Source organism: Pinus tabuliformis, chromosome 8 (genome assembly GCF_031772625.1).
Source record: "Pinus tabuliformis cultivar Carrire ecotype Pingquan chromosome 8, CPIR1, whole genome shotgun sequence".
In the NCBI taxonomy this organism is placed as follows: Eukaryota; Viridiplantae; Streptophyta; class Pinopsida; order Pinales; family Pinaceae; genus Pinus; species Pinus tabuliformis.
In genome coordinates, this window is record NC_142294.1 from 1,902,527,867 (window position 1) to 1,902,672,045 (window position 144,179).

A 144,179-nucleotide genomic window follows, 5' to 3' on the forward strand; every position below is an offset into this window, starting at 1 on the left:
TTCAGCCAATCACCTTTGTGTCATATTTCAAACATGAATGTGGGATCACATGACTTAAAAAATAATAGAACCAACCAGGGCTTTCAAAGGCCAAACTACCTCAACCCTCAACCACATTGATTTCACTTAAACTAGTCCATAAATCACTAGTACCAAAACAAGCTTGGATGCCTTTGACTTCCTTCACTCGCTTCAAAGGAATTTTCCTGTCTCCACCTATTCATCAAGAGTTCTAGGAAAAATCCCATCTCCACCCTTGACCCTCACGAATTTTCCTGAGACCACCTCAACTAGGATCCAAGTCTACTGGCCATTCAAAGTTTAATGAAAACAGGGAACCCACTACATCATACTATCCAGGAAATGGCAAGACAAACTTGAAACCACTGTCAATCCAGGCAAATCCCATGTCAATGACAAAAAAAAACCAAATAACCGCATGCATGTACCATGCATTCAAACCTCAATAAGGAAATCACTCATGCAACCTGTTACTTGCAATGCACTCTTGTTGTAGCTGTTCATCCAACCTTTTTTTGCAGTTCCCACAAAGTCATTTCCTTTCTTCTTGCTTCTCTCCAAGTCCAATTCAATGCTATGATTCTCCAAAAATTCTCTAAGTGTGTAAGAGTATGGAAGAAGAGAGCTAGAATGATCAAGAGCTGAGCCAAAAGTTATCCAAAGTTGTCAATTGTTTCTCTGAAGATTTTTTTATCATTAATGTCTCACGTCTCTTCCTTTAATTTTTCTTTTGCCTTCATTTTCTCTCTAATTTCCCTTGCATGCATATTTGTGCCTCTTCACCTTCCTTTTCTCCTATTTTCCTTTATTTCCTTAATTAATTGTCATTTATTGCCTCTTTGTCTTTGCCAACCTCTTTGTCAATTTCCATAGCCATCAATAAACCACTAGTGATGTCCACTATAATGCTTGTCCACCATTCAACTTGCAATACGCATCCCATGACCTTGGTTTTATTTTATTTACATGGAAAATCAATGAGGATTGTTACATTTATACTTTAATTTATATTTACTCTTATATTGAAAAATGCAATTTAATTAAGTTGATATGCATATTTATTTCAAAATAGGTCTTCCATAATTCTCATTTAATTATAGATAATTATTAGGTGGATGGTAATGATTGAACCTCCATGGAATATGCTAGAATATTCATAGTTGCATTTATAAATCTACTGTTAAGATTTATTAATTTATCTCAAATTTAACTAATTAAATAAATTGTTATATCAACACGTCATATTGGGCATGTAGAATTGATAAGCTATAGTATTGGCCCATGATATTGTAAGAAGAGTTAAGAATTTATATAGACAAATCCACATAAATCTCCATGGTTGACAATATTGTTATATGTTTTTTAATATCTATATATATATGGTTAAAAATATTGTTATACGTTTTCTATATATATATATATATATATATATATATATATATATATATAGATATAGATATAGATATAGGTCATATAATAATAATAATTCAAAATATCCAACAAAATTAATAAACTAAAAATAAAAATAAAACCAATGGAATTGACTCGTGGTATTCATGTTGAATATATCCTATTTAAATAGGGAAATTAAACCAACAAAATCATAATTTTAACTCATGGTATTCATGTGAAATATAACCTATATGAAGGAGTAAATTAAAACCACAAATTAATAATTATAAATAAACTAATAAACTAATAATTATAATTATAATAATACATTTCTTAATTATAATTCATAATTAAACTAGCCTAGATCCATCATAACTGTGGATCTACCAAGCACCCACTTCAAAAGAGGCTTACACATCTCTTTTCACTCTAAAAGATGCTTCCACCTCAAGAGATTTGATCTGTCTAGGAAAGCAAAGGTGAAATGAAGACTCACAAGTGGATATGGTGAAAAACATAATTACTTCAAATCTCTTTTCACTCTAGAAAAGGCTTACACATCTCTTTTCACTCTAAAAGATGCTTGCACCTCAAGATATTTGATCTCTCCACGCAAGCAAAAGTGAAATGGAGACTCACATGTGGATTAAAAGCATATTTAATAATTAATTATAAATTTTACACGTGATCATTTACAAGCATAAAATAGATCAAACTTTCCATTAGAAATTTAAACCCTTAAGCTCAATGGTCATAATTTTATTGTGCAGAGAGAGATCCATTCTGGAACCTAGTATGAGGGCAATGTGTGATTTGGTCTGTGCTCAACTTTGAGTGGACACATCTACCTTTTAGAATAAAAATAAAAAACAAAATATTCTCCATATAGAAAACAATGTTAACCATTTAAAAAAAAAATAAAAAAAAAAATATTCTCCATATAAAAGCAATGTCAAAGATTTTTAGAAAACAAAAATGAATATACATATTTGGTTAGTTTTAATTAAAAACATTATAAAACATTATTCTCACTATGTTGACTTAGATATTACAACTAGAAGTTGTGATGAAATACCCTGCCAACCATAATTAAAATATGTTGATGCTATGTTAAATAATATAATTTTATATCCAATAATTAAAAATGTTATATTTTGACTTTTTAATATATATAAATAGAATATTTTAATATGGTACTTAAATAAACCATCTTAATATCCATATTAAGTAATATATTTCAATATCAATCCTTTAACGTTTCCTATAATAAAATATTTTATTGTTTAAATAATAATAATAATTTCTATATTTTAACTTATTTCTAAGTATATTCTCTAGTACAATTAAGTTTATGGTGGGTAGTGTACAGAATAAAAATGAGAATATTTTTTTTTTCAAATATTAAATCTATTTATTTATTAAAAAAATCAATTTAAATTTTAAATTATTTTATAACCAGTAAAGATCCATATAAACTAATAATTACCCATAACAAATCAGTAATTAAAATAAATTTATAGTGATAAGTAATTAAACGGAATATTTTCTCCCAAAATAATATAAAAACATAAAAACAGTTAGTTACTCCTGTACAATCTCTTCCACCATTCTCTCCCACTATTGTTCATGTCTGCATGTGACAATCGATTTCACTAAAATTGGAGCCCATTTTATTTGGATTTTTATATAAACCTTCTACGAAAGATCTATTTTTTCATTCCAGCAATTATAAGTCAACAGATATCTCTTCTTAACCGTGAACTCACAGGATTTCTCTGCCCATCAATATGATCGATATCTTAGCAAAGTTAAAGAACATTAGCAGGTAACCTCATAACCTTGGTTTATTAGCTCACAAAAAAGCGAGAGAGGGTGGCCAAATCTGAACCTGTGCACGGGATATGTTAAATAGTGGATCATATCTTCAATAAAGGAGCAGTATTTTATAAATTTAAATAACACAGAGTGAAAGGCACAATATTCTCAAAATCCTATCAAATTTCCATTTGTAGGCAAATGGGATTTGGTAAATGGAATGTGAAATCCTAGACATAATTTGACCATTCACATTCAAACTATCCATCCCCAGGCAAATGGGATTTGGTGAATGGAATGTGAAATCCTAGACATAATTTGACCATTCACATTCAAACTATCCATCCCCTCAGACATACTCAGTTGTCTCAGACACCCCGTGCACAGTTTTGTCAATCGATTAATCAAAATACACTGAATTCGACATCTAGGTATTATTGAATTTGATGACTTTTTTTAAGTATAATTTTGGTTAGTTAAAAATCTATTAAAATTAATATAATTATTGGTAAATATTGATAAGCACAAATTAATAGTATGTAAGAAAATATTTATTTTATGATGCATTTTATGTGGACATTCACTCTCATTTTATTATGGCTATTCATGAAAACTAAATATTCTGAAAATTTATTTCCATTTTATTATGGAGACTCTTAATATGTATCTTTAAATAGACTTTGTGCCAATACCACGTGCCCATAAAATTATAACTCATAATGAAATTTTTGTTTTAATTAAATGGGGAAAATTTATACATAACTATTTTGGAATAAATCTCAAACTTTGATTTGTGTATACTACTAAGAATATTCTAGAACTCACTTCATATGTCATTTTTTAAAATTAATCATTTTAATTAAACTACCAAAAATGACATAATTATTTTGGGGATAAATTTTAACCTTTCATTTGTATATACTAATAAAAATATTCTAAAATATTCTATGCAGTTTAAATCTCTACCATCCAATTAATTATCATTGATAAGTAAATTAAAATTGTAAAAGCCCTTATTCCAAAATAAACACATAAAATGCACATCATATTTCATTTATTTTGAATTCTTGTTACAACATTATAGAAATAATGGTTTCAATTTTTTAATTAATTCAATAATAAAAAATAATTATCTTATCTGAATCGGCTTATACGATTTATATTATGAATATTAAAAAATCTTTATGTAAAAATCACATAAAAAAATTTTAGTAGATCTTTTTGGAACCATCAAATATGATTTGAATCGTCATGACAAGATAAAAAATAGACTTTCTTATCAAATTAAATAGTATATATATATTTCCTTTCATTTAAAATATCTTATTACTATTTACTAAGTTATAATATTAAATCTTAATATTTTTTTTTTTAAATTTAAAAATCAAATTATTCTTATCCCTTTAGCCCTTCATCAAAAATAATATGTAAAATGATTGGCCCCGCCACCCGGCCATTGATGAACAGGAAAGGAAGGGTACAAATGAATTTTGTTGTATTCTCAACCATGCTGGATGGATGGAAACTACAATTCTAAAATATAAAGAAAGAGTAGGTACAAAAGATTGAGCAAATCTTATATAAGACTATTTGCCCATTCAATGATGGCGAAATGAAACGTACAATGTTTTGTTGCAGACCTTGCGTCGTACTCCTTCGCAGGGCTTTTGCCGTAGTGGAATTTCATTTGCGACTGGATTTTGATGGGTGTCTTGCGGTATGGGGAATTTGATGGGTAGTTTTTTATCATTAAATTTTTTTATATCATTTTTTTGGCAATAATCTTTTTTACTAATGTAATAATTACTTAGTTTTCTTATAAATCTAAAGTCTAAAGTCTTTTTTATTGTAAAAATTGTTGTAACTCGGCAAAAATAAAATATCTAATTCTCTTTTTTTTTAATTTGCTTTCTTTTTTCATCCTTACAAATTTATTCATCACTTAAGTGCTAATGTTTTTTCATCATTCTTTTTCATCAATAACCGCAAACATAGTTCTAACCTGGTTCCCTTGCTTCTTAGTATAAGACTTTTATAACATTAATAACTACAAACACAGATTTAACCAAGTTCCCTTGATTCCTATGCTAAAACTTTTATAACATTCAATTTTACCAAATATATAATAATTTCCATCCTCTTGTCCATATTACCACCCAGTGCTTTTTTCTCAAATTAAAAAAAAATAAAAATGTTTTAATGGTTAATTAAATAAAGAAACACGAAATTACAAGACAAAATCTGACAAAGACACTACACATCCTTAAATCTAGGATAGTGGCAACTATCTCACTATTAAACTATTTATTTAAATAAAAATAATACTAATGAATGTTTATAAACTTCACTTGAAGCTATTCAAATCTATGACTAATAACTTAAATCTTTGGTTATCATGTTTATGTGGCTTTAAATCTTCCATAATTCTAATTATTTTATTCACTTTTAAAGTATATAGAAAATCAAATTTTAAATTTACATCATATCATTTTTATTCAATATAATCAAAATTCCATTTAACCATCAAAATTTAAATTTAAATTAAATAATTTTTTAATAAATATAATCAAAATTTCATTTCAAAAATCATCATTCTCTTTTTTTAGTCTATTCCAAACAATAATCTTTCTTTGTTTAACATAATCGATAAAATTTTCATTATCGTCAAATTTGATATATTATTTAGTTTTCAAATTTCCAGCCCTATTACCATCCACCTTCCTCATCTATGATTGCCTTTATATTCATTATAATCTGTACAATATAATTTATAAAATTGTCAAAAGAATCGTCAAATTTGATGTAATATTTGGTCTTCAAATTCCAGCAGGGTTGGAATTTGGATTTCTTTTTGCCCGTTATACAATTTTTTTTTGACGTTTTGGGTTCTTATGCTCCCCGTCAAGAAACGTTATGTTTAAAATTTTTCCCTTCAAGAGTGATGTTCTTACAAAAAATTAACCCTTCACCAATAAAAGCTTGATTAAAAAATTACCCTTAAATAACATAATTATGTTAAAGTTTTCACATATTTACCATAAGGAATAAAACAAAATGACCATAACAAACAAATGACTTATTAAATCTTGAATCTTGGTTTGAAATTGCATGGAACACTCACAATAATTTTTTTGGAACTTGAAATCAAATGTCCTTGCCCCGAACATGCCATAGCATTTGTATATATGAGATATGACTAAGGATATCTTATGGGACATATAAGATGACAAACATAGTAAAACTATTGAATGTTATCAATAAAAACTCGAAAGTAGATTAATTAATATGATTTATGTTATGATTTGCTTAATCTAATATGTACTAGTGGATCTAAAGATAAAGTACATTTTACCTTATATATTTTAGCATTGCTTTAGATCATGGGATATACACTAATGTTAATAAGATTGAATGCATAGTATTTGAACCTTTTAAAAATTAAAAGACTAAAATTATAATAAATGGACATTGTACATCTCTTAACATCATGTTAAATAGTTTCCTATATTATTACATTCTTAGAGAGAAAACACTTATAAGTATTAAATGTGGAAAAAGCATGCTCTGATCAAATCCTTCCTTCTATTTATCACTAAAATGTAGTGAAATCAATATATAAAAATAAAAAAACCAACTTGTATTAAAGTGACATTGAATACAATATTGTATCTAACTAGTTTATGCTTTTATACAAAAGAGTTTTATTGAAAATTAAAAATAATTTTCACCTTGGTGTATTATTTAGAGATTATACTCTTTAATCTAACTTTAGGCATATCAACTAAAAATTAAATATTTTTAAAATATAACACTTTGACAACTACAATTGTGGAGGTTTCAACAAATATTATTGAACATTTGAAACATGTTTATTTTTTCAATTGAAAGTATATAATGAGTCCTGGGTAGAGTACTTACCATAACATACCACCGATGTCCAGTTTTTAGATCCATCTAATAAGTGAAATTCATTCGACAACAAATTATTAGTTAATACATTCCAAATAATGGTTTGCTCCAAAATCCAATTACAATAATCTGATGTCACAACATGCAAGTTTCTAAATTCCATTGGTCTCAAGTTGTCCATAAGCTATGCTTTACATCCAAAGAAAAAGGGGGATTGGATATATGTGCAAAAGAATATGCTCATATTTAAATGCATCTTGAGAAACATAAAAGAGATGCTATGTCATAGTAGCAAAATTCTCCAAAATAAATGTGTCATATATAAATCAACATCTCAGTCTCCAATATGTGGTGTAGTGGGGCCTTCACTATTATAGAACTTTATTCTTTTAAGATTAATTTTACATAAAAATGTAATACTTTGAGGGTAATTACACTCAATAAAAATATATGGCGTTGGACTTCAAATTTATTTTGTCATAAAAATGTTTATGCTTTGGATTCTTTATATTTTAATCATTATCTATGTTTAATAGGTTTGAGATTAAAATAAATATATACTTTTTAAAATGTTGGGGAAATAAGATTTGAAAGGATTTGTATACTCTTGTTTGCACCTAAACAAAGCAAGGGGCACTCTATAATATACTCAAATATGGATTAAGCATAATGTGACTAGTTTATATTATGTAACATTAATAAACTTAAAAAAATATAAATTTAGTTTAGATTAAAACAAATATATCAAAATAATAAATAATTATTGTTTTTATAATTGAATTATCGTCCTTTCAATTATTATAATAAGAGAATTTTTGGATTTGATCTTTTTTCCACTTGGTAAATCCCCATTTAAAATGGATCTAAATTAGTTTAATTATTAATTATGATTTGTTGTTAACTTTATTTAATTTTTTATTTTATTATTTATTTTATTTTATTTTGACTAAATCAAATGTTATAAAGGAAATTATAACTTCTCTACCATATTAGAGAGTGCTTTGCTCACAAATATTTTAGAAAAGAAGGAAATCTTCATTTTCTCAAAAGATATATATGGTAACAAAAAAATAGTATTTACATCGAAACCAAATTATTAAATGGAAATTTCATTACTCAAATACAATATTAAAAAAATATCCCCATTTAATTGAAGTATGTTGTTTTATTGACTATTTAATTTAGGAAAGTCCATCTAAATATGTTAGAATCATTATTATTTTTAGTTAAATTATTTCTTATCCACTAAATGGCTTTTTTCATGTTTTTTTTGTTAATTTTAATTGAAATTCGACAAAGATTTTTATTTCTTAGATTACTAAATCCATTTATACATTCAAAAAATAAAAAATGAAAAATAAAAATGAATATCTTACTTGAAATTGTATGACATAGTGAAAAAAACCCTTTCATATATAAATTAAAGTGCACCTTTTTTTTTATCAAAATTTAAAAGAAAATAAATTTCTTATAATAAATTCAATTAAAATCATAATTATTTTTTAATATAAATATTAAATTTTTAGTATATGGTTTTTAAAAAATAATAATAAATCTCATTATATTAATTAAAAACACTAATTCTTATCATTATTTATATAAATATTTTAATTTAAATATATTCATATAAATATTTTAATTTAGATATTTCAAAATTGAAATTATGCTCTGAATCTTAGATAACAGCACCAGCATGAAAATCTTGCTTTAGATACTTTCAAATACTACGTTCAAATAAATCGCATTAGTCTTAAACCCAAGATACCCAATTGATGATGATAATGATGATGATGATGATGATGATGCATAAAACATGACATCACATGCATTTACATGGTCATTGATATTTTTTCTCAATGAATTGCAAAGAATCATCAACCAACCATCCACCAGATCTGCTATTTGGGTCACAAAATAATGTGCATAAACAAAGATAAAAGCAAGGGCGGATTTCCTTTGGGTTTTCTGGATGCCTTTCCTAGGGTTTCAAAATTTCGTTGTTGCCTGCTTAATTTGAAACATGGAGTCAGGGGTTAAATTTCACGAGTCTCTTCATTCATCCAACAATTTTTTCGTGACGGTTTTATTTTTAAAGTGCACTTCATATGACTTCTAATATTTAGATTTACTAGTTTCATTTAATTTTAATCAAATCATATCCATAATTACTCACATGAAATTTATGTTTAACAGTTTCATTTAACTTTAGTCAAATCATATCCATAATTACTCACATGAAAATAGTGAATATTGGTATTATTGCAAGTTAATACTTCACTGAGCTTTAGATTCCTTTGGGAATTTATCTAACCTAATGTTTCCATGAATTCTTGTCCTCGACTGGCAGCCAACTGGTCAAAAGAACAAAGAGAATGACTCTGCAAAACCAAACGTCGGTTGTAGCACCATGATACCCTCTGTCAGCAATCACCTGCACAAGTAACCAAATTCTTGTATCAAGAACTCACAAGTACTAAAATTTAAAAAGCGGGAAAACAAAATATACTGCAATTTAAATTAATTTGGCATCTTTATTACAGGTTCATGGCTATGCAGGTACCTCGGGTCCACAAGTCTTATGCAGCAACCCATCTGCCTGGCCCCAAATAACCTTCTCAATACTTTGCATCAAAATTATTTCCAGTTGAGGCTGAGCACTGAAGCCGAAGTTAGATATATTGACATTTCCCTTGTCAAGCCCTGAAAGTGCGTCCACAACCCTAATGATAGAAGAATATAAACTTTGTAAATTGAGATTCTTGACGATTGAAAATATAAATCAAAAGGGTTTATTCTTGGTAATGAGATATATATGATCTATGGAAGAAGCACTCAATAAAGCGTGAAGATTTGTACATGTTATAGAATTTTTTCACAGCCTTTACAGATTTTTTTCACAAATTTTGTTGTCACCTTTTACACATGGCCCTGGCATACACACTGAAATATCATAATCTATTTTACGAACGCAATAGCTTTTGATCGAGATTCGCAGTACCTTACATTCGAGATTCCTACTCAGATTCTCAAACTCCCACGCATTTTAACAAGCCTTTCAGACAAACAATGTTGAGAGCGGCTCGGTGTTTTGAAGCAACTAGAAACGATGGAGATTATCAAAATAATTTCTGATTTGATAACGTCGCAAATTCTCCATGGTGCGCTCCACTGCTCATTTTCTGCCTCCAACACATGAAACTTTAATAATATAAATAGCAGATTAATAGCTATGGCACACCTTTACATCGAAACCCCTCCTCCTCCGTCATAAAGCTCATGTATCAGAAAATAATATAAATAGCAGATTAATAGATTAATAGCTGTGGCACACCTTACATCGAAACCCCTCCTTGAAGAGGAGATGTTTCTATATATATAATAAATAAAAACAGTAAATGTAGTCAATGTAAAATCGTACCTTCATGTGGGCATGGTTTGAGATGTGAATCCTGTGGACAGACTTCCTCTGCTTTTATCTTCGCCACGCCTTTCATGCCGACGTCTAGATTGTTGATTCGAGTGGTAGCCACTTTGCTTATCTAATAATTTTATATTCAATTTAGTGGCCAAGTCAGATTATTCTAAATATTTTATGCAACATGTCATTGTTATATATATATATATATTTTTTTTTTGAAACAGTCATTTTCCGATCTGCCCGTCACTTTGCTTATCTAATAATTTTATATTCAATTTAGTGGCCAGGTCAGATTATTCTAAATATTTTATGCAACATGTCATTGTTATATATATATATTTGAAACTTGTCATTTTCCGATCTGCCCGTCATTATGACACTTTCTAAAATTATTGGCAAGTTGCCATTGACGTGTTTATTTTGAAATAAATCGTATCTTACGGATAAAAACGTGTATACAGGCGTCAATTTTAAAGCCTGCATGGAGTCGACCATTATAAACACACATACCAAATGGAAGTCGTTGAAAGGTGGGAGACAAACGTTGCTGGAGGCCGGCCAAGTGGCCATATCAAGGAGAACAAGCGTCCGACAGCTTCCGCTTTCTTTCGTGTTTCAACAAAAAGTTAACCATCAAAAATACGTCTTGAACCATTCCAAACACGTCTAGGAAAACGGGTTTTAAATATTTCTGACCATCAAATACTGTTAAAATGCCAAATCCATCCCTGGTTTCCAGCCCTACTACCAGCCACCACTTTCCTGAATGTTTCCAACCCTACTACCAGCCACTTTCCTCCTTCGTTTGAGCAGCTGCGCTTTGCTTTATATTCGTTGTAGCTTCTATCAAATAGGTGCAGCAAGCGCTTTACAAACCCCACGAGCTGAGCTTGTATTCTTCGTCCCCTCTTTCGTCCTCCACCTGCTCTCATTTACTTTGGTTTATAATTCCATGCCCTTCCAACCATATTGATTATATATATATATATATATATATATGCACATTTGTGCATTATGTGGGTTAGCTGAAAACTGTAAACCCATACATACAGCTTCAGTTGTGGTTTACCTTCTTAGCGCTGTGGACCTTCTTTTGTTGGCCTGGAGCTTTTGTTTCGTAAACAAGGTATGCCCTTTTCGCAGTCAGAAACTCATATGTCCTTTTGTTGGATCATGTTATTGTTTGCCGTCTCTGGATCTCCATGGATTTCTTGTTTTGCTGATTGTAAGTTTTATTTCTGCCCATAGAGATCAGATTGTGACCTTCGTTTTTACCAGTCAGTTTCCTCTGTTTTGTCTTACAATTGCGCCTTGAAGGCGTCACAGGTATGGATGGTTCCCTGTTTTAGGTGCTTCGATTTTTGACCTTTGTTTCCATTCGGCAACCTTCTCTTTTGATTTCAGCAGCGTGCCCTCCAGCGCACATGCAAACTCCTGGACGGACGGTTCTGCAAGTTTTCAGTGGATTGCATATTCGGAATACGTTGGTTGGAATCCGTGTAATTCCCTGCGATTCCCTGGCAACAGAGCTGTCGGCAGGACTTGAAACAGCGGCGATCTGTAAGTTCAAATTTTGCGTGTGATTTTCTCGCATATCCTTTGTATTAACTGGTTGTAGGTCATACCAAAGAGCCTTGCATATGGGATCTGTGTCATTTGGCATACATTTATCTTAATTCTTTTGCTTCATTCCAATTAATTTCAGACATTTTTAATGATGCCATGGAGTATTTATTTATATTGGGTTTTCTCAGTTCTACTTACAATATCAGGTACTGTCTTTTATGTTTTTCCCATTTTGTTTTTGTTGTTGTGGTCGTTCTCCAATATCATTACTCATAAAAAAGATGGGACATGTGCTTATAACCACATACTCTGTGAAGCTAACAATAGAGTTTTGTAGGTTTGATTAGCAAACAGTCAGACATTTGTAGGGTTTGTAGACATTGAAGTAATTATCAATTGACAATGGATCGGTTAGCTGTTTTTCATTCAAAAGAGTGGTCATTTTTTTAATATAACACGCAGATATCCATTTGTGCAGTTCGGTCATGGGTGATGGTACAAAGCTTAGGAGCAAATTAAAATTAAGCTGCAAAAATAATAGAAATATTAAACTGTAATTCAAAACATAAGTTGAACCCATAACAGATCTGATTATTGGAGCATATCCTCTGACATATATCCGAATCTGAGCATGCCAAACAAACTATTTTATAAAGTATAGGTTGAACCAATAACATATTTGATCATTGAAACATATCGTCTCAACAGATATATGAATGTGGGCCTGTAGAACAAATTAATTTACAGACTCTGCTTTGTCGTGCCGCATCCTGCCCATTTTTATTGGACATATATTAATATGAAGCAAATCCTGTTAATCCAATGAATATTAATGACACTGGTCTTCTCAAATAGGATCCTTTAAAACCATTTTATATATGCCTCTGTACTAATGACACATTGTACATGCAAAAAGGATACGTCCACTTGTGTTCTCGGGTAGGGTCCTTTAAAGCCATATTCCTCTGAAGGAATGACATCTTGTAATGCGCAGAGGTAAATTAGGCACTGACCGTTGAGGGCGAGCAATATTGATCATGATGATTATAACATTTGGAATTTAATTAAAAGTTACATGTGAAGTTGCAAATTGAAAATTTAATGTTTTTTTTTTCAAACACTTTAACTCTGGAATATGCTAGAAGTTTCGATCCTGATTGACTTGATCCTACAGAATAGAATAATTTGTACATCAAGTCTCTTAGGAATAACTATATTTTATTTTATCCCATAGAATAGAAAGAAATATATTTTATTTATTTTTTCATAAATATTTTATTATTCATAAGGGTGAATTTATCTACGTATTGCTATTTGATGGATAGAGTTTGTAAAAAAGTTTTGGTTATAAATAAATAGATGAGAGTAAATTAATATATATATATATATATAGAGTTTGTTAAAAAGTTATGGTTATAAATAAATAGATGAGAATAAATTTATATATATATGTATATATAATATTGAAAATATTTTTATTAATAAAATTTGTAAAAGAAAATTGATCATAAAACAATTACATAATTTTAATATATGGTTATTGTTTTTTTTATTTTTTCATATTTATAAAAGTTATATAAATATTACAATTGTAATATTCTTTTCAAACCATTAAGATATATTATGTAACGCACTCTGCCCACATCTATTTAAGTATTAAGTAACCGATCAACCGGGGTAAACACGCAATGAGAGACTCCTATGGTTGGATTTGACCTCCTACATGACCTCAAGGAAATGGACGGAAACTTAAAACATAGACCTTCAACATCAGTTACAGGGCCCATAAGAACCATGGCAACAATTAAGGCAGCTTGCCCCTAGGTCCCACCGAAATTTTTTATTAGTTGTCTCCTGGTCGCTCTCATGCTATAGGCATTCCAATGTCCAAGGACCTCTCCACGCTCTCATAGGCCTGCTAGCCAACATCCAGAGACCAATTTGTCCAATTGTGTGCCAGTGTCCCCAGGATTTGAACCACTTTTTTGGCCCAAAACCCGAGTCACTGCCTATAATTCAGTGTCAAGTTTAGATCAACAGTATAACAAGGAAACAATAATGCAAATGTAAATACTTGAACAATCAGTTAACTAGACTGCTACAAGCATTGGCAAAAATTTCATCAAACACATCACAAATATGTAATCTACAGGTGTAAACAACATAATTAAGCATAGGTATCGCATACTTATCTAAGAATCGTTAAGGACCATTATTCCCTCATATCATTTGCTGCATTATCATCCATTAGGACATAGATACATTGTTCTTCCAATTACAAGTAAAAACATGATGAGAGACATACATAGGCTATGTCATCAAACACATATATAACCAACACAATAGCAGTAGAAATACCAATGAAATGACAATCATATGATCCACATATAAATCGGTACAATACTCATAGAAATACAAGTAGAAATAACCTTTCATTAATGATGCAAAATCCAAACCCGAGATGGGACTTCCATGTTCCACTCGACCATAGAATGGTCATTCACCCCCATGCCATATTCCAAGCATGAATGTGGGACTCAAACCAAAAGAACCAACGAGGGCACACCGAGGCTAAACCACCTCTCCCTCATCAATAGAAATCTTGCTTTACCGCAATCCATCCCGGATCACTAGGCCAACATAATAAACATGTCATAATAGCTTTACCATGATCTCCACCCGATCACTAGGCCAAAAAAGCATGGATGCCACTAGATTTCTCCACCTACACCATGAGGAATTTTCCTGTCTCCTTGTCTCTCAGGCTTTACCGCAATCCAAACCTGGATCACTAGGTCTTAAAATGAAACCCACTCTCTAGGATTTATCGCATATCCCAAACCCATAATTACTAGGCCCAGCAGGGAGAAACCCACCTCTAGGCTCTACAATATATCCCGCCATTCATCGACAAGGATTCTTAGGCCATCTAAGGCAACAAAAAATGTGTCTTTACCGCAACCCACATTCTTGTTCAGGAGTTACTAGGCCATGCGTTCTATCATTTCAGAGATCCACCTCACTCAGCTTCGAATCCATCCGGCAATCTAGCTCAACCAAAACATGAGAACCCCATCACACCATGGCTATTTGGAAATGGCAAGGCTAGGATGAAAATACTCTCACACCTGGCCAAACCTATGCCATAACAACAAAAGAACCACATGCAATACCATGCATGAAAAATATAGCAAAGAAAATACACATGCAAATCGATACTTGAAAGAATCTTGTTGTAGTTGCTTGAACCTACCTTTCCCTGCTTGATCCTTACTTCCTCTTGCATTCTTTGCGTTTCTTGATCCAATGCCAAAATGCTCCAAGAAAACTCTAAGTGTCCAAGAGTGAGAGAGAGAGAAATCCAAAACTAAATTGACAAAAAGTTACCAACGAATCCTCAGAAGCCTTTTTATTAATGAGGCCTCTATTTTATTTATTTTCCATTATTTTCCTTCATTTTTGCCTTGACATGCAACTTGTGACCTTTCACCTTACTTTTCTCTTAATTTCCATTATTTTCATAAATAAATGTACCAAAAATGCCATTTTGTCTTTCCAAAACCTTAGCCATTGCCTTTTCCAATTTCCTTAGCCGTAATAAACCAATGAACACCCACACTAAGATGTCTTGCCTGACATTCAACTTGTAATAAGTATCCCAACAACCGTAGTTATTATTTTGCCTTTATGAAATTTTATTACATGGAATTTTCACCAAGGTTGTTATAGAACCCTCCCCCTTGGGGGACACCATCTTCAGTGTTAAACCACACTTATACCTCACGAAAATCACTAAAAAGAAAACATATTGCCCATGGAGTTTTATAACATAGCTTGATGCAATATTTACAATGACCACCGTGCTAAAAAGCAAACTAACATGACAACATAACAACATGAGAACATAATGACATGAAACTCATACCGCTTATTGGAGCTTTATAACATAGTTCATGGCAGTATTTACATCCATACACATATGTACATATACCAAAATCACTAAACATATAATACTAAAACACCATGCCAAAACTACTTTGCCTTGACCGACAAACAAGTAACGATACATAGCCCGCATCTGATCATCCATATGCCATGTAGCTTCATCGAGCCCAACATTCTTCCACTACACTTTAAATTACTCGATTGCTTGGTTTCGGAGCATGAACAACTATTTCAGCAATATACACTAAGGCTTCAGCTGGAATTATCCATCTTGTTCCATTTGCCATACAGACCAGTCAATCACATGGTCAACATCTTTAACAAACTTCTTAAGCAATGACACATGGAAAAAATCATGGACTTTCACTATAGGAGGAAGTGAAAGTCGATAGGAAACTAGCCCAATCCTCTCAACAATATTGAAGGGTCCACAAAACTGTGGTGCCATCTTGGCATATGATCGAATCTATAAGGAGCTCTTCTTCAGTTTGATGCGCAAGTACACATGTTCCCCAACTTGGAACTCCTTGAACAAGATGTTTTGATCTTCATATCTATTTTTCCTATTTTGTGCTACCTTTAGATTCTTCTCGATCACCTGCATTTCATGTTCCATGTCTACCAACATATCTGGTCTAATAAGTACCTTGTTAACTTGATCAATCCAGTTGATGGGAGTGTTACAACTATATCCATACAATACCTCGAAAGGACTCATTCTCAATGACTCTTGATAATGTTGTATGTGAAATCAACTTCCGTTGTTGATGCATCACATACATCCTCAACATGTCCTTCAATATCTTATTGACCCTCTCTGTCTCTCCATCTATATGTGGATGATAAGTTGTACTGAAGGCCAAACCTATGTCCAAACCTGCAAATAACTCCTTCCAAAACTTGGAAGTGAACTTTGCTTCCTTATCTAATACAATATTCTTCGGAATACCATGCATCCTGACGACATCTCTGATGAATACCCGTGCTACATTGCTAGTGAGAATGTAGACTTCACTCGAATAAAATGTCTAACTTTTGCCAACCTATCCACAATAACCATGATGGAATCATGTTGTCTCGTTGTCCTGAACAAACATGTGATGAAGTCCATGGAAATGACTTCCCATTTCCACTCTAGAATCGCAATCAGCTATAGAAGTCCACCTAAGTGCTTACACTTTGCCTTCACATGCTAGAAATCAAAACACCTAGCCACAAACTCTACTACATCCCTCTTCAAGTTTGGTCAATAATAAAATCTCTTCACTGCTTTAAGTGTATTTTGATAACTTCAGTGGCGTGAATAAGGTTTCGCATGAAACTCTCTCAAGACCATCTTCTTGAGATCATGGTTATCCCGCACATATACCTTGTCTCTAAATCGAACCAATCCATATGGTGTAAGGAAATAGTCCACATCCTGTGCACCTACGCCTGTACCACCACATGTACCTGTACTTGTACCTATGCTACTATCTATACATGTGCTTGTACTCTACTGTAACCTGTGCACAATATCCATATATCCTAACATCATACTGACTTGCCTACAAGATCTTATCCTATAAGTCTAAGTCCCATAGGAGCTCATAGTTGCTAAGTGATTAACCAATATCCATCTTCTAAGATCATCTACCAGATTGTTCTCATTTCCTTTGATGTACCTGATCTCGAAATCAAACTCAGTGATCGTGGCCAACTATCTAGCTTGTCAGGCATTTAGATTCGGCTGGTCAAACAAATACCTCAACTATATATGATCACTCATCAGTACAAAATTCTTGCCAAGAAGATAGTGCCTCCACATATTCAATGCATGTATGATCATTTCTAACTCAAGAACATGTGTAGGGTAGTTCCTCTCATGCTTGTTTAGTTTTCATGACTCATAGCATACCACCTGTCCATCCTACATAAGGAATCTACCAATTCCTCTTTTGCAAGCATTTGTTCACACTACTCCAGATCTACAATCTGTAATGCTAGTGTATTTGTTAACAACCATTTAACCTACTCAAAACTATTCTCACACTTCTCTATCCATTCAAAATTCTTACCTTTCCTTTGCAATGATGTGTAGGATAAGAAATATGTGAGAATTTCTTGGTGAACCTCCTGTAATAACATGCTAAACCCATGAAAGATATCACCTCATCCACATTCTTAGGAGCTTCCCACTCCATGATGGACCTTATCTTCTCTGGATCTACTACAATTTCCTCCTTGGAAACAACATGCCCCAAGTAATGTACCTTAGTATAAAGGAAACTACACTTGTTGAGCTTAGCATGCAACTGATGCTCTCTCAACAACCTTAGTACTATTGCTAAATGCTCTGCATGCTCTTCCTAATTTTTATAATATACCAATATGTCATTAATGAACACAATAACAAACTTATCTAAAAATGGATGCAACACACTATTCATCGAGCACATAAATGTAGTTGGAGCATTAGTCAAATTGAATGGAACTACAACAAACTCATAATTCCCATATTGGATCCGGAAAGATTTCTTGTAAATATTATCCTCTTTTATGCATACCTGATAACATCTAGATCTCAAGTCAATCTTTGAAAACGTTGTTTCCCCCTTCAACTAATTGAACAAGTTATCAATCCTCAGTAACTTTGTTCAACTTCTTGTAGTCAATTCATTATCTAAGAGTGCCATTTTTCTTCTTCACAAACAATACTAGTGCACCCCATGGTGATATACTTGGCCTAATGTATCCTTTGTCCAACATTTCCTTTAACTGTAGCTTCAAATCTACCAACTCAGGTGTGCTAATCTTGTAAGGTTCTTTTGATGCTGGAGCTTCCCTTAAAACTTACTCAATAGAAAAGTTTACCTCCTTGTGAGGTGGCAACTCTGAAATGTCCTCAGGAAATACATCCTTGAACTATGGTAGAACTAGTTACTTTCTCAAAACATCTGAATGCTCAACTTCCTTACCCTTATGACTAGAAATGTGCATTACAAATAACTTACACCCTTTCCTGCAACTACATTTTGCTTGCATAGCTTTCACCATCCAAACTAATGTGGCTTTCTTCTTACCCTGCAAGACTCTTGGTTCCCCATTGTCATAAACACACTCAATAGATTTATCATAACAATCCACCTTGGTTCTATGAAGATATAACCAATACATACCCAATAACTTATTGTACAATCCCAACAGTAATACATTCAAATATGATGCAATACGCATACCATTCAAATGAAATGCACAAGCTCTTACCCAATGATGAACTTGTTTCTTTGTACCTGTAGCCAACTACACTAACCAAGATTTTGCATGCAATTTCTCATTCAAACCACACTTATCCACAAAGTCAGGACTAACATAGCTATAATTAGATCTAGGGTCAATCAAAATAGAATAACTTTACCACAAAGTTGACTGTCCATCTCAATGATAGATGCATGATGGTCTACCTATTTCTTATCCAATGTTGCATAAATATGAGGAACACTATGACCAACATACCTAACAATATGTGCCTCCTGTGCACTATATATTTTAGGTCTACAACCCTAGTTCTGTGGACAATCTATCTTAATATGCTCCTTGTTGCATGTCCAACACTCTAACCAACTAGTACCATTGCCTCTGTGTTGCTACTATAACTCATGTACCTATCTAGTTGCATTGAACCTCTTTTGTGGTGCCAAATTTCTTTCTCATCTTCATTCAGAAGCCTTGTTCTTTTAGGTTACCATTTACCTTTACCTTTGTTTTTTCCCTTACATCCTTCCTGAGATTCGTTCTTACACTTTGACTTTTCATAGAAATGCTTCAATTTCCCAATAACTTCCTCAAGTGATCGAGGCTCCTCATACTTAATCCGATCTCTAAATTCTAATGGAAAACCACTAAAAAATCGCTAAAATTTAGCTTTCTCATCAATAGCTCCAAAGATTGGGTTGTGTAATCTTCATTTGTCATTGATCCCATCTTTAGCTCATAGAATTGTTTAGCCTTATTGTCGTAGTACCTTTTTGACAAGTATTTCTTCCTGAAAAGCCTCTTGAATTCATGCCAACTCAAATCATCTATCCTGGTGTCTCTGACCTGCTTCACATCTTCCCACTAGATATCTTCTTTACTTACCAGGCCGAAGATATCTACTCTAGCCTTCATATTATCTGTGTAATTGTGGCAACTCAAATAATTTCTTCATTCCAAGGATCCAAGCCTCTGCATCTTTCGTCTTCTCTAGATCTCCATCAAAAGTAGGTGAATTTACTTTCTTAAAATCATCTGGAAAATATCCCCTATCACTCCTCTTGTAAGGATGATAATGATGACAATCATGATGCCTATCATAACTAGAACTATAATAATATATGTATCCATCACCTATTCTATCCGCAGTAAACAACAATCTAGCATCTTTGTGTCATCTCTACCCAACCTGTGGCCACCATGAGACCTACTTCCATATGTCCCATTAGTTTCGTCATCTTTTCCATGGCTGATCTGAAGTGGCCCTTGTCGTTGCAATTATGACAAACTTTAAAGAAGTATTACATTTACCTCTGCTTGTTTCTCTTATGCATGTATGATTCTATCATTATATACCTTACAACTCCTTGTTTCTTCTTTTAGGCTTCTCAATGTTTCTGCCAAGTCAGAAGAGTGCCCAACACCACATTGCTCATCTAACTCATAGAGAGAGTCTTTGTAGTCTACCATCTTTCTAGTCATTTGATATCTTTATTGCAAGGCATATTATGTCAGCTAAACCAAATCACAATAAACCAATGTAACTTAGCATAATTCGGGGATGATACCTTGTCTGCAAGATCATCAAATCAACGTGATATATGTATAAAATAATCATAACGACATAAAGAAACATAACACATAATCATATAACCATGCAACCATCATTTTATCTAGAGTCCATCCATCAATGTATGACCATATCAATTACAGATACCCTGACCTCATGCATGAAAACTACAACCTGTTAGAGCCTAGATTTGCCTCAGGCTAAAAAGACAAGGTTCTAGGTCCACATCAAACCACGCTCAGCCTCGTAGCTAGCCCTACGAGGATAGGAGAGGACTCTCTCGGGTCAATATAAGCAAACGATACTCAATGGAGCTGAAGATGACTGATTTAGCAACTGATTTTAGGTTAGGTATTAAGTGCAAAGGATTTGATTTGAGTTTTTTGGGGGTTTGGTTGAAAAAATGGGAAAGGCAAATTGGGCTCGGGGATGAGGCACATTTTCTGCAGAGTTCCGATTAGCGCAAGGAAGGCAATCATTTTGATGCTTTAAAGTGAGTGAGATGGATAGATCAGACTGGTGAGGAGCTAAGGAGAGTAAGAGAGTCTCAAGAATTCCCCTTAAACAGATGAAAACATGAAAATTTAAACAAATTCAAAGGAAGAGCATAGCAGTTATGGATTCTACCTTAATTACTCATTTGTTCAAATTCAGAAGAAGAAGCATGAAAATGATACACATAACACTAGATAAACTTACAATTACTCATAGAAACACACCATCAAAACATAAAGCCACATGGATCCCAAACAGTGCCGCAAAACCTTGGTCTTTCCTTAGCCAAAAATGCAGAAATGAATGTACAATAGAGTGCCAAACTTTTCCCAAGAGTCCAACCATGAAAATGACTTAGAAATTACATAATATAGACAATCCAAACCTATTTCCTTGCCTCTAGGCATCCAGCTCATCATTCTAGGAGTTGTTTCAACCAATTATAAACAAAGCACTAAAATCTAGGCAATCAAAACAACTTGCCTCTATAAGGTAGGAAACTGATTCATTCATTAAATTTTCACTTTTTGTTGAATGAATCCTCTAGAGCAAGTAAATAAGTGCCAAAATTACATCATGTTCATCCAATTACATTAAGATAGATCAAAAATTACATCACAAAGCAAAACTAGTCAAACTGGCCGAATTTCTGAGCTGGAAGGTGAAAAACTGAGCAAAAAATCCTCTGTGTGCCGCGCCAATTTCTCTGTGTGTCACGCCACTTTCAGGCTGATTTTGAGGCACTTTATGAAGTCCAAATTGAGTCCAAGTGTGCTTGTTGGAAAGCCCCGCCTGTCTACTTTCCAACCCAAGTGGAATTTCTAAATTTGGGTGTCATTTGCCCCTCCAAAACTTCAATCTCCCAAGACTACTTCCTATGTGTCAAAATAGGGGCACAGAGGTCATTTTTTGAGTGTTTTTGACCTCTTGAGGACTCAAAACTTGCCCAAACTTCTTGGCCATGCACCAACAGTCATGATTTTTCATGAAAAATCAAAAACTATAAACGTTTTTGCATTTGGAGCCTCCTATCGTAAGCGCGCGCCACGTGGCATGATGCACAGGGAGAAAAACCCTGTTTTTTGGTGCAAAAATTTCTCAAAATGCAAAATTTGCTCCAAATTTCTTGAAATTTGGGCTGGACCTTCTTTATCAAGAGATATGATGAGCCAAAGAGGTTTCGGCCAATATCTGAAGTCCTTCATCCACTTTTTGCCTCCTTAATGCTCTCTTCACCTTGATTCTCGTTTTTCACACCAAGTTCCGGGACAAGTAATGATATGTCTGCCACCTCTTTAAAGCCTCCTGGGTGCATGTCCCTCCGTGAGTTAGTCACTTTGGGTCTCCTCTTCATAGTCATATGAAGGATCAGATGACATAATTGCTGCTATATAAACTGCCTTGGAGAAATGAGTGCTGGTGATGAAACTGTGTATTGCTCTTTTATAACGTAGTTGGATTCTGCCACCAAGGGGAAAAATGCAACAAGGGACTGTTAGGAAGGGGAAAACAGTAAGGGATTAGGGGATATTAGGATAAATTTTATCAGGGAAAGGAGGAGGGTTTGAGGGGTTTTATGTATAGGGTTAGGAGATTTTTTGTAAGGGCTAGGGTTTTGGGGTTTGGGATTTGAATGTAGGAAAGAAAATATAGGATTGATGAGCTTAGTGGGGGGTAGCAAATGATGAAACAAGGGAGAAATGGGGAAGGAGGAGTGACCTTGGTAGCAAAGCAAAGATTTTGGAACCCACAACAATCTTCCTTTGAGGCACTTTAGAGGCAGGGTTTCAAGTTTTTGTTTCAGTGATTATCATCAATAAACCACCATCACTCAGCACAATAATGGATGAAACATTAAGATTTCGACCCTAGCTGGAAAATCCACGCAAATAAATGGAAATTTCTAGAAATTTCAATGAATTTCAGGCCTTTTATCCCAGTGCGCCGCACCTCCCCAGTGCGCCGCGCCAGTGTAAATTGACACTGGAAAATTTCTCCCAGTGCACCGCGCCTCCACAGTGCGCCGCACCTTTTTCCAGGAGCCTTTTGGAGGCCTTCCCGGTGTCCAAATTGGGTGCAGGATAGCTCGTTGGAAAGTTACTTGAGTCTACTTTCCAAAACAAGTAGAATTTTTTAATTTAGAGTTCATTTTCGATGTAAAAAATGAAATCTCCCAAGACTGGTAAAAATGTGCCAAATGAGTCTGCCTCAAGGGAGAGTGCTGTTACAGTCAACTTTTGAAACCCTTCCTCAACTCCAAATTGACCTCATGATAGCTCATTGGAAAGATATTTCTGTCTAGTTATCATTTGACGCATCAAGAAAGTCATTTGGCTAACCACACTGGGAGAAAACTTGATTTTCCCAAGGTCACTTCAGAGGTGCATCAATTCTCCCAAGGCGATTGTATTTTTTACATTTCTCTAAAACCATGACACCTGTGTAAAAAGTGAAAGAGGTGTTTCTTCCTTGGCCTATTTTGGACAAAAAACTCTCTCAGTTTTCCCAAATTCATCTTTTATTGCTCAGAAACATCATTTGAGTAAAACCTACCCCGATGTGTGGAACAGGGGATTTCTCGAAATGAAGCGAAATGAAGGGGATATGGGGCTTCTAAATTCTTGAAGAAATTTTTCTAGGTGGGGAGGGATGCTAGGAAGCAGGGGAAAGTGTACTCTCTGAAATTGAGTGAGGGGAAGGGGTCCAAAAGGGCGAAACACATGCCTAGCCTAGAAAATAGGGTTTGTAGCAAGAAACTAGGGTTTGTGTGAAAATGAGGAATTTGAGGGATATCAGTGATGGGAAATGTTTAATAAGGTACATTAAGGATAGGGGAAGGTGTATCAACATCAGGATACGATTTTTATCGATGATTTGACCGTCCAAGAGAAATTACCTCCAAAACCTTAGGAGAGGGAAATGGACCTTACCCAAGCACAACTGAAGCATGAACAACATGTAAAATGACTCATTGGAACCTAACATGATCATGACAACCCTCTGAATGATGGTAGACTCAGCTGAATGGTGACATGGACCGACATTTGGACAACTTTGAAAGGAGTGAAAGCAAACCCTGTACCTAATGCCTAGTGACCAAATTTTACTTGAAGACTCACTGAAATGATAAAATTTGACCTTGACACCTTAAAATCACTTTGTAAGAGCATGTTTGATCACTGGAGGAAGGCTGGAAAGATTGACACTAACATTGGATCCAATGGGGATGGTAGCTCCTTGGAGGTGCCAAGAACGGCAGATCTTTGGGAGAGTAGACCAATGCCTTATCCATTGGGCAATGGAGTCAAAAACTCAAGCTGAAAGGCATGACTGAAAACTGATGACTTGACAACACAAACTGACTCTCACTCAACTAAAAACTGACTCGATACTTAAACACAACCGAAAAACTGGAAATTATGCTCAAAGTGGAGCTTATTCATCAAACCTACTCTAACAGTTTCACTCATCACCTGATCAAGTGAAATGAAACAACCAATGCAACCAAGTAAGTATTCCGTCCGTTGTTTGAATTCTCCGCAAGTGCTCCCTTATGAACAAAAAGTGAGAACTACTGAAAAGCAACTCCCATGACAACTTGGAAACAGATCCGTTGAATGCTATGGATTCTCTATCCGCCTCCAAAAACACTGCATAAGGATATTGAAATTCATGGACACTGGGACTTAGCTCCTCCAATGGATTACTTCTCTTCTCTTGATACCATGAATGCAAACTTTGATCTGAACTTTGTAATGAGACTCCTGCTGAAAATGACAAAGAAACCGGCTGCCGGATCAAGTTTATATCAGTACATGTTTCAGGCTCACATGTAATCAATGGAGAAAGACTTTGACTGCAAACCTCATCCAAAACATCAGTTATTGGATCATGAAAAACTTGAAAAGACTCTTGCAACCCATTTTCTATTGGTTCCAATGTGATTACATGATTGCCTACATGCTGCTCATTCTTTATTGAAGATGTACTATGCAATTTTCCTTTCAAAAACTGAAATGATTCAAAACAAAATGGTACGGAGTCATCTTGTATCATTTAATCATATGTGTTAGTTTCCATGTCCTCATATGCAACTTGACAATCAATGGCATTCGGGGACGGAAAATCTGAATATGAGAAGTCTTGAACAAGGATTTCATTGCCCTCACGATGGTCACGATCGAAACTTATCAACAATTGATTTCTGAGTGCATGAATCTTATCTCTGATGAATTGACATGAAGCAAAACAAAAAGGCAAACATCCTTCACTTACTTCAAAATTTGCTGCACTTTCCTCGTCATTTTCGTAGCTGATATGCATCGGTTGATCACTGTATTCGAGCTGCTGTAAGTGAACTTCCTCCTCCCACAAACTAGCTATTGATTTGGCTGCAAGATTAGCTTCTGTTTGGAGAACATAATCATCATTATACTGATCAAACTGAGGCAAATCATCAGTATACAACACATCATCAAGCATGTATGTCATACCAACAGATCTCTCTTCTCCAAGATGATCTATAAAACAATCACTATGACAATTGGGATAAGAAACAAAATGTTTTGGAGCAGCCATTTGTGCTTCTTCCATCAACGAGCTATGGGCTTGAACATCATAATCATTCCTTGCATTGATCTTTTCCATCATCTTTTCCACTGCACTTACCAAAATGTCAAGCTTCACCTCTAGAGATGTTGATTCCTCTGGATCTATGTTTTTCATCTCTTCTTCCTTCAACCTTGCCCTTCAAATCAGCAAGTGAGCCTCTACATTTACTGCACTGTTCTGCACCTCTTCAAGTGTTGCAACATTCCTTTGTCTCAGCTGAAACTCCATTTCCGGATCAAAGGCACCTGGATAGTGCAAGAGAGCAGATCTAGGAAGAGGTCTTATAAAAACCGGCATTGAATAATAAACTTGGTTAAATTTGGTAGAAAACTGTTGTACTGTCTCCCCTGGCAGTCTTTTCAGCTAGTTATACTCTTCTAAAATAAGGAAAAGGTTCTGTTCGATCATCCACTTGTCGAGAAAAACTTTGACGAATTTCCGGAAATCTGAGATGCTTGCATCAGGCAGGGTTTTAAACCAACTCTTGACTTTGCCTTGCAAAGAAAGAGCAAAAAGCCTAATACTGACATCTTCTTCATCAACTTCAAAAAGATCAAGAAAAGTCTCAACATTCTGCACATGTTGCTCAGCGTTGACATTCTTACATTCACCGTCAAATCTCGGCAAATATAGATCATAGTTTTTGGGGAAAGCATGGAGAACAGAAGGTAAAACAAGAGGTTTATACCTATCTAGGACTATAAAATGTGTAGGAGTATATACAAGCGCTACGGGATCAGTTTTGGTCTCTTGAGGTTCATCGGTTTTAAGACGGTCATCACAAGATTCAGAAGAAAGGTCTTGATTAAGCTCAAAGGTATGCAAATCTTTGGTATTCACAATCTTCAAAGGGAAAGAATCAACTGCAGGCCGAGGATCTCTTCTCAAATACAATATACTTTGCAAAGCATTCTTGACATTCTCAGGAAAAGAGAAGAAATAATTTATAACAAAGAACAAAATGTCTTGGACGAAGTTCCAACTTGAATATCTTATCTGTTCATATTGTCCTTTCATGTTTCTGCTGGTTAGGATCATCCTCTAGTGGAGACTTTATAGGAGTCACCAGGTGAATGATTCAGCCTTGCGGTGTTTGATCGTTGTCCACCATCAACCATCAGATATGAACTTGATACATGTACTGGGGTGATTAACAAGTTAGATGTCACGTTTACAAGCTAGACCGGAGATTGAATGAATCAGCATTTATCTACTTCCGCTAATGCAAAGCAAGAGTGTTTCGAAGGCTACCTAGCATAAATTCAGGCTCCTTCTGTAGCTTATAAAACAAATGACATCAACAAGCAAACCATTTTCTTCCCCCGTATGGTCACCACTTTTATGAGGCCTCTGGGGTGCCTGTTCTTCCAAGGGAGAGTCACTTTGGGTTTCCACCTCATAGTCCGATGAATGCTCAGATGCCATGACTGCTGGACAAAATACCTCAAAGACAAAGCTATTGCTGTATATAAACTGTACTTGGACTGCTCTTTTTGGTGTTGTATTTCAATTTCTGCCACCAAGGGAAAAAAACAAATGCAACAGCGACTGTTAGGGATTGTTAGGAAGGGGAAACAATATTGAGAAATGGGAATTGTTGGGAGAAATTTAATAGGGAAATATGGGAGAGGGTTTGAGGGATTGATGTATGGGAATAGGGTTTTAGGGTTAGTATTATTGTATAGGTTTTGAGGTGTGGTTGGAGGATTTGGGGATAAAGTATGTAGGAGAAGGGAGTAATGAATTTAAGTGATCGGGAATTAGGTATTGGTGAAGATAAGGGAACAAGGAGAAGGAGAAAAAAATTTGGTGGCAAAACTGTGAATTCTGAAACCCTGGCAGCAAATTTTTTTATGTTGGTTTTGAATTGTTGTTTCAACCTTTATCACCCCTACAACACCATCTCTTATCATAAAAGTTGATGCAATGTCAAAATAGAAGGCCCTACCTAACAACTCCGCGCAAGGGATGAGCAATTTGAAGAGATTTGACACAATTTCGGGCTCTGAACTGTGTGCGTCATGCCAAGAACCCAGTGCGCTGCTCGCTCTATGTGCATCGCGCCCGTTCAAATCAACACTGGGCGGAAACTCCCATTGCGCTGTGCGCTTTATGTGCGCCGCGCCTCTTGTTATATGCGTCGCGCTACCTTAAACTGACGCGGTTGGCCTCTTTCAAACACAGTTTTGCTCTTACACTTTCAAAACACGATTTCTCCCTTGGATTCTGAAAGACACTTGTTGCAAAGGGATAAATAGCTTTGAGAAATATCTTGAGAAGAGATGGTTTTGATTTTTACTTCTTCAAAACCCATTTTTGTAATGTTTTGAATTTGGCACTTTTTGACAATTAATAGAACTCTGACTTTTTGTTTCCTCCTTGATTTTTTGGTTGAAATGATGAATTTCTTGGCAATTTTTTGCAGGGATAGCTGACATGGGATTTGGCAAAGGAGACCAGGGTTGTGCCTGAAGAATTCAAGAACTGAAAATTTTGGAAAATTATTACAAAAAACGAAATGTCGACTTGTCTTCAAAACAGAGTTTTGAAGAAAAGTCATAATCCATCTATATGACGATAAAAATCTTTGAAATAATAACTTATCAAGAACTTCATCAAGAACCTCCCTCTGGCCTGCTGGCTTTATTAGACTTTGTCGAAGACCAACTTGACTAACCCTAGACCTAATGACTAAAATGACTGTTATGACCTAGAAACTGAAACAAGGACTGCAAATGACTTTTAAGATTTGATTGGACAGACCTGAGCCAACAGTGCAAAGCATGAGGGGAATGAATGACAAAAGCCCTTCCGTCAGATTTATGGCATGCTCCTAACGAAATGCAACTGATCGAGAGTGATGGGACACCTAAACATGAAATGCAAAAAGAGTTTTGATCTCTGACGGAGGGATGACCAGACCGACTCTAACATTGGCTCCAATGGGGATGGTAGCTCCTTGGAGGTGCCAAGAACGGCAGATCTCTAGAAGAGCTAGATAGTGCATTCATCCATTGGGATATGGAGTCATCATTTCGACAAACAACACAAGACTCTGACTCAATTTATTTAACTGAAACTTGACTCAAAATGACTCAATAATAACATTAAAATGACTGAAAAAACTGACTCGACAAACTGAACTCAAAACTGAAATCTTTCTTCAAAATTATAGCCTTCACTTCGGGTCCCAGACTGAAGAAAAGATCACAACACACACTTGCAGCGAAACTGAAATAGAATGGTATTTACAATTACAATGATAACAACAAAAATAATTCAGAAAAGGTTTGCAAAACCACAGATTTTGGGTTCGATCCCGAGCGGAGTCTATAGCTTATAAAACAAATGAAATCAACAAGAAAACCATTTTCTTCCCCAGTATGGTCGCCATTATGTTAGAGCCTAGATTTGCCTCAGGTTGAAGACAAGGTTCTAGGTCCACATCAAACCACGCTCAGCCTCGTAGCTAGCCCTACGAGGACAGGAGAGGACTCTCTCCGGGTCAATCTCAGCGAAAGATACTCAATGGGGCTGAAGATCACTGATTTAGCAACTGATTTTAGGCTAGCTATTAAGTGTAAAGGATTTGATTTGAGTTTTTTGGGGGTCTTGTTGAAAAAATGGGAAAGGCAAATTGGGCTCGGGGATGAGGCACAGTTTCTGCAGAGTTTCGATTAGGGCAAGGAAGGCAATCGTTTTGATGCTTTAAAGTGAGTGAGATGGATAGATCAGACTGGTGAGGAGCTAAGGAGAGTAAGAGAGTCTCAAGAATTCCCCTTAAACAGATGAAAACATGAAAATTTAAACAAATTCAAAGGCAGAGCATAACAGTTATGGATTCTACCTTAATTACTCATTTGTTCAAATTCAGAAGAAGAAGCATGAAAATGATACACATAACACTATATAAACTTACAATTACTCAGAGAAACACACCATCAAAACATAAAGCCACATGGATCCCAAACAGTGCCGCAAAACCTTGGTCTTTCCTTAGCCAAAAACGCAGAAATGAATGTACAATAGAGTGCCAAACTTTTCCCAAGAGTCCAACCATGAAAATGACTTAAAAATTACATAATATAGACAAGCCAAACCTATTTCCTTGCCTCTAGGGGTCGAGCTCATAATTCTAGGAGTTGTTTCAACCAATTCTAAACAAAGCACTAAAATCTAGGCAGTCAAAACAACTTGCCTCTATAAGGTAGGAAAATGATTCATTAATTAAATTTTCACTTTTTGATGAATGAATCCTATAGAACAAGTAAATAAGTGCCAAAATTACATCATGTTCATCCAATTACATTAAGATAGAAATGAGTGTTGGTGATGAAACTGTATATTGCTCTTTTATAACGTAGTTGGATTCTGCCACCAAGGGGAAAAATGCAACAAGGGACTGTTAGGAAGGGGAAAAAAGTAGGGGATTAGGGTATATTAGGATAAATTTTATCAGGGAAAGGAGGAGGGTTTGAGGGGTTTTATGTATAGGGTTAGGAGATTGTTTGTAAGGGCTAGGGTTTTGGGGTTTGGGATTTGAATGTAGGAAAGAAAATATAGGATTGATGAGCTTAGTGGGGGGTAGGAAATGATGAAACAAGGGAGAAATCGGGAAGGAGGAGTGACCTTGGTAGCAAAAAAAAGATTTTGGAACCCACAACAATCTTCCTTTGAGGCACTTTAGAGGTAGGGTTTCAAGTTTTTGTTTCAATCATTAGCATCAATAAACCACCATCACTCAGCACAAAAATGGATGAAACATTAAGATTTCAACCCTACCTGGAAAATACACGCAAATAAATGGAAATTTGGAGAAATTTCAACGAATTTCAAGCCTTTTAGCCCAGTGCGTCGCGCCAGTGTAAATCTACACTGGAAAATTTCTCCCAATGCGTCGCGCCTTTTTGCAGGAGCCTTTTGGAGGCCTTCTCGGTGTCCAATTTGGGTGTAGGATAGCTAGTTGGAAAGGTTTTTGATTCTACTTTCCAACCCAACTATAATTTTCAATTTGGAGTTCATTTTCCCTGTCAAAAATCAAATCTCCCAAGACTAGTCAAAATGTGCCAAATGAGGCTGCCTCAAGGCAGAGTGTTGTTACAATCAAGTTTTGAATGCCTTCCACAACTCAAAATTGACCTCATGATAGCTAATTGGAAAGATATTGCTGTCTAGTTATCATTTGACTCATCAAGAAAGTCATTTGGCCAACTACAGTAGGGGAAAACTTGATTTTCCCAAGGTCACTTCAGAGGTGCATCAATTCTCCCGAGACGATTGTATTTTTGACATTTCTCTAAAACCATGACACCTGTGTAAAAAGTGAAAGAGGTTTTTCTTCCTTGGCCTATTTTAGACAAAATGATCTCTCCGCTTTCCCAAATTCATCTTTTATTTCTTAGAAACATCATTTGAGTAAAACCTACCCCGATGTGTGGAACAGGGGATTTCTCGAAATGAAGCGAAATGAAGGGGATAGGGGGCTTCTAAATTCTTAAGGAAATTTTTCTAGGTGGGGAGGGATGTTAGGAAGCAGGGGAAAGTGTAATATCTAAAATTGAGTGAGGGGAAGGAGTCCAAAAGGGCGAAACACAGGCCTAGCCTAGAAAATAGGGTTTGTAGCAAGAAACTAGGGTTTGTGTGAAAATGAGGAATTTGAGGGATCGCAGTGATGGGAAATGTCTAATAAGGTACATTAAGGATAGGGGAAGGTGTATGAACATCAGGATACAAGTTTTTTCGATGATTTGACCGTCCAAGAGAAATTACCTCCAAAACCCTAGGAGAGGGAAATGGACCTTACCCAGGCACAACTGAAGCATGAACAAGGTGTAAAATGACTCATTGGAACCTGACATGATGATGAAAACCCTCTAAATGATGGTAGACTCAGCTGAATGGTGACATGGACCGAAATTTGGACAACTTTGAAAGGAGTGAAAGCAAACCCTAGACCTAATGCCTAGTGACCATATTTTACTTGAAGACTCACTGAAATGATAAAATTTGACCTTGACACCTTAAAATCACTTTGTAAGAGCATGTTTGATCACGAGAGGAAGGCTGGAAAGACTGACACTAACACAACCATTATGCCACTGTACACATGACCAAACGCAAAAATGAACATGCATAAGCAATGCATAAGAAACCACACACATGTATAGATGCATGTAATCGAGAATAAGAAAACAATACATGTAAACCTACAAGAATGATACCTGTAACCAAGCATACAAGAATGTAACCAAACATAGGAGAATGTAACCAAACATGCAACATGATACATGTAAGCGACATATAACAACATGTAACCAATCTTACATTCACGACGATGCATTCCACAATAACAACATCAAGCTCTACATGAAAACATCACTACAACCATGATCAACACTATGGAAATTCAACAAACACATGGAATACAAGTCTAAGAGACACATACGTGACTGACATGCATGCATTACCAACAAAGAACCCATCTAGTTTGAGGGGCGAACCATGCTCTGACACCACTCTGTAACACTCTCCTCCCACATATATCCAAGTAACTAGCCAACTACGGTAAACATGCAACAAGAGGCTACTATGATTCGATTCAACCTTTTGTGTGACCTTAAGGAAATAGAAGCAACAAAAACCTAACACACAAACATTCCACATCAGCTACAAGACCCTAAGAACCATGCCAACACTTCAGGGGGCTTGCCCTTGCGTCCCACTAAACTTTTTAATCACTTGTCTCCTGGTCGCTCTCATGTTATAGGCATCCAAGCATCCAAGGACCTTTGGGAACTTTCACAGGCCTATCAACTAGCATCAAGGGAGAATTTGTCCAATTATGTGCTAGCGCCCTCGATGTTTGAGCCACTTTTTGAGGCCTAGAGCTGAGATCACTGTCCAGAATTCAGTGTCACCTTCAGAAACAATATAACAAGGAAACAGCGATGTAAACTTAAATACTTGAACAAGCCCTTAACCAGACCCCTACTAGCGATGACAAGAATTTTGTCAAACATATCACAAATATTTAATCTACAAGTGTAAACAATAGAATTAAGCATAAGGGTTTCATACTTATCTGAGAATCACTAAGGACCATTTTTCCCTCATATCATTTGATGCATTATAATCCATTAACATATCGATACATTGTTCTTCAAATTACAAGTAAAAACATGATGCGAGCCATACATAGTCTCTATCATAAAACGCATATATAAACAACACAATAGTAGTAGAAATACCAATGAAATCACATCCATATGATCCACATATAAACCAGTACAATACTTATAAAAAAAAAGTAGAAATAACCTTTCATTAATGACGTAAAATCCAAACCTAGGATGGGACTTGTATGTTCCACCCGATCATAGAATGCCTTAGCCAAATCTCTCTTCATCCATTCACCCCCGTGACATATTCCAAGTATGAATGGGACTCAAACTAAAAGAACCAACCAGGGCATACTAAGGCTAAACCACCTTACCCTAGTCAATAGAAACCAGGTTTTACCGTAATCAATCCTCGATCACTCGACCAAACAAGCATGGATGCCACCATATTTCTCCACCTACACGTGAGGACTTTTCTTTTCTCCTAGTCTCTCGGGCTTTACCACAATCCAAACCCATATCACGAGGCCCCAAACCGAGACCCACTCTCCAAAGTTTAATGCATATCTCAAATCAAGGATTACTAGGCCCAACGGAGAGAAAACCAGCCCTAGGCTTTACCGTATATCCTGCCATTCACCAACAAGGATTCCTAACATCCGAGGCAACAAAAAATCCGACTTTACCGCAACCCATAATCTGGTTCAAGGGTTACTAGGCCATGTGTTCTATCATTTAAGAGATCCACATCACTCAGCTTTGAATCCATCCAACAATCCAGCTCAACCTAAAAATGAGAACCCCATCACACCATGGCTATCCAGAAATGGAAAGGCTAGGCTGAAAACACTATCACACCTAGAAAAACCCATAACATAACAACAAAGAAACCACATTCAATACCATGCATGCCAAATATAGAAAGAATAATAAATATGAAAATTAGCATCTACAAAGAATCTTGTTGTAGCTGCTTGATCATGCCTTTCCCTGCTTGATCGTTGCTTCCTCTTGTCTTCTTTGTCTTTCTTATTCCAATGCCAAAATGCTCGAAGAAAACTCTAACTGTCCAAGAGTGAGAGAGAGAGAAAAAAAATAATGAGCAAGATCCAAAAATGCATTGACAAAAGGGTACCCACTTATCTTTAGAAGCCTCTTCATTAATGAGGCCTCTATTTTCTTCATTTTCCATTATTTTCCTTCATTTTCCTCCTCGCCTGCAACCTATGACCTTTCACCTTACTTTTCTCCTAATTTCCATTATTTTCATAAATAATTGTGCCAAAAATGTCATTTTGCCCTTCCAAAGCTCTAGCCATTTTTTTTGCCAATTTCCTTAGCCATAATAATCTAATGAACAGCCACACTAGGATGTCTTGCCCAACATTCAACTTGGAATAAGTGTCCCATCTACCATGGTTGTTATTTTTCATTTATTAACTTTTATTACATGGAATTTTCACCAAAATTGTTACATATTATTTATGTTTCTTCTCAATATTATTTTCTAGAAAAAAATGATAAAATTATATATTTTTTTTCAAATTATCAATGTACATTATTTAATATTATTTAAATTTAATTAAAAAAAAGTTATTATAATTATAAAGTTCTTTTCACATTACTAATTTATAATTTTGAAATAAATTTTGTTTCTCTCTCACACACACATATATATATATATAATTAATTGAAAACATTAATGGTTTCTTTTTAATAAAAGTAAATCTTTTAAAATAAAAAATCTTTATTTCAAAGCGTTAAAAAAAACAAAGCGTTAAAGAAAAAAACAAAACAAAACTTTTCCTTTAAAAATACATTTTTTTTTCCAATAAACAATACCATACTATTATGATTTTAATTTTCCCAATTTTAGTTTACATTTTTGGTTCATCATTTACATGATTTATTCTTAGCTATTAACTTACCTAAAAAGTTAGGATAACATATCATAGATCTGAAAGGGGTCTATCCTTGAATTTCATCATAAAAAAATTTGTTCTTATAATAAAATTCAAAGCAACATATTTTTTACCATAATTTGTTCTTATAATAAAATTCAAAGCAACATATTTTTGACCATATTTTTGAATTTTCATATATATATATATATATATATCCTATCACTCTATCCTATCACTCTATGAGGGTTTAATTTACAATAAATATAATCCTAGTTATTTAATTATTCCGTCATCATTAAGCCCCTCAAAAGATGGTAAGTAGTTTTGATTTTAAAATAATAATTTAAATATCCATGGGAAAAGCCTTATGATTATTTTTTGCTTTACCATTTTATCTTATATTTTAAGGTGTATGTATATTCCCATGAAGTACGTATGTTTCAATATATTCTTGTGCTCATGGTATACAGATTTCGGAGGCTTGAAAATCTTTCTATGGTGATATTTATTGGGTTCTGTGCCTTATTAATAATGTTTAGAAAGGAGATTGTGTCCTATTTCATATTTCATATGGTTAATGGTAAGCAAAGTTTGTTACATAGAGTTAGAATATTTAGAATATTTTTTATTATTGATATTGTTAAAATTTATAATTAAGTACAGGAATGAAAACACATGGGCATTGTTTGCCTTTCTATTTTATAATAAATTAAGAATTTCTTAGAATTATTTAAGATTTACAATTTCTAAATATATGTAGGACTAACAAGAACTTTCTAGAATTATCTAGGACCAAAAACAAAAAACAAATAAAGATATCTTTCTAAAAATATCTCAAATTAGCAACTAACAATGAGATTGACTAACTTAATTAACAGGAGAGATTACACTTTAACACCCTCACTCAATCTTGACTATTGCTTTTATTAGCATTTGCAATTCCTTAGTTTTGTCTTTGTAACTCCAAAACAATTCTTCCCACAAGTTTGGTGAAAATATCTTTTAGTTGATCTCTATATCTCCGAATTTGAGGAAATATGTGACCATTGTTGACAAGCTCATGAATAAAGTGACAACGAATGTCAATGCACTTGTTTTTCTTGTGAAACATATGATTCTTTGATGATGCAATTGTTGATTTGTTGTCACAAAAAAGGAAGTTGGCTCCTTTTCTACATGTGTAATATCCTTTAAAATTATTCTTAGCCATATTGCATGGCATGCTACTATAGTAGTCGGTACATATCTTTCACATAATACATCGAGACAATGGGTTGTTTCTTCGAAGTCGATAGGATCAAGTTTGTGCCCATATGAAAAGCATATTTTGAGGTTCTTTTCTTATCATCAATTCTACTAGAAAAATTATTGTTTGAGAATATTTTAAGTGTGTTATCTATAGAATTTGTGTACCAAAATCCATAATCAATCGTACTTGCAATATATATCAAAATATTTTTTTCAAATTTCATGGGAGATTCCATGGGAGACTCCATAAATATACATATCTAACCAATTCCATACATAATATCAAGTTTAGTTGTAGTAAAGTACATGAGATTGATTACAAGCCTCATATATAATGTTAAATCAACTATTGGTCCATCATCTAACTTGTTCAGTTTTGTTCTTGTTGCAATAGGTGTCTCTAGTAGTTTGCATTTGTCCATCGTGAATCTCTTTAAGATCTGTGTAGCATAATTTCATTGACATATGAAAATCCCTTAAGAATATTACTAGATTTGAATTCCCAAAAAGTACTCCATGAGATCAAGGTTTTCCATCTCAAATTTTGTTTTCATAACAACTTTGAAATCATCTATCATTATATTCTTGGCATATATCAATGCCATCAATATAAATACATGATAACCATTTTACCTTAATCTAATTTGGTATATAGAGTGGGCTCATTATTGCTTCTGTTGAATACGTCGTTGAGTAAATATGAACCAATCTAACTGTACCAAGCTCTTGGAGCTTGCATCAAACCATAGAAGGATTTATTCAACATGTAAGCTTTGTACTATTGGCCTCTTACTTCAAACCCTGTTGGTTGATCTATGTAAACCTCCTCTTCTAGTTAACCATTTAAGAAAGTTGACTTCATGTCCATATTGCAAACTGGTTGTTTGATCTAGGATACAATAGCTAACACAACTCTAATAGTATCAAACCTAGTTACTAGAGAAAATATTTAACCATAGTTAATACCTAGTTTCTAAGCAAATGCTTTACAAACTAGTGTTGCCTTATATTTCTCCATCTTGCCTTATCATCCAGTTTTTTTCTTGTAAACCCATTTAACACCAATGTTGGTTTTATCTATTGGGAGATCAATAAGGTTCCATGTCTCATTCCTTTCAATAGATCCAATATCTTCATTCATGGCTTGAACCCAAAGCTCTTCATTTGTTGAAATATGGCAACAAGAATATTCCAATTTAATTTGTCCTTGAATTAAATTGTGAATTAAAATTGAATTTAGTCTTAACAGCTACTTGGAAATAATTAATTAATTAACTTTAAATTAATTAGTTGGTGAAATTCAAGTTAGAAATCTTTCTGAAGTCATGCAAGAATTATCCCTTAAATTAAGGAGATAAGATTGAGTTATATTTGAGTTGTAATTCGTTAAATCAATTTACTAAGTTAAGTCTAGTTAAATTAGTTCCAAACTGTTTGTGGAACTAATAGTGAGTTAACAGTCATTTGATGCATGCATGCACTCAACTAGTGCTACTCCAGTTAACTGAAGATTCCCTCATCAAAAAATCATGCATGTCTATTTTGAGAAATACTAGGTTGAGATTAATGTCAAGGACAATGTACTATCAGTTGCATGTGTTTTCTCATGGATAAAACTCATGCATGCAGTTAAGGGATTGATCCTTGAGGATTGCGCAGTTTTGAAGGAGATCATCCACAAGGAACAACACAAGGAAATAGGAGCTTGTAGGGCAGAGAGGAATGTTGGAGAGAAGCCAAGATTTCCTATGAGCGTCTGTGAGGATTGTACTGAGAGCTGGCTAGCTGTGAGAGCTAAGGCTTTGTATAATTCCTATATATTTCCACCATGTATGATAATACAATAGTGTGGGGTTTTTAGCTAAGGCTTTACCCAAAGTATTTTCATGTGTATTGTGCGATTGGTTCTTCTTCTTCTGGTTATATTGTTCAGCTCGATCTTTAAGCTTCCGCAAATTGATAGTAGAAGTAGGTTATAGTATTCTGGTTAGATTTATATTGCATTATCGGGTTAACCTACATCAGAATTTCTACATGGTATCAAAGTTGTGAACAGTATACTGAGAAGAGAATTCGAAGTTTGAAGTTCAAGGTTGCAGGTGCAAATCGAATTCATATCAAGGTTGGCCAATGGTGTTCTATGGCTTGAGACTCGAGTATGCCTTGGAAGGTAGCTCGAATTACGTATCATGGAAAGATAGAATGAAGATAATACTAGAAGATAATGGCTTTAAGGAATTCATTGACCAAGAAATCCCAAAGCCATCTTCAACTAATGCACAAGAATTGGCTGAGTGGAAGAAGTGTGTGGCGAAGGCGAGACGGATCATCCTTGAGGGAGTTCGAGACCATATTGTCTCGAGTCTCCATGGGAAGCATACTCCATTTTCAATGTGGAAGACATTGAAGGACCTCTACCAGAACAATAATGACTAGAGGAAATTGGCACTCAAGGATAAGCTTTGAAGAATCAAGATGGAGAAGGGAGATACTATTTCCACATATTTGAACAAGCTCACCACCTGCAGAGATGAGCTTGGCAGCGTGGGAATAACTACTACCGATGATGATATGGTGAGCCTCGCTCTCCTTGGCCTTCCAAAGAGTTGGAATAGCTACCAGGACTCTGTGAATGGAAGGGAGAAACTGCCAGATTAGGAACGACTGTGGTGAGATCTTATTTAAGAGGATATTAGGAGGAGCACACGAGATGGTTCTTCATCCAAGAATGATGATGAAGAAAATCTGGCCTTAGCAAGTAAGGCAAGGAAAGGGAAGGGGAAGGCTTCCCATTTCAAATCGAATTCTTCTCATGGAGGGAAGAAGGGTGACATGTCTAAAGTAAGATGCTTTAATTGTCACAAGATGGGACATTATGCAACTAACTGCCCATCGAAGAAGTCCAAGAAGGGATCCTCGGAATGATCAGAAGGTGAGGCATTATCCTCTCAATTCGAAATGGAATTTATCCTCATCGCATGCATGGTGTCATCGATGATTGGTTGTGTCTGGTATCTTGACAGTGGAGCCTCATTCCACATGACCGGTGATAAAAATTTATTCAGTGCCTTGGAGGAGAAAGACCTCAAGATGCATGTAGAGATGGGTGATGACGAAAGGTATAGTGTTTCAGGAGTGGGCATGATTGCTTTTTAGAGGGAGCATGGAGCTCCTCTCACCTTGACAAATGTGATGTATGTGCCTAAACTGAAGAAGAACTTGGTATTGATCATGATGTTAGAGGACAAAGGCTACGATGTTGTCTTCAGTAAAGGAAAGGCGTTCCTAAGACACATAGCCACGGGTCAGACCAAGAGGATAGGGATTCAGGTGAAGAATCTCTATAAAATAGAGGTAGATGATTGTGCAACATTGAGTACGAAAGTAGAATTGGTGAGTTGTGGCACATGTGGTTGGGCCATTTGCATCATGGGGCTTTGAATATAATGCAACATATATCTACAGGACTTCCCAAAGGTAAACTTGAGTTAGTTGACACATGCAAAGGTTGTACCTTGGGAAAGTACACCAATTCTTACTTTCATGATCGAGACAGTCGAGTAGAGGCTATCTTAGAGTAAGTTCATACTGATATGTGTGGACCATTCTCGACGGAATCCACAACGAAGCAAAGGTATTATGTGATTTTCATTGATGACTATCCTCGTAAATGCTAGATTTATTTCATGCAGAAGAAGGACCAAACTTTCACAAAGTTTTGTGAGTTCAAAGCTTTGGTCGAGAAAGAGTCATGGAAGAAGATCAAGGCCTTGAGAAGTGACAACAGTGGATAATATGTCTCTCAAGAGTTTAAGGAATTCTGTGCAGTGGAAGGAATTAAACGAGAGTTGACGGAACCTCATAACCCATAGCAGAATGGGGTGGCCGAGAGGAAGAACAAAACTATTATAGAGGAAACATGGGAAATGTTGCATGACCAAGGCCTACCACTTCACTTGTGGGCTGAGGCATGCAACACAGAGGTGTATTTGAAAAATATAAGCCCACGTCGCATACTTGGGATGAAGACACCAGAGGAAGCTTTCTCCGGTAAGAGACCAGATGTGGGTCACTTTAGGATATTTGGCTCATCGACATATTTCCATGTGACAAAGGATGCATGGAAGAAGCTTGATCCGACAACAGAGTTGGGGATATTTGTGGGGTACACTGATACACCTCACAACTATCGGTTGTACTTGCCTACCAGTCGGAGGACAGTGGTTCATAGAGATCTCATGTTTGATGAGCAGAAGGCCATGCGAGTTTCCCTTGAGAGGGAGATACAACTACAGGCTGTGGAGGAACTATTGGTTCCTAAGGAGGAGGAGCCTCAGAATGATGTGGAGCAGCCACATGTAGATGTTCAAGGAGTGGAGACATCCACTCAAGCAGAGTCTTCCAGAGATGGATCAAAGCGCACAAGAGAAGTTGGCATATTGTTGGAGGATGTAGAGATAATGTTGGAGCACCATCTTCTCAGTGCAGACAGAGGAGGTCACCTAAGAGGTAAACTGGATACATGGCCCTTGTTGGGGAATGTGTTGAGACCGAGCCATCTTCCTTTGAGGAAGCAGTGCAGCAGCTGATTTGGGTTGATGCTATGGTGGAGGAGTATGACTCCATAGTAACAGTGTTTGGGATGTGCTTCCAAAAGGGAGAACAAGTTAGTTGTGAGTTCCCATTGGATTTACAAGGTAAAGCAAGCTTCGAATGGTAGTGTGGAGAAGCATAAGATAAGATTTGTTTCCAGTGGATTTTCACAGGTTGAGGGGATTGACTATGATGAGACTTTTGCTACTATTGCAAGGTACTCATCTATCAGATCTATGTTGGCACTATCAGCACAGATGAGTTGGGAGATCCATCAGATGGATGTGAAGACTGCATTCCTCAATGGCCAAATTGAGGAAGAGGTGTACATAGAGTAGCGAGAAGGTTTTGAGATCTTCGATCATGAGTCACATGTGTGCTGACTGAAGAGAATGTTGTACGGGCTGAAGCAAGCACCTCGTGCTTGGTACACCAAGATAGACAACTACTTCACTGAGTTGGGCTTCACAAAGAGTGAAGCGGATGCGAACTTGTACCACATCATGGTGAAAGATAAATTTTTGATCATCGTACTTTATGTTGATGATCTCATATTGACTGGTGATAATCAGTTGATCATGTCTTGCAAGGAGGACCTTGCAAGAGAATTTGAGATGAAAGACATGGGTCTCATGCATTACCTCCTTGGTATGGAAGTGTGGCATAAGGATGGGGAGTTGTTTGTGTCTCAGGGCAAGTATGCCAACGAGATACTAAGGAGATTCCACATGGAGAAGTGCAAGCCCATGCAAACTCCTCTAGTAGGTAATTGGAGGAAGGATGATGCTTCTTCAAGAGAAGTGGTAGAGGCTATTGTGCACAGGAAGCTTGTGGGTTCACTAATGTATTTAGTGAACACAAGACCAGATTTCTGCTATGCAATGAACCAGCTGAGTCAAGCGATGGTTCAGCCTACCAAGATGTTTTGGAAGATGGGAAAGCATGTATTGAGATACCTCAGAGGCACATCTCAGTATGGATTATGGTACAGATGGATAGAGGGAGTGAAGCTACAAGGCTTCACTGATGCAGATTGGGCAGGGAGTCCATCAGATCAGAAGAGCACATCACGAGGGATTTTCAACCTTGGGTTAGCGACAGTTTCTTGGTATAGTAGGAAATAAAGGTCGATTGCACTCAGCTCAGCAAAGGCAGAATACATGGCTGCAAGTCAAGAAGCATGTGAGGCCATCTGGATGTGGAAAATCCTAGTTAGTTTGTTTGATCAGAGGATGGATCCAACTGTGATCTATTGTGATAATTAGAGTTGTATCAAACTCTCTGAGAATTCAGTATTTCATGATAGGTCCAAGCACATCGACATCCAGTATCATCATCTCAGAGATTGTGTAGCAAGGAGGATCATGTTGTTGCAATATATAGAGGAGAAATATGTTGACATTTTGACAAAGGCATTATCAAAGTGTAAATTCCAGTTCCATAGAGATAGGATCAGGGTGGCAGATAATCCCTTTCTTGTTGAGAGGGAGTGTTGAAATATGGCAACAAGAATATTCCAATTTAATTTTTCCTTGAATTAAATTCGAATTTAATCTTAATAGCTGCTTGGAAATAATTAATTAACTTATTTTAAATTAATTAGCTGGAGAAATTCAAGTTAGAAGTCTTTCTGAAGTCATGCAAGAGTTATCCCTTAAATTAAGGAGATAAGATTGAGTTATATTTGAGTTGTAATTAGTTAACTTAGTTTACTAACTTAAGTTCAGTTAAATTAGTTCCAAACTGTTTGAGGAACTAATAGTGAGTTAATAGTTAGCTGATGCATGCATGCACTCAACTAGTGCTCCTCCAATTAACTGAAGGTTCCCTCATCAGAAACTCATGCATGTCTCTTATGAGAAGGACCTAGTTGAGATTAACGTCAAGGACATTGTACTATCAGTTTCATGTTTTTTCTCATGGATAAAACTCATACATGCGGTCAAAGGATTGATCCTTGAGGATTGCGCAGTTTTGAAGGAGATCATCCACTTGGTAATAGGAGATCATCCACAAGGAACAGCACAAGGAAAGAGGAGCTTGGAGTGTAGAGAGGAATGCTGGAGAGAAGCCAAGATTGCTTATGAGAATTTGTGAGGATTGTATTGAGAGCTGGTTAGTTGTGAGAGCTAAGGATTTGTATAATTCCTATATATTTCCATCATGTATGATAATACAATAGTGTGGGGTTTTTAGCTAAGGCCTTCCCCAAAGTATTTTAATGTGTATTGTGCGATTGATTCTTCTTCTTTTGGTTATATTGTTCAACTCGATCTTTAAGCTTCCACAAATTGATAGTAGAAGTAGGTTATAGTATTCTGCTTTGATTTATATTGCATTATCGGGTTAACCTACATCAAACTTTCTACATCATTCACTACCTCTTCAAAGTAAGTATGATGACAGGATGATAAGGAAAAATGAGCTTGTCTATCTATGTCATCACATTGGTCATATATTTCCCTAAAGCTCATATTTTGTTGATTTCTTACTAATTTAAGTTTTTGATTCACAATTGGAAGGATTAATTCTTTGATTTCTCAATGTATTTGTTGACTCTCTGTTGGAAGAACTATCTTATTGTATTTGCTTCTATAACCTCTAAAATATTGGTGGAGTGACTTGATATCTTTAAATTTCCACCTATTCATCTATTAAGAGAGATGGATTTCTACTATACATTCCTTCATTCTTTTGATCACTACAAGAATTTTACATCTCTTCCCACCACAAAATTCTTAGTGATTGGATTATATAGTTTGTAGGCTTTTGATTATTCATTGTACCTAATGAAAATGGATATTCCAGTTAATTTATCCAGTTTCCTTAGCTCTTATGTGACATGTGCATAGGAAATACAACAAAAAAAAAATCTGAAATGAGAAGCACTTGCTTTTGTGCCACTCCATGCTTCTCGAGGTACTTTACCTTTCATACCATTTGTTAGAGACCTGTTTGATATGTAGATTGAATAAGAAATAACCTAAACCCAAAAAACATTAGATAGATTTATAGCTTTAAGCATACTTCTTTCCATGTACATAATGACATAATTCTTTTTTTTTAGCCACTTCATTCTATTATGGTGCATATTTGGTGGTGAGTTGCCATTTAATTCCTTACTGTCTACAAAAAATTGTGAACTCCTTTGAGTTATACACTCCTCTATTTGATCTGAGCACTTTGATATATTTGTCACTTTACTTTTCTCTTTTAGTATTAAATTATTTGAACTTTGTGAGTGTCTCTTGTTTGTTTTTGAGGAGATGCACAATATTCTTTGCTGACATTAGCAATAAATGTTAGAAAATAAAATTTTCCACCAATGGACTAAGTTTGCATAGGTCCACATACATTTATGTGGATAAGTTCTAGATACTCCTTGGCTTTGTACAAGGCTTTTGGTAAACTATCTCTCTGATGCTTTCCAATATTGCAACTATTGTAAGTGTTGGTTTCCACATTCAATATGGGTCATCTCTTAACTAGTGATTACTTTTGCAAGAGACTAGGAATCCTAAAATTTGTGCGACCATACCTAAAATTCCACAACCAAGTCTCATCTATGCTTGAGACATTTTGTGCATATGACTCTAGCAGATTTACAGTTCTCAAATTCAATGGGAACAATCTATTCTTAGTCATTTGAACATTTTCAATATGTCTTCTACTAGGTGGCTTATCTAATTTTGTGCATCTGGAGTCTTTAAATATGACACGATAACCATGTTGACTCAATCGTCCAATACTTAGCAAATTATGTCAGATTATGTCTATGATTTGGTACATAAAATGAACGAAAAATATCTTTCTTTTAATTTTTCTTAGTTAGGGTACACACGACACCTTTTCCTAAGGCCTTGACATGAGAATCATCTCTTAAAGTACTTTCAAATTGAGTAGAGTTATTAATGCTAGAAAACCACTTATTGTTACCTACATGTGATTGATGCAACTATTTTCTAAGCAACCAAATATCCTTGTTGTGATCTTCTTCAATGATTTCCCATGACATGAACATTGAAATAGATGTTTATTCTTCAATGTTGGAGACATTTTCTTTGTCCTTATTTATATTTAACTATTTATTGTTGCATTCACTTTCATTGTGTCCATACTTTTTGCAGTAGTAACATTTTATATTAGAACTATTTGTTCATCTTTTCCTTCTCCCCCTTTGATTTTGAGAGTGGCTAGGCTTTAGATTTTATCGTTAGATTATTCTACTATAGTTATTTCTTTTTATTTATGGTTATCTCTACCTATTTGACCTCATATTTGCTTCCTCTACCTCTACCAGTGGATTCCTGAGCTTTTAAGACATGTTCTAAGGAATCCTCTTCCATGTTGATTTGCTCATTCATGTGATAAAATGGATCTAATAAATTATTCTATTGTTAGTTTGGATAGATCTTTTGACTCCTTAATGACAACCATCTTAATCTTCTTAAGTAGGATTTAAAGAAAATTTAATCATCTATCTATGACTCTTGGGTTGATTTACAACTTTGATCACTCTCGCCATGAATTGGTCAATGTTTTTTCTTTCCTTCATCTTCAATGTTTCAAACTCTCTCCTGAAGTTAGTTCTCACTTTTTCATTACCTTGATATGCATATCCTATAATTTCTTTGCACTAAATGCTTCCATTATGTTAAGAAAAAATGAGTCATTTACTAAAATCTAGATCCACAGTTTGGTATTTTTCTTTTACTAAATTGATCCATGACATGTGGTGTTTCTTGATCTAGCTTTGCAAATCTATTCTCTATTACTTCCCAATATTCATGTAATTACAAGAAGTTTTTAATTTTCACAAACTAGAATTCATAGTTATTGTGAACAAGAATTGGTACCAATTTCCTTGTATTACTGGTAGAAGCCATTAAAACTTTAATTTTGAATTTATCCATGGCTCCCCCTTTGGGTCAATGGAGCTGAGTGTGATACGGTTGTGGGTGACTCAAGGAAATGATGATTACCAATAGCATTTTCCTCAGTCAATTTCTATTCCAAAATCTAAAGCTACTCAAATGTAATGTGAATTCAGATGAGTTTATGGTAGCTCAAGGTAGTGAAGAGTGGCAACTCGAATTTTAGATTGGATCACCTTTTCATTATTCAATGGAACTACAACTTTGTGGGTAGTCCTATGGTGACCTTTCCTTGGATCTTTCACACAAACCTCATGCTCACACCCTTGGATCTTCTCCATGAACTATTCTCCACTCTATGAAGATACTTAAGCCTACTTTGATACCATGTTAAAACTCTCAAGCAAAGACGAGAATGAATACCAATTGGAACCTCGACATTGGGATTCTCGCTCGTCTTTATTCAATGACACAACTTTGTTGGATAATGCTATAGCGACCTTTCTTTGGCTCTTTCACGTAGACCTCATGCTCACACCCTTGGATTTCCTCCTTTATGATCTTCTCTCCACACAATGAAGAGACTTAAGCCTAATTTAATACTATGTCAACACTCACAAGAATAGACTAGAATGAAAAACAATTGGAAGCTCATGGGGTGGTGATTTCCTTTCTCACTATTAAATAGGTTTTGATAATATACCAAGAATTTTCTAGAATTATCTAGGACTAACAACTTCTAGATATATCTTTTAAAACATATCTTGGACTAACAACTGACTCTAGGAGATATTATGTTTCAACATATATGTCATTTTATTTTGACATTGTGATCCCTTCAAACTATCAACATGTCTTTTTTATTGATGTTGCATTGGTTTTTGGGACGGGGGGATGCATTCTTGGGATGGCTACAATGCACACACATTTTTTTGGGGGGTCAATCTATATATATATATATATATGTATATATATATATATATATATATATATGTATGTATGTATGTATGTATGTATGTATGTATGTATGTATGTATGTATGTATGTATGTATAATTCATAATTCATAATTCATTATTAACTTCAAGGTTGTAAACATAATTGTAACATCTCCCTCTTTCTAACGCGAAAAAAGTTGTAATTTACCTAGATTGGCACATTATTTATTTTTTTCTTTTTGGGTCTTAAAAAAACCACAACAACAAAGTCAGTCTTCTTATAATTTCCAATTTAACCTTTTCCTAACTCCTGCTTGGCTTACTTGTGTACCTACATTCACTATATAAGATACTTGAATTCCTACCTGTTTGCTTGTACAATCGTGTTTTTTTTGTAACAAAGAAAACACACACACACACACATACACTCCAGTGTCTGAGCATTGTAGTTTAGACTAGACCATGGTGAAGTTCTTGAGCATTATCATGATCCTGTAATTTGTCCTTTAGCTTCTTTAGTTCTTTTCTTTCATGTTGATTCACTTACCCTCAATTCCTTCCACACATACACATATATAATCCCATATTCATCTCCATACGCATTAATCCTTAGAACCTATTACATCTTGTATTATTACAAGAGATCACCCTTTGGCCTTCATGGTGAATTAACATGATTCAAACCTTATCTTTATGGATTTATGCACCACTTACATATACATTTGGTTGATTAATGTTTATGGAAGGCCTCAGGTTGATATGCATACATTCATGTGTTAAATTATCTCGGTGATAGACTTTATACATTGTATTTTTCTATGGGAAATGGCATGGCACCATCTGTCATGGCCGCCACTTAAACAAGGCTTCATGTGCTAATATGTTTAGTGGCTTGGGTCCCCACTGGCCTGGTGAAACCCTAGACAAATATTTATTTTTAATGACAACGATCATATCCTTACAAATGGGCAATGCAGAATAAGTTGGCAAGTGTTAGGGTAACTAGCCTACAAAGTCCTACCCAGGTTTGATTTTCCCAAAGATGTTGGATTAACTGACAATGTTGAACTAACACTTGAATATTGAAATATGCTAAAAGCTTCAACCTTGATTGTATTTTCTCTTATAAAATAGAATAATTTACACTGATATAAGTTTCAAAATATTAAAAAAAATAAAAATTCATCTAATATTTTATTCACTTTTGATAAATATTTTAGTGATTTTATTAATAAAGACCTTTATTAATCAATAAACATCATCAATAAAAAAATTAATAATTAAATATTATAATTGTAAATTCTAATATTTCATAATTTTCATATAAATATTATAATTGTAAAATTCATTTTAAATTATCTAGTTTTATTTTAATATGATTTTTTTCAAACTATTATTTAATATCAATTTTTTTCACACTATTGATAAAAAAAACTCTCATTCCACATCGGATTTCTTCTTTAAAATTTCTCTTTCTTACGTGTCACAAAACACCCCACTATTACTATTTTCTTATTGCCCACTCTAATGTACATCTAGTCATAATTTTCCATTTCCTTTGTAAATCTATTTTCTTATTCCCACTCTAGTTTACATCTTAGTCACAGTTTCCCATACACTTCGTAAGTTCATGGATCCTTTACGTGATGCATTCTTTATCGTTAATTTACGTAAAAAATTGTAGCTTATCGTTGGATTTGAAAGTTACTAATAGCCCAAGGAACCTCGAACGTATATATCCTTAAATTTTATTTATTAAAAAAAATCCTAATTAAAAATACTCCAAATTAACATATTTATAATTATATTTTTGAATTTTATTAATATTTGATAACAGAATTAAAATTAATGAGTTTGTTTTCAAGTCAATATAAACCTATTGGGATAATTATTTCATAATCATCCAACCTTAATATAATTCATAAGGAGTTTTGAATTTAAAAATAATAATCTAAATATCTATCAAAGAGGTTTAGGGTTATTTTTTGCTTTAGCTTTTTATATTATATTTTAGAGTGGGAGTATGAATGTTTCTTATGGTATGTAGATTTTGGAGGTTTATGTGTTTTGAAAATATTTTTATGTTTTAGACTGGGATTATACATGCTTCCCATGGCATATGGATTTTGGAGGTTTATGTGTGTTGAAAATATCTTTATGGTAGTATTTATTAGGTTTTGTATTTATGAGTTTTTTATATCACGAATAATGTGTAGAAAAGTATTGTGTCATATTTTATGTAAGTTAATGGTAAATGAAGTTTTTCATATGGAATCAAAATATTTGTAATTGTTACTATTGTTAAAGCCTACAAATAGAGATAGGAATGAAAACCATTTACAATAATTTTTACAATAAACTATGAACTTTCTAGAATTATATAGGATGAATGACTTCTAGAGATATCTATGACTAATAAGAATATTCTAGAATTATCGAAGATTAACAACGTAGAGAGATATCATTCTTAACATAAAAACATTAGACTAACAACTAACTATTCAACTAATTCAGTTAACAAGAGAGATTATATTTTAACATTCCTCAATCTCAACTGTTACATTCAGTGGCATGGACCGTATCTAAGTTTTGTCTGTGAATCTAAAAAATATTCTTCGTAATGGTTTGATGAATATATTTGCTAGCTAATCGCCACACCCACAAAATTAAAGAGATATGTCACCATTCTTGACAAGCTCGTGAATAAAATGATAGAGAGTGTCAATGTGCTTGCTTTTCTTGGAGAACACATGGTTCTTTGATAATGCAATTGTTGAGTTATTGTCACAAAAAATAAAGGTCGATTGCTTTCCCACATGTGAAAAATTCTTCAAAAGTCTTGCTAGTCATTATGTATGACATGCTATTGTAGTAACTTCTACATATTTTTCTTCTATAGAAGATATGGAGACAATGGGCTATTTCTTAAAAGTCCATGAGATCAAATTTGTACCCAAATGAAAATCATATACAAAAGTGCTTTTTCTATCATCAATATTGCTAGAAAAATCATTGCCTGTGTATTCCATAAGTGTGTTGTCTTTAGAACTTGTGTAAAATAATCCATAATTAGGTGTACCTGCAATATACCTCAAAATTATTTTTCCAATATTTCATTAAGATTCCTTGGGAGACTACATAAATCAAGAAATGGAGCTAATTGCACACATAGCATTAGATCCATTCACAGAAAGGTACAAAATATTGCATACAAACCTCTTATACAATGTGGAATCAATTGTTGGTCCATCTTCCTACTTGCTCAAATTTGTTCCTCTAGTTTGCAGTTGTTCATCTTGAATCTCTTTAAAATATTTGTAACATAATTTTGTTAACATGTTAAAATCCCTTAAGTAGATTAACTAACTTTAAATTTCTAAAAAGTACTTCTTGAGGTGGAAGTTTTTCATATCAAATTCTCTTTTCATAACAACTTTGAAATCATCTAACATCATATTCATAGTATATATCGTGTCGCAAATACAAACTATAATCATTTTTTCTTATCTGATTTGGTGTAGAGAGTGGGATCATTATTGTTATCACTAAACCCATAGTTGAGTAAATATGAGTTAATTTCATCGTACTAATCTCTTGAAGCTTTCTTTAATCCATACGAGGCGTTAATCCACTTGTATGGTTTGTACTCTTTTCATTTTACTTTAAATCCTAGTCGTCGATCTACATACATCTCATCCTCTAGTTTTCCATTCAAGAAAATTAACTCCATGCCCATTTGGTTAACTGGCCATTTGTTTTCGGCTATAATGGTTAACACAAATCTAATAGTATCCAACCGTTATTGGAGCAAAGGTTTCACCATAGTCAAGACCCGGTTGCTGAGAAAGTCCTTTAGCAAACTAGCCTTGACTTATATTTCTTTAGCTTGCCTTTCTTATCTAGTTTTGTCATGTACACCTAATTAACACCAATGCTCATTTTATTTGATAGGAGATAAACAGGATCCCATGCCTCATTCCTTTCAATGGGTTCAGTTTCTTCATTCATAGCCTATACGTAATGCTCTTCATTCACCTCATCTTGAAAATAAGTAGGTTGATAGGATAATAAGGAAAAATATGTTTGTTGATATATGTCATCACATTGCTCATATGTTTCCCTTCAGCTCTTAATTTTTTGATTCCTTGTTTAAGTTTTTGGCTCATTGTTGGAAGGAGGACTAATACTCTAATTTGTCATTCAATTGGCTTACTCTTTTCTCAAATAAAAACTATCTTCTTCTCTTTGCCCCTGTAACATTGGCCATCTTGGTGGAGGGAATAGCTATCTTGAACTTTACACTTATTCATCTAGTGGGAGAGATGGATTTATACTATCCATTGCTTTATTCATTTGATTGCTCCAAGAATTTCACATATCTTCTCACCAAAAACTTTGTAGTGATTAAATTATATAAATTGTAGGATTTGGAATGTTCATTGTACCCTTGATGAAAATGTATTTTTTTTAATATTGTTGTGAAGCTCATCCACAACTATTTTAGGACATGTTAATAGGAAATATAGCCAAAAAAATTAATGAGAAGCACTTCACTTTGTGCCACTCTATGCTTTTGGAGACACTTTACCTTTCACACTATGTTTTGGAGATATTTTAAATATGTAGATTGAACAAGAAAAACCCTCACCCAAAAATCATTCAGTGGATTTCTAGCTTTGAACATATTACTTGCTATATTCACAATGGTCAAATTCTTCCATTTATACACTCATTCTATTGTGGGGTAAATAGGGTAGTGAACTACCTTTTAATTCCCCGATCTCTTCAAAACTTTGTGAGCTCCTTTGAGTCATTCTATCCTCCATTTGATATGAGAATTTTGACATATTATCCTTTTTTCTTTTCTCCTACGATGTTAAATTATTTGAACTTTCTAAATCTCTCTAGTTTGATTTTGAAAAAATACACCGAAAATTTTCCATTGAAATCATCAATAAATGTTAGAAAATAAAGGCTTCCACTAATGGAATGAAATTGAATGGTCCACATATATTTTTTGTGGACGAGTCTAGATTCTTTTGGCTCAATAGGAGGCTTATGGAAAACTGTCTCTTTGATGTTTTCCAACAATTCAACTTTCACAAGTGTTAGTTTGCTCATTTAATATGGACAGTCCCTTAGCCATTGATTGTTTTTTCAAGAGACTAGAAGTCATAAGATGTATGTGAGCATACCTAAAATGTTGCAATAAAGTCTCGTCTATAGTTAAGACATTTTGTGCATATGACTATGATAGATTTACACTTCTCATAATTAGTGGGAGTATTTTTTTTTTCACATTTGAACCTTTGCAGTAGGGCTTTTATTAGGTGAATTATCTAAGACTATGCATGTGGAATCCTTTAATATGATATCATAACCATGTTGATTAACTGTCCAATATTTTACATACTATTTATAAGATTTGGTACATAAAAGATATCAAAGATATCTTTCTTTTCATTTTTCTCAGTGAGAATAAACACAACACCTTTGCCTATGGCCTTAACGCTAGAATCATCTTCTAAATTAATTTCAAATTGGATGGATCTATCAATGCTAAGAAACAACGTCTTGTTACTTATTGTGTGATTACCATAGCCACTCTCCACACAACCAAAGAACTTTTTTTTGATCTTCTTCAATGGTTTGACATTAGACGAACAGTGACACAAATGTTTTTTTTCGATGTTGGAGACATTAGCCCTATCCTTGTTTAGATCTAAGTATTTCTTTCTTCATTCACTTTCATAATGCCCATACTCTTTGTGGTATTGACATGGTACCCTGGACTTGTCTTTTCATCTTTTACCTCCTCCCCTTGATTATGAGAGTCTTGGCTAACTAATCGTCTTATTGTTTTGCTTGATAATTACCTCTGCCTCTTTGACCTCTATCTCTCTCTGCCTATGCCTCTACCAACGAGTGCCTATGTCTTAAATGCATGTTCTAAAGACTCATTTTCCATATTGATTCTTGACTCATCCAATAAAAGAGACTCCATCAATTCTTCTACTATTTGTGTGGACATATCTTTCGACTCTTTTACAATAGTGATATCCATCTCAAACTGCATATGTAGGATTCTAAGAAATTTTTCCACTATTTTGCTAATCTTCAATTGTCTATTTATGAGTTTTGAGCTGATTACAACTCTAATCACTCGATTCACGAACTAGTCAATGATTTTTACTTTCTTCATCTTAAGTGTTTCAAACTCTCTCCTAAGCTTTTGAAACTTAATAGCCCTCACTTTGTCATTATCTTGATATGTTAACTCTAGAAAAATTGAGCCATCTATTAAACTCTAGATCCAAAATTTGGCGTCCCATTTCTGCAAGTTAATTGTTTAAGCATTAATCATGGTCTAGAAATTTCTTTGATCTATCACTACAAAGTCATTGTCCATTACTTCTTAATCTATCTCTACAAAGTCATTGTACATTACTTCCTAACATTCTTGCACCTACAATAAAATATTCATTTCTAAAGACTAAAAAAGATGAGTCCTTTTTAACTTATAATATTTGTATAACCATTAAAAAAATTATAATATCAAAATTTCTCTCTAATATTCTCATAATCACACATTTTTTTAATAATCAATGATTTACTTTATATGTTTTACTTTTACAGGTAAATACGAGAGCTTTTAAAAAATTATTATGAAAATATCAATCACAATTTAAATATGAAAATATTATGGAGGAAAAATATTATGCACACGTCCAGGAATGAAATACAATATTAATGGAAAAATATATATATATATATAATACTCAAATCCTAACCTCCAAACATAAAACCTTTCATTTAATTTAACGAAAAATTTTAATTAAAATTTAAATATCCGAATTTTAATTCTAAATTTCTCAATGACGGCATCTTTGGTTCAATAGTGGCCGAAAGGTTATGGGTAGATCAAGGCAACAATGGCTACCGCCTTTCTTTGGCTATTTCTCGCAGACACATTGAGTAAATTATGCTTTCAAATTAATAATAAATATAAGGTCAAAACTATACGCAGAGACATTGAGTAAATTCAATTGCAAATTCATGGGGTATTGCTTGCGCTTTTCGTTATTCTTTTTTTCCTTACAATGAACCATGCACTTTTTAAATGGTTTAGAACTAATAACTCTTTAAATGGTTTAGAACTAATAACTGTTAAAAATATGTATAACTAATAAGCATTTTTAGAATTATTTAGAACTAACCATTTTAAAAATATTTCTAAATAATAGCTAACTACCAAACTGATTTGATACGCAGAAATATTATATTTTAATAAATATGTTATTTGATTTTGACCGTGGTATCTCTTAAAAGTGTCAAAAGAACAATATCTCTTTTATGTGTTGAATGTTTACATGTATAGTTTTTCATAAACAAAGTTAGATGCATAGTTTTTCAAATATCTCTTTTATTTGTTGAATGTTTATATGTATAGCTTTTTATACACAAAGTTGGATGCATAGATTTTCAATTTTGAGTATTGGTATTGGTTTGTTGATATATATATATATATATATATATATATATATATATATATATATATATATATATATATATATATATATATATATATATATATATATATATATATATATATATATATATATCGAAGTTAATAATTATTATTATATAGTTTAAAAAAAATTGTAATTAAAAAATATTATTAATGGTTTTATTTCTGGAGTATTTTTTATTAAATTAAGTTGTTTTATATAATTTGTCAAAATCATATTTAAAATTATTGTTAATATGGAGTAGTTTTTCATTTAAATTTATTTTTTAAATTTAATTTTATTATATAGATTATTACATTCAAGCATAAGTTTATTTTAAGTTTGATGTTTAATTTATGTTTTATATATATATATATATATTAAATTTAGTAAAAATTTAATTATTTTAGTTACTAATTTTAAATTTTAATACTTTAAGTAAAGTTCAAATATTGTATGAAAATATTTCTTATATTTTTAAATTTTAGTTTCTAAATTATTGAGATGAGTTAGACCATAAATTTTAAAGCAAATTTAGATGAAGATAATTCAAATTAAAATAAGAAACTAAATTAAGATAAATTTGAATCAAAACTAAAAGAAAATAGTAATGATTATATTATTATTTTCTAATTAATTTTAAACAAATGTAAATTAAGTTTTTGATAGAGTTCTTTTAAAATTGTAAAATATCGTTGAATCTTGTACCATGGTTTATATTGAAATTAAGTTTGAGGAATTTTTATTTTTTTAATAATTGAATATACAAGATTTGATACTAAAAGAGTATTTTTGATCTAATATAGTATATAACATATCACTCAATCTTATACCATATAACATATCACTCAATCTTATACCATGATATATATCGAAATTGAATTTGAAAATATTTGAATTTTTAATAATTGAATATACAAGATTTGAGATTATTTATTTCATTAGGTTTTATATTTTAGAATTATATTAGAAAAGTTGAAGTATGTGATATATATTTTAAGCAAAATACAAATTTAACTTTATTGTTAATTGAATTTTATATTTTGGAATTATATTACAAAAGTATATAAACAAAATAAAAATTTAAATTCTAATAGTTGACTTATTAATATTTAATATTATATTTATATATTAAATATAATATTTAATATTCTCGGAATGCTCCCCACTGTTGCGGATTTTTCTGATAAAATCCCAAAAACAAAGAAAATAAACTCCACAGAGGCAATGCTCTGTTTCTACCTTTCCAGGATCTTTTGTGCATAGGGAAGCTTTTTTTTTTTTTTAAATTACTGAGGAACAGAGTATTTCAACACCATAAAAACATTTCTATTCATCAAAATATATGCCTGATACATATTCATCCTCTTTGCTGAGAGGGATTCACCACAAAAATACATTCAACCAAAAACATTTACTTTGTCTCCACATGAGAATTTACTGTGTTAGGTAAAATTCTCATTTACATTCACTGCTGTGAAAACGTATTACTTACTGGTGTAAAACCTTCTTTTACATACTGTTGTAAAAACAAAATTTACACAGTCTTACAAAACATATGCGCTCCTCTCTGTTCTTTTCTTCATGCACTGCTCTGCAAATTCTCTCTGTTCTCTTTCGCTGCCGTTCTTTTCTTCATGCACTGCTCTGCAAATTCTCTCTGTTCTCTTTCGCTGCCCCCCGAGCTCTCACATATTACAAAAAGTCAACAAAACAAAACAATATACGAGCTCCTTCTTCTTTTGGATATTACATTGTGTAAAAACAAAAATTAACACAAAGTCCATGCTTTTCTTTAAATGCACCATACCTATCTTTAAGTTCTCCACACGTTCGTGCATAGAAAAAAAATATTAAAAATAAAATATTTACCAACCATCCTACGAACACATTTAATTTCATTAAATTACTTTAACGGCGGTCAACCCAAAAACTTTTACTCCACGCAATGTTTTAGTTCGATGTTGGTTTGTATGCAGCTTCAAACGATCAACGGCGGAGAACATTCAAGCGAATCGGACGGTGGACAACAATATCGGAAACCATTACATGACTGAACAATACGTTCCGAAATTTTACGTTGGCTGACGTATGGCGAGTGACACGCGGCGCCACCACAGTTTATCGGAGTCGCTCGCCGGAAGATTCCATCATCGGAAAGTTGGTGCGAAATATTTCAGGCAAGTTTCGTGAACGGTTTCTGGCAATGGTACGGCTGCGCAGTTGAAATTACACATTCAACACTCCCCTTTAATTTCAACTGCTGGGCATTCAGTCATACCGAGACACTTCCTCAAAAATTCAAAGTTTTTCTGATTCAATGGCTTTGTCAAAATGTTTGCAACCTGTTCCTGAGTCCTGCAATGTTCTAGGATAATTTCTCCATTGTTCACCAATTCTCTGATGTAGTGAAACCTTGTATCAATGTGTTTCGTTCTCTTATGAAACACTGAATTCTTTGACAATGCAATAGCTGAGCTATTGTCACAAAAGATCATTGTCACTTTTGCCTGCTCTTGGCCTAAGCTTCTCAACATTCTTCTCATCCACACTGCTTGACATGCTGCTGCTGTAGCTGCCACATATTCAGCCTCTGCTGTAGACAATGCTACAATGGACTGCTTCTTAGAAGCCCATGAAATGGCTCCTGAACCCATATGAAAAACATAACCGGAAGTGCTTTTCCGATCATCTACACTTCCAGCCCAATCACTATCAGTGTATCCAATTAAATCTGAATGTTCTGAGGCATTATATAAAATTCCAAACATTTTGGTACCTTTCACATACCTCAAAATTCTTTTTGCTGCCTGCCAATGTGCCTCCTTTGGCCTCTCCATGAATCTGGAAATTAAACTAACAACAAACATAATGTCAGGCCTAATTGTTGTTAAATACATAAGACTGTCAACAATACTTTTGTACAAACTAGGATCAAAATCCTTGCTGCTGTCCTCTCTGCTGAGCTTTAATCCCATTACTGTGGGAGTGATCACTGCCTTGCATTCTTGCATGTTAAATCTGCCCAATACTTGATTTATATATCTTGCTTGTGAGATAAAAATTCCTTTTTCATTTTGATCTACTTCTATGCCTAAGAAGTATCTCAAGAAACCCATGTCAGTCATTTCAAATTCTTCCTTCATGACTGATTTAAAATTCTTAATGAGCTGATCATCATTACCTGTGAAAATCACATCATCAACATACAAGACAACAATCAAAATTTTACCATCCTTTTCTTTGATGTAGACGGTGGGTTCTCCTTCACACTTGTCGAATTCATTATCCAATAGATATGAATCTATCCTGCTGTACCATGCTCTTGGCGCTTGCTTCAGCCCATAAAGAGCCTTCTTCAATTTGCACACTTTGTGCTCTTCACCTTTCTTCTCATAGCCGAGAGGCTGTTCAATGTACACCTCTTCTTTTAACACTCCATTTAGGAATGTTGACTTCACGTCCATTTGGTAGAATTTCCATTTGTTTTGTGCTGCTATGGACAACACTGCTCTCACGGTTTCCATTCTTGCAACCGGTGCGAAAGTCTCCTCATAATCTCTTCCATACTGCTGCTTGTATCCTTTGACAACCAGCCTTGCCTTGTGTCTTTCTATCTTGCCTTCAGCATTGCTTTTGGTCTTATAGACCCATTTCACTCCAATAACTTCTTTACCTTTTGGTAGCTCAACCAAATCCCATGTTTTGTTTCTCTCTATGGCATTAATTTCCTCATCCATAGCTTCTATCCATTTCCTATCTTTAATTGCATCCTCGAAATGAATAGGATCATCAACATGACAATACAAGGCAAATAAGGAATTCATTCCTTCATCATAAATATCACTTAGATTTCTAAACTTCTTACCTCTTTCATTTGGTGTGCAAGTGCTTGAAGATGCACTTGAATTTCCTCCTTGTGGTGTGCTTGGAGAAGCACTCTCATTTATCCTCAATGGTGTCCCTTGCTGTCCTTGTGTTGGCGCTGCTGTTTGGGGATGCATTTCAGCCACCTCCTCATCATCTTCATCATGAGACAAACAGTTTTTAACATTCACTATTTTCTCTATGCTTCCATCCCAAGCTTCCTCTTCAATGAATTGAACATCTCTGCTGACGAAAAACTTCTTGGTAGATGGGATATACAACCTGTAGGCTTTGGATTCCTCACTGTATCCAATGAAAAGACATTTCTCCCCTTTGCTGTCCAACTTCCTCCTTAGTTGATCTGGTATGTGTGCATAGGCCACACATCCAAAAACTCTCATGTGGGTGACTCCTTGCTTTCTCCCACTCCATGCTTCTTCTGGCACCTTGTTCATCACTGCTTTTGTAGGACACCTGTTCAAAATATACATTGCACAATTTACAGCTTCAGCCCAATAATCATTTGGCAAGTGCTTTGCCTTCAGCATGCTCCTCGCCATATCCATGATGGTCCTGTTCTTCCTTTCAGCAACTCCATTTTGCTGCGGAGTGTACCTTGCTGTAAACTGTTTATGAATTCCATTTTCTCTACAAAATCTTAGGAATTCCTTGGAGATATACTCACCTCCTCTATCAGTTCTCAAAACTTTTATATGCAGTCCGCTTTGGTTTTCCACAAATGCCTTGAAGTTTTGGAATTTCTCAAACACTTCACTTTTGTTTTTAAGGAAATATATCCAAGTCTTTCTTGTAAAGTCATCAATGAATGTTAGGAAATATTGGCTGCCTGCTAGTGATGGAGCTTGCATCGGTCCATATAAATCTGAGTGGATGATCTCTAAGGGTGTCTTTGCCCTTATGCTCTTCCCTGATGGAAAACTTTCTCTGTGTTGTTTTCCCAAAATGCAACCTTCACAAAGGCTGTCCGGTTTCTCTATCAATAGTAATCCTCTTACCATTCCTTTCCTACTCAACAAGTTTAGACCTCCAAAATTGAGATGTCCAAATCTTAAGTGCCACAACCAATTTTCATCCATTGGCACGCTTTGGAAAGCCTCTTGGGTAACTGCTGCAATTTCTCCTTTGTTTTTCAAATCTGCCCTTATCCTGAGAGGGAACATCCTGTTCCTTGTCATCTTCACTTCAGCAATGCATCTTTTGCTGGGTGCTATATCCATGATGGTGCACACATCATTCTCAAAGAAAACATTGTAACCCTTTTGAACAAGCTGTCCAATACTCAAAAGGTTACATCTCATTCCAGGGACATAGTAGACATCTGCTATGGTTTTCCTTTCTCCTTGCTTTGTAAATATTTTTACCTCCCCTTTTCCCATAACAGAGATTTTGCTATCAGTTCCTAGTGTAACTTCTGATTTCATATTCTAATCTAGAGCAGAAAAGAAGGCTATGTTTCCAGTCATATGGTTGCTGCAACCTGAGTCTAAAAACCATATGTCTTCACTGTTTGTTTCAGCCATGTTACAAGCTAACAACACATTATTTTGGCTGCTGTTTTCTCTAGTGACATTTTCATTTTCTCTATTGTTCATATCATGCTGCTTCTTCCTACATTCACTGGCATAATGCCCATACTTTTTACAATAATAGCATTGGACATTGGATTTTTCATACCTTTGTCCTTGAGCATGTTGTTGTCCTCTTTGTTGGCTGCTGCTTTGGCCTTGGTTCTGATTTGGATTGCTGCCTCTTCCTTGTGCATTTGCTGGGCTGTTCCTTCCACCTCTGTTCTGGGTTCTGCCTCTTCCTCTTTTGTTTCCTCTGCCTTGACCTCTTCCTCTTCCAAAGGACATCTGGGTCTTGAAGGCTTGCTCTAGAGATGAGTTTTCATTTCTACTCAACCTCTGCTCATGTGTTATCAGTGATACATGTAGCTCATCAACTGAATAGTTTGAGAGATCCTTTGTCTCTTCAATGGTGGTGACTATGGCATCAAACCTTGAGGGTAAGACCCTCAATATTTTCTCCACAATCCTTCTATCTTCAATGGTTTCTCCATGAGTCCTCATCTGTGTGACCAAACCAATTACATGTGTGAAGAATGAGTCAATATTATCTGACTCCTTCATGCTCAGATTCTCAAAATCCTTCCTCAGCAATTGTAGTTTTGCTGTTTTCACTCTCTCCATGCCTTGATAGGCTGTCTTGAGGGTTTGCCATGCTTCATTGGCTGTCTTAGCTGCTGCTAACCTTGGAAACACGCTTCCATGCACTGCTTGATACAAGAAGAAAAGGGCTTTTGAATCCTTCTTCTTGCAGCTCTTCAGCAGATCTCTCTCTCCCTGAGTTAATGCATTGAACTCAGTTTCATTTGCTGGTTCTTCAAAACCTTCCTCAACTATTTCCCATAAGTCTTGGGAAGCAAACAAGGCTTTCATTGTTATTGCCCAATAGTCATAGTTTTTACCATCAAATAATGGGAGCTGCATACCCATGCTATTACTGGTGCTTGTTCCAGCCATTCTTGCAGCCTCAACTATGCTTCAATTTCTTGACTGTGTATTTTAAAACAACTGACTGCTTCTTCAACAACACATAAAAAACTTTGTGAAATACCTGAGTATTCTCTTGACTAAGCCTTCACTCTGCTTGAGAAGTTTTACAGTTGCAACAAACTCCTCCCTTCAGCTTCTTGAACACCTTCAAAGAGCCTAAGCCTGCTCTGATACCACTGTTGGGGATTTTTCTGATAAAATTCCAAAAACAAAGAAAATAAACTCCACAGAGGCAATGCTCTGTTTCTACCTTTCCAGGATCTTTTGTGCACAGGGAAGCTTTTTTTAAAAAAAAAATTACTGAGGAACAGAGTATTTCAACACCATAAAAGCATTTCTATTCATCAAAATATATGCCTGATACATATTCATCCTCGGCTGAGAGGGATTCACCACAAAAATACATTCAACCAAAAACATTTACTTTGTCTCCACATGAGAATTTACTGTGTTAAGTAAAATTCTCATTTGCATTCACTGCTGTGAAAACGTATTACTCACTGGTGTAAAACCTTCTTTTACATACTGCTGTAAAAACAAAATTTACACAGGCTTACAAAACATATGCGCTCCTCTCTGTTCTTTTCTTCATGCGCGCAAATTCTCTCTGTTATCTTTCGCTGCCACCGAGCTCTCACATATTACAAAAAGTCAACAAAACAAAACAATATACGAGCTCCTTCTTCTTTTGGATATTACATTGTGTAAAAACAAAAATTAACACAAAGTCCATGCTTTTCTTTAAATGCACCATACCTATCTTTAAGTTCTCCATACGTTCGTGCATAAAAAAAAAATATTAAAAATAAAATATTTACCAACCATCCTACGAACACATTTAATTTCATTAAATTACTTTAACGGCGGTCAACCCAAAAACTTTTACTCCACGCAATGTTTTAATTCGATGTTGGTTTGTATGCAGCTTCAAATGATCAACGGCGGAGAACATTCAAGCGAATCGGACGGTGGACAACAATATCGGAAACCATTACATGACTGAACAATACGTTCCGAAATTTTACGTTCGCTGACGTATGGCGAGTGACACGCGGGGCCACCACAGTTTATCGGAGTCGCTCGCCGGAAGATTCCATTGTCGGAAAGTTGGTGCGAAATATTTCAGGCAGGTTTCGTGAACGGTTTCTGGCGATGGTACGGCTGCGCAGTGGAAATTACACATTCAACAAAGCTGAACCTAAATGTGCTTATGCTAGTATTTAGTAGCTGTAGCTGTGTTTCCAGGTTAAAACTGTAAACCTAGTGGAGTAGTGAAGAGAGGTTTGTTTGGTAAATGTTAAGTTTGGAAATTTTAAAATCTGTCTCTCCTCAATCCACCTGCTCAGCCTATCGCGGTAAGTTTCAAAAGAAAAAAGATTACATAGCGGATATACATGTGGAATTGTTCAATAGTAGGTTCTATTAATCATGCCCCTTGAGGAGCGGGATGTGGGATATCACGCTAAATTCAACCATTAATCGCTCTCTTTTACAATTAAAGTGAAAGTTCGCTCTCTTATAAAGTTAATCGTGGCAAACGCTTCATTCTATTCATTGACGACAATGCTCGTTTTTGTCAATGTTTCCTCATTGCTGTCATCGATATCTCTTCCAGGCATAGCGTTCCCCAATTTCGATCGGGGACACCATATCTCCTTCTGTAGAACGTCATTCTTCTAATGGAGCAACAGCCAGGTGCATACCACGTTTTCATAAATCACAGGGGACCGGATGTGAAGAAAAGCCTGGCCAGCCTTATCTACAATCGCCTCACAATCTGTCACGGGCTGCGTGTCTTCCTCGATAAGGATGAGATTCGCACGGGAGAGACTATCTCAAATGCAATCCACACCGCCATTCAGAGTGCCTATGTTCACATTACCATTTTTTCTGAGCGCTATGCTGAATCATGGTGGTGCTTGGAGGAACTGTACTGGATTTTAAGATCATATCATAAGCACAACAGGAAGGTTATTCCGGTGTTCTGTGGTGTTCAGCCTGCATACCTTCGTCACATTGAGAGCGGATGTTATAAAAATGCCTTTGATCAACACCAAAGCAAAGGGAGAGTCTCCACGGAAGAGATCGAAAAATGGAAGAAGACCCTCAGCGAGGCCGCGGATATTTCTGGCATATTCTTCAAACCGAACGAAAGGTGAATACATCCTTTTTTTTCCTTTCTTACAGAATCTAACTGATATATATAATTCCTATCTACTTTTCTCAATTCTAGACATAATGAGTCAATATATCTGTTCTGTATGCCATTTTCAGTGACTATGGGGAAATTTTGGAGGATATTGTGGGAAAAGTGTTAAAAGAGGTATTTAAATGGGGATCATTATATGTCGCCAAATACCCAGTCGGCCTCGACCATGTGGCGGAGGATCCCCTGATCAATGCAATTCTGAAACAAAGCGATGTCAGCGACACGATGATTGTGGGGATTGCGGGAATGAGCGGAATAGGAAAAACAACTCTCGCTAAATATCTATACAACCTGAGACGTCTAAGTTTTAATGGCAAGTCATGTTTTCTTTCTAATGTCAGAACAAAAGATTTGGCTAAGTTGCAACAGAAGCTCGTCTCTGATCTGCTTGGCTATACTCAGGATTTGCAGGATATTGACAGTATCGACGAAGGAAGGCGTCTTTTACCACATTGTCCCATTCTCCTTGTTTTGGATGATGTTGATCAGATTGATAAAATAAATGATCTTTTAGACATTGATTCAGTGGGGCGTGGGAGTCTCATATTGATCACAGCTCGTGATAAAGATTTACTGAGACGCTCTTCTGCAGAAACTGTCTTGTATGATGTAAAGCCATTAAATAAACAGCATGCCCGAGATCTCTTCTGCCAATATGCTTTTCGTGAATCCAAACCATCCAAAGAATTAGAAGATTCAGTAGAGGAGTTCTTGAAAATTTGTAATGGGTTGCCTTTGGCATTAAAAGTTTTGGGAGGACACTTTGTTGGCAAGTCGGACAAAGATTACTGGAAGCGGCAGTTGAAAAGGTTCTCTACAACTCCGGATCAAGAATTAATACGAAACTTAAAAGTTTGCTACGATGCTCTCAACGATGAGGAGAAGGAAGCATTTTTGGACATCGGTTGCTTCTTAGTAGGAGAAGAGACAGAATTAGCAATTAGAGTGTTGAGCGGGTTATATGGCAGCAACATCGTGCACTCCCTTGAAAGGCTACATCATAAATGCCTTGTGGAATTCCATTATGACGTTCAGTGGGATGATGAAATTGAATGCAGAAAACCGGAGGATCCAGTAAGTATTATATATGTCTCTTCTAGCTTTACAAACCTTGTCATCTTACCTTTGCCGTAACTATTTAATTTGTTTCTTCAGATGATTGGTGACGATGATCCCTCCTTAAAGTATCGGGGTTATAAACTTGCAATGCACGATCAACTTAGGCAACTGGCGAGACATATTGCCCGACAAGATTTTCCCGTGTTGCCAACGTGTAAACCGCTTCGGGTTAGCTGCTCCGATGATATGATCGAATTGAGTGAATCCCACGTATGCATGATTATTTTTAGCCTTATTCATTTATTTATTGTTTATCGTCGTTGAGATTGGCCTCCCTTAGGTAACAAGGTTAATCCACTAAGTTGCACCATTTTAATTAACTTTATGTGATTGTCAGGGCGCATCACATTTACCAATACGAGGAATTCGCACCTCGAGAGATGAGAGTCCGCCGGATTTCGCTAGTTTCAGAGGCGAATGTGTCTATCTATTAGTGCTGGAAGTTCCCATAGATTTGTGGTCACTGGTGGGATCGTGGAAGCTCTCGGGTGAATTGGTATGGCTTCGCTTGCGCAATTTCCGGTTTGAGTCCATACCTTTTCAATCTTACATTCGTCTTCCAAAGTTAAGAGTTTTGGAACTTGAGGGCCATATAGACAATATCGATCAGTTTTTCCGAAATTTTGATCTGGCTTACATGGATCGCAATTTTAGTAAGGTAACACGTCTTGACTGATTCAATTAGTGCACAGTATTTTATTATGAGAAAATGAAACTAACGACCTCAGTGTTGACGGCAGTGCCGCAAACCAATATACAAGTATTGTGACACATACATTAATCCGATGTTCAAATTTCTCTCCATATTAACAGATCCAAGATTCCATATTCATATAAATTTCAGAAATCGTATAATCTGAAATCCGGATCGATCTATTAAGCATAGATATAGTTAAAAATATTCCAATTTCATATTTCTCTCTACTTTGACAGATCCAAGATTTCATTATGTTACCAGTTTTTAAAATAGTTATCGTTTGCAAGCAGCCATGTTCGCGCTTAAATGAGTTGAACATTAGCGGAATGGAGAACGAACTTCCAAGTACCTCGAGCAGCAGCTCAACTCTCAATGCGGGACATTCGATGAAGGTTTCAGAAAATTATAGCTCGTCTGCCGTCCAGCAAGAAGGTGTCATGCCACATCTAATCGGTTTTCTAAAATGGACTGGATTGGAATACTTGTGTAAGATGGTTTTAACAAATCTATCAACTCTACAATCACTCCCAGTCAATTTTGGGGAACTTGCAAGGTTAAGACATTTAGATCTATCTGGTTGCACTAATCTGACAGAATTGCCAAAATCATTCTCCAAGTTATTGCATCTGCAGTATTTGTCATTACGAGGATGCTGGAGTCTGTCCATCCCGCCGGATATTTTGGGACGAATTTCCACACTAGAGTATATTGACTTCAAAGGATGTGTTCAATTGGTAACCTTGCCAGAGGGAATCCCATATCAAAGGCATCTGAGATATCTGAATTTACTATCTACCTGTTTGTCACATTTACCGGAGGAGGTGGAACAACTCGGCAACTTAAAACAACTGAGAATAGGAAGCCGACAGTTGACGAGGTTACCACGTTCTGTGGCCCATTTGAGGGGATTAACAGAGTTGATTATGATTAAATGCCACCATCTACAGTGCTTCTCACCAGAAGGAATTGCAGCGCCGAATATCAAATTTTTGGCAGTAGACTTTTGTCCAATAGCATACTTTAGTTTTCAAAAGGATCAGCAGACCATGGGCGTTTTAAGAGATCTCACTTTGAAGAGAACATCCATATCCGAGATATGCATGGCTGAAGCTGTTTACCCGTGGCTCCAAACAATTAATCTTTCAGAAAATATTCAGCTAAAGCAGGTTATTGCGTTGCCATCAGCATTAGTAAGAGTGAACCTGCAAGACTGCTCGCAGTTGGAGACACTGAACCTTTCAACTCTCGTGAACCTTAAATTTCTCAACATAAATGGTTGTATCGCTCTGGAAACCCTTGGTGTATGTTGGGGATTTTTAAACGGGAAAATACCAAAACCAAACAAACATTAACACCACAGAGGCAATGCTCTGTTTCCACTGTTCCAGGACCTTTTGCACATGGAAGCCTTTTAATAAAAATTGACTGAACACAGTATTACACAGCCATAAAAAACATTTCTATTGATTAAAATATAAAGCCTCAAACAACATTCATCCTCTTTGCTGAGAGGGATTTACCAAAACTTACATTCACCCATCAAAACTCTGTTTTCACCTGAGAAATTACTGTGCTGGGTTTACTGCAGTAAAACCCATTTTTACATTTGCTGGTGTAAAACTATTTTACACATACTGCTGTAAATTTATTTTACACATACAGTAAACTTTTCATTACATTCACAATCTCAAAAAATACCTGAACACTCTTTTCTCCTGCATTTCAATGCATACCCAATACATTAAAAAAGATCCATGCATTGCTGTGCAATATCTTCCCCTGCTTCACATGCTGGTCTTCATTCTGAGCACTCCCTGCTCTTTCGCTGCTGCGCGTTACACCACTATCATGTGCAACAATAACTTTACGCTATATCCCTCATGCACTGCTGTGCACTCTCTCCTTTTTCATGCACTGCTGTGCACACTATTCTTTTGCTCTACCCAAGCTCACATATTACAAAAAAAATGCTCAACACAATTACAACCCTCATAAAAAAACACGCACATACATCGTGCGCAAAAAAACATATCACAATACATTTTCATGTTTTATTTCTACGCACTACTATACACCTTTTCATTGTAATACATAATGGTCAACGCACACACCTAATATAAAAGCAATATATTTTGTGCCCATACCCATATTAAAAAAGTGCCTCACCAAAACTTCGTAAATGCCCATAACTATTTAAGGCGGGCCTCCACCAACCTTCATAAATGCATTAAATGGCTCAGCGTTTCCTCCACGGCGGTCAACGGAAATCCTCACACGCCACGCAAACCAGTGATTTGCCGCAGGCCGTATGTAGCTTCAGAGATCAACGGCGGAGGACGATCAGGCTGATCGGACGGCGGTGGTGAATATCGGAGGGCAGTTTGCAGCAGGACTTTAACCCCCGAGAAAATGACGTTGCGTTACGTCAGGGCAATGACACGCGTCTGCACCAAATCCCATCGGAGCCAAGTATACGGAAACTGCTTTTCGCTGGTAGGCGGTCCGAGAAAGTTAAGCAGGTTTCTGGTTTCGCTTTGGCGGTTTTGGGTGAGGTACGCACGGAGTTGAAATTAGATTTCAACACTCCCCTTTAATTTCAACTGCTGGGCATTCAATCTTACCCAAACACTTCCTCACATAGAGGGATTCACCAACTGCTTCTGATGCAGTTCCACACACAACAAAGTTGTCTTCCTCTTAATAGAGGGATTAACCTGAAACTGTGCTTAAGAGCACCTTCCTCATGACAGAGGGATTCACCATGTGACTGTGCTTAAGAGCACCTTCCTCATGACAGAGGGATTCACCATTACAATGTGCTGAAGAGAACCTTCCTCTTGATAGAGGGATTCACCTGTTATAAAAACATCTTCCTCTTGACAGAGGGATTTACCAAACAATGCTAAAAAGCATCTTCCTCTCAACAGAGGGTTTCACCAAATGACTGCTGCAAATGCAGTTCCAAAACAAACAATCATTGCACTGCTGTGTGTGCAAACTCATTACAATGTTCTTTTATGCTGATGCATATTCTCTGCTGCACTGTTGTGCCATCTTCTTTACTGTGTCTACCCCACACTGCTGTGTCTACACTTGTTGTTGTGTTGCTGCACTTCTCTTACATTTCTTTGCAAACTCTGCATTGCTGTGCCTTCCCTTTCTCACATTCACACTGTTGTGTGAGAATTCTTTACTTGCGCACTTATGCGTGCTTCCCTTCTTCACAATGGGAAAACTTTTCTTCACGCTGCTGCGTGCTTCCCTTCACTCATTACAATCATACTTCTGTTGTGTCTCACTTGCATTTCAGATGCAACCAACACACTCACTGCACTTACATTTACTGCTGTAAAGAAAAAAAAATTCTTTTACATGTGCTGCTGTCCATTACCTTTCATTTCTTCAACAAAACTTCATGCTGCTGCATTTTTCACATTTGCATTGTTGTGTGCTTCTCCTTCTTGTCATCATGTTGCTGTCCATAACTTGCTGCTGCATTGCCTCTGCAATTTGCACTGTCGCTACCTTTTGTTTCATCATATTGTTGTGCCCATACTCTTGGCACTTCATTCTCCACACAAAAAATAACACGGGCTGCTGCCTTTTCTTATGCACCCTTGCTTCACACAATCTTCAGTTTCATTTTTTTAACACAATGCACTGCTGTGCAATTCCTTTCATTTTTCTGCTGCCACACATTATCATTCACCCATGTGCATTAAAAGTCTGCTGCCCCTATTTTTTTATGCATTTCTTTGCATGCTGCATTGCATAAAAAAAATTACATTTTTTTTACTGCTGTGTGAAAGAATTTCATTGCATTCTCAGCCACTGGGCATTTACGCTCTACTGCGTTTTGCCTTCTTCTCATTTTCTTCTCACTGTTTTGCATTTTCATTCCCAATACAAAACATTTCCATCTGCTGTGTATTATACTCACTCTGCTGTGAATATATTTTCTCACTTTTCATAGAAGGAAACTACCTTCCATAGCTATGCATTTCAATGCATGTGCACCACAAAAAGAATTTTAAACTGTTGTTCATTCTAATCCATGTGCTCCAAAAAAAATTCCCAAACTGCTGTTTTATGTTCTGTTTTCCCACTGCTGTGAGGGTCTTCTTGCTTTGCATACTTCTTATTTCGCTGCTGCTCTTTACATTTCAGCGCTGCCATCTTTTCTTCTTTATGCATTTCTGTGCATATTGCATAAACACAAAGCAAAAACATTGCTGATTTCATCACTGCTGCATATTACCTTTCAGAGGGATTAACAAAGATTTCATTTGCAACTGCTGCGCTGCAATACATCCTCCATCAACAAATGACTGTTAATACAGTTCAGCAAACAAAAAATTCAAGCTCCCCTTTAATGTGTGCTTGTCTTCTTTTGGCAGACTCTTCTCAAAACAAATTTAGATCAGCTGCGTTGCTTAAGGGGCTTTCACACTGTATTTCTTTTCTTCTCCATACTTGTGTAACTTTCTTCTTTTGCATGGGTCTAGCTTGCATAGCAGCCCATCTTAAGTTACAATCTCGTGCCATATGCCCAATGTTATGACACTTGAAACATTCAACATTGTTCATGAATAACATTTCATGATTTCTTCTAAAATTGTTTCTTGGAGATTGTCGGGGACCACAACATCTATCTTTATGAAATGCTCTACAGTCTTTTGCCATATGACCAAAGTTTGAACAAGCATAACAGTAACCATAAAATGAACTTTGGTACCTGGGAGATTGAGGTTTTCTTGATGTACTTCTGAAGCCTTGCTGCCTTGAGATCCTTTGATGATCACCATTGCCTCTTGCCTCTTTGACATCAGCTACATTTCTTCTTGAAGCTGGTTCTCTTCTTGGAGCAGGATTTCTTCTATTGCAGCCTTCATTTTTCTCCTTGCCTTTGCTGGAACTAGGAGCATCATCACCTCTTTCTGGCTTCTTCACATCTCCCTTGCTTAAGACATCCTCATCCTTGTTTGAGGGTTCAGCTACATACCCAAGTCCTGATTTATCATATGGAGATCTGTGATAGCTGAGCATGTCATCCAAAGCTTGAGAGCTCTTCATGATCTTGTTCATCCCTTCAACCTTCTTCCTGAGGAGAACAATCTCTTCTTCTAACTTTTCACATTCATTATTTTTCTTTGCAAGCTGTCCCTCAGTTTCTTCCTTGCTACGAGTAGCTTCAGCTGCTGCTATTTTAAAGGAGATAAAGTCTGTCTTCATTTTGGAGATTTCTTCATCTTTTGCTTGACTGCTCTTCATTTTCTTTTCAGCTCCTTGTACCTGCTTCCTGGCTTCTTGTAGTTCAGACTTAAGGGAGGAGACCTCTACCTTGTACTGTCCAATCTCTTCTACAAGCTTGTTCACCCTCATTTGCCTTTGTTCAAGTTGACTTGTCAAGGCATCTGCCTGCTTCTTTGCTTCATTCAGCTGATTTGTCATGAATATGACTTCTTCATGATGTTTCTTCTTGCATTGATCAAGCTCCTTCTTAAGCTTGGTAAGCTCTTCATCCCTTTCTTTTACTTGAAGCTTGATGAGGTCAAGCTTTTCATTCTCTGCTTCTATGATGGGTTCTTCTTGACTCATTGTCATGGTCAGTGCTCCCTTTGCATGAAGGTCATGCAGTCTGTCCCATATATCCTTTGCTGATGAATATTTTCCTAGATTCTTCTTCACAGAATCAGGGAGTCCATCCAAGATTAGTTTTGCTGCTTGTGCATCATACTCCATGGATTCTTTATCTATCTTGATGTCATCAATCACTGACTCCCAGACTTCAATCCCCTCAGACATTAGGAAAGCCCTCATCATTATTTCCCATACATCAAAGTTTCCATCAAACTTTGGAACCTCAAATACAATGCTTTCAAATAGATTCCCTTCTAGTTTAGTAGAGGAGGGAGACACATTTTTAACAGGCTTGGAGGCTTTCTTCTTTGACCTTGCCATTCTTATCTAGGCTTTAAATCCTTGACTGTTTTTTTTAAATCACTGACTGTTCTTTTAATAATAACTCAAAAACTTGAGAAATACCTGAATCCCTTTGGCTGAAACTTCACACTGCTGGAGAAGTTTGACTGCTGCAACCACACCTTCCTTCAGCTTCTTTGAGTCTTCAAAGAGCCTGGACTAGCTCCGATACCACTGTTGGGGATTTTTAAACGGGAAAATACCAAAACCAAACAAACATTAACACCACAGAGGCAATGCTCTGTTTCCACTGTTCCAGGACCTTTTGCACATGGAAGCCTTTTAATAAAAACTGACTGAACACAGTATTACACAGCCATAAAAAACATTTCTATTGATTAAAATATAAAGCCTCAAACAACATTCATCCTCTTTCTGAGAGGGATTTACCAAAACTTACATTCACCCATCAAAACTCTGTTTTCACCTGAGAAATTACTGTGCTGGGTTTACTGCAGTAAAACCCATTTTTACATTTGCTGGTGTAAAACTATTTTACACATACTGCTGTAAATTTATTTTACACATACAGTAAACTTTTCATTACATTCACAATCTCAAAAAATACCTGAACACTCTTTTCTCCTGCATTTCAATGCATACCAATACATTAAAAAAAGATCCATGCATTGTTGTGCAATATCTTCCCCTGCTTCACATGCTGGTCTTCATTCTGAGCACTCCCTGCTCTTTCGCTGCTGCGCGTTACACCACTATCATGTGCAACAATAACTTTACGCTATATCCCTCATGCACTGCTGTGCACTCTCTCCTTTTTCATGCACTGCTGTGCACACTATTCTTTTGCTCTACCCAAGCTCACATATTACAAAAAAAATGCTCAACACAATTACAACCCTCATAAAAAAACACGCACATACATCGTGCGCAAAAAAACATATCACAATACATTTTCATGTTTTATTTCTACGCACTACTATACACCTTTTCATTGTAATACATAATGGTCAACGCACACACCTAATATAAAAGCAATATATTTTGTGCCCATACCCATATTAAAAAAGTGCCTCACCAAAACTTCGTAAATGCCCATAACTATTTAAGGCGGGCCTCCACCAACCTTCATAAATGCATTAAATGGCTCAGCGTTTCCTCCACGGCGGTCAACGGAAATCCTCACACGCCACGCAAACCAGTGATTTGCCGCAGGCCGTATGTAGCTTCAGAGATCAACGGCGGAGGACGATCAGGCTGATCGGACGGCGGTGGTGAATATCGGAGGGCAGTTTGCAGCAGGACTTTAACCCCCGAGAAAATGACGTTGCGTTACGTCAGGGCAATGACACGCGTCTGCACCAAATCCCATCGGAGCCAAGTATACGGAAACTGCTTTTCGCTGGTAGGCGGTCCGAGAAAGTTAAGCAGGTTTCTGGTTTCGCTTTGGCGGTTTTGGGTGAGGTACGCACGGAGTTGAAATTAGATTTCAACAGTGTACGAGGTCTGATATCTGTAGAAGAGATTGAAGCAGAGAGGTGTTGGAAGCTGAAGCGAATAGGAGGAATAAATAGCCTAAAATGTTTGAATTGTCTGAAGATTTCAACGGACAATAAAATTTTCTGGGAAGATGTTTGCAGTTGTTTGGTGAATATCTCTGCTCATTACACCAAACATTAATACAAACGATTTATTTATTTTAAATTTCTGTAATATTCTCTGCTAATTAAGAAACCTTGAGTATTCTAGTGGTGTTCAATCATTGTGTGGTGGTCCATCGATGAGTGTCTTAACTTATTCTAACCTCAAACAATATTACAATTTATAGATTTTGTTGTGCAGAACTCGGCCCCTGGCGTCCGTTTACCAAATTTCATGTTGACTGGAAAAGTGGATGATGAGATGGTGGGTGTTCAATTTTTTTAAAAGAAAAGAATTGTTTTGAAGCATAGATAAATTGGATTTTGAATGGGTAAACTGAAATGCTTATGCAGGACGAAGGACAAATTCGGCAGAATATGTTTCAACTTCGATCTATTTTTTACTTTCAAAGCGTGAAACTTGTGTACACACGTGATTCCTGGAACCAACGCTCATGGACACTCGGAGGTCCGATAGAATTTGACTATAATTCGCAGTGTGGGGTATTGTGGTTTATCACCAATGATGTCGGTGGATATTCTTTCCGCGTGGCATTTGACTACAAGGGTGACTCCCCCTTGTGGATATCGAAGGGTAGCGAGAGCGGTGGAAGGAGGCTTCATGTATTTATGTGGACTCCATATTCAAAATGGTTTATGGAATATTCGAAAATGGTTCGACGTCAGGGAGATAGCTGTAGAGTATGGCTGAGTTTTGAGTGCGATGCGAGTGTAAGTGAATTGGATAAAGTTCTTTAAGCTGTACATTATGGCTGAGTTTTGAGTGCGATGCGAGTGTAAGTGAATTGGATAAAGTTCTTTAAGCTGTACATTATGGCTGAGTTTTGACTGCGATGCGAGTGTAAGTGAATTGGATAAAGTTCTGGTGGGAGGGCTACGGGTGCTGAGGCTCGACTGTATACCGGCCGTCTTAGAAGCCTGTAAGAAAGTCATTGCAAAATTTGCAAACAAAAGCTCTTGGTCGTTTGCGTCACTAAGTAGGCGGATGAAAGGGTCATTAATAAGTCGAGATAAACCATTATATGATCACACATAGGTTCGATTATGAGATGGAAATTGTAGCTTTTATTATTTTTCAATATATTTGAAATTTTATGTTATAATAACAAATATGGGTAGAGAATCAGGTTAACTTTTTATTTAAATATTTATTAATAGTTAATATATTTTAATTAATTTTATTTATAAAAATTTAATAATTTAATAATATTATATAATTTAAATTTATTTTTAAGATTCAGAATTTCAAAAATATATAAAAATTTGAAGATATTTTTCAATATATTAAAACCTATGAAATTTAATAGAAAATTTGTATACATTAATTTCATAGAAAATTTGTATACATTAAAACATAAATATTAGAGATTAGTTCAAAACATGGTTGGATTGTAATTTCAAAGTAATTTCATGCACTGTCATAATAATGTTTCATTCTCTCGAAAGCATTGTTAAATTATAATTTTATGTGTCTTTTAAAATTTTATATATTTTTTAAAATTCACAACCATGTTTTATTGTTATAAAACGTTTGTCATTTTAATGGTTTAATGCATAAGCATTTTCATTTCACAGGAAGTATTACATTTTAAAGGATTTGGTTTATTAGGGAGTGATAGATTCAAATTCAAAATTCACATCTTAAATAGGTTATTTATTAATTTATAATTACGTATTATTAAAATCAAATTGCTTCGACAGTAAGTGGCTCGAATTATCCCCAAACAAGTCATAAGAAAATCTCCTCAATGGGAGAACTCTATAATAAATACAAAGAAATCCATGAAAATGAGTGCCGAGTTTGTTTACAAATTTCATGAAAATTTGTCCCAAAAGCATTGTGGTATTCATTTTTTTAAAATCATGTTGTCCAAAGTAAAATTTAATAACCACATGCTTTTGGCTGAAAGTTGTTTTTCAAAAGCATTTGTTTTATATTTTAAATAAAAAAAATCTTTGTTACGCACTAAATATATGTTAATTAATATTAATCATTATTATTATATTTATAATATATTATAATTAATATTATATAATAATACTAAAATTTAACTATTATTATTATTATATTTAGAAGGCATTGTTTATTTTATAGATAATATAGTTTTTTTTTTTTTAATTGGAAAGAATGTGTTATTTTTTGGTTTAAAATCTATTTTTGAATGCACAAATAGATTCAACAACCATGCACTCAAATTCTATAGATTAGACAACTTAAACTCAAGTTTTTAAAAACTATAAATTAAACTAAGCTTATTTATAATATATTACAATTAATTTTATGATTATAATATAATAATATTAAAACTTAATTATTATGATGATGATAATAATGATTAACGTCCACTAAGACCACTGGGGTTTAACACATCTTAAGAAGAAGAATAATCTAATTGTAATTCTTTAGAATCTTATTTCTATGTTAAAAAAGAAGGGAAAGAAACGCCCCAAGAACCTTATCGCTGGGCTGAATTAACAAGTCAAGAAGATTGGAAGTGTGACCGATGTTAGGGAAATGAGAGCAGATGTAAGGGTCGAACGGTATAAAAGAAAGTGCTTGTATTCCTCCACCCTCTTAGTATCACAAAGATGACAAATTCTATCGTCCCGGGGAGTCTTGGGAGTAGACCACTGTCTGGTTTCACTTCGAAGCTTATGAGAATAAGTTCTAATCTTAATGATGTTCATCTTTTTCTTCAAGCTGGTCAAAATGGAAAGATAATTTCAGTTCTCAAGGGTGTGGTTAATCACCTCCTTATAATATCTTATCTTCCTTTTACCCTCTAGCTCCTTATTAACCCATAGCTTATCCTTAAATTTGGAGGTGATAGTATCTTTGACACTATCCTTGCTTCCGAGAATGATCTCCTCATTTATCCCCCAATGATTGAGCCAAGATTGAGCATCCTTACGCCACCCACGCTTGAGGCGAAGGTGGGGACTTTGACTAAAGTTAGAACAATTTTAGGAAGCCTCTTGGATTCCATGTTGTAAAACTTCTTCTTATACATTACATACTTAAACATAGCCTTGCTTTCAATAGGGGAGAGGCCAGCTTCGATCAGGAGGATAGGATAGGGGGTATTTCCCTTGATCTTGAGATTGTATGTTATGAATTTGTTTTGAATCATCTCAATATTTCTCCACGACTCTCTAGATATATGACAACCCGAGACTTCAGAACCGTATAGGACAACAGGGGTGACCAGGGTCTCAAAGAGGAACATTTTTGTATTCCAAATACGAAGATCGACATCCTTACAATTGTTTTCAAGTTCATAATAAGCTTTCCAACCTCCAATAATCCTTTTCTCAATGTTGTAATTCCAGTTGAGCTGGTAAGGAATGTCAATACCCAAATATTTATAAGAAGAGCCCTGTTCCAAGCAATTATTATCATAGATGAAATTTCCATAGGTGATATTTTTAGATTTAATTATCACAATTTTAGTCTTGTCGGTATTAACTGTCATACACATCTTGGAGCAATAGTCATGAAGAGTCTTAAGTTGCTTGTCCAGGTCCTCATGGCTTCTAGCAAGAAGAATAGTATCATCGGTGTAGAGGAGAAGAGTAATGATAATACCAGCAAGCTTGGTCCCCTTGCACCCTATAATTTCCAAACACTCCTCTATCTTATCGATGTAAATACCAAAAAGGGTAGGGGAAAGGGGACACCCTTGCTTAACCTTGGTAGTGCATTTAATATCTTTAGATCACCCTTCATTGGTCTTAATCTTGGCAACAACCGTCTCGTAGAGGCGAATCAAAGCAATCTTCAACTTAGGAGGAATCATTATCTGATCAAATCTTATCTTGAGGAACAGTGTCAAAGGATTTTCTAAAGTCCATAAAGAAACAAAAGATATCATCTTTACTATTGTGACATTCCTCGGCAATGATCCTGGGAGTGACAAGATGGTCGATAGTCGAGTGGTATCTCCTAAAACCAACTTTCCCTTTATCTCTTTTACCATCAATTTCAAGCCAATGGTTAATCTTCTTTTCCAAAATGAGTCCATAAAGCTTGGCTAAGATGTGGCTAATCATAATGGTCCTGTAGTTAGAGGGAACAATTTTGTCCCCATTTTTAAAGATAGGCACAATAAGGCTTTGCATCCAAGGCTTAGGGAAGCCATGCTTTACAACCAAATTGAGAAGCTTATGGAGATGAGGAATGAGGATATATCTTCCTAGCTTTAAGATTTCAACTTGATATCCTTCAATATCTTAAGCTTTCCCATTAGCGAGGTTATTAATCCTAAAGTCAACATCCTCAAGAGAAAAGATATTTTCCATAATAAGAGTGCTAACGATGTTATTCATGGTGTCCGGGGAGTCATACAACTTCTTAAGATAGATGTCCCAATTTTCTAAGGGGAATGAATGATTATATTTAGATTTATAAACAAGCACATTACGCCAAAAAAAAATTGGCACAACTTTAGAAAGGTGAAGAAGATGTTCTTGTCTCTTATTAATATATGGTTGCTTCTCTCTTTAATGAGAGATTTGTACATACTAATATTTCAGAGCTTTACAGTATCATTAGGAGAGTCTCAAATATTTTTCCTGGAACTTTTATAGTCTTTTTCATACCAAGGGTTGGAAGTTTTATTAATCTTCTTATATGAAACCTTAGTAGAGAACTTGTTAATGGTAGTGGAAACGGTAGTAGTAAAATTGTGATAAATTTGATCAATATTGTTATTATAAGTTAGGGAACTCTAATCCCTTTTTAAGTCCTTTAAGAAAATGTTTATTTTATTTTGATTGAAATGAGTGTATCTTTGGCATTCACTAGTATCCTGCATGTGGCTGGTATACATAACAAGATTGAGGATTAAAGACAAAAGCCTATGGTCAGAGTCAGGCTCGAAATATTTCAGAAGCTCAAAGTTGGTAATGTGGTTAAGGACATGGTTGTCTGAAATCACATAGTCCACAACAATATTGCCCAAACCATGTAAATAGGTCATCTCGCCAGAGAAAGGTAACTTTCTAATACCATTACAGATAACCAAGTCTTGGGAACTACAAAGCTTGAGGAGTTTGGTGCCAAATAAGTTCTCGTTTCTATCTTCAGAGGATCTCTTTAATCTATTAGCTAAGTCATCATCTTCGTCAATCCACAAGGGGTCAGGGTTAGAGTGGTCACTTAATATAATAACTTGGTTGGTAGCAGTTCTAGCATTGAAGTCCCCAAGAAAAAGGATATTACCTTCATTACTCAGGTTGTGAATGTATTTTCCTAAGGTAGTGAAAGGACAATTCTTACCTCAATTGTTTTTCTTATAAGAGGTAGAGTTGATAGGAGCGAAATAGAAGATTGAAAGACAAATCCTATTGGAGGAAGAATCAAAGATCTTGATCCAAGTGTACCGATTGAAAGGGTTGATAGTATGAAGCTGGATCTGAGAAGAAAAAATGTTCTTAATATAACAGGCTATACCACCAAGACCCCTTTGAGAGGATTTCTTGTTCCAGGCACACCAAAGAATGAATCTGTTAAGGTGAGGAACCCTAGTTTCGTCATGCTCCCAAGTTTCAACTAGAAAAATAAGGTCAATATCACTCAAGATCTAGCTTAACGTAGGACCTTTATGCCATGGAAAACCATGACAGTTCCCAACTGAAGTCCATCATGCAATAGCTCAACTAACCCATAAGAAAAGCGTATTTCCTTCTGGTAGTTGCATGTGCCACATCCGTAGCTCAAACTGAAGTGCTGCAAGAGGATAAGATAATGTTTATAGTCAAAATATTATTAAGAGCTAATAATATTCGACTGTTCTATATTTAGACTGGCAGTCTAAAAATAGACTCCAGCCATATGTCTAAAAATAGAAGTCCATCTATTTTTACCAACATGACCAATCATCCATAAATAGCATCCTGCAACTCATAGACCATGATCCATATGTCTAAAAATAGACTTTGCGCCAAAAATAGCCTGCGGCCCCACTTAGTGAAGGCGACTTCTTTTCACAAAGCTCCATCATCTTGTTGCATTTTCAACAAATCCTACCTTTAATTCCTTGGAGTTCATTCTGAAGTGAGATTATTCTATTTTCTAGTGATTTGTGATTGATTTTAAGCAATGTTGTTAATTCTATTTTAAATTGGTTTTCTCTTTCTTCTCTTCATTTTTCTAAAGATTCAATGTACTCATAAAGACTGTCTAGAGTAATTTTACTTGGTCTCCCTTTGCTGGAGGGGGGCTTAGATATTTGAGGGGGTACTCAAAATGTAAGCAAGAAAAAATAACAAAAGAGGAAGAGAAGGAATGTATGCACTTGTTAAAGTCCGAGTAATTGAGGTCACCCACAAAGATATGTAGAGTGTACTGTAGAGATTATTTGCACCGAATTGCGGAAGCTTCAAGTTCAGGATATGTGTTGCATCGTTGAGATCACCGAATCAATTACATAAGTCAACCGAGCCGCAAGGACTCTCACCATAGAGACCACTGAGTTCGCCTGAATCAATTACCGGAAAGATCCACACCACAGTTTTATCAAGGATTGAACACAATAATCATTGTATGGTAGCGAGACCTCTTCTACAATCAGAGTTCAATGTGCATTAAGTTGAATCACTTCAAATTGATGATGATGGTATAGACGCCTTCTCAAACTTATATGAATAAGCCCTATGCTCAATAAGATCTACCGCAAAGCTTGATACCTCAAAAACTAGTCCACAAATCACTTGCCTTTGTCATATATCCTTACGATTCAGAAATTAGTCTGCAAGTTCTTTGTCATAGATCCTCACAACTTCAAGGATTTTGTAATGATGCTTTATTAATTAGTCCATAGAGATATGAGGTTAAGTAATAGCTCAGAAAGGGGATCTCAGATATAATTATAGATTAATTAATATTATTATTAATATAAACATTAATCCTCTACTACACACTTAATAATTATTAATATGCACTTACTAATTATTAATGTGGTTAATATATGGCTATCCTCCCATATATATACCACATTTATTAATGAGTTGGGTTAGTTTTAAGTCAAAATTCAAAAATATATTTGTTTCCAAATATTCATGATTGGATTAATGTTTTCAACAAAAGCATTTTTTAAATAAAAAATGTTGAATGAGAAGTTTTCTGTTGAATATTTTATGGTTAAAAACGTGTCTGCCTCAGAGGAGTTCACCGATAGGTGTATAGATGTCGACTTGCGGGTGAATATAGGTTTATTGACCCTTTTTTTTAATTGACGGGTGGGATTGAATCTCCAGCGAATATTCGTGGGATATGCTTCATCTGAGTGGTCGATCAACGATTGTGGTGTAAGGGAAAAATTACTTTAAAGATCGCTTACCAAGTATGGGCGGCCGTGACATGGGGTTAACATAATTGAGTAATGTGGGGATAATATAAACAATGGAATAAAAATAAATATTAATTTATATAATAATAGTTATTAATTTAAAGATATCTATTTAATGACTTTAATTTTTATTATTTTAATAATAAATTATTAAAAAGGATAATAAATTATTAATTGTAAATTTAAGAAATTTATTTAATAAAAAATATAAATTAATTATAAATGGTTAATAAAAAAAATTATTATATATAAAAAATAGTTATTAATAGTAAAATTTAAAAACTATTTTAAAATAACGGATATTATAAAATAATGAAAATATAATTAGTGAAGAAAACAATAATAATTATTAAAATTAAAAAAATATTATAATTAAAAAAATAGTATAATTAAAAGTGATAATAAATTATTAATTGTTAATTTAGGAAAAATATTTTTAAAATATAAATTAATAAATCAAAATTAAATAAATATTTATTTATTTAATTATAAATGGTTAATTATAAAATTATTTAATAAAAAAATATTAATATTTAATTTTAAAGTTTTATAAAAAGAAAATAGATATTATAAAGTAATGAAAAAAATAATTAATGAAAAAGATACTAATACATGAAGGAACAATTAATGAAAAATAATAATCATAAATGAATAATAATAAATAATAGAAAAAAGGGGTGGTTGTATAAGCCAGAGGCTCTGCTACAGTTACCCATGGGTAAAGGGTGTCACTTGGACAGTTATCCATGGGTAAAGGGTGTCACTTGGCAACCATAGTCCTTGGTTAAGACATTTAGCAATAAAAAAAATTCATTGTTATTAAAATAATAAAAAAATTTAAATAATAGAAAAATAATTTTATTTGTTTGTTTTAGTCAATAATTATTTATGTAATTATTGCTACTTATATAGTTAAAATTCTTATTTTAAATAAAAAGAACTAAATGGTAGTTTTTATTAAAACATATTAAAAAATTAATTGTTTGATTTTTAATTGCTAAATTATATATTGATAAATAGATAAGTTTTTAATTAATTAAGATGGCATCGACCTGATAGGGTTAGGGCCATAGGTCTATGGGTAAGAAACCCAACAGCCACACGCGATCCTGTAGCTAGGTTTTTAATATATAGTGATGTGTAAGATAAAAAACGGATAAAAAAGGAATGCACTGACCCTAGAATATTGAAACTAATAGCAAAAAGACAAACAAAATCCAGGACTGGCCATGGCTCCAGCTATTGGTGTTCAACGAGAGACCTCGAGGGTAAAAAAAAATAAGGAGGTAATAAAAAACTTGTAACCTGGAAGACTTGGATCCGAAGCGTTGCGAACGAAATAGAAAATATGCTTCAAAATCCTTGCATATCGGAGCACAGGTGATGTGACAAAAAGGTGTTGGTGCAGGGAGTCTCTCCTGTCTCGTGCACCCTTTCTTTCCCTGTAGGAAGAACCCAAGATATAGACCACTTTGTCGAAGAACAAAAACTATCCTTTGCCGAACATAAGGGAGTAAGCAATAAGACACACACAAAAAAAAAGAGTTACCCTAAACTTTAGAGGGCATGCAACAACAGTGAAGGGGTAATGAGGATGGGCTGGGAACGAGAATTTGTGGTCAAGGAACAAAGAGGTTTGCAATTTGCTAAGTTACGCCCTTAACAATGTAAGGAGGCTCACCATTGCAGCAGGGATAGACCTCCTCCCATTATGCGAGTGACGAGGAATGAAATTGTTTTAGACCCTTCTCCCTCGTAAATGGTTTTGCAACGTAACCCTATGTTGTATCGACTGCCAAACTAGGCCTTGCGCAAGTGTACGACTGGATGAGGTCATATTCAATCGGTTAATAAATGATGAAAATTTATTAAGAGTCATGGTAGGTTCCACATGGTGCAAACCATCAGGTGGCATGAAAGGAGACTTGTTTGCAAGAGTTCAGAGACCTTGCCATGGTGTCATTTATTAAAATAATTAATAAGTTAATAATTGATTAATAATAATTAATTATTAATTAAACTAAAAATAAATATTACTAAGTAAATATGAATTAAAATACAATCTTTGGTTATTACAACTAGAAGTTGTGATGAAATACATCACTCAAGCCTAACCATAATTAAAATATTTTGATGTTTTGTGGTCCATGCTCAACTTGGAGTTGACACATCTACCTTTTAAAATAAAAATAAAAAACAAAATATTCTCCATATAAAAAACAATGTCAATCATTTTCAGAAAATATTAAAAAAACAAAATATTATGCATAAAAAAAAAAACAATGTGAGCTATTTTCAAAACACAAAAAGAAATATACATATTTGGTTAGTTTTAATTAAAAACATTATAAAACATGATTCTCACTATGTTGACTTAGATATTACAACTAGAAGTTGTGATGAAATACATCACTCAAGCCTAACCACAATTAAAATATTTTGATGTTATGTGATCCATGCTCAACTTAGAGTTGACACATCTACCTTTTAAAATAAAAATAAAAAACAAAATATTCTCCATATAAAAAACAATGTCAATCATTTTCAGAAAATATAAAAAACAAAATATTAACCATATAAAAAACAATGTGAGCTATTATCAAAACACAAAAAGAAATATACATATTTTGTTAGTTTTAATTAAAAACATTATAAAACATGATTCTCACTATGTTGACTTAGATATTACCACTAGAAGTTGTGATGAAATACATCACTCAAGCCTAACCATTATTAAAATATTTTGATGTTTTGTGGTCCATGCTCAACTTGGAGTTGACACATCTACCTTTTAAAATAAAAATAAAAAACAAAATATTCTCCATATAAAAAACAATGTCAATCATTTAAAAAAATATAAAAAAACAAAATATTATGCCTAAAAAAAACAATGTGAGCTATTTTCAAAACACAAAAAGAAATATACATATTTGATTAGTTTTAATTAAAAACATGATTCTCGCTATATTGACTTAGATATTACACCTAGAGGTTGTGATGAAATACATCACTTAAGCCTAACCATAATTAAAATATTTTGATGTTATGTTAAATAACATAACTTTATATCGAGTAATTAAAAAAATTATATTTTCATTTTCTAATGTGTAAATAAGAATATTTTAATATAGTACTTAAATAAACTATCTTAATATCCATGTTAAGTAATGTATTTCAATATCAACCATTTTATGTTCTCCATAATAAAATTGTTTAAATAATAATAATAATAATAATTTATATATTTTGGTTCGTTTCTAAGTATATTCTTTAATCAAGTTAAGTTTACGCTGAGTAAGGTACAGAATAAAAATCTCTCACCAGTTACTAATTATCCTAGATTAAAAAAAAGGTACAAAATAAAAATGAGAATATTTTTTTTTCAAAACGTTGAATCCATTTATATATTAAAAATTAATTTAAATTTTGATTCATTTTATGATCATTAAAAATACATATAAACCAATAATTACTCATGACAAATCCTTAATTAAAATTAATTCATAATAATAAGTAATTAAGACCCATGTAAAAATATGAAATGAAATCTTTTTCTCCCAAAATAATATAAAAACAGTTAATCCTGTACAATCTCTTCCACTATTCTCGCCCACTATGGTTCATGTTGCATGTGACAATCGATTTCACTAAAATTGGACCCCCAATTTATTTGGATTTTTATATAAACCTTCATGGAAAGTTCTATTTTTTCATCCCAGCAATTATAAGTCAACCGAGTACCCGCGTTGTGTCCCGGGTGGGTGGGACAGTGCAATAATGCCTTTTCCATCCAGGTTCGATTTACGCCTACATGCTGGATGTTATACTCATTATGTTGGGTTGCTGTCAGAGTGACACAACGATTATAAAAATTTGGATTCTACATATATTGTATATAATGTAATATGTTGCTTCTTCAGCGAAGATTCCTTCCCCCGAAAAAAATAAGCCAATCGATACACAACCAGCTCTGCTTGCTTCGTCTCTTCTTAACCGTGAACTCACAGGATTTCTCTGCCAATCAATAGATCGATATCTTAGCAAAGTTAAAGAACATTAGCAGGTAACCTCATAACCTTGGTTTATTAGCTCAGAAAAGAGCGAGAAAGGTGTTATTCTAAACAGTGCATAGCGGAAAATCAAAGACAAACACAGCAATAAACTCATACACAAATGACACAATAATTTAACGTGGTTCACCCAACCAATCTGGGCTATGTCCACCAAACATAGGCATCGGAAATCTTATTATCAAACAGGAGATTACAAAATAACTTATTTTCTCACACACTCTCTACCATCCCAATATCTGGGCGGATATCTATTTTATAGCTCAGAGAATCTAATTGACTCATAAATCCTCTCACAACAAATATAGAATGCATTAACTCTTTCCCAACAAAATAGAGCTAATATAGCAAGAGATCTTATTGTTGTCACCTACTTGAGATTTTTGCCCAATTTATTTAAAACCGAAAATCTCAACAATCTCCACCTTGACAACAATTAGCCTGATACCCTGTTTCTTTATTATTTTTATCTTTTCTGCAGGCCAAGAGAAGCCAAACACCAACGTAGCTTCTCTAACAAAACTGGTTTCGTGAACATGTCTGCACAGTTTTCCTTCGTATGCACCTTTTCAAGAGAAACGCCCCTTTCAGTGATAACCTGTCTTACAAAATGGTACTTAATAGGTATAAGCTTTGATTTACTATGATAGGCCGGATTCTTAGCCAAATGAATTGCACTTTGAATATCACAAAATAACTTGATGTTGTCCTACAACCTACCAAACTCACCAATCAAACCTTTCAACCAAACCGCTTCTTTGGAAGCATGTGAAGCAGCTATGTATTCAGCTTCAGTAGTGGATAAAGCAACAATATTCTGTAGCTTTGACATCCAGCTAATAGCTCCACCTGCAAGAGTAAAGACATACCCTAAAGTTGACCTTCTCTTATCCAAATCACCTGCAAAATCGGAATTAACATATCCGCAGACAAAACCACTACTCTTATTATAAGTTATACAATAATTATTTGTGCCTCTCAAATACCGAAGCACCCATTTCACTGCTGACCAATGTTCTTTACCTGGATTTGCCATATACCTGCTGACAACCCAAACTGCATGTGAAATATCTGGTCGAGTACAAACCATCGCATACATCAAACATCCTACTACATTGGCATATGGAATTCGAGACATATAATCCTTTTCTTCATCTGTATTAGGACATAAACTGGAAGAAAGCTTAAAATGGGAAGATAAAGGGACTGACACAGGCTTCACATTGTTCATACCAAACCTCAAGAGTATTTTCTCAATATACTTCTGTTGTGATAGCCACAGCTTACCATTGCTCATGTCTCTGAAAATCTCCATGCCCAAAATCTGTCTTGCTGCTCCTAGATCTTTCATATCAAATGTCCTTGCCATCTGAGCCTTCAACCTGTTGATCTCATCTATGCTTTTGCTTGCTAAAAGCATATCGTCAACATACAACACTAAGATAATGAACATGCCATTACTTAATTGCTTAAAGTAAACACAAAGATCATATTCACTTCTTATATATTTTTGAATCATCATGAAAGAATCAAATTTCTTGTACCACTATCGTGGCGACTGCTTTAGACCATACAATGATTTCTTGAGCCTGCAGAAAAATTTCTTATTCAGATGCTGAACAAACCCTTCTGGTTGTTCCATATAAATTTCCTCATCTAAATCTCCATGTAAAAATGCAGTCTTAACATCTAGTTGTTGTAATTCTAAATCAAGCAAGGCAACTAACGCTAACACAATTCTAATTGAAACTATTTTAACAACTGGTGAAAATATCTCATGAAAGTCAATGCTTGCTTTCTGAGAAAACCCTTTTGCAACCAGCCTCGCTTTGTATCTGTCCTTCACACCCCGTTTCAACTTGAAAACCCATTTACATCCCACAGTTTTCCTGTCTTTCGGAAGTTCAACCAATTCCCATGTGCCATTCTTGTGTAATGCCATCATCTCTTCCTTCATAGCTTCTTTCCACTTGTCACTTTTCGAACCTTCTACAGCTTCCTGATAACACAAAGGTTCATCATCGTTAGCGGTTAAAGCAACTGAAGTAACATAATCATCATATCTTCTAGGAGGACGTTTAATTCTCGTAGACCTCCTTAAAGATGTTTCTGGTGCTTCCACAATTGGTTGACTACCATCTGTAGGAACTTCTTCATGATCAGCATCTGAGACCTGTTCATGATCTACATCTGAACCCTGTTCATGATCTACATCTGAACCCTGTTCATGACTAGTATCTGAACTATGGTCATCATGACTATCATTAGAAGTGCTTTCAAACTGAATGTGTTGAAAATCAGATACATCATCCTGTTTCATTCTATTATCTACATCTAACTGTACAAGAGAGGATTCATTAAAATTTACATCTCTGTTGATGATGATCTTGCGGGTAGTAAGATCCCACAATCTATATCCCTTTTTTCCATCACCATATCCAACAAAGATATACCTTTTTGACTTTGGATCTAATTTAGTTCGCTGATGTTTAGGCACTAGAGCATATGCATCACAACCAAACACTCTGAGTTTAGAATAATCACAAGGGTGACCTTTCCATACCTCTTGAGGAATCTTGCAACCTATCGCCATTGATGGTGATCGATTTATCACATAACAAGCTGTAGCCACCGCTTCTGTCCACAATTCCTTCTGCAAACCAGCGTTACTCAGCATACTCCTTGCTCTCTCTAAAAGAGTCCTATTCATGCGTTCAGCAACTCCATTTTGCTGAGGAGTATAAACAGTGGTCTTATGTCTTTCGATCCCTGCATCCTTGCAATAGTTTTCAAACTCCTTGGAAGTAAACTCACCACCATTGTCAGTTCTTAAACATTTTATAGTTCTACCAGTGATGTTTTCTACCAATGCTCTAAACTGCTTGAAAACTGTAAAAACATCAGACTTCCTTTTCAACATGTAGACCCACACTTTCCTAGAGAAATCATCAATAAACGATACAAAATATGACGAGCCACCATATGAAGTTGTAGGGGCTGGACCCCAAACATCTGAATGGATGTAATCAAGTATTCCTTTACTAGTATGTTGCCTGTTTTAAACTTTTGCTTACTTTGTTTTCCAAACAGACAATGTTTACAGAAATATAACTTTCCAGACTTTAGATTAGGAAGTAACTTGCGATCAGCCAAAATTTTTAACCCTCTTTCGCTCATATGGCCCAACCTTTGATGCCATAAGCGAATGGAACTACTGTCATGTTTAGACACTGTAGACACATGATCTGACCCTGTTCTTCCTTCTAACTGAAATAGATTTCCTACCTTCTTAGCTTTCATTACTAGTAAAATACCTTTGTAAATTTTCATTACTCCACCTTGAATTACAGTTTTATATCCATTTGTGTCAAGTGCTCCTAGTGAAATTAGATTTTTCCTTAAATCTGGTACATGTCTTACATCAGTTAACATTTTGGTTGTCCCATCAAACATTTGCAGCTGTATACTCCCTATTCCCACAATATTACATGTGACATCATTACCCATGTACACGACTCCATCATTAATTGACCTATATGTCTTAAACCATTCTTTATGAATACACATGTGGTTTGATGCACCTGAATCTAACCACCAATGTTGATCATGATTTGACAAATTAACTGATAACACTTCGTCACTCATACCTGAACCAGATGCTGAACCTGTATCTGTCGTGTTTGCCTCTTGCTTCGCCGTCGAAGAGTCTTCTTTAGATGCTTGTTGTTTCTTCCAACAGTCTTTCTTCAAATGTCCCGATTTTCCACAAAACCAGCACTTTACCTTACTCTTCTTCCCTTTCGATTTTGATCGTGAGTTGCTGTGCTTACCAGAGCGTCTTTCTCTCGAACGACCTCTAGCCATCATTGCTTCTAATGTAGAGGTGTCGGCATTTGACCTCTTCCTTGTCTCTTCGGACAACAAAGCTCTAACAATATCATCAAACTCAATGGTTTCTGATGTACTTAGACTTATAGAAGTAACAAAATGATCCCATGACTCGGGCAACGAGCACAATAAAGTTATAGCTTTATCTTCTGATTCAAATTTTACTTCTATGCTTTCTAATTGCACCAGCAGAGTATTAAAGACATTCAAATGATCAGTAATAGATGTACCTTCCTTCATGCGCAGACTGTATAATTGTCGCTTCAGAAGAATCCTGTTGGTCAAGGATTTTGTCATGTACAGCTTCTCCAGCTTTGTCCACAAACCAGCAGCAGTTTTCTCTGACACGATGTTAAACAAAACATCATCCGCCAAACACAGTCGAATACCACTCAGAGCTCTTCCATCCAGTTCATTCCATTCATCATCTGTCATGGGGTAAGGCTGTTTGGATCTTCCCAACAGCGCCTTCGCCACGCCTTGTTGCACAAGCAGATCGTGCATATTCACTTTCCAGATCTCGAAGTTATTTTTGCCATTAAACTTCTCGATCTCAAAACGAGCACTCTGAGTTTTCGCCATATTGTCTCAACCAAAAGAAAAACAATCTCCAATTCCAACTGGTTAATCAATCAAATTAATATCTAATAACAAATGCCTTCGCCTTTTACTGTACTATCTTTATTCTATCAAAAAATCGCTCTGTTATACAAACTGCAATTATAAAAAATAAAAAACCAAATAAACAATTGTAGTTTTACCAACGCAGTTCTCGGTTGGCACGTTGGCGCTATCGTAATAGCAGACAATCCGCACCGGAAGCAAAATCATGTAGAGTGACGAAATTGGCGCACCTTTTCCCTTCGGATCCGCGCTGATAAGGATCTTGGCGCACTGGCGCGACTATAATCCTCGGGACCGCGCCAATTTGCGCACCCGTTTTAAAGAAAATCGCGCCAACCCGTTCTCTCCGTGCTCTGGCATACGCAACGTTACACAACGACGCAGTCTTTGGCATACGACGTAAACACTGTAAACTCTCTCTTTATACAGCTGGGACATCAACGTCCAGAAAACACGCTTCACTGATCACCGTGAATGTCAATGCTATGGTATTATGGCATACGCAGTCACACACAGTTTCAACGCTTAACATTCTGGTATTTGGCATGCGCAGGTCCACCGCCACGCTTCAACAACGCAATTGCAACGAGTAGTTGACGTGCCAACAAAGGTTTCAACGCTGCCTGGTGTGTCGTTGCTCTGTTAAACTTTGTGCACGCAGGACCTCCAGTCCACCGCACTGAGCGCAGTTCAACGTGCTGGTAATTGGCATGCACCGTTCCACAACCACGCTCCAACGCATAAACAGCCAACGCAAAAACAGTCTACACCAGACTTGGGCCCGCCACTCCTCCGCTGCGCAGCTCTGATACCAATTGTTATTCTAAACAGTGCGCAACAGAAAATCAAAGACAAACACAACAATAAAATCATACACAAATGACACAGTAATTTAACGTGGTTCACCCAACCAATCTGGGCTACGTCCACCAAACATAGGCATCGGCAATCTTATTATCAAACAGGAGATTACAAAATAATTTATTTTCTCACACACTCTCTACTCTCCAATATCTGTACGGACATCTATTTTATAGCTCAGAGAATCTAACTGACTCATAAATCCTCTCACAACAAATATAGGATGCATTAACTCTTTCCCAACAAAATAGAGCTAATATAGCAAGAGATCTTATTGTTGTCACCTACTTGAGATTTTTGCCCAATTTATTTAAAACCGAAAATCTCAACAAAAGGGTGGCCAAATCTGAAGCTGCGCACGGGATATGTTAAATGGTGGATCAAATCTTTAATAAAGCAGCAGCGGCATTTTATAGATTTAAATAACACAGAGTGAAAGGCACGATATCCTCACATTCCTAGCAAATTTTCATTTGTAAGGATTTGGTGAATGGGATGTGAAAGTCTAGACATAATCTGTACATCCTGACTATACATCCCCTCAGACATCCTCCGTACTCAGTTGTTTCAGACACCCCGTGCTCAGTTTTGTCAATCGATTAATCAAAATATATTGAATTCGAGATCTAGCTATTATTGAATTTCATGACTACTTTTAAGTATAGTTTTGGTTGGTTAAAAATTTATTAAAATTAGTGTAATTATGGGTAAATATGGATGAGCACCAATTCATAATAATCATAAAAATATTTGTTTTATGATATATTTTATGTTGTAAAGAAACTAGATACCATAAAATTCACTTTTATTTTATTATGGGGATTTTATAAATTTAAATACTTTGAAAATTCACTTCCATTTTATTATGGAGATTCTTAATATGTGATCTTTAAATAGACTCTGTGGGAATACCACTTGCCCATAAAATTATAACTCACTTCATATGCCACTCCTTCACAATGAAAATTTTGTTTTAATTATTTATTTTAATTAAGTGGGAAAGACGTGTACATTACTATTTTTGAATAAATCTCAAACTTTGATTTGTGTATACTATTAAGAATATTATAAAACTCACTTCATATGTCATTTTTAAAAAATTAATCCATTTAATTAAATAACCAAAAATGACATAATTACTTTTATGATAAATTTTAACCTTTCATTTGTATATACTACTAAAAATATTCTATGGAAATTAAATTTCTACTTACTCCCCGCCATCTCCATCACATGGACGTGCTTCTAACCACAAAGGAAAAGCCCCATATATTTCGCACACCCCGCCAAATTCCCCTCGATCCTCACCCAGAAATTCTTTCGATCAGGATATTGACCTCCTCCTTAAACGAGCATCTTTGAAACTTCAGCCATTAACGGTCCACCGACCCAATCATTCCCCTTCCCCCATTATTAGCCCAAATTCGGCTGGGAATATTACAGTTTGCCGCAAAGAGAAGCGGGGAAGTAGACATTTTTGGGGTAGGAGGGGAAGACACAATATGTCAATTCGGGACCTCTCCTTAATTGACATTCCTGTTTCGGAAATTGCTGCTGATGATATCTCTGACATGGGGCCTCTTAGAGCAAGCCGGCCTAATGATGTCCCAAAATGATTGACATCCTATCGATGAACATTCAGGGTCTTGGTGCAGACCCTAAATTTCTGGCCCTAAAATATCTTTCTGTCACATCAAAATCGAAAATGCTCCTTATACAGGAAACCATGCATGATAGTCTTCAATCTATTTCATATTTTAGGCAGATGCTTCCATCATGACATATGGTTGCTACAAATGCTGTGGGCTTGTCAGGCGGTTTAGCTGTTTTATGGGATCCTAAATGGATAATGGCGGTTGCATTTCAATGTTCTGCTAGTATTCTTATTATGGCCCACTTCCATGGTTCTCCTGACCTAGTTCATATATTAAATATTTATGCTCCATAGAAAGATCGATATCCATTTTGGGATAATCTTCTATCATTTGAACTACTTGAAATTGATTCTCTGATAATTGGTGGAGATTTTAACTGTACTATTTGTAACGATGAAATATGGGGGCAATGGCAGGAAATATGATCCGATGGGGAGATTGATTCAGGAAACCATTATACAAAATAATTTTGTTGACATCCTGCCTACTTGTCTGGGCCCCACTTGGGACAATGGGCGATCAAATAATTCATTTTTGGCTAAAAGATTTGACAGATTCCTCTTACATGAAAGACTAATTGAAAGATTTGGCTCCCCTACAGTGAACATCATTCCATCTTTCATATCAGATCACCGTCCCATTTCTATCCATTGGAATTATGTTGGTCGCAGGTTTGGATATCCGTTCAAATTCAATCGTACATGGCTTGCTGATGAACAATTCAACAAATTTATATATGATACTTGGAATCTCTCTCCCATGTAGGACAATGATCCTACTCAACATTTTCTTGAACGTCTGTCTTCTCTTTGAAATGGGGTCAAAAGATGGCAAAAGGAGAAATCGACCTCCAATAGAATGGAACTGAAGGATATATGTAGAAAATTGGAGAATTTATCATCTCTCTTTAAAAATCCCTCCATGTCGTCCACTATTAGAAAACATATATGGGATTTAGAAAAAAAAAACAAAAGATATTAGAAATTGAAGAGGCCACTTGGAGGCTTAAGAGTCGAGCGTTATGGCTCAAAGAGGGAGACAAAAATACGAAGTTTTTTCACATGTACGCAAACAAGAGGAGGGAAGCAAACACTATTTGGGAGATCAAGGACGAGGAAGGAAACTCACATTCCACACAGGAGGCCATTACTAGAGAAGCTGTGAAATATTTCAAAAGGGCTTATAGCAGGAATTCTGTTTGCGACATAGAGGATATTCTATGGGGAATAGACCCATATCCCACTATGTTTGATGAAAATCAAAACAATGCTCTATTTGCTGAGATTTCAGAAGAGGAATTATTGGCAATAATGAAATCATTTCAAAAAGACAAGTGCCCAGGGTTGGACGGGTGGACCATTGATTTCTTAATCCATTTCTTTGAATTATTTAAGATAGATATTCTAAATATGGTCGAGGAATCGAGATCTCAAGGTTACATAAGCCAATATATTTCCTCAACATATATTGCTCTAATTCCAAAGAAGAAGCTCTCCTCCTCTTTTTCAGATTATAGGCCTATTTCATTGTGCAACGTTCTATACAAGATAATATCAAAGATTACTGCTATCCGAATTAGGAACATTCTATCTCCTCATCTGTCTCCTGAGCAACACGGATTTCTAAAGGAAAGGAATATTTTGGATGCGATGGCTCTCACCCAAGAATGCTTACATTCAATGCATTGCAGAAATATAGAAGCTGCTCTTTTAAAAATCGACCTTAAAAAGGCATATGATTGCGTGAACTGGGGTTTTATTCGATGCCTACTGGCTAGGATTGGCCTAGATGTCAGGTGCATCAGATGGATCATGGCCTGTGTGGTGGAAGTCAATTATGCAGTCCTTATAAATGGAGTCCCTACTCCTTTTTTTAAAGCGGCCATGGGTTTACGACAGGGCTGCTCCCTGTCTCCACTCCTCTTCATTCTAGTAATGGACTCACTGAGCCTCCATATAAAGAAAGCGATTCAACAAAACAAATGTAAGCCTCTCCCTATTTGCAGGGGCATCTACATTTCGCATAATTTATTTGTTGATGATATCCTTTTGTCAGCATTGCTATGTAGGACATCTTGGATATGTCTTCATGAAATCTTGGGGAGATTTCAAAAAGCCACCGACATGTATGTTAATGATATAAAATCATCTTTTCATGTCGAAAATGTAAATGGAGATCTTATCTCATTCCTAACATGTCTTTTCAATATTAAATCTTTTCCTATTCGGAATGGGTTAAAATACTTGGGTTTCAATTTGAAACCTGTGGGATACCGTGTGGCTGATTGGTCGTGGATTCTGGATCAATTCTATAAGAAAATAGCTGCATGGGAATACAAATGTTTATCCATTAGGGGTCGCGCGATTCTGACTCAGGCTGTGCTGGTACAAATCATGGTTTATTGGGCACACCTCTTCTATATCCCTTCATCTATTATCAACAGTCTTAACAGAATGATTGCTAATTTCATATGGGGAGGACAGAAAGAACAGAAAAAATATCATTTCACAAAGCTTCTGATGCTGGCTCGGCCTAAAAAAATGGGAGGTTGGGGTATATTGGATCTACACATATTTAGAAGAGCCCTGCTATGTAAAACTATGTGGAAAGCAATTATGGGAGAATCTATTTGGAGTAAGGCCATTAGAGCTAAGTACATGGACAATCAGGATATGTCTTACTGGTATAGACAACGCTTTACTGGATCCTCCAATGGCTCATCTATATGGAGAGGATTTCAAAGAATGGAGCCTTTCTTCAGAGAAAACTTGATCTGGAAATTTCAGTCCGGATCTAATATTATTATTGGTTTAGATGATTTTGCAGGTGCGGAAGAAAAGATCCATATTTCCACCCAGCTTTTGAGAGATTTACACAACAAGGGTTATTTCTTTTGGGCCAGTGCCATTCGAAAATGGGATGGTGCAATTCCCATTTGGAATCTGCAACAGAAATGCAACTAAACAGTGTATTGGAATCCCAATGGAATTCTATCATAACTACATTGTAAGTGAGTGGAATTTTTCGCTCTTCGGACATGGATTACCTCATTTGGAAGGGTCTCGGTGGCTCATTGACTGTTTATGCAAAGCATATATATCTTCAATTACTATTATCAGAATCTGAACTATCTGATAATATTTTTCCAACAACATTTTGGAAATCAGGATGCCCCATAAAAATCATTATATTTGCCTGGTTGGTTTTTCTTAACAAGAACCTCACATGGGAGAATCTCCAAAAGTGGAATTGGTGTGGGCCAGCCATATGCCCCCTATGTAGATCAAATTCTGAGAACAATTTACACATTTTTCTACAATGTCCTCAAGCATAGTTGATTTGGCAGAATCTAGCTGCTCATTTTGGTTTCGCCAACGTCACTGCTCCTTCCATTAATGAGGCTTTCAAAGGATGGAGTAACATGTTCATCGAGTGGAGGCCCATTCCATTGTTAACAATATGGGCCATATGGAAATGGCAGAACCGAATGATTTTCAATTCCAAAAAGGAACTGCTATCAACAATTTATGAATCTATCTTTTGCTTATACAATGCGCTTGGACGGCCTCGCCAATCCAAAGTTAGGCATGGAAGGTATCTTTAGTCCAAGGATGCCTCAGGATATCCTCGTGCTTATTTTGACGGAGCTGCTCAACATGGTACTTGCGCCTGCGGAGTTTTCATTAATCTAGAGGATGGACAAGCTTTTGACATACATTGGAATGGAGGAGCCGGATCTAACAATAAAGCAGAAGTCATGGCCCTAGCTGGACTCCTATCTATTTGTGACTTCCTTGGCTTTCAAAAGCTTCATAAGAAATATCCATCTTTCTGGATGGTTGAACAGGGTTGAGGCTTTGTGGAGCAGCAAGAAGGACTACACAATTTCCCACATTGCTAGGGATAATAAACAGAGGGCAGATGCTTTATCAAAACAGGGGCTATCATCTCCACAGGGTATCTGGAGGATGCAAATAACAGTGGACAACATCTCTCATCAGATCCAAGACTTTTCCATGCTGGGTACATAATTTTTTATATATTGAAGTCTATCTGATATGATTTTCTTTTTCCCCAACATTTTGACTCTTATTTTGTATTTTCCATATATATTTTTGGCTCATGGGACTGATTTTTGAATTATCATTTTGTGCATTTGTGCTTTTAGCATTATCTCTCCATATGACCTATATGTAGCAGATCTGAAAAGACTCCTTGAATCCTTTCTCTCTATGTGGCTTTGATCCACTTTATACTGCCATATCTGATGGTTCCCATATGAATATCGCTATACATATATGTTTGATGAATATAATACAATATATAGCTTTTTTCTGTGCTGAAAATAATTACATTAAAATAGTTTTTTTTCTGTGCTGAAAATAATTAGATTAAAATAGTAAAAACCCTTTTCCAAAATAAACACATAAAATGCACACCATATTTAATTTATTTTGAATTTTTTTTACAACTTTATAGAAATAATCATTTCAATTTTTTAATTAATTCAATAATAAATAAATAATTATCTTATTTGAATTAAGCTTTTGTGATCCATATTATGAATGTTGAAAAGATTTTAAGTAAAATCTACATAAAAAACTTTTAATAGACAAGTTTGGAACCATCAAATGTGATTCATCATCATGACAAGATGAAAAACTAAACCTTGACATCAAATTAAATAAATAAATAAAAATATTTTCTCTCTTTTAAAATATCTTAATTATATATTATTATAATGATAAACCTTAAAAAAACACATTTATAAATTTACCAATCCAATTATTCTTATCCCTTTAGCCGTTCAATCAAAAATACTATGTAAAATGATTGGGCCCGCCACCCGGCCATTGATGAAGAGGAAAGGAACTGTACAAATGAATTTTGTTGTATTCTCAACCATGATAGATGGAACTAAACTACAGAAGATTGAGCAAATCTTATGTAAGAGTATCTGGCCATTCAATGATCGCCAAATGAAACGTACACTGTTTTGTTATTTTTTCTTTATATATTCAATGGAGTAAAGAGGACGCAAGACATTGCAGACCGTGCGTCGTAGTGCTTCGGAGGGCTTTTACCGTAGTCGAATTTCATTTGTGACTGGAATTTGATGGGTAACGTGTTCCTTGCACACTTGCGGTATGGGGAATTTGATGGGTAGCTTGTTGTAGTTTTTTATTATTAAATTTTTAAAAATACAAAGTGGTTGATGTTTTATTAAAGGTTTTTTTATTAAGTTTTTTTTGAAAAATAAAATAAAATTGTAAGAGTTGCCGGTATAAAGAAGTTTTTTGGGAGATTTTTTTTTTTTTTTTTTTTTTTAAACGAAAGAAAAACACATAAAGAAAAAGATTTTATTGGTAAGAGAGTTTAGGGCTTTGCAAAGTTTATCGGTTTACAAAAATATTTTGTTTGTTTTGTCAAGCATGATAGTTTTTGTTGTGAAGATTGTGCCTTATGTGGGCACATATTGAAAATCATATCTTTTTGGGGGTGATATGGAATATAGCCTCAAGCAATGAAGAAAGCACCTATAAAAAAAAGGAATGACGACAGTCATGCATCGCAAAGCGCCACTGAAGAAAACTAAGAAAAGAAATCGAAAAGAAGAGGCAAAGATCATTGCCATGGTTAGAGAGGTTCAGGCCGCAACCAAGGAACTGAGAAGTCTAGCAGAAGACAAAGAAGAAATCGAGGGTGATTTGTGTAGCTTTGATTTGCTACCACCTCCTATGTTTAAAGGTGAATATTTATATCATTGGGCTACCAAGATGTTAACTTTTCTTTGAGCTAGAGAGTTAATTGAGTACGAATCTAATAACCCATATGATGTAGTATGTGATGTTTTAGCATTGAATTTTATAAAACAAGCATTGGATGAGAAGTGTTTGTGCAAGGTAGCAAAAGCTACAACTTCCAAGGAAGCATGGAAATTCCTGGAAGTAGAGTTTGGTGCAAGGGGGAGTGACATGCAACATCAGGTTATGTCACAAGCAAAGAAGTTAGCTGCAGATCTGAGAGTAGATGAGGAAGACTCTGAGAGGAAAACATAGCTTGGAGAATCCCACTCAAAAGTGGATGATGGTTTTCAATACCATACAATTAAGACCCATTATGCAAGCATGCATATGGATGAAGATGATGCAACAAAAATTGCAGAGAGAGAAGCATTAGCCTCTGTATGTGAAGCAGAGCAAGAGCATATAAATGCTCAAGGAATCCACTGTAACGTGGATGAGGCAGTTGATGGTGAATCCCACTGTGATGAGACACATGTGGATGATGATTGCAAAGTTATATGTGAATTGGTGAATCCAACTGCAGCTGATGGATTTGATGAAGCACATGCATGCTCGGATATCCCACCATAGTGTGGATGAACATTATGTTGATGATATGTGTGGTTTCTTTTCTGAAACAAGAATTGATTGTGGCAATATGATAAGTGTCGTGTTTGATGAAGAATTAAAGGTTGAAGCTACCACTATAGCAGCAAGATATGAAGCAGTTGGAACTGTTCATGAAGCAGTATGTCATCTAGCAACAATTGATGATTAAGAACATGATAAAATAATTGAAGAGTTTTTTTATGAGAATATCCACTAACGACATAACAGTGGAAGACAACCTCCATGCAGATGAAAAGAAGGCAGATGTAGAGCAGGAAGCTCTCACTGAAGAGAGTCATATTAAATATGTTTTTAACATTGTTTTTGAATATGCAGGTGTTCAGAATAGCATGGATGAAAAAGTTGAAAACAAAGTTGTTAATAAATTTGATGCAGGTTACAGGAAAAAAGTAGCAATATCTGATGATGATGATGAAAGTGAAAAAATTATATGGATGTTTCTAAAGACAAAGATGAATGCATTGAAACCATTTTTCAGCAATGGAGCGAAGAAGAGATAACATTTTGCTATCAAGAAATAGGGCAGAAAGAAAGTCATGAATATGACAAGCAAAGAAGACAATTTGAAGATGCAATGTTATGGTAGCAGTCCATAGTTGAACGAATATTTGAAGAAGAAGCTGAAGAAGACATGATCCAATTATTTTCCATAACAAGTTAAAGACAAGTCAAAGAAAAATTGCAGCAACCACAAGTAAATAAGCAATTTTGAGGATTTAAAATTTGGAAGAAGAAATAAAGAAAATAAAAAATTGTGAAAGTCTTGAGTCATTGTAAGTCTCGCTGAGACATAGACCAGCAAGCATGTTTATGTGATAGTTAAGTCGTGTTGAATCATGTTGAGTCATACCATCGTAATTAAGGGGGAGTGTTAGAAATTGTAATTACTCCCGAATGTAGAGTGCTAAAATTAGAGAGTTAGTTAAGTGCTTCATTGGGTTCATTGTAAGTATCATGTTTTGTGTGATCAATAGAAGAGCAGCAGCTTGTGTTTTATGTGTGAATTTTATGCTTTGTCTCCTCTTCCTTTCCAACATCTAGCCATTCAATGATTGTGAAATGAAACATACACTGTTTTTTTCTTTTTCTTTATATATTCAATGGAGTAAAGAGGACGCAAGGCGTTGCAGACCCTGCGTCATAGTGCTTCGGAGGGCTTTTACCATAGTGGAATTTCATTTGCTACTGGAATTTGATGGGTAACTTGTTATAGTTTTTTATCATTAAATTTTAAAAAATACAAAATGGGTGATACTTTAAATTATTTATATATATTTTTAAGGTAACAATCTTATATTCTATTAATGTAATAATTATTTAGGTTTTTTATAAATCTGGTAAAATAGATGTGGTAACTTAGCAAAAATAAAATGTCTAATTCTTCTCTTTTTTAATCGGCTTTCTTTTTTACCCATACACATTTATTCATCACTTAATTGCTAAGGGTTTTTCATCATACTTTTTATTAATACTCTAAAAGGGTTCTTTTGGTTCTTACTATAAGACTTTTATAACATTAATAACCACAAACATAGTTTTAACATGGTTCCCTTGGTTCCTATTTTTATAGCATTCAATTTTTCCAAATATATAATATTTTCCATTATCTTATCCATATTATCACTCATTGTTTTTTTCTCAAATTTATAAAATAAATGGTTTAGTTATTCATTAAAGAAACAAAATTTTTCGAGAGTACACATCCTTGAATCTAGGATAGTGACCATTGACACAGGGTGAAACTATTTATTTAAATAAAAACAATACACTTGCAAAATAAATGTTTATAAACCTCACTTGAAGCTATTAAAATCTATGACCAAAAATAAATGTTTATAAACCTCACTTGAAGCTATTAAAATCTGACCAATAACTAAAATGTTAGTTTGGATATCATGTTTATGTAATTTTTGTTTTTTTTAATTGTAATTATTTTATTCACTTTTCAAATATTTAGAAAATTTAATTTTAAATTTAAATTACATAACTTTTTAAAATATAATCAAAATTCCATTTAACAATCAAATTTTAAATTTAAATTAAACCATTTTTTATTAAATAGGATCAAAATTCCATTCAAACAAACATCATTATTTTATTTTTTAATCCATTAAAATAAATCTTCTTTCTTGGTTTAACATAATTGATAAATTTTTCATATCATCAAATTTGATATAGTATTTAGTTTTCAAATTTCCAGCCCTATTACCATCCACCTTCCTCATCTGTGATTGGCTTTATATTCATTATAATCTGTACAAAATGATTAATAAAATTGTCAAAAGAAGCGTCAAATTTGATGTAATATTTTGTCTTCAGTTTCCAACCCTACTACCAGCCACTTTCCTGGTTCGTCTGGGTAGCTGTGCTTTGCTTTATATTCATTATAGCTCCTATTGCCTGGATATAGAGGGCAACAAATAGGTGCGGCAAGAGCGTTACAACCCCACGAGCTGAGCTTGTATTCTCCGTCCCCTCTTTCGCCTCCACCTGCTCTCATTTGCTTTGGTTTATAATTCCAGGCCCTTCAAGCATATTCATTTAATATATATACATATTTGTGCATTTTGTGGGTTTGCTGAAAACTGGGAACCCATACACACAGCTTCTATTGTGGTTTACCTTCTTAGCGCTGTGTGGACCCTCTTTTGTCGGTCTGGAGCTTTTGTTCCGTAAACAAGGTATGCCCTTTTCGAAATCAGAAACTGAAATGCTCCTGTTATTGTTTGCCGTCTCTGCATCTCCATGGATTTCTTGTTTTGTTGATTGTAAGTTCTATTTCTGCCGTTTGAGATCAGATTGTAATCTTAGATTGTAACCTTCGTTTTTGCCTGTCAGATTCCTCTGTTTTGTCTTACGATTCTTTTTACGAGTCAGATTCCTCTGTTTTGCCTTGAGATTTCAGCAACCCTCTCTTTTGATTTCAGCTACGTGGTCTCCAGCGCCCCTGCAAACTCTTTGACGGTCGGTTCCGCAAGTTTCCAGTGGATTGCACATTCTGTATACGTTGATTCGAATCCGTGCAACTTCCAGCGATCGCGGGCAACGGAACCCTCGGCAGGACTTGAAACAGCGGTGATCTGTAAGTTCAGATTTTGCGTGTTCTAGACATCTCTCGTAATGACTGCTTATTGAATCTGTACCGAAGAGCGTTGTTTATGGGATCTGTATGATTTGGCACACAATTATCTTCATTCTTTCTCTTAATTCCAATTAATTTTGGACATTTTGTATGATGCCGTGGAGTATTTATCCATATTGGGGTTTTCTCAGTTCTGCTTACAATATCGGGTACTGTTTTTATGTTTTTTTTTTTCCATTTTGTTTTTGTGGTTGTGGCCGTTCTCCAATATTATTGCCGATCGAAAGGTTGGACATGTGCTTTTAACTGCATACTCTGTTTGGCAAACAGTATAGATTTGTAGGTTGGATTGGCAAGCAGGATATTTGTAGGGTTTGTAGACATTGAAGTACTTATCAATTCACAATTGCATCGGTTAGCTGTTTTTCATTCAAAAGAGAGGTGATTTTTTTAATATAACGAAACGGATATCAATTTGTGCAGTTCGGTCATGGATGATGGTATCAAGCTTAGGAGCAAATCAAAACTGAGCTGCTAAGATAATAGAAATATTAGAGTAAACTATAATTAAAAACATAAGGTGAACCCATAACAGATCTGATTACCAGAGCATATCCTCTGACAGATATCTGAATCTCAGCAGGTCAAACAAAGTAACTTACAGGGTATAGGATAAACCAATAGCAAATTTGATCTTTGAAACAAATCGTCTCTTACAGATATTTGAATCGGGAGATGTCGAACAAATTAATTTTAGGGCTCTGCTTCCTCGTCTCGTATCTTGCTCTCATTTTTATTCGATATATATTAATACCAGTCCAGATTCATTTATTTTAAATAGAGCTTCAATTTCTTTACTTGCAAATTCCATTTTTTTTTAATGAATTACCTAAAATATAAAATAAATCTCTAAACTCAATAAAGCAAATCTCGTTAATCCAATGAATAATAATAAAGACACTACTAGTGTTCTCAAATAGAATCCTTTAAAACCATTGAATATATGCCTCTGTACGAATGACGCAGTGTAACATGCAGATGTAAAAAGGATACGTCCACTTGTGTTCTGATATAGGGTCCTTCAAAACCATAATCCTATGAAAGAATGACATATTGTAATGCGTAGAGGTAAATTAGGCACTGATTCGTTGAGGGCGAGCAAGTTATTGAGACAAATAAAAGTTGTGTAGCAATGTTAATCATGGTCATTATAACATTTGGACTTTAATTAAAAATTACATGTGAAGTTACAAATCGAAAATTTGAATTATTTTTTTCAAAAATTTTAACCCTGAAATATGCTAAAAGTTTCAATCCTGCTTGCCTTTAGCCTACAGAAAAAAATAGTTTGTATATTAATTTCTCGCAATAATTTTTCTCTAAATAAATAAATGAAAGATATTTTATTTAACTTTTTGATAAATATTTTATTAGCTATGAGGGTGAATTTATCTAAGTATTTTATTTATTTTTGGATAACTAGTTTATTAATTGTATTTTTATGGATACATTTTGTAAAAATGTTTTGGCCAAATTAATTGTATTTTTATGGATAAATTTTGTAAAAATATTTTGGCCTTAAAGTGAAGGTAAATCTGTCCATTCATATATATAAGAGGTAAATATTTTATTGACAAAATTTGTTTTTGACACAATAAAAGAAATCTTCCTATAGGTTTGGTGAAAATATCTGTTAGTTGATTTCTATATCTTCAACTTTGAGGAAATATGTCACCATTGTTGCATGAATAATGTGACAACTAGTGTTAATGTGTTTCTTTTTCTTGTGAAACACATGATTCTTTGATAATGCAATTGTTGAGCCACAAGGAATGTCAATGTGCTTCCTTTTCTTGTGAAACACATGATTCTTTGATAATGCAATTGTTGAGTTGTTGCCACCAAAAAAGGAAGTTGGTTCATTTTCTACAAGTGTAATATCCTTCAAAAGTATTATTTGTCGTATTTCTTGGCATGCTACGATAGTAATTGTTACATCTTTTGCTTTCATAAAAGACATGGAGACAATGGGTTGTTTCTTAGAAATCCATAAGATCAAATTTGTGCCCATATGAAAAGAGTATTTTGAGGTTATTTTAGTATCATCAATATTTTTAGCAAAAACATTGTTTGAGTATCTTGCAAGTGTGTTGTCTTTAGAACTTGTATACCAAAATCCATAATCAATTGTACTTGCAATATACATCAAAATACTTTTTCCAACTTTCAAGTGAGATTCCTTGGGAGACAACATAAATCTAGATATGTAGCCAATTCCATGCATAACATCAGGACTAGTTGTAGTAACTTACATGCGATTGCCTACAGACCTCTTATATAATGTTAAATCAACTATTGGTCCATCATCTAGCTTGTTCAATTTTGTTCCGATGACAATAGGTGTCTTTGCTTGTTTGCATTTGTCCATCCTAAATCTCTTTAAGATATTTGTAGCATAATTTCATTGACATATGAAAATCCCTTAAGCATATTACTTGACTTCAATTCCTAGAAAATACTCCATGAGATCAAGCTTTGCTATCTCAAATTATGTTTTCATAACAATTTTGAAATAATATATCAATAGATTCCTAGTATATATCAATGCCATCAATATAAATACACTATAATCATTTTACCTTAATCTAATTTGGTATAGAGAGTGGGCTCATTATGTCTCCTCTTGAACTGGCTGTTGAGTCAATATGAACCAACCTGACTATACCAAGCTCTTGGAGCTTCCTTCAAACCATATAGGGCCTTCTTCAACTTGTAAACATTGTAGTCTTGGCCATTTACTTCAAACCCTAGTGATTGATCTATATAAAACTCCTCTTCTAGTTAGCCAATTTAAGAAAGTTGACTTCATGCCCATCTTGTAAACTGGCCTTTGATCTAGGATACAATGAATAACACAACTCTAATAGTATCAAACCTAGCTACTAGAGCAAAAGTTTAACCATAGTCAATACTTAGTTGTTGAGCAAATCCTTTAGCAACTAACCTATATTTCTCCACCTTGCCTTTCTCATTCAATTTTTTCTTGTACACCCAATTAGCATCAATGTTGGTCTTATCTATTGGGAGATCAACAAGATTCCATCTCTTATTCCTTTCAAAAGCTTCAATATCTTCATTCATGGCTTGTACCCAAAACTCTTATTTCATTACCTCTTCAAAGTAAGTACGCTGATAGGATAATAAGGAATAATGAGCTTATCGATACATGTCATCGCATTAGTCATATATTTCCCTTAAGTTCATATTTTGTTGATTTCTTACCAAAGTTTTTGACTCACAATTGGAAGGACTAATTCTCTAATTTCTCACCGAATTTGCTGACTCTGTGTTGGAAGAACTATCTTCTTGTCTTTGCTCCTATAACCTCTGAAATCCTGGTGGAGGGACTTGCTATATTTAACTTTCATCTCTTAGTAGAGATGGATTTCTACTATAGATTCCTTTATTCTCTTGATCACTCCAAGACTTTTACATCTCTTCCCACCACAAACTTCTTAGTGATTGGATTAGTCTGTAGGCTTTTGAAGATTCATTGTACTCAATGAAAATGCATTTTCCACTTCTTTTGTCAAATTTCCTTAACTCCTCTGTGACATCTCAAACTTCTTAGTAATTGGATTAGTCTATAGGATTTTGACTATTCACCCAATGAAAATACATTTTCCACTTCTTTTTATCAAGTTTCCTTAACTCTTCTATGACATGTGCATAAAAAATACAACCAAACAATATCATATGAGAAGCACTTGATTTGTGCCACTCCATGCTTCTCGAGGCACTTTACCTTTCACACTGTTTGTTGAAGATATATTCAATATGTAAATGGAATAAGCAATAACCTAAACCCAAAAATCATTGGATAGATTTCTAGGTTTAAACATACTCATTACATAATGACCTAATTCTTTTGTTTAGCCACTCCATTCTATTATGGTGTATATTTGGTGGTGAATTATATTGTTGCCCATCCCAAAGTTTGACTTGCTTTATTTGTGTGTGAACTTCACAAAGAAGAATGATATGAAATTTCCAGGATACACGCAGAAGGATATGAAATTACCACAATCTTGGCTCAATCATTCAATTTACACCAAAGGGAGGATACAAAATTACCAGGATACGAAATTACCAAGATACGATTGCCACTACAAAAGTTGTTGTGTTTTCTAATAGAAGGTATTCCACTTCCTTCCTTAACATTTGGCCAATCAGGATAATTATACAGGTGATGTTGCTCCTGTATTTGGAATTGAAACTACATATCTTGCAACTCTTGCAACAAATTGAGTCTATAGGAGCATCTTAGGATCGTCTGTCTACTGCATCAACTATAGCACTCTAGTAGTTTTCGTGTTTGTCAACCATTTTGAGATTGAGTCTATAGGAACATCTTAGGATCCTGTCTACTGCATTAACTATTGCAGTGTAGTAGTTTTCGTGTTTTCCAAGCATTTTTAGATATGATGTCAAAGATGTGAAATGACAAGTGATTATAAAGCACACATGTCATCAAGATGGAAGGTTATCAAGCCTAGATGTCATAAATAGAGAAAGAATGGAAAATAGAAAATGGAAAATTAATGGATTTAAACATTTATGGCTAAACATTTTTGCCCCAAAACAAAAAAGAAAAGAAAAGAGTTAGTAATGTCTTAAGTCTAATAGTTTTAGACACAAAATTAATATAAGCTAATATGTGTAGGTGATTTGGTAAGAGGCCAAATAAGACTTCAAACCATAAATTTTAATTAAATAATTTTGGTTAAAATTATTATAATAATTTTAAAACATTATATAATTTTTAAAATTTTGGTTTAAATGCACATTAATACATAGTTCAAAATAGATTATTATAATCCTAACACATTAATACACTTGAATTACTATAATCCCTACCCGGAAAGGCATGGACTAATAAAATAAATCTTAACCAAAATGGAAAAATAATAATATAATTATAATCATATTTTCTAATTCATTTTAAATAAGTGCAGAGTACCTTCTTGATAGAGTGATTGTTTTTTTTTTTTTTTTGCCACCAAAAAAATAGTGAACTTTCTATTAAAAATAGATAGTTACAAAACATATGCATAGCATTGCAGACAGACATGTTTTTCGCTGTGATGGGAGAAAAATGCAGTCTCGACTGATTGTCAATACATTCCAAAGGAGAAAAAGCGCACTAGTCTCATCAACCAATGAGAAGGAGCAAAACGCCTCCACCTGTGAATACACACCTCCCGGGAACTGATTCACGCTGAGAGGAGCTGGTAAAAAGCGGGGGCAAAGAGACCTAGAATCGCCCAGCGAAACAGTGTCCCCAAAGAAAAACAAAGATTTGAGACAAAAACAGAGAGGGCTTCCAATGACCCGGACCTCCTATTTGAAGGAAAATCAGCCCAAGTGCCCTGAAGAAGGTTCAAAAGAGAAGTATATACAAAGAGAAAAAAAAAGAAACGAAATATGTACAGGAAAAATAACAGGTATTGTTAAAACGAAACTTAAGCAAAAATGTGCTGTTCGAGTGGACGAACCAACCCATTTTCTTCCTCCATAACTGTCCAGGACCTCGAAGCTTGATCTGCACCCGCTTTGGAGAGTCGATCAGCTTCATAATTTCTTTCCTTGTAGATGTGGCAGAGAGAAATCACCGAGAAGCGACATTTAAGGCGTAAGACTTCTTTAAGAAGAGGGAGCAGGAGTAAATTTCGACATTGATGAGTCTTGTTAAACCATTTCATAGGGTTCATTGAATCCCCAAAGATCTGGACTTCTCTCACATTCCTTAAAATGAGCCAACAGAGAAGGGAGTGCAGGGCTTTCAATTCTGCAAAATTGTTGGAGCTTTGTCCAAGACCGACAGAAGCTTTTACAACTTTATCCTCTGATAAATGAATAATCAAACCAGCCCCACAACGACCATTTATATCTGAGGCACCGTCAAAATAATCCCAAGGCATTGTATATCTGATAAATTCTTGGCAAACAGCTCTGGTGGAAGGAGGAGCTTGCGGAACCGGGATACTTTCATAAATAGCAGCTCCTTCAGCAGCAAGACGCTCTATCGGGAAGACAGAATCCTTAAAAATGACTTGATTCCTAGCAAGCCAAGTCCCCTAGGTAATGAGAAGTGGAATGGATCTCTCTCTGTCGTTTGAGGCTTCATTCCACCACCTCTGCCAAGCTTCCAAGAACCCCTGCCCTTCCCATCTGAAAGGAATATTTAGCAGCCTTAACGTTTCAGCCCAAAGGCTAGTGTTAAAAGGACAAAGAAGGAACAAGTGCTGAGTTGTTTCAACACTATCTTTACAGAGGGGACACCAGCCAGGACCAATCCTACCTCTTCTTTGAAGGAAATCCCAAGTAGGGACTTTCTGGAGCAGGACACACCAGAAGAACAGTCTCGATTTGGCTGGCCCTTTTAACTTCTAGAGCAGTTTAAACCACCAATCCGGATTCTCCCACCCTTTTTGAGACATCATCCATTTGTAACCCATCTTTGGGGAATAAAGCCCATTTTGGGCAAAGACCCATCTGAGCTCATCTGGAGAGTCAGAGAGCCTGACTGAGGAGTTGAGAAGGTCCCTTCTAAATAGATCCCATTCCTCTAGCCATTCTTCATCCAAATGTAAGTCTCTTCCCTGAATCCAACCTTGGCTCCAAATGGTGGAAGCCCTAGGATCAGCCACCTGGTTTAAAGTGTAGAGCCCCCCGTCTTTTAAAGCCGAAACCAACCCCTGAGAAAGAGAGAAAATATCAATACAACCTATCCATGGATCTCTACCCAGCCTGATCTGTTTTCTATCCCCCACACTCCAAGCCAAGCCCTTCTCTATAATGTTAACCGAGGCGACCACAGCTTTCCAAACCACCGACGAGTTTTTGGAAGTCTTTTGCGGCAATCTGATCCAATCTTGCATTGTTAACGGATCAATATACTTTCTTTTGGATACAAAAGTCCACAAATTCTCATAAGAAATGAGCCTCCAGCTGAGCTTTGCTGCTAAAGATTTGGCGAAGCAATCAAGATTTTTTATACCCCAACCTCCCCACTCTTTAGGGCGAGCCACTTTATCCTAGGCAATCCAAGGGGTGACTTTCTCCGACTTCGACCCCGCCCAAAGGAACCTGCTACATAATTTTTCAATTGAGGATAAGATTCATTTGGGAACCCAAGTCAGACTAGCCTAGTAGACTAGGATTGCCATCAGAACAGATTTTATTAAAACTAACCTTCCTGCCCTGGACAACCACTTGAAACTCTAGTGTTTCAGTTTGGATTCAATTTTTACAAGAATCCATTTCCAATCTTTGATCCTGTAATTATCGGGCTTTAGAAAGAACCCCAGGTATTTAAAGGCATCCTCCAGCGATTTGACTTCAAAGTTTAGAACCAGCGCCACTCTGCGCACCAGCTCTCTGGGCATACCTGTACATGTGAGAGTGGATTTTCTCTCGTTTATGCAGAGACCTGTAGCCTTCAGGAAAAGGTCCAAAATTTTCTTGAGCATCCTACAGTCTTCGAGACTTCCATTGCTGAACAGGATAATGTCATCCACGAAAAGGAGGTGGGTGACCCAAAAGTTTACCGCTACTTCAATGCCTTTGAGAGTCCCTTGCCTTTTTGCATCCTGAATCATAAGGCTAATGCCGTCTGCTGCTAGCAAAAACAAAAGAGGAGAGAGCGGACAACCTTGACGTAGACCACGCTCAGGACTAAAAAAACTGGAGGCTGCTCCGTTGATCATCACAGCAATGGAAGAAGAAGAAACAGAGATCATAACCCTTCTCACAAAATCATACCTAAAACCCAGATGTGTTAGCAGAAGTCTGAGATACAGCTAGTTGATTCTGTCATAAGCCTTTGATAGATCGATTTTCACAACTGCTCCTTTTTTTCTCCAATTTTTAGACTATGAAGAGTTTCTTGGGCCACTCCGACTGCTTCATGAAATTGTCTGCCGTCTAGAAATCCGAATTGCTCAGGTGATATATTTCTGGAGAGGACCGGTTTGAGCCTGGAGGCAATAACTTTTGCAATGATTTTATAAACACAGGTGCACAGTGAAATGGGCCTGAATTCGTCAAAAGAAACCGGGAGATCCGATTTGGGAATGAGGGCTAGAAAAGTAGCATTGAAAGGGTGATGGATTATACTTGTACGCCTAGAATCTTCCACAACTGCAACTAGCTCGTCTCCAATGAATTCAAAAAAGTGTTGAAAAAATTCAACAGTCCAGCCATTCGGGCCTGGACTTTTGTCCTTTTGCATTGACTTGAGGATGTCTTCTACGTCCTCCTTGGTAACAGGCGCCATGATAGAATCATTTCCTTCCTTTTCTATGAACCTTGGGAAGAACTGCGCTACTCTTATGACTTCTGCAATAGAAGCTTCCTCTGTCTCTTTGTAAAGATTCTTGAAGAAATTGACCCCTAATGAGGCCAGATCTTCAAAAGAACGTGCCTGTTCACCATTGGCTTTCTTCATTTCCCAGATTGTATTTGAATTTTTCCTTCCTTTAGCGTAATTCTGAAAAAACTTGGTGTTATCGTCCCCCGCCTGCAACCAGATCGCTCTACTTTTTAAACGCCAGCTTTCCTCTCTTTGCTGAAGGATTCTCCTCCTTTCCCTCTCCAACTCTTGTAGTCTAGCCCGAGCTTCTACTGATCCATAGCCATTACCACCTGGGGTTTCCAGGAGGGCAATCTCAGAGTTAACATTTTCCAGCGTTTCTTCTTCCTTCAGTTTCTTTTGGAGGGCCCATTGTTTAGATGCGACCTTCAACCTTTTTAAATTATCCATAAAATTTTGACTACGACTCTCAGCCTCATTGAAAGCATCTTTCTTCCAAGTTTTATGGAATACACTGATATAAGTTTCCTCCAAGAGCCAAGAGGCATTAAATTTGAAGGGAGTGCCCGGTTTGGAGAAAGCTCCTTTCACTTCCAGGAAGAAAGGGAAATGATCTGATAGACCACCTTCCCCAACCCAATGTCTAAAAGCCTGTAAGTTTTCTGCTAGCGATTCACCAAGCAGAAATCGATCAAGCCTCTTCCCAATCCATTATTCTTCGATTCCTCCATGTCACACGCAGCTTGAGCAGAGGGACGTCCACCATGAAAGAAGAAGCCAGTTTATTTTGAAAAAAATCAGTAAGGGGATCGGCCCTGGCGCTGACCCCCCAAGATTCAGACACCCCCAACGAAAAATTAAGATCTCCTCCAATTATAAGATTTGGATGCGACATAAATGACTTTGCAAAGAAAGAGTTTGAGAACCTCTCCCGATCCAAGACAGGACCATAGACATTAAGAATTTGTAGTGGGATGCATAGTTCAATGGAATATAGTTCCACAGCCAAAACATTTTCCGATCCCCAGGAGATCTCTCGGAGGAGCTTCGCATTAAAGCCCAGGGCCACCCCTCCCGCATGACCATTCGCATCAATGGCATGGAAGGTCCAACTCGGGAAGAGCTTAACGAGACATCCTGTAACTTCTTCCCCCTTCCCTAGAGTTTCTTGAATTAGAAGAATGTCAGGTTTGTTGATCCTGACCAGTTCCTTCAGAGCTAGCTTTTTGGGCAAACTAGCTAGACCCCTGGAATTGTAGGATAAGATGATCATCGGGAAACCTCAGGGGGTGTCCGCTTTGCTCTAAGCACCCCTGGCAGAGACATCTGTTTCCCACCAGCAATATCGATGACAGCCTTCAACTGTGCCTTCGACAGATTGGATTTCCTTCCTCTTAGCTTCCTCGGGCCTACTGTCACCATGTCCAACTCCAGACCTCCCACTGCAAGCCCTTTCCTCTTTCTGGTGGCCAAAGATCTGAGGTTGTAGGGGGAACCAGTGCTCTAGACACTAGAAGGAATAGATAAGACATTATCCGCGGGACTAGAATTCAGCTTTGGAGAAGGTGGAATAGTCATAATAACACCTTCTCAGGAGGCTAGGCCCTTCCTCAAATTCGGCAGATCATCGAAGAGTTGCCTGAAGGGGCCAGACTCATCACAACATGATTGAGGTAAAACAATAGAAGAGCATATGGAAAAAAGAGGGGATAGAAGTGGACTAGCCTAGGCCGCCCCTGCCATTTCAGGAAATGCTGAGGTTCCCATGAGAGACACCGGGATTGAGGTATCCTTACTTGCTATACACCCAGGCTGATCCTGTTCAGCATCCTCCGCTTGTTCTGGACCTAACCCCTGAACTTCTGCCTGAGAATCGTTCTCTTTGATATGATCCTCTTCTTTCTCGGTGAACAGCCACTGATTTGCCTCCAGATGTTTTCCTTTTCTCCTTTGTCTACGGCGGTGACGGTGACCTAGAGGACACTCTCGTGCCAGATGTCCGTATTTGTGACAACGATGGCATCTGAAAGGGAGGTTTTCATAGTCCACGGTCTGTAGGAACTCTAGACCTCGATACTTCAGGTTCATAACATCCGTTAGACCCTCTCTAGGATTTAAACTGACCAGAATACGGGCGACACTCCAATCATTAGATCGAAGATATGATCTATCAATGTCGAGAAACTTCCCCAGAGTATTACCCATTGAAATGAAGGCCGAGTCCGTCCAGAATTGCATAGGGAGGCCCGGTAGTTTGACCCAGACTGGAGACTCCACCGATTTTTCTTTCTGTGCGTCAAACAGGGGTGTCCACCTTCTAAATAATATTGGCCTTTTTCCGAAGCACCAGTGCTTTTCCAACACCCTTTCTACGTGCTCCTTTTGTCCAAACCGAATGCAAAACCAACCTCTGTCCAGATTCTTGATCTCTTCTGGCTGACGTGGAGCTTCTTTCCATTCTGCCTGCGCCCACTCCTTGATGAAGTCTACCGAAAACTTCCTACCACGAACTCTGCCAACTAAGAAGGTTTCCGAGGCTTCCATTGCCTGGTCAATACTAATATCCACTCCAAAAACGCAGCTAGGCCGCTCCTCCTTTTTTCTGATGGTTTGTTCTTCTTTCTCTTCCCTCCCCCAGCCTCCGTTTGAGTTCCTCCCTCTCCTGGATTATTATTTTCAGGAGCATCGGCTATTTCTACCTCAAACTTCTCAGAGCGCCTTCCAACAGAGACTCTGTTAACTTCACCCACCTCCCCAGCGGACCTGGTGACCCCAAAACCAGAGGCCGTGGCTAGTCCTCGCGCTTGATCCTCTACTCCAGATCCTTTCAGGTTCCCTCCTTCCTCTTCACTGGACGAGGACCGCGACAGGCTGGGGAGCTGCCTTTTCAAAAAAGGGTTTGAGGCAGGGACCCTTTCCTGATCGCCTTTTTTCATAACACCTCCTTCCCCCTCCTCATCTAGCAGAACAGAGGCCGCTGCGTTTTTTGGAAAAAAGAGTTTCAGGTTTTTCTCCGATACTTCATGTCCCCAACAAGCAAGTAGATCTTCGAGAGCTGGTTCAATGTCCACCGACTCACATTCATGAACCATCTCCCGCTCTGCACAGTGACCTGGATCCATTCAAAACTTTGAGATACAGAAAAACGACCTCCCGTTAGAACCTTGAACCTTCTGACCTGTAGATTCCCATTCCCTTAAAAACTATCTTCCTTAACACCGTCAGTCTGGTTTCCATGGCAGAAAGAAACCAAATCCCGCCATTATCAACATCCAAAAACCTCCTTCCCTCTGGTTCGCCTGTCTGAAAATTGAAACTCGAACTGAGTAAATGTCTGGTTATTGAATCGTTAGATAGAGTGATTGTTGCATTGCATCAACGTCGAATTCTTTCAAAATTGTAAAATATTACCGACTCTCGTGCTCTAGTATTTAGTAGCCGTGAATAGAGGTATGTTCGGTAAATGTTGTGTTTGGATTTTTTAAAAGAGGTATATGTCTCCTCTGTCAACCTGCTCAGCCTATCGTGGCTAAGTTTGAAAACAAAAAAAATTACATAGCCGATATACATGCTGTGGAAGTGTCGGATAGTATGTTCTATTAATCCTGCGGGATGTCGGAGAATGACGCTAAATTATTCAAAAAAAGTATTATTTAGATACAAGTTAACTGCTAAATATAAAGTTAGCTCCCTTTCACAATTAAACGTGGTAAACCGTACTTTTACTCGTTCAATAATATCAATGCTCATTTTTGTCAATCTCCTCATTGCTGTCGTCGATCTCTCTTTCAGGCGAGGCGTTCCTCGTCTTCAATCGGGACAACACATCTCTGTCTGCAGGACGTCATACTTATGATGGAGCAACAGCCAGGTGCATACCACGTTTTCCTAAATCACAGGGGGCCCGATCTGAAGAAAAGCCTTGCCAGCCTCATCTACAATCGCCTCACAAATTGCCACGGGCTGCGTGTCTTCCTCGATAAGGATGAGATTCGCACGGGAGATACTATCTCAAATGCAATCCACACCGCCATTCAGAGTGCCTATGTTCACATTACCTTTTTTTCTGAGCGCTATGCTGAATCGTGGTGGTGCTTGGAGGAACTGTACTGGATTTTAAGATCATATCATAAGCACAACAGGAAGGTTATTCCGGTGTTCTGTGGTGTTCAGCCTGCAGACCTTCGTCACATTGAGAGCGGATGTTATAAAAATGCCTTTGATCAACACCAAAGCAAAGGGAGAGTCTCCACGGAAGAGATCACAAAATGGAAGAAGACCCTCAGCGAGGCCGCGGATATTTCTGGCATATTCTTCAAACCCAACGAAAGGTGAATACATTCTTTTTTTCATTTCTTACAGAATCTAACTGATATATAAAATTCCTATCTACTATTCTCAATTCTAGCCATAATGAGTCAATATATCTGTTCTGTATGCCATTTTCAGTGACTACGGGGAAATTTTGGAGGATATTGTGCGAAAAGTGTTAGAAGAGGTATTTAAATGGGGATCATTATATGTCGCCAAATGCCCAGTCGGCCTCGACCATGTGGCGGAGCATCCCCTGATCAATAAAATTCTGAAACAAAGCGATGTCAGCGACACAATGATTGTGGGGATTGCGGGAATGAGCGGAATAGGAAAAACAACTCTTGCTAAATATCTATACAACCTGCGACGTCTAAGTTTTAATGGAAAGTCATGTTTTCTTTCTAATGTCAGAACAAAAGATTTGGCTAAGCTGCAAGGGAAGCTCCTTTCTGATCTGCTTGGCTATACTCAGGATTTGCAGGATATTGACGGTATTGGGAAGCATCTTTTACGACATTGTCGCATTCTCCTTGTTTTGGATGATGTTGATCATATCGATCAAATAGATGGTCTTATTGACATTGATTCAGTGGGGTGTGGGAGTCTCATATTGATCACAGCTCGTGATAGAGGTTTACTGAGCCGTTCTTCCGCAAACACTTTATTATATAATGTAATGCCATTAAATAGACTGCACGCCAGAGAGCTCTTCTGCCAACATGCTTTTCGTGAATCGAAAGCATCCGAAGAATTCGAAGATTTAGTGGAGAAGTTCTTGGAAATATGTAAGGGGTTTCCTTTGGCATTAAAAGTTTTGGGGGCACACTTTGTTGGCAAGTCTGACAAAGATTACTGGAAGCGGCAGTTGAAAAGGTTCTCTACAACACTGCATGAGGACATACTTCAAACACTAAAAGTTAGTTACGATGCTCTCAACGGTGAGGACAAGGAAGCATTTCTGGACATCGGCTGCTTCTTGGTGGGAGAAGAAACAGAATTAGCAATTAGAGTGTTGGAGGGATTATACGGCAGCAATATCGTGCACTCCCTTGAAAGGCTCCATCAAAAATGCCTTGTGGACTTCCATTATGACGTTCAGTCGGATGATGAAATTGAATGCAGAAAACCGGAGGATCCAGTAAGTATTATATATGTGTCTCTTTTAGCTTTACAAACCTTCTCATCTTAACTTTGCCGTAACTATTTAATTTAATTTGTTTCTTCAGATGATTGGCGACGATGATCCCTCCGTGAAGTATCGGGGTTATAAACTTGCAATGCACGATCACCTTAGGGAACTGGCCAGACATATTGCCCGACAAGAGTTTCCCGTGTTGCCAACGCTTAAACCGCTTCGGGTTGGCTCCACCAATGATATAGTCGAATTGAGTAAATCCCACGTATGCGTGATTACTTTTAGCAGTATTCATATATTTATTGTCGTAAAGATTGGCCTTCCTTCGGTAAGAAGCCTAATCCAGTATGTTGCTCCACTTTTATTAACTTTATTTGATTGTCAGGGCCTATCACATTTACCAATGCGGGGAATTCGCACCTCGAAAGATGAGCGTTTATCGGATTTCGTCGGTTTCAGAGGCGAATGTGTCCATCTATTCGTGCTGGAATTCCCTGTAGATTTGTCGTCACTGCTGGTATCATTGAAGCTCTCGGCTGAATTGGTATGGCTTCGCTTGCGCAATTTCCGGTTTGGGTCCGTACGCTCTCATCTTTTCATTCGTCTCCCAAAGTTGAGCGTTTTGGAACTTCAGTGTCATAGAGACAATATCGAACAGTTTTTCCAAAACTTTGATCTGACTTCTATGGATCACAATTTCAGTAAGGTAGCACGTCTTGACCGATTCAATTAATGCAGAGTCTTTTATTGTGAGAAAATGAAACTAACGACCTCAGTGTTGACCCCAGTGCCGCAAACAAAGATACAAGTATTGATACAAGTATTGTGCATAGACAAATACATTAATCCCATGTTCAAATTTCTCTCCATATTAACAGATCCAAGATTCCATATTCATATAAATTTTAAATATCGTATAATCTGAAATACGGACCGATTTATTAAGCATAAATGCAGTTAAAAATATTCCAATTTCATATTTCTCTCTACTTTGACAGATCCAAGATTTCATTATGTTAAAAGTTTTTAAAATCGTTATGGTTTGCAATCAGCCATGTTCGCGCTTAAATGAGTTGAATATTAGCGGAATGGAGTACGAACTTCCAAGTACCTCGAGCAGCAGCTCGACGCTCCATGCCGGACATTCGATGAAAGTTTCAGAAAATTATAGCTCGTCTGCCGTCCAGCAAGGTGGCATGCCACATCTAATCAGTTTCCTAAAATGGACTGGATTGGAATACTTGTGTAAGATGGTGTTAACAAATCTAGCATCTCTACAATCACTTCCAGTTAATTTTGGGGAACTTGCAAGGTTAAGACATTTAGATCTATCTGGTTGCACTAATCTGACAGAACTGCCAAAATCATTCTCCAAGTTATTGCATCTGCAGTATCTGGCATTACGAGGATGCCGGAATCTGTTCATCCCGCCGGATATTTTGGGACGAATTTCCACACTAGAGTATGTTGACTTCAAAGGATGTGCTCAATTGGTAGCCTTGCCAGAGGGAATCCCATATCAAAGGCATCTGAGATATCTGAATTTACTATCTACCTGTTTGTCACAGTTACCCGAGGAGGTGGAACAACTCGGCAACTTAAAACAACTGAGAATAGGGAGCCCAGAGTTGACGAGTTTACCACGTTCTGTGGCCAATTTGAGGGGATTAACAGAGTTGATTGTGATGGGATGCCGCCGTCTAGAGTGCCTCTCACCAGAAGGAATTGTAGCGCCGAATATCCAATTTTTGGCAGTAGACTTTTGTCCAATAGAAAACTTTAGTTTTCAAAAGGATCAGCGGACCATGGGCGTTCTAAGAGATCTCACTTTGAAGAGAACATCCATATCCGAGATATGTATGGCTGAAGGTGTTTACCCCTGGCTCCAAACAATTAATCTTTCAGAAAATATTCAGCTAAAGCAGGTTATTGCGTTGCCATCAGCATTAGTAAGAGTGAACCTGCAAGACTGCTCGCAGTTGGAGACACTGAACCTTTCAACTCTCGTGAACCTTAAATTTCTCAACATAAATGGTTGCATCGCGCTGGAAACCCTTAGTGTACGAGGTCTGATATCTGTGGAAGAGATTGAAGCAGAGAGGTGTTGGAAGCTGAAGCGAATAGAAGGAATGAATAGCCTAAAATGTTTGAATTGTCTGAAGATTTCAACAGACAATAAAATTTTCTGGGAAGATTTTTGCAGTTTTTTGGTGAATATCTCTGCTCATTACACCAAACATTAATACATACAATTTATTTATTTTAAATTTCTGTAATATTCTCTGCTAATTAAGAAACCTTGAGTATTCTAGTGGTATTCAATCAATGTGTGGTGGTCCATCGATGAGTGGCTTAACTCATTCTAACTTGAAACAATATTACAATTTATAGATTTTGTTGTTCTAATGGAACTTGTCAAATTTGTGCAGAACTCGGCCCCTGGCGTCCGTTTACCAAATTTCATGTTGAGTGGAAAAGTGGATGATGAGATGGTGGGTGTTCAATTTTTTGAAAAGAAGAACAATTGTTTTGAAGCATAGATAAATTGGATTTTGAATGGGTAAACTGAAATGCTTGTGCAGGACGAAGGACAAATTCGGCAGAATATGTTTGAACTTGAATGTTCTTTTCACTTTGAAAGCGTGAATTTTGTGTGTAATAATACAATTAGCACACAGGATTCCAAGCAACGCTGTTGGACACTGGAATGTCCGATAGACTTTGGGTATTCGCCCCGTGGGATATTGTGCTTTATCACCAACGATGTGGGTGGATATTCATTCCGTGTGGCATTTGACTATAAGATTGACAAGTACTCGTCCTTGTGGATATCGCAGGGTAGGGAGAGTGGTGGAAGAAGGGTTCATGTATTAATGTGGACTCCATCTTCAGAATGGTTTATGGAATATTCCAAATTGGTTCGACGTCAGGGAAACAGTAGCTGTAGATTATGGCTGAGTTTTGAGTGCGATGCGAGTGTAAGTGAATTGGAGAAAGTTCTGGTGGCAGGGCTGTGGTTGCCGACGCACGACTCCATGTCGGGCGTCTTGTTTAAGAAAATCATTGCAAAATTTGCACCCAAAAGCTCTTGGTCAGTTGCGTCACTAAGTAGGTGGATAAAAGGGTCATTAATGAGTGGAGATTGAACCATTATATGATCACACATAGGTTCCATTATGACATGGAAAATGTAATTTTTAATATTTTTCAAAATATTCGAAATTTCATTTGATGATAAAAAGTAATGATCACACATAGGTTCCATTATGACATGGAAAATGTAATTTTTAATATTTTTCAAAATATTTGAAATTTCATTTGATGATAGAAAGTATTGGGAAAGGATCCGTTTAATTTATTTAAATATTTTATTAATAGTTAACATATTTTAATTAATTTTTTCTGGTCATTAATTGATTAAATAATGTTATATAATTTGAATTTATTTTCAAAATTTAGAATTTACAAAATATGTAAAAATTTGAAATATTTTTTAATATATTAAAACTTACAAAATTATATATTAATTTTTTAAAACTTAATATATTAATTTTTTTCTTTTATATATTAAAATAAAATTGAGAATAGTTCAAAATAGTATTGGATTGTAATTTTATGTACTCTCATATCAATGTTTGTTACATTATAATTTTATGTATTTTTTAAGATTCACAACCATGTTTCATTGTTATAAAATGTTTCTTATAGTTTAATGCACCAACATTTCTATTTCACTAGAAAGTTTTACATTTTAAAGGATTTAGTTTGTTAAACAGTAAAAGATTCAAATTCAAAATTCACATTTTAAATAAGTTATCTATTTATTTATAATTACATATCACTAAACTCAAATTCTTTTGGCATTAAGTGACTCAAATTATCCCTAAAATCTCCGAGAAACCTTGTTGTGCCTTTTCCAATCAATTGGAATAGCTCAAAATCAAAATTGGAAAGAATTCCTTAAAAGATCTCCACGATGGAAGAACTCTCAACAAGTCCTAGGAAAATATCCTCAATGGAATAACTCTATAATAAATATAGAGATCCATGAAAATGAGTGTTGACTTTGTTGACAAATTTCATGAAAATTTTTTGCAAAAGCATTTTGTTCCGAAAAGTTTTTGTTTTGCCCAAAATAAAATTTAATAACCACATATTTTTGGTTGAAATTTGTTTTTCAAAAGCATTTATTTTAAGTCAAAACTCGAAAAAAAAATCTTTGTTTCCCAATTTTAAAACCTTACACTAAAACCCTAATTCTAAAATCCAACACTATACTCACTAAATATAGATTAATTAATATAATTATTATATATATATATATATAATTTTGTTATATATATATATATAATTTTGTTACATAGTTTTTAAAGAAAATTTGAAACTAAAAGATATTATTATAAGTGTTAAAAGATATTTCATCATTTTCTATTTCTTGAGTACTTTTTTATTAAATTAAATTGATTTACCTAATTTATTTAAAGCTATTTTATTAAATTAAATTGATTTACATAATTTATCTAAATCTATTCGTTAAAAATAAATTAAAACTTTTTTATTTTATTTTTTGGGTTAATTTTTCATTTAAATTCTCTCTTTTTTTGTTTGGTTTATTTTATCCTATTATATCAGATAATGATATTTAAATATAAATTTATTTATTTTGAATTATATATATATATATATATATATATATATATATATATATATATATAATTTATTTTAAATTTAAACGTTTTAGTTATTAATTTTAAGTTTAAATATATTCTCAATTATTTTTAAATTTAGGTTTTTAAAATATTGAAATGAGTTAGATCATAAATTTTAAGGTAAATTTAAATTAAAATAAGAAATGAAATTACCATAAATTTTAATCAAATAAGAAAAAAATAATAATGATTATATTTTTATTCTCTAATTAATTTTAAATAAGTGTAAAGCAATTTTTTGCTAGAATGATGGTTGTATTGTATCAACTTGTAATTCTTTCATAATTGTAAAATATCACTGTTTTGTTTCAAATCAAAGAATACCTTATTTAATTTAAATAATATTTTTCCACCCACTAGTAAGGGAATTGAAATGGAATTCGTTAGGTTTCGTATGATTTAGGATCTGTTAGTGTCAGCATTTTCACACTTGCCATCAGTGATCAAAATCTGCTCTTTTGCATTTTCATGTTAGGAGTCCCATACTGATGAGTTTGCATTCCATTAGGTCATGGATCCACTGATGGTGATAATCACTTCAGTTTTTCCCTCATGATCTGTACTTGCTGATCCTCTTCCATAGAGTTCAGTCATGGTCCATATTTACTCTGCAGTTCATTTCTAAATATTAGGGTTTGGTCTCATTAAGTTTTAGGGTCACACTGTTAGCTCTGCTACAATTTGCAACATTTGATGGATAAAATCAGGCCAGGTAGTGCTGGTTTTGGTTACAAAGAAGCTTGCAGCAGTTCATTGTATTCTTTCTCCTTCATGTGCATCATTCCCTTATAACCCCGCTACCTCCATTTCCTTCTTTCCTTTCATCCTCCTTGTTCTCCTAACTCCATTATTACTGTTGTCTTCTATAAACCCTATAAACCCTGTTTAAGCCACCTTCTGCCTCATTCATCCTCAATCCTCCTTTTTCCGGGGTCCTTTGTTTCAAATTACATTTAAGGGTTTTTGTGCTTAGCCCGAGCGCAAAGTTGAAATGGCCATATGACCATTTCCTCATAACCGCGTGCATATAAATTATAACCCTTTAAACCCCATATTAACCTGTTCTTCGTTTTACCTCGACGCTAAGGTATTAAACCTTTTTAACTACATGCCTTCGTGACCACATTCATAGTCCCGCAGCTTTACCTGTCACATCAACCCCGAAATATGTGCATTCACCAGCAGCCCCCGCCCTGCGAACCTGCAAGAAAGATTACCCACGTGGAAGTGGTTTCTCGCTAGCCACATGTCTTAATTTAATTGGATCGCTGCCCGTTATACGGAATCAGCCTTGGGCACAACGACGGTGCGGGGAAACTACCCGCCACGTAAAACAGCCCGTCCCTGGCCATTAAATCGCTTGCAGCTTCAGTGCCTGATCGCCGTCGGATCTGCCCGACTGCGATTCGACGGCCCATATTCATTCACCCGCGATTACCCCCAATAGCCTTCATAATCCAATCTCCACTGTTGATTTAGCCGATCCAACGGCTGAGCTTTGTTCTTCTAATCAGTCTGTTTTTGCTTTACTATTTGTTCCACTCCCGACTGCTCACTACTGCCAAAGAATGAAGACAACCAACTACCTGTACCCTGCGGATTAAAGATTCAACTGCCTGCAATTAAAGACAGAATGGCCGAAGGACAAACAATACAGGGCTCGAGAAGATAACCGCATTAATAAGTCATGGAGCTTTGTACATATTACACTCTATTTGTTCAGGAAGCACTACAGAGCGCGAGAGAATGCCTAAATCATCCATTAAAGCATCCAAATTGCAGCAACGACCCATATCTGAATGTAAATGTGGTTGGTGGTCCATTATGACCCCTCCACGCTTAGCAGCAGAGTAATTTTTGTAAACAGATTCTATATATACCCAGAAACACAGTGTAATAGGTTGATGAGTGTTATTTTGTTGTAAGCTTCAACTTCTGGAGACTGTAACTACTATGATACCTGCAGTGTCTGGTCTTCATTTTTAGCTAATGCAAGCTTCTTTTGCTGCTAATTGCTCACTGTCCACTTCTTCTTCTTGTTCCAGGTTGTGCCTGTTATGCATTTATTCATGTGCTGTTGAAATTTAACATTAGAGGGGCTGTCATCCCACCTTTGTGTTTGAATCTAGCATGTATCATTGAATTTGTATGCAGGTTTCTGTTGTTTCAATGCCAGAGAGCTATCATCCTGTCTGTGCATTAAGAAATAGATTGACAGACCTTTTAACTGGTTGTAGCTGGCCATCACAGGGTCTTGTGCATCTGCTGGTGTGATCAGTGTTCTCCATCATCACATTTCCCTTAAAACTATGAGTAATTGGTGGTCTAAAGCCTTGTAGTCTGGGGGTGTTCACCCATGTCTGGGGTTAAGCATAGTAGAGGTGGTTATCTGGCTTGAATATGCAGCATTTCTTACATTCATCCACCATTTTACAACATTTTTGTTGAGTTTGTAATGTTCCCGAGCATCTCTGATATACAACCTAGGAGAGTTTCTTGGGGTGATAACACCCACCATGGTCAAAATTTGATGATTATGTGCCAATAATGATCAGCAAAGACATGAGGATGCCAATAATGATCAGCAAAGTCATAAGTTATTATTTCGAAAGCCTAATGTAGTTCTCATCTCAAAACTTGTTTTAAGGTGAAAATAGAGTAATTTTTTTTTTTTTATCTTCATTTCTTATGTAATTTTATGTTTCCATATGTAAGATTGGTTCCCAGCTAGTCCGAAGAATCTGATGATGTTTCCAAGCACCTGCCACTACAAAAATCAAGTCACCATGAGCACCAATTCACCTGCAAAAGCAAAAGAGAAACAAGCACTAAAACCCTAAATTCCTCTCCCACTGAGTTAGGGTTGGCTATGGGAGTAGAGATATTTGAGAAGAGGAGGCATGAGAGATATCAGAAGGTATGAGGCCATTTCATATCATCAAACATCAGGTCTCCATCATTTGTCAAGAAGTCATTCCAAGGAACAAGCCATTCACCACACATAAGGGACAGTTTTTCTTCAAACTGTGTTTCTGAGCAAGAAAAGATGAATTTGACAAAAGTGAGAGAGGTTTTTGTCCATCATAGACCCAAGAAGAAAAACCTCCTTTAGTTTCTACATACGTGTCATGGTTTTAGAGAAATGTCAAAAATACAGTTGCTACAAGAGAGTTAATGCACTTCTGGAGTGACCTTGGGAAAATCAATATTTCTCCTAGCTAGGTTGACCAAATGACTTTCTTGATGAGTCAAATGATAACTAGACACAAAGAGATTTTCAATGAGCTATCATGAGCTCAATTTGGAGTTCAGGAATACCTCCAAACATTGACTGAAACAACACTCTGCATTTTGGCAGCCTCATTCCGCACATTTTGATCAGTCTTGGGAGATTGGACTTTTAACCGTGAAAAGGAACTCCAAATTGAAAAATTAAAGGTTTTCTAGAAAGTAGACTCGCCAAGCTTTCCAACGAGCTATCCCACGCTCAATTTGGACATAAGGACGACCTCCAAAAGTGGTCTGCAAAACGGCGCTTCGCTTAGGGAGAAGGGCACTACGCTTAGGGCCTAGCGTTGCATGTAGGGCAGGGAGCCTCAAAATCACTCCAAATTGAAAATTCTCACCAAATTGCCTCCAATTTCACCTTTTACAAGTAAGTTCCCTCTCTTCACTCAATGTTTGGCTTGCATGTTTGATATTTTTGACCTCTCCTCCACTCCTAGTATTAAACCCTAATTTTCCTCTATAAACCCTAATGAGTTTGTCTATTCCATTGCCTAACATGATAACTCAAACTCTTTACCCATTATTCCCTTCACCTTCATCTACATCTCATTCCCAAAAACCCTCCCCTCGCTCTCATAGCTTATGCTTTGCCCATAACCATATAAAATTCACTCGTCCCTACAAACCCTAGAACATACCACTCATCCCCATTACATTGTCCCATTTACATTGTCAAAACTGTGCAAACTAAGATAGTTGATTAAATCATGGATAGAGGTGATTCTAACTATGATGAGGAGACAACAAGTGACAATTCAGCGGAAAGGAGAAGACAACACAGAAAGCCTCATAAGGGAGGCAAAATCACAAGAGAGGGAAATTGTCAAAGATGTCATTATTCAGGAGAAAGAAGCCCAAATACAAGCTTTGATGGACAACTTAGAGAGAGCTAAGTTTGTCATCACTTACCTGCAACAATAAAATGAACAACTAAGCTCATGGAACTTGAGTTACTGAAGACAAAGAGGCAAAGTGACAAAGAGGCTCATGTCACTTTGACTCCTATCGAGCAAGAAATCGAATAAGATAGGGAAACTTGGCTTGAAAGAGTCAACTTACATCTTGAAATGCTCATTGGAAAGGCCAATAGGGATAAGAAAATGCTCAGACACATGGCATACCAATACATGGCTCGTAACAAAATTTGTAACATGAGGATTAGAAAGTTAAAGGTTAGGCCAAGGAGAGCTTTGGAAAGCAAAACGGAGCAAGATAGAGTAAATATGTTGGCTAAAGCCTCCCTAGCCTATCAAATAGGTTGATGGTGGTGTCTCATGCCAAATTTGGGTAGCTTTTGAAGAAATTTTGTCATTTTGAAATTTTGGAAATTCAAAACATAGAAAATCTGCCCAGAAGCGCAGCGCCACTAGCGGTGCGCTTTTTCTAGGGGCACCCAATGGACAAATGGCTTACATTTTTGAATTTAGGGCATCAAGGACATGCACCTTAGCAATTTTCAAAATTTTTGGAGCATAAATGGTCCACCAAAAGGTCCAAAAACTCCCCAAAATGACCTTTTTGCCTCTTCTTGGACACACAAAAGCAGCCTTGGGAGATTCCCGTTGTGAAGGGGCAAATGAGCTCTAAATTCAAAAATTCCAGGTGTTCCAGATATGAGACTTGAAGACCTTTCCAATGAGATATCATGGGCTCAATTTGGCTAAGGGGAAGGCCTCCAAAATAAGGTGGAAAGCGGTGCTACGCTTAGGACTAGTGGCGTTGCGCTTAGGGCCATTTTGCTAAAGAAGCCAAAATTCGCCTGTTTTGACTATGAATTTGATTTGTTTCTCCTCATTGATAATTTCACTGATGTAATTGATGACATGGCATGTAAATGTAATGGTAAAATAGTGTTAGAGGGTAGATTCATTAGTTAGAGGTGGTTTTGAGGCAAATGAATCAGTTTCCCCTCTTTTAGAGGCAAGTTGTTTGACTGCCTATATTCCAATTCTTTGTTGGGAAATGGTTGAAACAACCCCTCTTCTCATGGATTCGACCCCTGAAGGTCAGGATGAGTAGTTTAGATGTCTATATTATGTGTTTTCTTGGTCATTTGGTGGGGTTGGACTCACTTGGATGCTTTGAGCTTGATTGTACACCATTGTAAGCAGTTTGGTAAGGAAATTAATAGGAATTGCAGCTATTGTTATGGGATCCCTGTGGAATGGTGTTTTAGCATAGTTTCTTCGTTTGTTATCGGTTGTTTACATATTTTATGTATGCCATCATCTATTTCACTGCTTCTAATTGAATGATATCAAGATAGATAGGTAGAATCCATTGTTTGTAGTGCTCTACCTTGGGAAATCATTCAGTATTCTATGTTTTCTGCTGTTTGAGAAGGATACATGATTGCCACATGCCCTCCTCAGCTCCTCACCAGTCTTAGACACCTAATCTCACTTAATTTCAAGTGCTAAAGCCTATACCTACCTTGCCCCATAGAACACCCTACATTCTGACCTAATTTCCCAGACCTAAATTGCCCAGCTCCATCTGATCCAGCAAACACCAACAAATTCAATCAAAACCTTTCGAGCTACTATACCTAGCCTAAAATCCCTATCTGATCCAGTCACCTTGACTGAGATCCTAAAGGAGAGAGCCCTCTCCCGACCTTGTAGGGCTAGCCACAAGGTTAAGTGGTTTGTGGTTATCATGGAAGCTTACCTTCTTCAGCCTAAGGCAAATCTAGGTGATAACATAGTGGCGACCATACTGGGGACGTACTTTTATGTTCCTCAGTAAAATGTATCAAGTTTAGATTTGATTGTTGATGGTGGACAACGATCAGACACCGAAAGGCTGAAATCATTCACCTGGTGACTCTAAATCAGTTTCAAGATCAAATCCAAGGACTCCACTGGAGGATGAACCTGACCAACAAAAACATGAAAGGACAATATGGAAAGATCATGTATTCAAGTTGGAATTTCATCCAAGAAATTATGTTCTTTGTTATAAATTATTTCTTCTCTTTTCCCGAGAATGTCAAGATGGCTTTACGACGTATACTATATTTGAGGAAAGATCCTAGACCTGCATTTTTTTCTTTCCCTTTGAAGATTGTGAGTACAAAATATTCACATGCCTTTGATCTTGATTAAGACCCTTCTTCCAAATCTTATGATGACCGTCTTCAAACTGATGAGCCTAAAGAGACCAAGACTGATTCTACAACTTTTATATATACTCCTATACCTTGTAAAATTCTAGATAGATACAAGCCTATGATTTTTCCTCCAATATCCCATGCTTTCCCTAAAAATCATTACCTATATCTACCAAGATTTGATGGTGAATGTGACAACATCACTGCTGAGAGACATGTACTGAATTTTGAGTCTTTTCTTGACCTTTATGAAGTTGATGAAGAAGATGTCAATGTTAGGCTTTTTGCTCTTTCTTTGCAAGGCAAAGTCAAGAGTTGGTTCAAAACCTTGCCTGATGCGAGCATCTCAGATTTCCAGCAGTTCGTCAAAGTTTTCCTCGACAAGTGGGTGGTCAGACAGAACCCTTTCTTGATTCTAGAAGAATATAACCAGCTGAAAAGACTGCCAGGGGAGACAATGCAATAGTTTTCTACCAGGTTTAACCAAGTCTATTTTTCGATGTTGGTTAATATAAGACCTCCTCCTAGATCCGCTCTATTACACTACTCGGAAGCCTTTGATCTGGAAATGGAATTTTAGCCAAGGGAAAGGAACCTTGCAACAATTGAAGAGATGAAAAACAATGCAATAGATGTAGAGGCTAATCTATTGATCAGAAGGGCAAAGTTGAAGGAAGAAAAGATGAAGAACATAGATCCAGAGGAATCGAAATCTTTAGAGGTAAAGCTCGACATTTTGGTAAGTGCAGTGGAAGAGATGATGCAAAAGATCACCACAAGGAATGAGTATGATGTTCAAGACCATGGCTCATTGATTGAAGAAGAACAAGTGGCTGATCCAAAACATTTTCTTTCTTATCCCAGTTGTCATAGATCTGATAATGATTGTTTTATAGATCATCTTGGAGAAGAGAGATCTGTTGATATGACATGTATGCTTGATGATGTGTTTTATACTGATGATTTGCCTCAGTTTGATCAGTATGATGATGATTATGTTCTCCAAACAGAAGCTAGTCTTGCAGACAAATCAACAGCTGGTTTATGGAAGGAGGAAGTTCACTTTCAGCAGCTCGAATACAGTGATCAACCGATGCATATCAGCTATGGAAGTGAGGAGGAAAGTGTAGCAAATTTTGAAGTAAGTGAAGGATCTTTGCCTTTTTGTTTTACTTCATTTCAGTTCATCAGAGACAACTTTCGTGCAATCAGAAATCAACCGTCGATAAGTTTTGATTTGGACCATCTAGAGGGCAATGAAATCCTTGTTCAAGACTTCTCATATCTAGATTTTCAGCCCTCGAATGCCATTGAATGTCAGGTTGCAAATGAAGACTTGGAAGCTGGAACATATGATAAAATGATGCAAGATGATTCTGAACCATTATATTTTGAATCATTTCAGTTTTTGAAGGGAATTTTGCATAGCATATCTTTAAATGAGCAGCCTGTAGAAAATAATGAAATCTCATTAGAACTAATAGAAAATGGGTTGCAATAGTCTTTTCAAGTTTTTCACTATCCAATAGTTGATGTGTTGGATGATATCTGCAATCAAAATTCTTCTCCATTAGCTAACTATGAGCTTGGAAAAAGTATTGATACAAACTGGATCCAGCAGCCGCTTTCTTTGTCATTTTCAGTAGGAGTCTCGTCACAAAGCTCAAATGAAAGTTTGAAATCAAGGTATGAGGAGAAGCAAAGTAATCAATTGGATGAGCTAAGTCCCAATGCACATGAATTTCAAGATCCTTATGCAATATTTTTGGAGTCAGATAAACCATCCATATTATTAACTCTAGGAAAATTTGGATCTGTTTAGAAGTTTTCATGGGAGTTGCATTGCAGTATTTCTCTCTTCTTTCTCATAAACAAGCACTTGTGAATAATTCACACAACAACTAGAATGCTTACTTGGTTTCATTGGTTGTTTCATTTCACTTGATCAGGGGATGAATGAAACAGTTAAAGTAGGTTTTATTGAATAAGCTCCATTTTGAGCATCTTTTCCATATTGTCAGTTGTGTTTTAGTATCGAGTTAGTTTTTAGTTGAGTAAAAGTCAGTCTGTGTTGTCAAGTCGTCAGTTTACAGTCATGCATTTCAGTTTGAGTTTTTGACTCCATGCCCAATGGATAAGGCTACAAGGTCTACGGTGTTCTTGGAACCTCCAAGGAGCTACCATCCCCATTGGAGCCAATGTTAGTGTCAGCATTTTCACACTACCATCAGTGATCAAAATCTACTCTTTTGCATTTTCATGTTAGGAGTCCCGTACTAATGAGTTTGCATTCCATTAGGTCATGGATCCATTGATGGTGGTAATCACTTCAATTTTTCCCTCATGATCTGTACTTGCTGATCCTCTTCCATATAGTTAAGTCATGGTTCATATTTACTCTGCAGTGCATTTCAAAATCTTAGGGTTTGGTCTCATTAGGTTTTAGGGTCCCACCATGGTCAAAATTTGATGATTATGTGCCAATAATGATCAGAAAATACATGAGGATGCCAATAATGATCAACAAAGTCATAAGTTATTATTTCGAAAGCGCAATGTAGTTCTCACCACAAAACTTGTTTTGAGGTGAAAACAGAGTATTTTGTTTTTATCTTCATTTCTTATGTAATTTTATGTTTCCATATGTAATATTGGTTCCCAGCTGCTCCTAAGCATCTAATGATGTTTCCAAGCACCTGCCACTGCAAAAATCAAGTCATCATGAGCACCAATTCACCTGCAAAAGCAAAAGAGAAACAAGCACTAAAACCCTAAATTCCTCTCCCACTGAGCTAGGGTTGGCTATGGGAGCAGAGATATTTGAGAAGAGGAGGCATGAGAGATATCAGAAGGTATGAGGCCATTTCATATCATCAAACATCAGGTCTCCATCATTTGTCAAGAAGTCATTCCAAGGAACAAGCCATTCACCACACATAAGGGACGATTTTTCTTCAAACTGTGTTTTTGAGCAAGAAAAGATGAATTTGACAAAAGTGAGAGAGGTTTTTGTCCATCATAGACCCAAGAAGAAAAAACTCCTTCAGTTTGTACACAAGTGTCATGGTTTTAGAGAAATGTCAAAAATACAGTTGCTACAAGAGAGTTAATGCACTTCTGGAGTGACCTTGGGAAAATCAAGATTTCTCCTAGCTGGGTTAACCAAATGACTTTCTTGATGAGTCAAATGATAACTAGACACAAAGAGAATTTCAATGAGCTATCATGAGCTCAATTTGGAGTTTAGGAAGACTTCCAAACATTGACTGAAACAACACTTTGCATTTTGGCCACCTCATTCTACACATTTTGACCAGTCTTGGGAGATTGGACTTTGAATAGGGCAAAGGAACTCCAAATTGAAAAATTCAAGATGTTCTGGAAGGCAGACTCGCAATATTTCCAATGATCTATCTCGCACTCAATTGGGACATCGGGAAGGCCTCCAAAAGTGGTCTACAAAAAGGTGCTACGCTTAGGGAGAAGGGCGTTGTGCTTAGAGCCTAACGCTGTGCGTAGGGCAGTGAGCCTCAAAATCACTCCAAATTGAAAATTCTCACCAAATTGCCTCAAATTTCACCTTTTGCAAGTAAGTTCCCTCTCTTCACTCAATGTTTGGCTTGCATGTTTGATATTTTGGACCTTTCCTCCACTCCTAGTATTAAACCCTAATTTTCCTCTATAAACCCTAATCAGTTTGTTTATTCCATTGCTTAGCATGATAACTCAAACTCTTTACCCATTATTCCCTTCACCTTCATCTACATCTCATTCCCAAAAATCCTCCTCTCACTCTCATAGCTTATGCTTTTCCCATAACCATATAAAATTCACTCATCCCTACAAACCCTAGAACATACCAGTCATCGCATTTACATTGTCAAAACTGTGCAAACTAAGAGAGTTGATTAAATCATGGATAGAGGTGATTCTGACTATGATGAGGAGATAACAAGTGACAGTTCAGCGAAAAGGAGAAGGCAACAAAGAAAGCCTCATAAGGGAGGAAAAATCACAAGAGAGGGAAACTGTCAAAGATGTCATTATTCAGGAGAAAGAAGCCCAAATACAAGCTTTGATGGACAACTTAGAGAGAGCTAAGTTTGTCATCACTTACCTGGAGCAAGAAAACAAACAACTAAGTCATAAATAGGTCCTCATGGAACTTGAGCTACTGAAGACAAAGAGGCAAAGTGACAAAGAGGGTCATGTCACTTTAACTCCTATCGAGCAAGAAATCGAACAAGATAGGGAAACTTGGCTTGAAAGAGTCAAACTACATCTTGAAAGGCTCATTGGCAAGGCCAACAGGGATAAGAAAATGCTTAGACACATGGCATACCATTACATGGCTCGTAACAAAATTTGTAACATGAGGATTAGAAAGTTAAAGGCTAGGCTAAGGAGAGATTTGGAAGGCAAAAAGGAGCAAGATAGATTAAATATGTTGGTTGAAGCCTCCCTAGCCTATCAAAGTAGTTGATGGTGGTATCTCATGCCAAATTTGGGTAGCTTTTGAAGAAATTTTGTCATTTTGAAATTTTGGAAATTCAAAACACAGAAAATCTGCCCAGAAGCGTAGTGCCACCGACACTGTGCTTTTTCTAGGGGAACCCAATGGACAAATGGCTTGCATTTTTGAATTCAAGGTATCAAGGACATGCACCCTAGCAATTTTCAAAATTTTTGGAGCAGAACTGGTCCACCAAAAGGTCTAGAAACTCCCCAAAAATGACCTTTCTACCTCTTTTTGGACACACAGAAGTAGCTTTTCCAGTTTGGAGGGGGAAAATGAGCTCCAAATTCAAAAATTCCAGGTGTTCTAGAAACGAGACTTGAAGACCTTTCCAATGAGCTATCATGTGCTCAATTTGGCTAAGGGGAAGGCCTCCAAAATCAGGTGGAAAGTGGCGTTGCGCTTAGGGCCATTTTGCTCAGGAAGCCAAAATTTGCCTGTTTTGACTATGAATTTGATTTCTCTCTCCTCATTGATGATTTCACTGATGTAATTGATGACATGGCATGTAAATGTAATGGTAAAAAAGTGTTATAGGGTAGATTCATTAGTTAGAGGTGGTTATGAGGCAAATGAATTAGTTTCCCCTCTTTTAGAGGCAAGTTGTTTGACTGCCTATATTCTAGTTCTTTGTTGGGAAATGGTTGAAACAACCCCTCCTCTCATGGATTCGACCCCTGAAGGTCAAGATGAGTAGTTTAGATGTCTATATTATGTGTTTTCTTGGTCATTTGGTGGGGTTGGACTCACTTGGATGCTCTGAGCTTGATTGTCAACCATTGTAAGTAGTTTGGCAAGGAAATTAAAAGGAAGTGCAACTATTTTATGGGATCCCTGTGATATGGTGTTTTAGCATAGTTTCTTCTTTTGTTATCAGTTGTTTACATATTTTATGTATGCCATCATCTATTTCACTGCTTCTAATTGAATGATATCAAGATAGATAGGTAGAATCCATTGTTTGTAGTGCTCTACCTTGGGAAATCATTCAGTATTCTATGTTTTATGCTGTTTGAGAAGGATACATGATTGCCACATGCCCTCCTCGGCTCCTCACCAGTCTTAGAGACCTCAACTCACTTAATTTCAAGTGCTAAATCTTATACCTACCTTGCCCCATAGAACACCATGCATTCTAACCTAATTTCCCAGACCTAAACTGCCCAGCTCCATTTGATCCAGCAAACACCAACAAATTCATTCAAAAACTTTAGAGCTACTATACCTAGCCTAAAATCCCTATCTGATCCAGTCACCTTGATTGAGATCCTAAAGGAGAGAGCCCTCTCCCGACCTTGTAGGGCAAGCTACGAGGTTAAGTGGTTTGTGGTTACCCTAGAAGCTTGCCTTCTTTAGCTTGAGGCAAATCTAGGTGATAACAGGATCCAACTCCATCACCATAATATTCTACCTTAGTTTTGGTTAATTTTGATATTTTGGAATTATGTTCAGAAAAATCAAAGTACGAGCAAAATACTAGTTTAAATTCAAATAATTAATATATTAATATTAGGTTCATATATTAATATTTACCCTCACTGACGTTCAAAGTTAATTAGCCAAACAAATCCCTACACTACTGGCCCTTTGGTGGCCTGGGTGCAGGCGATATAGACAACCTTCCAAATTCGGCTACAATTTCTTCTAACTCTGGTTGAATTCCTCCTTCTGCTTCAATTGGTGTATCAGTCATCTATTGTTAGACTGACTGCTTATGAATTTCCCTTTTTCTGGTTACTATCACCACTCTTTTCCTATTAATTGCCCCAACACTTGTTATCAGGAACAATTTACAAACAGAGCCTCTTTTCCACTATCAGAACTATAATTCCATAGGAATTACGAATTACACTATTGACAGTGCTTTTGAATGGAATTAATGCAACCGTGTATGAAATACACTATCGGCGACGTCAAATGGATATAATGCAACTATTACATGGAAATACACTATCGGCGGAGTTTTGTTGCCAAAATGCTATTTCACATGAAATTAACTACCGACGGGGTTTTTACAAAGGGAAACATTGATACACAATATACTATCGGCGAAGTCTTTATTCCATAAGATTGGAATAACTATCAGCGGTTGCTATCAGCGATTCCCCATGGAACGGGACAATATCATAACACTCCGCTACACCGATGTGATAACACGTGGTACTATCGGCAATTGCTATCGGCGATTCCAATACGCTAAAATATCCCCGTTAAAGACTTGCGATGCGATATGCCCGTGGACCCGATATGTTATAAAACCTCCCTTATATTGTTTCGGATCCGAAAGTTTCACTTCGGACTTCGGTGCTTCAAAGGGCTAGTCCCTCCCCGCTCCAACACAGTGATGCGATAAGGTTGCAGACCCGATAAGGGTATCAGCCAAACTTGAATAGGATTTCAAGTCCAGAACTCAATTCTGGCTAAGTTTTTCACAGTTTTACAGTGTAAACCCGAGTTTCCGCCTACGGAACTCAACGATGCTTATAAGGAAAACAGGACATGTCGATACGCAGGAAAACACTCAACCAGACTTTAATCAAAGTATTAATTGGAAAACAAAGGCTGAACCACTGTTATAAGAACTTAGGAGATAACACTGCATAAAGCCAAAATTACACATAAAATACTAGATTAACAGAGAACCATAAGTTCAGATGCACAGAGAGGGTTTCGAAGATCACAATGTCTCTGGGATCAACCAATACAGAGATGTCCTATTCTTTCCTTCAGAAAATAAGAGATAAAGCCCACTCGGTCCCAATCCCTTTACAATAGCATGCCAATTACATATCTACTGGTTCATTTTAGCAACCAGTTCCTAAAACAAAAACTTAGTTATTATGACTAATAGTTCTGCGAGACATCCTCCTCGAGAACCTTCACTACAGCTTATCCATACAACAATAATTACAACATGATCTTATCCCTAGATTCTATCCCTATGCTAAACTAGAAAAGCATGGAAATTGATGGCTAAAGGACCCCACTCCTTTGCTTGTAGATTTTTTTGGATTTTTGGAATAAGTTTGAAGATTTTTCCCTGCAAGTCACATGCTCCTGCATCAGACTCCTGAGGAAAAAATTCTTCATGGGTTCTTGTCCATGAGCTCATCTACAGGACTGCCCAGTTTCTGTAGCATGTTTTCTGTAACCCAAGTAGCTTTAGTGGTTGGTTTTTCCTTCCATTTTACCAAATACTGGAAGTACTCTCGTCCACTTGTTTTCTTAAACATCTTCTTTTCCAAAATTCTTTCTGGCTGCAATTCCTTTGTTGTGGGTAACTGTTTTACCCAGTCAATCTCTTGGGTCTCTTGATCCTTTTCTGTATTGCAGTTTCACGTTCATACTTGTACAGGTCAGCAACATTTAAAATTGGTGATATTCCAACATCAAGGGGTAATTCAATCTCATAGGCATTTGCAGAAAATTTCCTCAATACTCTGCATGGTCCAATTTTCTTGAAATTCAATTTGTTATACTCCCTCTTTGGAAACCTTTCCTTTCTGAGGTGTGCTAAAGCCAAATCTCCAACTTCAAAGTTCACCTCTCTTCTTCTCATGTCTGCTCTGGTTTTGTACTTGATGTTGCTATCCTGCAGTTGCTATTTCACTTGTTCATGTATTGCTTGCATTTTTGAAGCAAAATCTTCTCCCTCTGCACTTCTTATCTCATCTTTTCCCAAGTTTATTAACTCAGATACTCCTCTTGGATGCATTCCATAAATAATATGGAATGGACTCTGTCTTGTACTCCTGTTAGGTGAGTCATTATATGCATATTCAGCTTGTGCCAACACTTGATCCCATTGCTTTGGTTTTTCTGCAGTAAGACTCCTTAAAAGATTGCTCAAATTGTTGTTCACAACTTCAGTCTGTCCATCAGTTTTTGGATGATAGGTAGAACTGAAACTTAGTTTAGTTCCCAACTTCTTCCATAATGTCCTCCAGAAATGTCCAACAAATTTGGAATCCCTGTCTGAGACAATACTCTTAGGCAACCCATGCAATCTTACAAACTCCTTAAAAAACAAATTAGCAATGTGAGAAGCATCACTAGTTTTATAACATGGAATAAAGTGTGCCATTTTTTAAAATCTGTCCACTACAACAAAAATTGAATCATTACCTCTTTGAGTCTTTGGTAAGCCCAAAACAAAATCCATACTTACCATATCCCAAGGCCTATCTAGAATTGGTAATGGAACAATCAAACCTGTGTTTTGGCTTCTTCCCTTTACATATTCACGGACTTTGCAAGTTTTCACATACTTCTCCACTTCAGATTTCATTTTCGGCCAGAAATAAAATCTGTTTAACTGCTCATAAGTCTTCTCTACACTAAAATGTCTTGCAAGTCCTCCACTATGTTTCTCTTTGATTAAGTTCTCCCTCATAGAACAATTTGGTATGCACAACTGATTTATCTTAAACAACAGTCCATCTTGTAAGAAGTAATCCAACAATTTACTCCTATCCACCAAAACGTGATTTTTACAAGCTTCAAATGCCTCTTTAAAATTTGGATCTGTTTCATACAATTCTTTAAGAAAATCAAAACCTAGCAGTTGGATTTGACTCTCTTGAAATAATACACTTCTCCTACTTAAGGCATCTGCAACTTTGTTTGATTGGCCATTTATATGCTCCAAGACAAAATGGAAACCTTGAAGATACTCTATCCATTTAGCAAGTTTCTAGTTAAGCTTTGGCTGCTGCATAATATATTGTAGTGCATGGTTATCTGAATAAAGTATGAACTCCTTTGACATTAGATAATGCCTCCATTTCTTCAATGACTGCACAACTACATAGAACTCATTATCATAAGAAGAATACTTCTTCTTTGAATCATTCAACTTTTCACTAAAATAAGCTATACGTCTGTCTTCTTGACTTAATACACCTCCAATAGATTCTCCACCGGCATCACACTTCACTTGGAAAGGTTTAGTAAAATCAGGTAGAACCAAAATAGGATTTTCAGTGATCTTCTTCTTCAATAGCTGGGAATTATTTTCTGCTTCAGCAGTCCATCTAAACGGTTGTTTATCTTTCTTTATGGTCTCAATAATAGGAGCATTGATCTTACTAAAATTTTTTATAAATTTCCTATAAAAACTAGCAAGACCATGAAAAATTCTTACCTCAAAAACACTTTTAGGTGAAGGCCACTCCATAATTTCCTTGATCTGTTGGCATTATGATTCAAGTGTTGTCCTTGATGGCAACTCACTCAGAGGTATGATACAAGTGTTGTCCTTGATGGCAACTCATTCAGATGACAGATCATAGTGCAGCAGGTGAAGAGAAAGGTATACGCAGGTTGACAGTGATGAAAGTGCGTATACACGCGAGTTAGTTGAGCAAAAGGCGTGTATATGTACATACGCAGGTTCGCAAAAGGAAATGCGTGTACATGTCGGAAACCATGGTTTTGGTCCATGGTATTCGTCCATGGTATTGGTCCGTGGTATTTGGTCCGAAGTGTTGACCCCAGGTATTGGTTTAACATGGTTTTGGGCCATGGTATTGAGAGAATGCTAAACCTATATAAGGAGAAGATCATTAGGCTAAGTGGATGGTGTGTGTGTGATGAATATCTGATGAAGTGTGAGATCTAGATGCTGGTTATGGGTTGGTGATGCCTTGCTTGATCTGAACCAAGGAGGCACTCATGTGAAGGATGATGAATGATGGATCAGGATCTTAAGGCTTGGAATGATTATGATTATATGGTTTGATTATGGATAGACTAGATCTATTGACGCATGTTTATTGCATGAATGTTATGATCTGGGTTTGACTGATGTTTGGAACAACGGCAATGTTATGAGTAAATATTTGCAGATATGTACGCGGGTTGGCCTTGGTGAAATCGCGTATATACGCAGGTTTGGTTCGTCAAAGTAGCATATACAGTATGAGATATGATATTTGAGGTTGCAGTTGGATCTGGTTATTATTGCAAAGTTATGTTATTGATTGTGTTGTTGACAGGGTGATTCAGAGATTGTTGATTGCAGTAATGATTGTTTTGTATTTATGGATCCAGTATGAAAATGTATGAAACGTGGTCCCGGGAAGATCGTAGAGTTCAGTAGGCCGGCGCCTACATACTGGTAAACATATCAGCCAGTACAAGAGCCAGGGGGTTGTAGCTCCCTTCCAGGAGCAGCTGGAAAATGAGTGAAGGTTGGAGCCTTCTGTAGGCTGGCACCTACATACTAGTAAATGGATCGGCTAGTACAAGAGCTAAGAGGGTTGTAGCCCTCTGCAGGTTGCAGCCTGTGTGCTGGTAAAGGATTGCACCAGTACATTGTAAAAGAAGTTTCTTATTAAAGTAAGATAGAAACAAATTGCAATAGGTGGTTTTCACCCACATTGGGTTTCCACCTTATATCATGGTGTTCATGTGTGCTCTTTATGTGTGATGATCTGCTCCTGTTTATTGTTAATATGGTTAATAATGTTCTGATGCATTCACTGAAGATAAACTATCTGAATCATAAGATTACTGTATGTACGCTAGTTTCATTTAACACAGTCGCGTATATACGCAGATATCCTGAACTGAAGCCGCATATATGAATCTGAGTATGATAAGGAAAAAGTTTTAATTGATTTGATAATATTGATTCACCCCCCCCTCTCAGTATTATTTCCAACAATTGGTATCAGAGCAGGTCCTTTGGTAGAAGCTTGATTGCTTGAAGGAGATCCGTAGAACAATGGGAAAGAAAGCACGTCAAAAGAAGAAGACAGCTCAAAGGATCAATGACAGCCTGCTGGTGCGTGAAAGTAAGTATTCAGATTCTGAATCACCTCAGATTGAAGATGGACAAGAAAATGAAGTCATAGATCAACAAGATCTACCTAGAAAAAGGGAGAGTTCCCTCAAAGAAGAGATTATCAACCTAAAAGCTCAGCTGGAATGTGCCTTCAGAGTTCGTCAAATGTTGTAGGTGCTGAATGAAGAACAAGAAAATGAGATTCTCAAACTAAGGCAAAAGGTGGAAGAAGGAAGAAAGTCTGAAGAAACTTTGAAGAAGCAATGTCTGGAAAAGGAAGAACAACATCAGGTTGAGGTAAATATCTTGAAAAGTAAATTAGAAGAAAAGGATAAACTATTGCGATTTCAAGATAGTACTAAGATTTTGGATGATATTCTTAGTAGTCAACGGTCTCCTGCTATCAAAACTGGGCTTGGTTTTCATGAATCTATTGAAGGTGAATCTAGTTCACAAAGTAAGACAAGGAACTCTAATGCAAAAACTGAAATCCCCAACAAGGAGATGAGAGGACAATCCCATCAGCAACCAAGGAAAGAAATTCCTCAAAGAAAATCTTTTGCTCCTAATTATGGAAGTGATAGATGATTATTTCCTCCGATGAATAATATTGAATGTTATGTATGTCATAATCGTGGACATGTTGCAGCCAGATGCAGAAATAGAATGGGTAAAGACCATCACACAAAAAGATCATCACGTTCCAGGTACTTCAAGGGATATTGTTTTTCTTGCAATATGTTTGGTCACAAAGCTGTTGATTGCTACAGAAGGAATATGAAACATGTAAGATGTTATGCATGTAACAAGCTTGGACACATAGCAAAGGAATGCAGGAGAAGATTTTGGACACCATACCAAAAGGAGAAAACATCATCACAGTTGAAGATATGGAAGAAAAAGGAAGTACAACCAGAAAGATGTGGCATAGCAGAGTACACAAACATGACAGACTCGGAGGACGCTGAAAATGTGGAACCTCTGTGTTCTAAATATCATACGCATGTTTCATGAAGACAATACGCATATATACGCGAGTTAGACGCTACACAGTCGCGTATATGGAGTTTTGAAGAAAAGCAACAGTACAGAAGTCAGATATGGTTCAGTCAAGGGGGAGCATATACTTCAAATAATGCATTGTTGGCATTATGGTTAGAAGTCTTTGGTAATGATGCTTATATGGTAAAATGATAATTTTTGATGGTTGGTAAAAAAGAATGGTGTTGCAGGTTACAGGATGCTGATGCTTATGGTGCAGATCATATATATTGTATGATAGGTGCTGATGACTATCATGGTCTTGATTAAATTGCTGGTCTCTACCCCACTATGCATGGGATGGATAATGTAATGGTTCTTGTTTTTGAGTCATGTATAAAACAATTGGTATATCCCCACTTGGTTGGGTGGATGAGTTTAAAATGGTGTATTCCCACTTGGTTGGGAGATTGATGGATGTATAGAGACATGTGATGCTTTTTCAGACCTTGCACATGCTCAGGGGGAGCATGGACGGATTGGTACATCTTGGCATGTACAAAAGGGGGGGCTCAATCAGAGATTTTAGCAGGTACTCAGGGGGAGTATGGACAACAGATGGAGATCAAGAAGAGAATATCTTGGTCCGCCCTTTGCCCTTGATGTCAAAGGGGGAGAGTGACTTGGTTGTTGCCATCAAGTCCAAAGGGGGAGATTGTTGGCATTATGATTCAAGTGTTGTCCTTGATGGCAACTCACTCAGAGGTATGATACAAGTGTTGTCCTTGATGGAAACTCACTCAGATGACAGATCATAGTGCAGTAGGTCAAGAGAGAGGTATATGCAGGTTAGTTGAGCAAAAGGCGCGTATATGTACACACGCAGGTTCGCAGAAGGAAATGCGCGTACGTGTCGGAAACCATGGTTTTGGTCCATGGTATTGGTCCATGGTATTGGCCCGTGGTATTTGGTCCGAAGGTATTGGTTTAACATGGTTTTGGGCCATGGTATTGAGAGAAGCCTAAACCTATATAAGGAGAAGATCATTAGGCCAAGTGGATGGTGTGTGTGTGATGAATATTTGATGAAGTGTGAGATCTAGATGCTGGTTATGGGTTGGTGATGCCTTGCTTGATCTGAACCAAGGAGGCACTCATGTGAAGGATGAAGAACGATGGATCGGGATCTTAAGGCTTGGAATGATTATGATTATATGGTTTGATTATGGATAGACTAGATCTATTGACGCATGTTTATTGCATGAATGTTATGATCTGGGTTTGACTGATGTTTGGAACAACGACAATGTTATGAGTAAATATTTGCAGATCTGTACGCGGGTTGGCCTTGGTGAAAGTGCTTATATACGCAGGTTTGGTTCGTCAAAGTAGTGTATACAGTATGAGATATGATATTTGAGGTTGCAGTTGGATCTGGTTATTATTGCAAAGTTCTGTTGTTGATTGTGTTGTTGACAGGGTGATTCAGAGATTGTTGATTACAGTAATGATTGTTTTGTATTTATGGATCCAGTATGAAAATGTATGAAACGTGGTCCCGGGAAGATCGTAGAGTTCAGTAGGCCGGCGCCTACGTACTGGTAAACATATCAGCCAGTACAAGAGCCAGGGGGTTGTAGCTCCCTTCCAGGAGCAGCTGGAAAACGAGTGAAGGTTAGAGCCCTCTGTAGGCTGGCGCCTACGTACTAGTAAATGGATCGGCTAGTACAAGAGCTAAGAGGGTTGTAGCTCTCTGCAGGTTGCAGCCTGCGTGCTGGTAAAGGACTGCACCAGTACATTGTAAAAGAAGTTTCTTATTAAAGGAAGATAGAAACAAATTACAGTAGGTGGTTTTCACCCACATTGGGTTTCCACCTTATATCATGGTGTTCATGTGTGCTCTTTATGTGTGATGATCTGCTCCTGTTTATTGTTAATATGGTTAATAATGTTCTGATGCATTCACTGAAGATAAACTAACTGAATCATAAGATTACTGTATGTACGCTAGTTTCATTTAACACAGTCGCGTATATACACGGATATCCTGAACTGAAGCCGTGTATATGAATCTGAGTATGATAAGGAAAAAGTTTTAATTGATTTGATAATACTGATTCACACCCCCCCCCCCCCTCTCAGTATTATTTCCAACATGATCTTCTCTGGATCCATCTTTAGTCCTTCAGCAGAAATAACAAAACCCAAGTAAACTAGCTCTTCTTTCATGAATGAACACTTCTCCAAATTCAGCAATAATTTCTCCTGCTGTAGACTTTGTAAGACATAATTCAGATGTCTTATGTGCTACTTCTTAGACCTGCTGTCAACTAATATATCGTCCAGATATACTATTACAAATTTACCAATAAACTCTTTAAGAACTTCATTCATGAGTCTCATAAACGTACTTGGTGCAATTGAAAACCCAAAAGGCATTACTCTCCACTCATACAATTTGTATTAAAGGCAGTTTTCCACTCATCCCCTTCTCTTATCCTTATCTGATGATACCCACTTTTAAGATCTAGTTTTGAAAAATACTTTGCTCCACTCAAGCAATCCATTAAATATTCAATTCTAGGTAAAGGAAATCTATACCTGATTGTGATTTTATTGATGGCTCTTGAATTTGTACACATTCTCTAGTCTCCATCTTTCTTTGGACTCAACACTGTTGGTATTTCACAAGGACTCAAGCTTTCTCTGATCAGCCCTTTGTCAAGCAATTCTGGCACCTGCTTCTTAACCTCTTCATTTTCTGTAGGAGTCATTCTATAAGCTGCTTTGTTAGGTAGACTTGCTCCAAGAATCAAATCTATATGATGGCTAATTCTTCTAATGGGTGGTAACTCATTAGGAAAATCATCAACAATAATATCACAATAGTTCTCCAACATTTCTTGAATTTCAATGGGCAAATCAAAAAATTTAGTAGAATTCATTATTACCTTGGGCTTGCAAATTACAGCAAAATTTACCTCATTCTCTTCAATCTGCTTCAAGTATTCCTTTCCTCTTAGTAACCGAGTTTTTGGATCAGTCTTCTTTCCTGATGCATCTTCTTCTTGTAGAGGCAGCAATGTATGATTGACACCATCCTTTCCAAACTTGTAGGTGTTTCTTTCCCATCATGCATAGCTCCTATGTCATATTGCCAAGGTCTTCCAAGCAATATGTGACACACATCCATTGGCATCACATCACATACAATTTTATCTTTATACTTGCCCAACTGAAACTCCACTTCACACTGTTCATTCACTAACAATTGATGTCCCTTTTGTAACCATGACTCCTTGGAAGGTGTTGGATGTTTCATTGTCTTCAGCTTCAATTTCTCCACCACTTCTGTAGAGACCAAATTATCAGTGCTGCCACTATCAATGATCATCTTACAACATTTCCCTTGAACCTTACACACTGTTCTGAATAAAGTCTTTCTTTGTGATGGTTCAACTATCTCCTTTGCTAGCTTGAGAAAAACTTTATTAGCTACCAAAGATTCTCCTCTCTCTGGTATATTTTCTTCTTCTGTCACTGTTGTTGTTGTTGCTTCTCCCTCAACTTGAGCAACAATGGCATTCCTCTGACTTTTTTTCTATTTTCTCTGGGCACTCAAAAGCTTTGTGTCCCAGTTTGTTACATCTGGAACATCTTACTTCTCTTCCTCTTCCTTTGCCTCCTCTTCCTCTAGAAAAACTCCATCTGCCTCTTGCATCACCTCCTGTGGGTGCATGCTGGGTTGAGCTTCTGCTAGCTCCATCTTTAGGTGTTGTAGATCTTCCTCTACCAGCTTGACTTCCCCTTCTTCAGAAAGTACCTCTCCCTCTGGCAGACTACTTCCTCATGAGTTTTTCTTCAGCTCTCAATGCCATATGATAAACTTCTTTTACTGTTTTAGGAGACATTATACTTATCTCATCTTGAATGTCCATCCTAAGACCATTCACATATCTAGCCACCTTCTCATATATATTCTGAGTTTGTCCAGCTCTTATGCTTACCCTATAGAATTCCTCTGTGTATTTTTTCACTGTCATAGACCTCTGTCTAAGATTTTGCATCTGTCTGAACAAAGTTTGCTGATAATTACTTGGTAGGAAATTACCTCTTAGCTTTGCAACCATCCTGCTCTAGTTTTTGATAGGTTGCTCGCCAAGTCTCTTTCTTTCTGCGTGCACTCCATCCCACCAAAGTGATGCATGGCCTTTTAGCTTGATGAAAACAAACTTTACTTTCTTCTCATCTTCTGTTTCTTCATAGTCAAAGAATTCTCCATGCCATGAATCCAGTCTATCAATTCTTCTGGGTTCAGTCCTCCTTCATATATTGAAACCTCAGTCCTTGGCCTAGCTGTGGATCTCAACACTGACTGGAAGAATCTCATCTCAGGAGTAACTGCTATAGCTTCCTCCTTTGCAGCTTCAAACTCAGGCTCACTAACATCTCCATCATCTATATTTCTCCCCGTTGTTAATGCATCCAATATAGATTGCATCTGTTGCACAACTTCCATCACTTCATGCAACTAGCTGTCCTCTTCCACCACATCCTTGTCCTCTTCCAACTTTGAAAGCCAGATTAAATTTCCTTCTCCTGCTTCTGAGATTCAATTCAGTGTCAATAGGTGGCTCTGATACCACTAATGGTGGCCTAGGTGCAGGTGATATAGACAACCTTCCAAATAAGGCTACAATTTCTTCTTACTCTCGCTGAATTCCTCCTTCTGCTTCAATTGGTGTATCAGTCATCTATTGTTAGACTGGCTGCTTATGAATTTCCCTTTTTCTGGTTACTATCACCACTCTTTTCCTATCAATCGCCCCAACTCTTGTTATCGGGAACAGTTACAAACAGAGCCTCTTTTCCACTATCGGAATTGTAATTCCATAGGAATTACGAATTACACTATCGACAATGCTTTTGAATGGAATTAATGCAACCGTGTATGAAATACAATATCGGTAGCTTCAAATGGCTATAATGTGACTATTACATGGAAATACACTATCGGTGGAGTTTTGTTGCCATAATGCTATTTCACATGAAATTAACTATCGGCGGGGTTTTTACAAAGGCAAGCATTGATACATAATACACTATCGATGGAGTCTTTATTCCATAAGATTGGAATAACTATCGACGGTCACTATCGACGATTCCCCATGGAACTGGACAATATCATAACACTCCGGTACACCGATGCGATAACACGTGTTACTATCGACAATCGCTATCGGCGATTCCAATACGCTAAGTTCTCCCCATTAAAGGCTTGCGATGCGATATGCCCGCAGACCCGATATGTTATAAAACCTTTCTTATATTATTTCGGATCTGAAAGTTGCACTTCAGACTTCGGTGCTTCAAAGGGCTAGTCCCTCCTCGCTCCAACACAACGATGCGATAAGGTTGCGGACCCGATAAGGGTATCAGCCAAACTTGAATAGGATTTCAAGTCCAGAACTCGATTCCGGCTAAGTTTTTACAGTTTTAAAGTGTAAACACGTGTTTCCACCTACGGAACTCAACGATGCTCATAAGGAAAACAGGACACGCCGATACGTAGGAAAACTCTCAACCAGACTTTAATCAAAGTATTAATTGGAAGACAAAGTCCGAACCACTTTTATAAGAACTTAGGAGATAACACTGCATAAAGCCAAAATTACACATAAAATACTAGATTAACAAAGAACAGTAAGTTCATATGAACAGAGAGGGTTTCAAAGATCACAATGTCTCTGTGATCAACGAATACAAAGATGTCATGTTCTTTCCTTCAGAAAATAAGAGATAAAGCCCACTCAGTCCTAATCCCTTTACAATAGCATGCCAGTTACATATCTACTGGTTCATTTTAGCAACCGGTGCCTAAAACAGAAACTTATTTATTATGACTAACAGTTCTGCGAGACATCCTCCTTGAGAACCTTCACTACAGCTTATCCATACAACAATTATTATGATCTTATCTCTAGATTCTATCCCTATGCTAAACCAGAAAAGCATGGAAATTGATGGCTAAAAGACCCCATTCCTTTGCCTGTAGATTTTTTTGGATTTTTGGAATAAGTTTGAAGATTTTTCCCTCCAAGTCACATGCTCCTACATCACCCTTTCAGCATCAGCCCATGGAGCATGGACTGAAGTCTCACCCGAAGCAGTATGAGGTGATGCTAGAACCATGTTTCTGCACCCTTGAGATGTTTGAGGTGCCATTTTAGTCCAACTGTGCCTACCTTCGTGAAGGTCACTTCGCGCACTGTCTTGACCTTCAGTACCTCCACAATATGTTATAATTTCCCTCCGCATAGCCCTAACCAAGGGTTGAGATGCTTTCGCGCTGCTATGGCAACGTTTTGCGCTATTTCCCCAAATTACACCACATATCTTATCTTCTTATAGATCTTAGTTAACTTCTCATAAACATATATTCTATCTTACATTGACTTATTCAATACATTCATACATATTCACGAATCATATAAGCATTAAAAGTGCAATGTATATTCAATATAACATATGCATAAAACAAGAAATAAGTACGCAGAATGGATATGAAACTTCTCTTTATTAATGATCCAACTGTTACAAACTAGACTCACCCTATGCACTCGGCTGCAAGGGTCTGCACACTCAGTTGCAGACTAATAGGCCTCTACGCACTCAGCTGCAGAGCCTTCTCCTACTCTACGACCCAAAACTAGACTTTACACTTTAGATACAACTCAATCCTTCTTGCTTCTCATTATTATTCCATTATCTCTTGATAACTTAGAGCCTCG

The 144,179-nt window shown here is 36.1% G+C and overlaps 1 protein-coding gene across 6 annotated transcripts; it reads left to right on the forward strand.

The window, feature by feature from the left end:
• The first annotated feature begins 11,750 nt into the window (after nucleotides 1–11,750).
• On the forward strand, nucleotides 11,751–117,354 carry LOC149244028 (disease resistance protein Roq1-like). Of its 6 annotated transcripts, none has more exons than XM_089374718.1 (9): nucleotides 99,364–99,771; nucleotides 100,018–100,172; nucleotides 112,339–112,877; nucleotides 112,996–113,998; nucleotides 114,087–114,701; nucleotides 115,048–116,205; nucleotides 116,425–116,487; nucleotides 116,578–117,163; nucleotides 117,254–117,354. In XM_089374718.1, the coding sequence occupies exons 3-8, from the start codon at nucleotides 112,399–112,401 to the stop codon at nucleotides 117,139–117,141; spliced, it is 3,882 nt and encodes a 1,293-aa protein (XP_089230844.1). In that variant the 5' UTR covers nucleotides 99,364–99,771; nucleotides 100,018–100,172; nucleotides 112,339–112,398; the 3' UTR covers nucleotides 117,142–117,163; nucleotides 117,254–117,354. The 6 variants fall into 6 exon arrangements, with proteins under 6 accessions (XP_089230848.1, XP_089230846.1, XP_089230844.1 ...); XM_089374719.1 differs by lacking the exon at nucleotides 117,254–117,354 and having other exon boundaries at nucleotides 99,364–99,551; nucleotides 99,696–99,771; nucleotides 116,578–117,248; XM_089374721.1 differs by lacking the exon at nucleotides 117,254–117,354 and having other exon boundaries at nucleotides 99,365–99,771; nucleotides 114,087–114,260; nucleotides 114,381–114,701; nucleotides 116,578–117,248.
• The last annotated feature ends 26,825 nt before the right edge of the window (nucleotides 117,355–144,179 follow it).

What these genes read in the sequence shown, in the direction of transcription:
- LOC149244028 (XM_089374720.1), top strand. Translation starts at nt 112,399, where the DNA reads ATGATGGAGCAACAGCCAGGTGCATACCACGTTTTCCTAAATCACAGG. An exon ending in TTCTTCAAACCCAACGAAAG is followed by an intron (nt 112,878 to 112,995) that starts GTGAATACATTC and finishes TGCCATTTTCAG; the next exon opens with TGACTACGGGGAAATTTTGG. An exon ending in AAGATTTTTGCAGTTTTTTG is followed by an intron (nt 116,206 to 116,424) that starts GTGAATATCTCT and finishes AAATTTGTGCAG; the next exon opens with AACTCGGCCCCTGGCGTCCG.